This window comes from Tiliqua scincoides, chromosome 5 (assembly GCF_035046505.1).
Source record: "Tiliqua scincoides isolate rTilSci1 chromosome 5, rTilSci1.hap2, whole genome shotgun sequence".
Lineage (NCBI taxonomy): Eukaryota > Metazoa > Chordata > Lepidosauria > Squamata > Scincidae > Tiliqua > Tiliqua scincoides.
This window is the reverse complement of record NC_089825.1, coordinates 92,834,345-92,977,489: the sequence shown is the minus strand read 5'-3', so window position 1 is coordinate 92,977,489 and position 143,145 is coordinate 92,834,345. Positions and strand designations below refer to the sequence as shown.

Sequence of the window (143,145 nt, the reverse complement as noted above, 5' to 3'; positions counted from 1 at the left end):
CTTATATTAGGCAATTCACTGTTTCTCAAACTGTGGGTCAGGACTCACTAGGTGGGTCCCCATTCATTTCAATATTTTGTTTTTACTCTATTAGGCTTGATGTCGACATGGTGTGTGACTGCGTTTGGGGGGGATCTGCTCACAGGTTACACAATGTACATGCACTTAATGATAGTCAGTGGGGCTCACTCCTGGGTAAGCGTGGGAAGGGTTGCAGTCTTGGATTGTTGAAAAGTTTCCTGCTTGATGATGTCACTGCCAGCCATGAAGTCACTTTCAGGTTAATGACATCACTTCCAGTGGGTCCCAGACAGGTTGTCGTTCTAAAAAGTGTGTCTTGGGCTAAGAAGTTTGAGAACCACTGAGAGAAGCATTGCTAACTAGATGCACCAACTCCCACCTAACCAACCCCTAAGCTCCGCCCTCTACCTCTTGGCTAGCCCCACCCACTCCACTGGCCAAGCATTCTCTCCATCCTATTGGTTGTAAAGCCTCCTCCCCTTTTATCAGAAGGTTTATCAACGCCGACCACGCCCCTTTACCGGTTCTTCTCTCCCATTGGTCGCGATTCCACCTTGTCCCCGCCCCACCCCCGCAGAGGGAAAAAAGGTCTCATTCCCCTCCAAAGCACGATTCCCGCAACTCCCCGAGCCGCTCTCAAGCCCCGCCTTTGCCAGGCCGGTCAGGCCGCCTCATTGGTTTAGGGTTAGACTCCGCCCAGACTGCCCAGACTCCCATTGGCTGGCCAATGATTGGTGACGTCGAGCTGTCACAGCGTAACCTCATCCCTGCTATGGGCCGTCGACGCGGCTGAGAGCGGTGGTAGAGGTGGGCAGGTGCGGGGGGAGGGATTAGAATGTCCAGAGAGGAGGGAGGGGGCAAGAGCGGGGCTGGCCCGTGAGTCGCCTCCCCATTGGCGAACGCATGATTCTACTCCCGCCCCCTCCTGGCTGTCTATCGCCATCCCTCCCACGAGGGCGCCAGTTTGGAGAAGTTGCCGCAGCGGCATCGATCCAGCTCCGCCCAGGCAGGGCAGGGCGGTGCGTCCCTATTGATCAAGGAGCCTTCCTAGGAGGGGGAGGGGCAGGCTGGAAATGGGGAGGGGGCGCAGGAAGGAGGAAGCAGCTGCTCAGGGGACTGGGGTGGGGGGATCAGCACTGGCTGGGCTGGCGTTGCAGGTGGCTGCTGCAGGGAGGGAAGAAGCCAGGAGTGGTGAGTGGGGTGGGTGTGGACCACCCAGGACTCATAGGGGGAGAGTAGGGGGCTGTGTCCCTTTCGGGGGGGGGGGCTCTCCCTGGACTGGATCTGGGGTGGGAACAGTGGTAGCAGCAGCTATAGGGCACAATCCTTATGCGTGTCTCCTCAGAAGTAAGTCCCCTTGAGTTCAGTGGAACCTACTCTCAGGTAAGTGTGTGTAGGGCTGCATAGGGATCTCCTGTCAGGTGCTAGAATAAAAGGGTTGATATTGGGTTGGAAGGGGGTGTCAGGTGTGGGGGGAGCAATGGGCCTCTATAAAGGATAACAGGATAATGGGGTCAGAGTTTGATATTGGGGTCATCTTCAATCCATGTTCCTCAATTACTTGGAATGGATCTAGGGTGGGTACAGGGTTAGCAGCAGATACGGGGCACAATCCTATTCATCTCTACTCAGTAATAAGTCCCATTGAGTTCAGTGGAACCTAGTCTCATATAAATGTGTGTTGGAGTGCAGCCACAGGGAGCTCATATCAGGTGCTAGTTAAAAGGGTTGATATTGAGTTGGAAGGGGGTGTCAGGTGTGGGGGGGGCAATGGGCCTCTATAGAGAATAACAGGATAGCAGGGTCAGAGTTTGATATTGGGGTCATAGTCAATCCATGTTCTTCAATCCACTGGGGTGAATCTAGGGTGGGAACAGAGGTAGCTGCAGACAAAGGGCACAATCCTATTCATCTCTACTCGGTAATAAGTCCCATTGAGTTCAGTGGGACCTAATCTCATGTAAATGTGTGTTAGAGTGCAGCCATAGTTAAAAGGGTTGTATTTGGTTGGAAGGGGGTGATGCTAACAGTGTGTCAGTGCTGTGGGGGGGGGGCAATGGGCCTCTATAGAGGATAATGGGGTAACGAGTCAGAGTTTGATATTGGGGTCATCATCAATCCATGTTCCTCAAACCACTGGAGAGGATCTAGGTGGGAACAGGGTTGGCAGCATATATAGGGCACAATCCTTTGCATCTCTACTCAGTAATAAATCCTACTGAGTTCAATGGGACCTAGGCTCAGGTAAGTGTGCAACCGTAGGGAGCTCATATCTGGTGCTAGTTAAAAGGGTTGATATTTGGTTGGAAGGGGGTGATGCTGACAGTGTGTTGGTAATAGGTTGGTGTGTGGGGGGGGGCAATGGGCCCCTATAGAGGATAACAGGATAATGGAGTCAGAGTTTGATTTTGGGGTCATCATCAATCCATGTTCCTCAATCTACGGGAGAGGATCTAGGATGGGGTTAGCAGCAGATATAGGACACAATCCTATGTCTCTCTACTCAGAAGTAAGTTCCATTGAGTTCAAGGTGCTAAAACGGACAAGGCACACCATCAGCTTTTTGATAGACAAGGCACACCATGCTGCTTGTGGGGGGTGAACATCTCCCAATGGCCTTAAGAACAAATGACCCTCCCCCAAATTCCCATGGCACACCTGCAGACCCTTCACAGCACACCAGTATGCCACAGGACACTGGTTGAAAATCACTGCTCTAGAGGATAATGGAGTCAGGGTTTGATATTGGGGTCATCCTCAATCCATGTTCAGTTGATCAGTATCTGGGTTGCTGTGAGACTAGAGGGAGGGGCTGGGCTCCAGGTTATCTGTGAGGGAGAGGCCTGTCAACATTCTCATCAAACCAGGGTTGCTGTGAGAAGATCTGGTTTGGGGGGCAGAAGTGGCGTGACCAGATACAAAGGGGGACAGAGTGCTTATACCTTTAACCATTGTATAGGAGAGGGAATTTTGGCATGTGCAGCTTTTTAAACCCTTCCACTTTGAGCTGCTCCTGCCCAAATTCTCTCTTCTATACAATGGTTAAAGGTATAGAAACTCTGTCCTCCTTTGTATCTGGTAACCCTTAGGGTGAAGGGTTACTTAGGGTGAAGAGGTGAAGTTTGTTATTGGTTTGGCAAGAGGTTGGGGTTGAGGCTCAGTATAATTCTAAAAGTGGTGCTCATTTTGTTTTTATTGTGAGAAAGAGGAGCATTTTGTGGGGCAAGGAGCCCCCCTCAGAGATATCAGCTTTGGAGCATGGCATTATAGGAGGGATCCACCAGAAATTTGTTCAGAGAGGCACAAACTTGGTTCCACTATGGGGAGGGATACACAGAGGCTCTTTGTGCCACTAGAAACAAATTTGGATTCTTTTTTCCCCCTTTGTACTTTGCAGGTTTCCCAACCCCACCGCACCATGCAAGTAGCTGAGGATGCATGCACCCACTTGGAGGATGAGCTGCTCTGTGAGTAAAAGTTGCACTCCATTTACATTCCATCGCAAATTTCTGTGACCCCTTTTTTATAATGGGGGGCGGGTTGCAGAAGGTCTGCTGCTCTGGCCTTTATACTGCTGGCCAAACCAATCCATCAAAGTTACTAGCCAATGTGGCCATAAATACCAGTGTTACTAATTTGTGACCTAACAGGAAGAACAAGGGAAAAAAGAATTGCAAGTTTTGTAAAGCATCCCTGGTTGGCTATCTGGAAGGGAGCCTTACTTGCCGGCATGTAAGCAGCTATTTACCAACTGGCCGTTGCGTCATTCACAGTCTGTGATACAGACTATAGCAGATCCCATGAGCAACCAGCCTACCCACCTACAGAAGTATTATACCATAATGGAAGTCACTTGTGTATACTGTGGCACTCCTTGAGAAAAACCTGTGGGCTTGGTTATGGCATGAACTTATGAGGCTACCTTTGAGTGAGCTAGACCATTTGGGCCATCTAGGTCAGCGTTATCTTCACTGACTGGCACAAGAATTTCAGACTGAGGTCTTTCTAAAACCTGTAGCCTCAGAAAAAGAGGGTCAAGGCTGCTGCAAATCAGGAATGGAGAGTGTTCTTTTTCTGTTTTCCACCTCATTCTTTACTTCTTTCCCAGCCCTACTTAGAGAATACCAGAACCGAACCTGGGACTTTCTTCATGCACAGCAGGTGTTCTTCCATGGAGCTACAGCCAAATCCCATGCCAGGCAGAGGTCCACAGTATTGTTTGGTCTTGATAGCCAGCTGCACTTTGTGCTTGCCACCAACCCTGCCTCACCCCTGTGGGGAGGGGATAGGGACTTGGATGTAAGGTCATGCTGAGACTTGGAAGCTGAGGTGGATCCAGTACTCCCTCTAAGGTCTCCTTGCCGGTGCAGACGTTTGGTGATGACATTGTCACATAATTGCTGAACTTTGGTTTACATGGAGTCTAGCAGGGTGGTGCATGGCTGAGCAGTTGCACACCTTAGAGGGAACACTGCTTGGCTCTGAAGTGGGGAAGATGTGTGCCCATTGCACTGCACTTCAGCAAACTGCCTCCCATTTTATGTATTTTTGGTGTTAAGCTGTTGGTTGGGCCTTCTACAAGCTTTCTTCCGAGCTTGTAGAATGCCTGAGGATCTCCTAAGTTTCACACCATCATCGGAAGCGCTTAGGAAGTGGAGAGGCATTTTGTCACCTTCTGAGGCTTTTCAAAGGCAGTGTGAAGCCTAGGAGCCTGCCCTTTCCTGGAGATTTCATAGTACAGTGTGCCCTCGGGATCTGTTCCAGGGCTCCCTGTGGATACCAATTTCCCAGATACTGATTTCCATTGAAAGCCCTTAAAGGACCTACTGGATGCTACCAGAGGCACCTACTGCTTGTGTCCGAGAGGCCACCTGCAACCTCCCAGAGGCACTGAATAGGCACTTCCAGTTTTTACACACAGCCTCCCCGGGCCTCAGAACACCTCCCAGAGGCATATGAATGGCACTTCCAGTTTTCATACACCACCTCCTCGTGCCTTAGAATGACTCTCAGACTTGACTGGAAGGTGCTTCCTGTTGCATCTGGGAGGTCAAGTGAGGCCCTTCAGCACTTGTGAACCATCCAACCATCAAATCCATGGTTGTCAAACCTATGAATAAGGAGGGCCTATTGTATAGAAGAAATGCACTCTTCATGTTTGTGGGCCTCTTGAGTCAAGCTTGGTCACATACTTTCCTGTCTAATACAGCACTGCTGACTGAATAGTTTAAAAGGAAGACCTCCCCTAAGTAGGCTATGTTTAGGTGGGGGAGGCTATATATGTACAGTAATGAGCATTTATGTGGCACTTTCTCATTTAACTTTCTTTTTTTTTTTTGCACAAAAAGTTAGTCAGTAGTGAAGCATGCTATCACAGCCGCACCATCCATCTGATTCCCCTCACATTTATCCTTCCTCATTCTATCTCTCCTGATTTGTTTGGTCACAGCTTCTCCTTTTTTAAAAATACTATATGGAGAATTCTGTTCCAATGGAAGATGGGTTGAGTGGTGCTTCTTTATCCTATCCCGCCCACAAGGAGCTGTGTTGTAAGCCTCTCTCTTTCCCCACAGTTTGTGAAGACTGTCGCCTTTACTTTCGGGATTCCTGCCCACAACATGGACCCCCCTCCTTTGTGTCTGACTCTCCGGTCCCGGAAAGGGCTCCATCGCGGGCGCTGCTCTCCCTGCCTGAAGGACTCGTGGTCAAGGAGCGCCCCCAAGGAGGTTTTGGCGTCTGGAGCGCTCTTCCAGCCCTACCTCGTGGCTGCATCTTTGGGCCCTATGAGGGGGAAGTGGTCAGGGAACATGGCGACTGCACCTGTTATTCTTGGGCGGTAAGACACACCGAAGCACGCATCCCTCTAACCAACCTCCCCTTGCCCATAGAACTCCTACCTGTTTCTACAGAATGATCCAGTGAATATAATGGCCTGTTCAAACAATCTAACAAGCCATAGCTGAATCATGACTGAGTGATGTGCTCACATCCTCCCCCTTCCCCTTTAATAATGAATTTTAACATTTCTATAGCACTTTCAAGGGTTCAGCATGCTTCAAACATCTTACCTTGTTCTAACCTTTGCTGCAACTCTGTAAGCCTAAGGCAGGAGGCTCCCAAAGTGTGTGTCATGACACCTGTGGCATCTCCTGCCTTTTCTCCCAGGAGCTGCCATCTTGAATCTCACGAAATCGCGTGAGATTTCATGAGATCCAAGATGGCAGAGCCAGGAAGAAAAGGCTGTGGAGGCATTGTGACCTAGGTGAGTTTGGGAATCACTGGCCTTAAGGCAAGTCAGTATTATTAACCTCATTAATCTCCTATTGGAGATGGGGGGGCCTGAGTGGGAATGACTTGCCTAAGGCCTTCCAGGTTGTTCATATCAGAGGCAGAATTTGAACCAGGATGTTTTGAATCCTAGCTCAGTTTCTTAGTCATTCTGCTACACCAGCTCTTGTCTTCCCCTTGTGCGCCTGGCTGAATTCAAAGCATCTTTATTTGATCAGCCACAGGTTCCTGGGACATCCAAACTGTGGAGTGTAAGCAGTCCTTACCAGCCAAGGTTGCATACCACAGGAATAACTTCCACCCAGAACGGGAAGCAGTGGAGCTTTCAAATTCAGCTGGGCATATGAGGAGAAGGGAATGGGGGAGCAGCTTTTTTGCGATCCTATGAACTATGGGTTGTTGGATCATCTGAACCTGGCCAATAATGGTTACTTTAGAGCCCTGGGCAAAGTGCACTGTCTCGCCCTCAGTGCCTCGAGAGGATCATCGTAATCTACCTTGGAGGTCTGTTTCAAGAATAAACGCAGTCAGGAAATGTAAAAGCTTTCTGTACATTAAAAATGCAATATGGCTTTTACAGGCTGACTAAGGCAGTTACCTCAGGCGGCGGGTTGATAGGGTGGGGGATCTTCCTCCATCTGCCCACCTGTCTCCTATGCTTTGCCTCCTCCTGCTCTTTCGATTCCAACAGGAAAAGGGGAATGGAGTGAAAAGCAAATGTGGAGGAGAGGAGAGTGGGATCTTCACTCTTCTAATCCACATTTCTGCTGGGGAGGAGGAAGAGTGGCACATAAGGAGGCTGGTGCACCTGCCAGGTGAAAGGAGACAGCATTGGGGCTTTTGCTGGACCACCTTGGATGCTGGGAGCTCTTGGGACAGCCTGAATATTTATTTCACTTGTACGTCTTCCTTAAAACTCAAGGCACCCTACCTGGGGTTCCTAGATGATCTCCCATCCAGGCCCTGATGCAACCCAGACCTGCTCAGCTCCAGGAAGGTGACTGCATCCAGGAAGGTGACTGCATTTCAGATCATGCCCTGGGACTATTATTTATTGAGAAACAGCTGGAGAGGGTTGCTTCTTACTACTTAGCAGTAGGGAAATCGCCATGCCCAAGGCCCTTCGTGCTGTGCCACAAAAAGGAAAAATAAAATACACATCGCCTACTTCAAGCAAATGCCAAATACAGTTACACATGCTGGCATCACTTGTGTAGTTTATATTGGCAATGTGCAATTGTTTTTGCATCTTTTGGAATACCGTGGTAAGCTTTATTTTTCAAAAAGGGCACTAATGGAGAACAGGACACAGGATGAGATGCAGACTGGGCAGAGCTAGCCATGGTAAACATGCAAAAAGTAGGTTGTGACTGTACCAGCTAAACAGAGGGTGTAATATGACCTGAACAGTCATCCCAAACTACCAGCTTTGTTTATGTCCCTAATGATGACACGGATCAGCTTGTAAACAGAATTCAAGTGTTAATGCTTAGCCTTGCTAGGAGAGCAAGCCTTGGTGAGTGGTAGCTTTGTGTATGAGAGGCAGTGATTTAATGCTTCTGCTTCCACTTTAGAGCAACCTACAGTTCCCTGTTCATGTGCAAACTCAGACAGCAGTCTGTTCTTACTGTGGATGGTTACAAGAAACCAGAATATCAAATGCGGTTCAGTATTCTGGTTTCTCTCAACCCTACTATTTCCTAGGTTTGTACATAAAGGGAACTGCCTTTTTAAGTCACCACCTCCCAAGGAAGGGAGGAACATGCTATACCCGAGGTGCTGAACCAAAGTACAGTGTTAACGTTTGATCCAGCCAATGGCAAATGAGCATGGACTATTTTAACTTCTTAAAGCTAATTAACTCCTAATCTTGTGTAGTGTGGGCTAAACTATACAATAAGAAGGCTTGGACTCCAAGAAGAACATTTCAAAATGGCTTCCACGCTCTATTTGAAATACAGAGAAAGCTAGTCATGACTAAGGGTGCAATCCTAACCAACTTTCCAGCACCAAGGTCAGGGCAATGCAGCACCAAGGTAAGGGAACAAATGTTCCCTTACTTTGAGCAGGCCTCTGTGACTGCCACCCAACTACAGGATGCAGCGCATGCCCTATGGGCACAGCTATGTCAATGCAGGAAAGCTGGTTAGGATTTGAGCCTCATTCCCATTTAAATGAAGGTGATGTGTTAGGCATGACTACCTTCTCTCATTAATTTAAGTAGTGCTTAAGCTATACTTAATAACTAGGCCTGTGGGGTTTTTGATTTAATCCCGTTGTGTCCAGTCCCCTGTTCACACACAGCTGGAGTTGAACATACAGCTTAAAGGTATAAAGTCCAGCCTTTTTATCCACAGGGGATCTGTTTCAGAACACACACCCCCTGCGCATACGCGAATCTCCTGATACGCCAATCCATTATCACTTCTAGTTTGACAAGCAAACAGGAAATGGCTTTCCTCCAGAATCCATGGCATCCGCGGTGAGTCGTGTCCTCAGATTCTGGATCTGTGGATACTGGGGGTATGCTGTAAACAAACTGCCAGCCACCTGGCACATCGACATGTTTTTCAGATGAGCCTTCCTCACAGGTGCACCTAACAAAGGTAACAGGTGAAGGGGATCGAGCTTTGTCACCATTTAGGGAAGTGGTGACAAAACAGTTAAAAACAATTCCAGCATAAGGTTCGTGTGGCATGTGTTCACTGGCGTTCTTCTCCAAGCAAATGGAGTGTAAAACATTAATTACATAAGAGCAGATTAAAAGATGCCACAGAAGACACTCACATCTGTTTGTTTACTCCACGTCTCTTTGTTCTAATCACAAGATTTGGGTTTGTGTCGAACTGGGAATTTCTGTGAAAGCCTGGTATGGGGGGCAGGGCCAGGGCTGTAGGACTGGAAACCCAGGAGGGCATGAAGAGAGCTGGAGTGGGGTAAAGTATAACGAGTATGCACAGCAACACACATGCATGTATACGCCCTACCAGCTTTTCCTATCTTCTAAGCACCTATACGTTACAGCTTCTGAATTTTTGAACTTTCCCCCACAATCACGAGACTTGCTTCAAAGCAGAGACTTCCCGAAGCATCCACTGACCTTGTATCTAGCTGTAGTTAACTAAACTCCAATTCGTCATCCTTTGCAAATCCCTTTCTTCTGGGTGGCGTCAGTCATCACACACACAGCCCAATTCTATCCAACTTTCCATTGCCAATGCAGCCCCAAGGAAAAGAAACAAACATTCCCTTACTTTGATGAGGCTTCCATGATGATGATGGAAAGTTGGATAAGATTGTGTCCACAGTCAAATAACCACTGTTAATACTCTAAAAAAATCGAGGATGTCCTAGTGGGGTGGTGGTCGACTAGTTGAAGTTCTGGCATCATGACATTATCTTTTAGTAGAGCCTGGAGTTTTTCTTTGATCAGTGCACTCGCCATCCATTTTGACCAGTCAAATACCAAACTTGACTTCCTTCTCATTAAGTTCTATGCATGCTGTCCTCCTGATCCTATTCAGAACTAGGCATGTCTGAGCTCGCTGAGATCAGTGGGATGAGGGGCACACCTGATGGCATAGAGCATAGATGCATAGAGCATAGAGCATAGATGCATAGAGCAGATGGCATAGAGCAGCCTTTTCAATGGGAAAAGCAGGGCTGAGAAGAAAGGGTTGAACTCCACCACCCCTTGTACTTCAACCCTTTCTTCTCAGCCCTGCTTTTCCCATTGAAATCGGTACATACATACTAAAAATGCTGAACCCTGCTGGGGAGAAAAGACATGACTTTTATCATACCTGTGACACCCCTCCCTTCCCCCGTTTAGTAAGGGTAATAGTAGCTTTGGAGCGAGGGCAATTTTGAGCAGGAAAAGCTATGCCAGGGCAAATAACCAGCCTCCCAACGAACACATAGCTTCCCAACTACAGATGGATGATCACGAAGGAAGATGTAGGGATAGTGTGCAACCAGTGAGAAGCTGGCACTCATTTGTTGTGCAATAGATCAGTCATTTGGAAGGCACCTAAGTCAGGGATGAGCAGAAGGGCCACCAGTGGACTGATTTTTGGCACGCCACCTTGCACCCAATGGGATTTTTGCTATGTGCACAAGGTGGGGCAGGCCTCAGTGTGTCCCAGGAAGGCACTTCTGATCCAAAGTGACTGTGTGCTCAGAATCACTTGGCCCTGCCTAATTCTCTTCATTTGGTTCATGTATAGCCTACTTTCCTTCCATCATGAAAGTCAAAGTGTCATTCATGAGATGCCCAGGCTGTCAGTTATCTGGGCATCAACCAGACCTAGATCTCTAGACCTTCAGCCGTTGACTATATCATGTGCTCTCAGACCATGCCTGAGGGCGGAGTGATCTCAAGCGGGCTCTCTTGCATTGCGCATCTGAAACATAGTGTGTAGACCATTGGGATTTTATTAGCAAGCAGAGTAGTAACCATGTCTCTGCCTTAAAGTATTTGGAGTTTTTCAGAGCCACTGTAGGTGGCGCTCTCTTCCCAGTGGAGCCAGTTTCCTTAGGCTCTTGACTTGCCTCCAGGTCCAACCAACCTGAAATTCACCTGAAGCTACAGAAAAGGTTAATGAACCAGGGCAGTACCATTGAGACATCCTCTTCCTGGACTCTGACTGTGGAATAGGCTTAGGGCAGTGGTATTCAAACTGGGGTGTTGTGACGCCCCAGTCTGTGGGTCCTGGCCTCTGCCCCCTGAAGGAGCAGGGGCAGCCAGGAGACAGGGGGAAGGCAGTGGCATGATCCACAGGATCGCGCTGCTCAGGGGGGCTGCAGGGGCTTGGGTGCACTTGCTCAAGCCTCCTGCAGCCTCCCGGGGGTGTGGGGAGCCCTGCACAATAATAATAATAATAATAATAATAATAATAACAGGTATTTATATACCGCCTTTTTTGGTCTTTATTCAAGACTTTATTCAAGGTGGTTTACATAGGCAGGCTTATCCAAATCCCTTATTAAATAGGGATTTTTACAATTGAAAGAAGGTTCTCTCTTTCAAGAACGACTACATTCAAGGTGTTTCATTCCGATCTGGCTTCACATTCTGGCCTCCATCCTCCCACGCTCAGAGCAGATGGAATTGCTCGGCTTCAGCTTGTCAGCTGCTCCAAGGTCGCACGGTGCCGGTGGCCTCGAACTGGCGACCTTGTGGATGTTATCTTCAGGCAGACGGAGGCTCTACCCTCTAGACCAGACCTCCTGCCCAGCATCCTTCGGCAGGAGGATGCATCCAACCTTCGGCAGGAGTTTCCGCTTTTGCGGAAGAAGAGCAGATTGCTCCACTCTCCCTTTCCCTGACCTGGGGCGCCCTGCAGGCGCTCGCGCAGGGTGCCCCACACACAGGGATGGCTGCTGCAGGGACTGGTGAGTGCATCCCAGTCCCTGCAGCCTCCTGAGCTGCCTTCCCCCTGCCCCTGCTGCCTCCCCCACCCCTGCAAAGACTTACTGCAGGTTTCAAACTCCCGGAGAGTTTGAGATCAGCAGGCTTAGGGGAAGAGCAGTAAGCTCCATGGTAGAGCACCTGAGGTTTCCAGGTAAGGTTGGGAAAGATCTGCTGCTGGTCAGTGAAGGCAGTTCTGAGCAGGGTGGTCCAGTGCATCTGACTCTGTTGAAAGCAGCTCTGTATGTTTATACTTCCAGGAACCCCTGAAAGCCCTTCCAGCCCGTTGGCTACCAGTTCTGATTCCATCCCATAGGAGCTCTGTATTGGGCCCTTTTTCTTACTGGGCTTGTCTTGCGGGGGAATAGCGATGGGCCAGTTCTAAGGTGTGTATTGGAAAGTGTGTACAGAGGAAAGTGTGTATTGTGGTTGATATACAGCTTCCAGATTCCCTCTCTAATTGTTCCTTTCCCTGTCCAGGTGCGGGACAATGGCTCCTATTTCTTTGTCGATGCATCTGATGACTCCAAATCTAATTGGATGAGGTGAGCATCCGGAGGGAACAGAGGGCCATGAGACGTAGTGAGGGGAGTTGACACACATTTCAGCTTAGCACACACTTGTCAGTCTTGCAGCTTTTCTTTGAGATAAGTCAGGTTCAGTCTTTTTGACTCTCTGCCCACCCACCCACCCCTGAATGTGCTGGAGTGGCCCATGGGTGGATCCTTGCTGAGTCATAGGGGAGTCAGGCCTTCCTCGCAGACTGTAGGCTTGCAGTTCGCTGGAGGTAGACACAGTGGTTGTCACTTGGTGCATAAACTGAAGAGTAAAACATGACGCATGCCCGAAACCACAGAGAGAGTGACTCATCCCCCTTTCTCCCGGCAGATATGTTTCGTGTGCTTCCACGGAGAACGAGCAGAACCTGACGGTTTTCCAATACCGGGGGTACATCTATTACCGGGTCTGCCAAACCATACCTGCCGATACAGAGCTGCTGGTGTGGATTGGAGAGGAGTATGCCCGCACCTTGGGATTGCGTTTGGGTAGGCAAAAGGGGGGGGGTGACTGGGAGTGCATTTCCTGTGTCTCAGCAAACTTATTTTTACCCCTGTCCCAGCAACCCTTTGGGCTTTTTCCCAGCATGCTTAGGAACAGAGAAGGTCTGATAATAATAATACAGGTACAGGTATTTATATACCACCTTTCTTGGTCTTTATTCAAGACTTTATTCAAGGCGGTTTACATAGGCAGGCTGATTAAATCCCCATAGGGATTTTTACAATTAAAAGAAGGTTCTATCTTTCAAGAACCACAACAGTCCAGGTGTTTCACTCTGATCTGGTTTCACATTCTGGCCTCCATCCTCCCACGCTCAGAGCAGATGGAATCGCTCGGCTTCAGCTTGTCAGCTGCTTCAAGGTTGCACGGTGCCGGTGGCCTCGAACTGGCGACCTTGTGGATGTTATCTTCAGGCAGACGGAGGCTCTACCCTCTAGACCAGACCTCCTGCCAAATGGTTGGGCTTTATATTTCTTGCAGTCAGGGAGGGGGGCATATCCTGTGTCTCTACCAACTGAATTCATGTCTTTCCCCAGAATTCATCCTGATTGCCTTGTGGTTCTGTACCTTAGCACCTATTCTGTCCATTTCCTTTTCGGGTGCAAAGGGTCCTCTGTGAAATCATATATGTCCCCTAATACTCTCAGCTTCTAAGTCTTGAATCTTGACAGACAGTGCTTTGGTTAGCACCCAGATACGATCTTTACATCTGGCGCACAAGTTCAGAATTAACATGTCCGTCTTTGGGATTGATTGGCAGGGGCCCACCAATTCATTTCCCAGACTTACTACAATGAACATCTCTCTCACCCCAGAGAGCAAGAGGAGCAGCCCCTCCCCCAGCTTCTGATGCTTGGGAGGAGGGAAAAGCAAGGGATCACTCCTGGTTTCGTGCCACATTTCATGGGTGCTGTGGGTATCCCAAAAGTGCAGTGTGAGACACACAGACCGCTGCCCATTTCCTGGGCTTGGAGCCAGGAAGAGGGGTGGGGGGTTGCCTCTGACTTGATCCTGCATCTGGAAGGCATCAGAAACAAGGCTCCATCCCTCCCCAGAGCTGGAGGAAAGGGAACAGTTACAGCAACTATGCACTTTATCTGGCGACCACAGCCAAAATGTGTGGATCGACCATTGAGAGCAGAAGGGAACTTGGGGGGTGCAGCATTGTCCCATGGCAGTTCACGCAGAAACGTAGCATTAGGTGAAGTGCCAGGCAGAAGTGGGGGAGGCACCCTGAGAAACCCATCCCCTGTGTCCCTGCCAGTCTATCTTTTCCTTGAGGAGGCCCCTCCGGCTCCTGTCAGTCCCACTGGTGGCCTTGAGGTGGCCTCATTCCTAATCCTTGAGAGGGGATGGGGTTCTTCTTGAATTTGTAAAGCCACTTTGCCTGAAAGGGCTACCTTGTCACAACTGGTTCTTTCCAGAAGCATGAATGATTGGAACAGGGGAAGCTACAGGCATCCTGGCTTCATGGCATCCTGAAAGATGAAGTGGGGGGCAGCTTTCATCCCTTGTTGCGGTCTTTCCTGTCTCCCGTAGGTGAGCATTTTAAGTATGAATTTGGTGAGAAGGAGCTGCTGATGAAGCTCTTCCAGGAATTGCACCTCAAGACCCCATCCTCACCTCCTGCTCCCCACGCCCCTTCCTCACGTACCCAGTACCTGTGCGGAGATGCCACTGCCTCTTCCCTCCTTCCTTTCCACAAACCAGGCCTTCCCCCTGGGGGGAGTGCTTTCCCTCTTCTGGAAGGAACGCAGAACCTGGTGGGGCTGGGACGGGCCCAGAGCCGCTACTGGACGTTTTTTGGCTTCCAGGGGGATGCCTATGGCCGGATCCTAGACAAGAGCAAGATCATCTGCAAGCTGTGTGGGGTCCGGCTGAGCTACAGCGGAAACACCACCAATCTGCGCCAGCACCTTATCTACAAGCACCGTTGCGAGTACAACCAGCTGGTGGGGGCGCAAGCTGCCACCTTGGACAAAGGGGCCACGGGGGCAGGAGAATTTGGTGCCCCCCGGCCCCCCGCCCCTGGTAGGACCACACGGGCAGTGGCAGACTTCATTGTGCTGGATCTGATGCCTGTGGAAGTGGTGGAAGGAGAGGGGTTTGGTCAGATGCTAGGGGTCCTAGACCCGAACTACAAGCCCCCAGATGCCGCCTCCCTGGCACACACGGTGCTTAAGGACATGCACACCCAAGTGAAGGGGAAAATCTGGGAGCTGGTGCGGGTCTTGCCCCAGTGCTCCCTCAGCCTGGATGTCTGGCGCCACAGCAGCACCCTCACCTACCTCACGCTTACCGTACACTACGTGGATGACTGCTTTGAAGCCCGGGCACGAGTCCTCTCCAGCCGCCCCATCCCCGAGGAGCCCAGTGCGGAGAGCCTGGCGGAGGCTCTTGCCGAGGCAGCCAAGGAGTGGGGTGTGCGTGACAGCGCCTCCTACACTGTGGGGGGCATCAGCCCTGCCACCCAGCAAGCTGCCACCACTCTCGGCTGGACAGCCCTGCCTTGCATCGGGCAGGTATTGCGTTCGGCCATGGAAGCCGTGTTGAACCAGCCAGTGGTGCAGGTTGTGTTTGATCGGCTCCGCCGCTTGGCATCCTGGGCCTTGGCTGGGGCAGGTCGAAACGAGAAACTCTGGTCTCAGGAGCCCCTCCTCCAAGCTCACCTCAGCCGCTTCCTGCGAGACGGGGCCAAATGGCACAGCATCTATGTGGTCCTGCAAGGCCTGCTGGAGCACAGTGAGCCTCTCGCCGGGCTCGGCCCCGACGGGGAGGCCACGTTGCGCCCCCAGGACTGGGCCGCCCTTCAGGATACCGTCAAAGTCCTCAAGCCGATGGCAATTGCTTCCTCAACATTTACCAAAGATCCCTTCTCCAGCCTGTCCCTGGTCAAGCCCGTGCTCACCAGCCTCCAGTACAAGCACTTGGTGGTCAGCGAGTGGGACTCTGCCCTGGCCCTTGAAGCCAAAGCTGCCGCCCAGAGAGAACTGAGCCAGCACTTTGCCAATCCGGACGTCAACCAGGTCCTCAACCTGGCCTGCGCCCTGGACCCCCGCTTCCGTGGCCTTGACTTCCTGAGCCCGTCCGACCGGGTGGATACTCTTAACTTGCTCAAAGCAGAAGCGTCACGCCTGGCAGAAGCACCTGTGACACTATCCTCCAGCCTGCCTGACGTGACCTCGCCGCCGCCGCCCGCCAAGCTACCAAAGCAGGATGCTGGCATTGAGTTCCTGCTGGGGGACCTCTGCAGCATGCGCAGCGCCCCAGGTGTCAGCTCCGCGCACCAGCAGGCGGAGCAAGAGACAGCAAGTTTCCAAACGAGCAAGGCATCTGCCCTGGGCCAGGAGCCACTGCAGTGGTGGAAGACTCACCACACCCAGTACCCGTTGCTGGCCCAGGCAGCCCGCAAGCTGCTTGGTGTGCCCGCTACTTCCGTGCCTGCTGGCTGGCTCTTCAGCAGTGCTGGCGATGCCATTCACGCCAAGCGGCAAGCCCTGACACCAGAGCATGTTGACATGCTGGTGTTCCTCCATGGGAACCGGGCCATGCTGTATTAAGATCCATGGAGCGAAAGGGTTTGGCCTCTGCCTCCATCCATCAGCAGAAATCCCAGCTCCTTTCTTTGCAAGGGACTGCAAAACGTGAAAGAAGTGCTTCCAGATTCCCACTCTCTACCTCTCTCAGCTGGGCTGGAGCAAATCATTGGCCCTTGGGGGGGCATGGACTGTATGTATTTGAGAGAGGAGGTAAAAAGAGGAGCAGAATAAACTATTGTGTGTGTATGGGGGGGTTCATGAGCAAGAATAGTTAAGGATACAGCTGTGTGACTATAGTAGTCCAATTGGGAGAGGAGGAATCATCTATGGGGGGGCACTGAGGACCGAAATAGTTCATGAACCACTCATGAAAGGGTGAGAGATCTGAAGGGCAGGAATATTCCATGGGTGGAGGGGTGGCTATGAGAATGTTTGACTAGAAACGGTTTGTATAGCACTTTTTAGTGCTCCAAATACAGTACACTGTAGCCCTTGTCTGTTCTCTGGTTTAGAGCAGAGGCACACAGCATAGGATAGGATAGAATGGTCCAGGAAAGGAAAGGAGGGAGGGAGCATCTGAGGACAGGAACGGTCCATGTTCAAGGCAGGGGGACCTTACCGTAGAGGTGGCGTCAGAATATTCCATTGTGCGTGGGGACAAGTGGAGCTTTGAGTACTGGAAAAAAAAATCTAGAAGGGGCGTGGATGAAGATAATTACAGGAATAAAGAGAGAGGGAAAGCCCTAAAGACAGGCTTAGCCCCTGTATAAGGGAAAAGGAAGGAGAAAATAACATGGAATATTCCTAGTGTTCTGGATTATAATTAGCCAAAATTGGGGGGGGGGATGAGACCAGAAGCAGTTTCTTCCAGGTTGAGTAATCTGATCCCCCATTCTTGTTTTAAAAAGGGAGGGGCTTCAGATATTCGTGGCAAGAGATATTCAAGTGCGGGAGAGGTATTAACCACTGAACATTGCGAGAAGCATTCAAGAAGGGTTTAATCAGAGAAGACACAAAGATCAGACTTTCTCCTTCCTTGCTTCATTGGGGGGGGGGGTGTTAGTGGGGAACCCCAGCCCTCAAGATATCTACCACATAGTGTGAATTCTGTGAATATGTCTGGGTTTTCTTTCCTTCCCCACCCCCACCACTGGCCCTCAAGAAAATCTGAGAGAAGAAAGTATGAGACAAGATTACTTTAAGAAGTCTTCAGTCCCCTTTTGGATCTGTGGCACCTTCAGGCTGTTCTTCTACTCTTTTGGGGCAGTAAACTCAGTCTTACACGCACACAAAGACCAAAGAAAGAATTATGCATTCCTCCCTCCACACACTCCCCTTTTACCAAAGCTTCCCCCCCCCACACTTTTCATATTCATTCTCCTCATCTTCCCACCTCCGTGTTTGCATGTTGTTGAAATGTTCACATTTGTAATGAAAAAAGATGAAGGAACAAAGCTGAAAATATGAATACACTGATTTCCATGAGGATCATTTCACCATTTCTTTCAGAAGGTGGAGGGGAAAGGGTTGCGTTGTCCCCCACCTAAGTACAAGTTTTTTTTGTTAAATTAAAAAGTGACTGCTTCGACAAGAAAATAAAAGACACTTTATTTTAAAGAAAGGTTCTGAATGTATTAAGTAAGGTAAGGGTGGGGAGCTGGAGGTATTTACTCCAGGGCAATGGAAAGTGAGCACCCTGGGAGGCTGGGAGTGCAGTTGAGCTAAGAGGGAGGAAAGACTGCATGTAAGACAGACTTCTGTACACCTGCACCCACTGACAGCCGTGACCAGACTGATATATCATCTTGTGATTTGGGTTGCCAACTCAAGCTATTCCTGGAGATTTTTTTTTTCCCCAGCATGATGTAATGTTGGAAATTCCTGGAGGCCCTGCTAAAATCGGCAGGATTGCTTTTTGTAGTCTCCTGGAGATTGCTGCTGATTCCTGGAGACTCCAGGACAATCTACTGCAGGGGTGTCAAACATAAGGCCCGGGGGCCGGATGCGACCTGCAGAAGCTTTTTATCCGGCCCTCAGGCTCTCATCTGCTGAGCAGTGCTGTGGTGTTACTGCTGAGAGGGCAGCCCGCACAAAAATTGGGCTCATATCTTCAAATATGATCAAGATTTGTGTATTTTCTCTTCTGTTGTTTGCAGCTAATGAGTTCCTAAGTAAGAAAAAGTGCTTATTTTTTATTATGAGCTGTTTAATGACATCAATTCCTACCTAATGACATCACTTCTGGCCCTCAGCAGTCATCATGAATGCTATTTGGCCGTCGGTATGAAACAAGTTTGACACCCCTGATCTACAGGGTTGGCCACTGAACCAGTGGTTCACTCTTTTCTCTTTCCCCCCACTCCCTTTGGTATCTAGGCTGCCGCCACCCCTCTCCTCAACTCTTCAGTTTCCCTAGTCTAGTGTTTTCCCAAACTGTGGGTCAGAATCCACCAACAGCATGATTGTTGGTGGGTTGTAACACTGACAAGCTGATGGCTGACAAGGAAAATGTATTGAGCCTTATGGAAAGTGAAAACTGAGCCATGCGTGCACTTTGAGTAGGTGAACGTGCCTGGGTTCTTATTGGCCAGGCAAGGGGAATGCAAGTTCTCTAGAACGATCCTGATCTGATGAACTTGGTTCAACAAATGGTCCAGAAGACTGTCTCCCCCTGCCCCAGTAAAAAAAAAAACAGACTTGAGTGGCTGGTGAAGTGAAACTTTAAGTCTCCAGCTAGGTGGGTCCCAATAGTGTCATTTTAAAAAGTGGGCCCCGGTGCTAAAAGTGGGAACCACTGCCTAGTTCACTTGGATTTCTGGAAGGAATAGGAGAGGCAGGCAGCGGGCAAACCACCATTACCACCAATTCAACTTCATATCTGGACAAAACACTGCTTTGATCCCACAAACAGCATCAAGGTGCAGGTTTTGCACCCAGGTGAAGGCAGTATAAATATCATGTAGTAGTCAAAGTGGGTGACTTTGAATTATACCTTGAGGTTTTTGCTAAACTTGATTTAGCAGTTCGAGAAGGGAGGTCAAACTGACCCACAGCAACCGGCAATGCACACAAGACAATCTGCACTTGATTCTATTATCAATCTTGCCTCCGGGAAAGAAGAAAGCATGGTCTATTGAGAGAGTGAATTTGAAACTAAAGCGGGTAAAGAATGTTCCCACGAAGGCCAGTATTTTGATGCTTATCTGGGTGTGGGGCTGTGATAACAAAGATGTCCAGGATTTTTTCTCCACTGTGCAGAATTTTTGTAGGGGCTCTGAACTGAAAGAGGGTGTCATTATATAACAAGTTGCCCTCAATCTTGAGGTTGTGCACATGACATGAGAGATTCACAATTGGATCTCGGGGCCTTTAAAATAAATATCAAAACAACCACTTTGTATCTGTATTAACAGCTGGGGGGGGGGCGCTGCAATTTCTATCAGAAAGAAGTATGGCAAAGGGTTCAACACCTGTTCCCTCTGCCATTCATCTATTGTATATCAAATTTGGGTGCTCCAGCAGATACTTTGAAGTTAAGTGCTCTGATTACAGATCTGATTGCAGATCTCCTTCATCCTTATCTGTTTCCATCATCAGGGTGAAGTCAGGATCAGACAAAATAGTGCCTCAAGCTTGTGCTTTTTTTCTTTTTTTTTAAGCAGTAAGTGGCCTCCAGAGTGGGCATGTGGTGGTGGGATAGGGGGCCTAAACCCTGGATCAGGACTCCTCTTGGAGTCCTCTTGGAGTCCTGATCTGGATGGAGGACCTCCATACCTGCTAATTGAATAAAACCCATTGTCACCAATGAGAGCCCCCTCCCCGCCCCCCGCTTGGCTACACTACACTGCCTGTTTCACTGCATGGGAGGAGGTCCATCATGGGGGTGACATGCTAGCTTCTTGTACCAGCTGACGCAAACCCTAGTCCTTAAGAATGATGAGCATAGATGTCACCGTGACACAGAAAATGTAGTCTTTCAGAACCCAGTTGCTATTTGTTTGACACCTATGGACATTTCCTTCTATTTGAGAGGAACAAGATACAATCTGTGGTTGTGGATGCATTTGGGCAGTGTGGGATGTGGAGGAGGAAAGGTGTGAACACGCATATACACACACGCAAAAGAAGGAGAGGAGCATTGCCATGCAGAGGCTGTAGCCCCCCTCCCAGCATATTGGGGCCGCTCATCGTGACACTGCCAGGGGAAGGATGCCAGTGCGATCATGCACGCAAAGGGCTGTGCTCGAAAAGGGGTGCCCCCTAGAGGCGATACTCGCAGATGTAATACATGCGCCTCTCGCAGTCATTGTCCCACCACTTCCCATCATCGGAACTGAGGGAGACGCAGTTCTCACGGGCGCCGCCGTTGGGTTGCGTCACCAAGTGGTCGCGGTACCAGTCGAAGACGGAGACCCGCTGCCCACTCTCAAAGAGCCACAAGCCTTCTGCCCGCCGGTCATTGATGCCCACCCAGGCAGGCCAGTTATAGGGCTGGAAGACGTCGTGCAGATAACGGCGCAGGACGGCCAGCTCGGTGGTATCCGCAGGCATGGCCAGGTTTCCTCCCCGGAACGCACACAGTTTTTGTGCACCGTCGTAGACCTCAAAGTCCTTGAAGATCAGGAAGCATTTGCTTTGAGTGCGCCGGCCCCGCAAGCAACCTGCATGATGATGCAGAGGATTGTTATTATTATCCTTGCACCATCAACCTATATGGAGCTTTGCAGATGACAAGATGCCAGCTCCCTGCCCGGAGGAGTTTGCCATCTAACATTTGATACAGGGGACACAACGATGGGAAGAATTCTCTTTACATTCTATACTTCGACTTTCATTCTTCTCTAATCCCAGGCTCATGGGCGGCCTTCAGTCAGTCCTCTCCCTTCCCAAATAACCTCTCCTTTGATCTCTTTGTTCCCACTGTCCTGAGCAGCATATGAAATCCTTCCTCAGTCACGCTGACTCCCATTTCGTACAATGTGCCACTGCTCTAAGCTTTCCCTCAAGAAGCACTAGGCAACTGGCAGCCTAAGGGCGCAACCCAAACCTACGCTGGAGCAGGCAAGCCAGGAGGCTTGCGCTGCATCCAATGCAAGTTCTTTGGCGGCAGCAGCTCAGCCAGAGGCAAGGGGAAACTCTTCCCCTTACCCCTGGGTAAGGGCTGCTGGCCCCAATGGGTCTCCTTGGATCTGCGCCACCTCTGGAGGTAGCGCAAATCCAAGGAGAGCGGAACAGCTTGAAGCCGCTCCATTCTCTGCAGGGACGGGGGTTGGGATCCAGCATAACTGCAGGGTCCTAGCCCCGCCTCTGGCTCCCTGTGCGCCCGCCCCTGGGGCCACCCATCACCTGCCCCCCCCCGGTCAGAAATGCCTCCTTCCCTCCTTCTCCCTGCCCCCCCACACCTACCTTTGCCACTTGTGTCAGCGCAGGTGTGCTGACACAAGCAGCTGTGGGGAAGCCACCGCAGAGGCTTATGTCAACCTTCCTTCCTCCCACTTCCTCCCACGGAGGCGCAAATGTACTTTGCGACCCTCCTTGGGCCGGCCCAAATCACCTTTAGGATTGTGCCCTAAGGGACTCAATCCAGCCCTCAGCATATGCCCCATCCCCCTGTTTCCCACCCCATCCCTTGGGTGCTGGAGCAGTGCATTACACCTCTGGGGATCTTTAACTCCCTCCCATCATGAACAGCAATGTAATGAACTAGGGTGCATGGGAGGAGGGTAAAGGGGGTAATTTGTACCTGGGCTCAGGGTCGAAATGGGGGCCCAGGAGCCAAAGAAGGGGCCCAGAAATTTTCTGGGATCTTATATATTCCTACCTCCCCTGCCTGCATGGGATGTTTGGTGTGCAGCTGCTGCTGCTGCTGCTATCAAAAGCCTTATGTGCTGGGCCAAGGAATGCATACATGACACTCCTTAACACAGTGTCAAATCTGGACGGAAACTGGCCTGCTACAGTAGCTTTTTGGCATATAGATCAGCTTACCATGATAGAGTGTATAGGAGCTCAGGGCACAGCTGTGGGGCTACTGCTGCTGCAGAAGTATGTTTCAGTACACACAGGACACTTTCTATTCTAGTATGAGCTTAAATACAACGATGCTATTTTTCTGCAATGATTTTCTATATTTAAAAAATTTTATAGAGACTTGAGAGTACTCTTGGTTTTCCACATTACTGTATCTATTTGCCAATGCGCCACAGACAGGCAGTGGCGATCCTGGTCCCAGTACCACCCGGGGCCAGGACTGCAAGCTGCCACCCCCCGCAAGGCTGCTGCCCCACAGACAGGCTGCCATCCTCTGCCTCCCTTCCAGAGGCCCAGGAAGGCAGTGCACGCCCTCCCCAATCCTCTGAAGGCCTTGCAAAGGCCTTGGAGGGCCAAAAAAAATAACTTCCAGTTTCATGGAGGGAACCAGAAGTGATGTTTAATGCCTTTAAAAGACCTTCTAAGCCCAGGGAGGCCTCCCCAGTCCTGAGAAGACCTTGTAAGGGCTTAAAAACATTACTCCCGGTTTCGTCCAGGAAACTCAGTCTAAAGGCCCTGAGTGACGCAAGGAGGGGTACTGCGGGAGGGATAGTGGCACACGCCACCCCCCTGCCTGACACTTGGGGTATTTGTCCCCTTCCCCACCACCAGGTACACCACAATTCAGAAGTGAGCCAATAAGCTCAGCCCATTGTGGTGGAAATTTCAGCCTTTGATAGAAAATGTGGGCACTGTTAAACATGGGGGTGATCTGAGTGACATTGGGTGAGATTATTGTTTTATTCCAAATTGTTGGATGTTCTCTTTTCAAGGTCTTTTGATTCCCATTTTAAAGTCTGGGGTCTAAGGATCACATTGTACAGATACATGCTAGCCTCCTCTCCATCTAAAATCAACTTTTAATTGGACCCCAATGATCCTTGATAGCCACTGTTCTTCTCCTGGCCTCTGGGCCAGGGGTAATGATAGCAGAAAAAATACACCTATGAGCGACTGTGTTTCCAGTCTGGCAAGCAGCCCTGGAGGAATGATGGGGAACGTCCAATACAGCACCTTCTGTGGTCAGTACCCCTTTATTCCTCTTGTGTGAGCCGCATAATGTGTGATTAAGCTTCATGTCTCCTAGAAAGCATGCCTGAAAATTTATGTGTTACTGGATGTTGCTTTGAATGATATCCATTAATTCCAGTCTCACTGGTTACACACATGAGAGAAGGGGAGAAGCAGAAAGCAGCATCTGAATCAGCTCTCTGTAGTCTAACTCATTGCCACAGGGCTTTTTAGACACCTGATCATTTCAAGGGATGAGAGAATTTCCCCTGTTCCATTCCTTTATTGTTTTTCTAGTTCACTCAGCCCTCCTCCAGGATTCTGGCTTAGCTAGGAGAATTTCTAAAATTAATTCTGGAATTGGAGCACACAGTTTGCAGCAGCTTTCAGTGCCATAAGTTTATTTGCATGCTTTTTCTGTGTTACTCATGTGCATGTATGCATCAATAAAAAATGGCAGAGCAGCAATCTTGATGTGATCACATGTATCAAGATGCTTTCTGTGCTGTGTTTTACTCACTTGCACAAATGCACTCCTGTACAATGGTAAAACACTACGGAAAAAGAATCTTCATACAACCACCTATAGGAGATCAAGTCAAGTTTGCTTGTCTTGTGGATTTTCGTCAGTGAATGCAAGCCTGTAAAACACAGGCTTGTAAAATCATTGTATTTTACTTGTAAAACATAGTAGAAAAATGATCTTGATGCAATCATGCTTTGTGAGTTGTAAGTTTGCTGTCTGATTACAGTGAATAGGTCTGTCATGATAGCTTTGCTTTCAAGGTAGGCCTGCTCAAAGTCTGCAATTGGATAAAAGAATGTTAATTTTCCTTAATGATAGGGTAACTCCTCTTTCTGGGAACTAATTGTTGGAAGATGAGTATTGAGATACAGACCACTCTCTGGGATGTCTGGAATAGAGTTTGAGGAAGATGATATTCCAACCTTCCAGTTAAAGGAAGGCATATGAGTGGGAAGAAATAGCATTTGAGACAGACAGAAAGAGAGCAGGGCACCTTGGCATTAGCAAGGGTCTCTCTCTAGAGACCTGGTGCGAAGTAGCACATCTGCTTCTTGGAAGGCAAACACATGCTGTTTGCCCCCTACTTATTCTCTATTGATATATCTGTAAATAGAACATACAGTGAACTGTATCCTCTTTTTTAGCAGGGGGAAAGTAACTGGCCCTCCTCACCCCAGCAGTGTCTTTCCTAGTGGCTGTCTGCTGGTGTTCTTTCACATCTTTTTAGATTGTGAGCCCTTTGGAGACAGCGAGCCATTCGATATTTGATTTTCTCTTTGTGAGCTTTTTGTTGAAAAGCAGTATATAAATACTGTTTCACAACAACCACAACAACCACAACAACAACAATAAACTACAAGACTTAACTCTCCTGCAATCTCTCCTTTGCTCTTCAAGGAACTCAACAATGGGTATCACTACCCCTGGAACTCCTCATCACTCCAGAAAATGGGGCACATGTAGTGGGTTGTCAGCATGATCATAGCATCTACTGCAATGTTTCCCAAACAGTGGGTTCACGACCCAACAGTGGGTTGTGAGTCTATTTTTGGTGGATCACAAAACATTTTGAAACATTTTTTTTAACTTTGCAAGCACCCTTGTCTGCAGAAGAAAATCGTTAGCTGGTATGAGGTCATCTTCAAACCCCCAAATTAAAATGTCACATTTTAAATTTTCTCTTGTAATTGGTGTACAATAGATCATGTGTGAGCCCGGTTTCAGCCTTTCATCTGGCTTAGAATTCCCTAATTGCACAATTTGTTCTTCAGTTCAGCCTTCTGAGTATGCTGGAATGACTATAAAGGTCTGAGGAAACAGTCCTTGAACTTTAGGACAGACAAAAGAAAATATTTCTTCACTCGGCGTGTAGTTGGTCTGTGGAATTCTTTGCCACAGGATGTGGTGATGGCATCTGGACTAGATGCCTTTAAAAGTGGATTGGACAAATTTCTGGAGGAAAAATCCATCACGGGTTACAAGCCATGATGTGTATGTGCAACCTCCTGATTTCAGAAATGGGCTATGTCAGAATGCCAGATTCAAGGGAGGGCACCAGGATACAAGTCTCTTGTTGTCTTGTCTGCTCCCTGGGGCATTTGGTGGGCCACAGTGAGATACAGGAAGCTGGACTAGATGAGCCTATGGCCTGATCCAATGGGGCTGTTCTTATGTTCTAACTCCATTTCTAGGGAGAGTCTGGCAAATGTCTACACACACATTCTATATGTAAGGTCTCTAGCAGCTTTGGGAGCACAGGACCCTGATTATTATTAATTAATGATTAATTACTATTAATACTAAAATCTCTCTCTCTCTCTCTCTCTCTCTCTCTCTCTCTCTCTCTCTCTCTCAGTGTAGGGTTGTGATAGATTGTCATTTTACAAAGTGGGTCCTGGTGCTAAAAAGTTTGGGAAGCACTGATTGACTGTTTTTCCATTCAAAGCAGTTTCCATAGCAAAACAGAAGGAGAACATGGTCCCCTGCCCCAAAGGAGCTCACAGTGTAAAAAAAATAAAAGACACACAAACGGCAACTGTGCTGGAATGAACAGACCGTCCTTCCGCTCAGTATAAGAGAGTCACCACTTCAAAAAGCGCCTCTTTGCCCGGTTAGTGGAGATTATAACAATACAAATGCACAAAAGCACAGTGGTGATGGAACAGGAGAGAGACACAAAGGAACATTAGGAACCAAAACCTATGACACACTAAACATGCACCCCAAAAAGTAAAATTTTTAAAAACCTGGAACAATGGAGAATGCCTAATACTTCAGTTCCTCTTTAGAAACAAGACCAGGTAATCTGGAACTTTCAAATCCAGGAAGAAACTCAAGTCAGGCTTTCAGAAGCATCCCTGGTTATTTCCTTTAGTTTAGACCAGGGCTGTCCAAACTTTTTGGCAAGTGGGCCACATCATCTCTCCGACACTGTGTCGGGGGCCAGGGGTTAAAAAAGAATTAATTTACATTTCAAATTTTAATAAATTTACATAAATGAACATATTAGAGATGGAACTTCTATGAATGAATGAAGGTCTTGCAATAGCTCAAGGCCTATAAAAGGCCTTGCACAAAGAAAGGCCCGTCTTTCCTTTGCTGCCGCTGCTGCATCACAGACGTGAAACAGCAAGCAGTGGAAGGAACCCTCCTCCCACAGCTCATGAGAGAAGTTGAACAGTCGCCCTCACACTGCTTCTTCCCTCTTGAACACCAGCACTGCTGAAGACTGAGGAGAATTAGCATGACTTCTACATTAGGAAGCTCAAACATCACTGTCACTAGCCCAAACATGATTTCTCCCTCTGGAGAATCAGTCCACCCTCTTTCAACAATCCTTACCATCAATTCGTCCAAGCTCTTTCTGGTTGCGGGTTGCAATTTCATTCAGGGAGGCAAGTGACTCTCGAACCTCAGTCAGACCCCCCCTTAGTTCAGCCAGGCCTTGGGAGAACTGTGCTACCTTCACATCCATGTGATAGAATTGCACATTGAGGCGGTGCACCGCTGCATCCAGGCTGTTCAGGCGTGAGACTGCATAGACACCGGGAGAGAGGGAAAGAAAGAGACAAAGCAGTAAGAGCTTTTAATGGCCTGGAGGCAACTTAGATATCTCCCACTCAGCAAAGGGGTCAAACAGTGGCACACCTTAATGCCCTGGTGCCGAGGGCGGTGACATCACAATGTCAAATGACATTGTGATGTCACTTCCAAGTTCTCCCAGAGGAGGCGCCGGCAATGGTGGCAGCAGCTTCAAGGTTTGGCTGCTGCCCCCCCTTCCACCACTTGAAGGGGCACCCCCTTCAAGTGGGAACCTATATAAGAGAAGGAACTGGGGCAACAGCCAGACCATGAGGCCATTGCTGCCAACACCTCCTCCAGGAAAACCCAGAAGTGACATCTGGTTCTCCCAGAGGAGGCACTGGCAGTGGTGACTTTGGGATCTGGCTGTCACCCCTGTTCCTTCTCGTATAGAAGCTATTACTTAAAGAGGTGCTCCTCGAAGGGGTGATGCTGAGCAGAAGCCAACACATCATGTTTCAGTGATTTCACAAACTGGCTGCCCCCTGGTCCTTCTGCTCACAACATCACATGACATTATGAAGTCACTGCCCAAGGCACCAGGATGCCTAGGTATGCCATTGACGGATGGCAAACTCAAGGCTGCATTGCACCAACGCTCATGGCAAATACTGGTCCAGTTCCTTGAAATCCAAACGGACTCTTCGCAAACTAAAAATCCAAAGCTGCCTCTTTACCACTCTCCTTGCACGCACCTCCTGGCCAGGCCAATGCTTTTCCAGCTTCCTGCCACCTTGCAGGCAGGTGCGCCATTGGCAATGAGCAGCTAAACTGCCCATTAGTGCCCATTGTCCTTCAGTAATGACAGAACCATATGCTTGTTTCCAGGGAGGCTTTGGACAGCACAGCTCGCAGCAGTCCACATTTACACAGCATTAGAGAGAGCTGGAAGCTGGGACTGGCATGCTGGGGGGAGTGGCTAGAAGCTGCAGTAAAACACAAGGGTCAATGCAAGAAGATAATGAGGTATGGCAGGGGAGGCAGGTTGGCTGAAGGAGCTCATCAGGCTACCTATTGAGGGACAAAATCTAGAGTCTGCAGCTCTGTGGGGGTTTTTTGCCTACCCCAGACTGTTCTTTCTGGTTGTGCTAGGTAGGCCATGCCTGGCAGAATAGCATGGGCAAAGATAAAAAAAGACAGGGATGGGACAGGAAAGTATAGTGGTTCTTGAGTTGGACTTCGACCTGGAAGATCCAGGTTCAAATCCCCACTCAGAGCTTCCTGGTGACCTGAATTCAGTCACTATCTCTCAGCCTCACCTACAGGGTTGCTGTGAGGCCAAAAGGAGGGGGGAACTATGTACACCACTCTGAGCTTCTTAGAGGAAGGTCATAATAAAAATATGAATAATAAATCTAAATCCTTAGGTAAGCAACAGTTACGAGCAAAGGCCAGAACCAGTTCCAAGCAGCCCTCCAGCGCTGGGGCACAGACTGACAGACCCCCAGCCTTGGATTGTAATGCCAGACTTAATGATCTTCCGGTGTAAGGCTGGCAGGGCAATTCTTCCTTGACTCCCTTTACCAGGGGTTGGCTGTTAAGAAGCTGGGAGAGCCACAAGGTGATCTCAGATTCTGAGCCAGGGTGGCTACACCAGAAGGAGGGATTCCGGTTGTAACTACCTCCATCAGGTTAGGTGCCCACGCAGCTGAGATTGACCATCTGGGCAGGACCCACTGCAAACACATTCATGACCTGACAACCAATAAGCATGGCTGTTCATTTCTTCAGATCTGCCCTTGTGCTTATTGTGGGGGGTACCGGCTCAATGCACATTTACACAGCACCAGAGGGAGCTTGGAAGCTGGGCCTGGGATGCTGGAGGTGGTGGTGGGGGGAGCGGCTATAAACAGCAGAAAAATACAAGGGTCAATGGCAGGAAGATAAAGAGGTACGGCAGAGGAGACGGGAGGAAGCATCAGTTGAAGAAGCTCATCAGGCTACCTATTGAGAGACAAGACAATCTCAAGCCTGCAGCTGTGCAAATTGTTTGAGAACACCTACTACTGAGCCCGAGCTTGCCTTCCTGTGTGCACTGAGCTCCTCTGAAAGAAAATTCTCGGCTGCAAAGAACACAGTGTCTGTTCTCTATGTAAACAGTCAATTAGCACATTACAGGGCCACCTCTTTAGCTGTGGTCAAATTATACATGTCAGTTAGCCTGGCTGAGGTGAGGAACAAAATGAGCAGACTGGAGATGACATCTTGCAGGGCGCTGGCTGAGTGGGGTGCCAGGACGTGGGAAACAGCCAGGCCTGCCTCTTTCTGTGCCTGGCTTTGTGTGCACCTCTACAAGGATCAAGCGGATAAGAGAGAGTGGCCTGTGGAGGACAGAGGTGCACGGTTCAGCAGAAGGCGCAAGCATCCTATAATCCAGGATATGTGGCCAGATTTAGGTGGCTGCTCCTGCCCACAGGTTTGGCCCAGAAGGGTACTGTGGGGGAAAAAAGATGAAAAGGGTAGTCATTTTCAACCAGCACCATTGGCAAGAAAAGGGGGGTCTCTGTGTGAGAGATTCATGGGAAGGGGAAGGGTGGGCAGAGCTCCAGAATGAGCACCCGCTCTTTTCCCACAGCAGCCAGTTGCTTCCCTCATCAGATGTGCAAAGCCAAAGCGTAACCCTCACAAGACCACATGCTGTTATTTCCAGGTATGGTCTGCTGACTTGACAGCCTTTGCTGGGCCACAAGGCAGGGTCTATGTCTTATGAAATAAAATCAATAATCATCTGAAGTAAATGCCACACACCCTGGTTTGTTTCTCATACAGGCCCCCTTTTATAGATGCTCACTGCAATCTGGCAACTCCTCATCACTGGGTGGTGTGGTGATTAGAGGGTTGGCCTTGGATCAGAAAGACCCAGATTCAAGGCTCTCCTCAGCCATGAAAGCTTTCTGAGTTACCTTGGCCCAGTCATTCCATCTCAGCCTAACCTACCTCACAGGGTTGTTGTGAGGATAAAAGAATATGTGGCAGGGGCCACATATAACACCCTGAGCTCCCTAGAGTATGAAAATTAAAGTAATACAGCAACAGTATGGCAGGCTAATCCATGCCCACCTTTCACTGCCAAAAGGGAGGATGTAGGGAAAGGTCACTCAGGAATTGGTCTTATCTCAGTGACAGAGCACATGACTTCCATACAAAAGGTCTCAGACCTCAATCTCTGGCATCTCAAGTGTTCTCATGAGCCTAGAGAGTTGCTGCCGGTCAGGGCAGACAATACTGTGACTGGCTGGCTGAATCAAAGGCCTAACTCAACAGCAGCTTCATGTGTTCAAGATGCTACTGCAGGTGACTACATAGTAAGAAACATGAGAAAGCCTTCTGTATCACAGCTTTCATGCACTCAGACAAACTAAGCCAGAATAAGAGCATTCACAGATCTGTCGGCATGATTGCACTGGTTAAATCAATCCTATTTATCACCAAACTTCCTCCCACCTCAATATCCATTTGGATAACTCTGTACACACTCTTGTTGCCTCTCACCATTCACTCTGAAAAACCAGAAGGAAACCACCACTGAGGGGGTGAGGTGACTTGAGTAGCAAAGCGCTCTAGCCAAAACTCTCTGCCCTACAGGAAAATAATAGTAGTAATAATAGTAATAATAGTAATATTAAAAATAATAATAATAATAATACAGGTATTTCTATACCGCCTTTCTTGATCCTCAGATTTCTCCTTAGACTTTATTCAAGGTGGTTTACATAGGCAGGCAAGTAAATCCCCGTAGGGATTTTTACAATTTGAAAGAAGGTTTCTGTCTTTCAAGAAACCACAACATTCAGATGCTTCTTTCTTGATCTGGTCACACATTCTGGCCTCCATCCTCCCACGCTCAGAGCAGATGGAATAGCTCGGCTTCAGCTTGTCAGCTGCTTCAAGGTCCCACGGTGCCAGTGGCCTTGAACTGGCGACCTTCGGATGTTATCTTCAGGCAAATGGAGGCTCAACCCTCTAGACCAGACCTCATGCCCACACACACACACACACACACACACACACACACACACACACACTTCCCTTCTGCACTAGTGCCAGGATAGTATTGTGGCTTGGGAGTTGGAGAGAGACCTGAAAGATCCAGGTTCAAATCCCTACTCAGCCATGAAGCTTTCTGAGTGACCTTGGGCCAGTCACAATCTCTTAACATCACCTACCTCACATGGTTGTTGTGAATACAAAAGGAGGGAAGGAACAACGTATACCACCCTGAGCTTCTTGGAGGAAGGATCGTGCAAAAATATGAAAAATGAAGAAAAATAGTGCTCATTAATCTTGAAAGTTGGTGTAGTGAAATGGCTAAGGGCCTGAGCTATGACCCTGGAAGTTCTGAATTCAAATTTTGCCTCTGCTACTGCAAGCAGTCCTATGAATGGGAGTCAGTGTGGTCATGGTGTAGGCTGGTTAGCGTGCCAGACTGTGGCCAGGAAGACCCAGCTTTAAATCTCTACCCAGCCATAAAGCCCACTGTCTTGGGTCAATCACTCTCCCTCTCTCAGCCTGACCTGCTTCACAGGGCTGTTGTGAGAATAAAATGCATACGGGGGAGAACCTTGAATGGAGGAAGAGTAGGATAGAAATGTAAAGAATTATTATGTACTCGCTAGGTGGTCTCAAGCAACCAGCCTTCTCAGCCTTCCATCTGTAGGGAAGGGGGTTGCATCTGCAGTATGGGGGTTAAATAACATCAGTTAACTTTGCAGGATGGCTGTAAAGATTAATGAGATCATGTTTTTTGGAACGCGCTGGACACAATCGAGGGCTATTTCAATGCTTCTTAGATTCACCTACCACCGTTTCAAACACACTCTGCATGGATTACCTGATGGTTTAAGGAAACTAAATACATGTTACCGTTGCTTCAGCCACACGGTGCGCGAACAAAAGCTCAGGAACCCTTTCAAGATTTTATTTAAAGAGCAATCACTAAGAACCAGCTTGACTCGTTGAACAGAAACCATTTCACCAGGCACTGTTGATGCTCACTTGACAACTGTGACCACTTCAATTTCAGCCACTACACCTATGTGGAATTAACAGCACAATTCACCTGCGGCATAGCCGGGTATCATCTTATTTATTTTTTCCTGGTTGGTCCCTAATGTTGGCTTCATGTTGTCGCAATCTCAAGAATAGGAAATTCCTAAAAGCCCAGATCCAATTTCTCAGTACTGCAGTCCTGGAAAGCTGGGTTTCTTCCAAGGGCTGGGCTATCCCATCATGCCTTTCAAAGAAGAAGGGCCAAACTAAACAGGATGCACAGTAGTGTGTAATTTTGTCCCAGTGGTTTTTAAAAAAAGAAAAGAAAAACACCTCAGGAGGCTTTCATCTGAAGCAGAAGGCTGGCAGTACATGGGAAGGAGTAGTTTAATCTTTTCCCAGCCCAACTTTGAGAGGTCTCTGACAAAATGTCCTCTGTGGTCTCCCTCAAACCTGGCAGGCATCCCCCAGGGTTTGTGGTGGATTTCTTTGTGATGTTGTTGTGGGGGTTGTGCTCCCAGTGGCATAGCTAAGCCATCTGATACCTGGGGGCACAAAAATTTTAAACATCCCCCGGTATCAAATTTAACACACACACACACACACACACACACACGTGTTAACACTCCCTGGAAGTGCCTTTCCAAAAACTGGAAGTGCCTTTTGAAGAAGGCCGTTTTTTTCACCTCAGGTCTGCCATCAGGGGTGCGGGTTGGCACCCCCTCAAGGTGTGGTACCTGGGACAATGTATTTCCCACCCCCCTTAGTTATGCCACTGGTTGTTCTTTTTCCTCCATCATAGGTGAAGACAGCAGCAAAGCTCCTTCTTTGTACCCCTCTTCCTCTTTCCCCACTTATCCCTTCCCCATCCATCCCATCTTCAAAGGAGATCTCCCCTCCCCACCTCGAATGATGACACAGGAGCAACTTGGGAAAGTTTCCTTTGGCAGATGGGATGGGAGAGAGGAGACCGGGATGGAACTGCTACCTTGGCCAAGAGAGTCACTGTGTTGATGCCTCCTCCAACTCTCTCCCGCCATCTGCCAATGCATGAAGGCTGTGGGCACAGGTGGCCAGGGATCTTAAGGGAACTTGTATCTCCTCCCCACACAATTTCTTTACGCCAAACCACTCCCTCCTGCATCTGTTTTGCCCACAAAGAGGTCGCCATTTGGTTTCCACAAATGTGTGTGTCACTCTTTCCTTGGAAGTGGGTTTCAGGCAATTATGACCTGTGATGTTTGCAAATGTGGAATCCATTATGTCCTGTGGAATTGGAGGCATTTGTCTGATGACTGTCTGCCTTCCTAAGATAATGGGTTGCAGTGTTCCTCAGGGTGAGAGCAGAGACGCAAAATCTCCGTGCCCTGAGACAACAGTAATATGGAGACTTGCCTGGGTCGGCGTGCTCCCCTTAATCCCATATGCTGGTTTTGCATGTTAGGCATGTACAGTCACCAATATCATGGGAGTCCACTTAGTTTAGGGGTTGCTGGAAGGTCCCTTTTCCTTCATCTCTCCCCAGATTAATCGACAAGGCAGAGGAGCAGCCTGTTCATGGAGGGCAGCTTCCACTCATAATGTCCCAGTGTCTTCAGCAGGCTATCAGGGCCTGGGCACTGACCAAGGGCTCATGCCCACCAGAGGGCGAACCTAGGCGAACCAACCAGCCTCCAGGTACCAGTGGCATCCCCACCAACAAATGGTAGCATCCTGTACAAGTCCCTGCTGCATCACAGGGCCTCTTATGGATGCTCCCATCAGCCAGTGGGTAGGAGGAGCTGCCACCCACCATCCGTGGTACATTTGGGCTGCAGGGTTTGCCCCAGAGTCTCCAGAGACCTACTGCCAGCATTGATGCTACCTAACTAACTTCTGGTGGTGATGCTCTTCTTTTGTCCATGATTGCCTCTTCATTGAATCCCTCTTTTTATTTTGCAGCTAGCCTCCACGGGAGCTCATTTTGCAATCTGCCACCTGTGGACACACATGATATCCGTCTAGCTCTAGCTCTTCTCAACGAAATAAAGGACTTGGATACATTATATGGGGCTGTTATCCCTCCTTACCAGTGTTTTGTCAGAGGCCAAAGATCTGACTCTTCTCACAACCATTGTCTGACTTTATGGTCCGTCACACTCTCTGCTTTGTTGTTTATGCCCATAGAGTTGTTCTGATTGCTGCCATTGCGCTTTTATATGCTTTTCTATTGATTTGTTTTGATCATGCTATAAGCCACTTGGAGTCACTGAATCATAACGTTGGAAGGTATGCTTGAGGCCATCTAGTCCAACCCCCTGCTTGAAGCAGGAAAATCCTCTCTAGAGCATTTCCAAATGCTACTTGTCAAGCCTCTGCTTGAAATCCTCCAGCAAGGGAGATCATACCACTTCCCTCTATAATGGATTCCATTGTAAAACTGCTCTTACCTTTAAGAACTCCTTCCCGATATCCAACCTAGATCGCCCTTCCTCTAGCTTAAGCCCATCAGATCTAAAGCGAGAACTGTGGGATAGAAACTGAGGGACTTCTGGCAATCCTCGTGTTGGTAGAGACAAGTTCATAGCTTTGCCAATGCTTTTTAGCTGTATTCGTCACCACTGAGACTGAGGCTGCAATCCTATGCACACTTTGCTGGGAGTAAGCCCAATTTAACACAGTGGCGCTTACTTCTGAGTAGACCTGCCTAGGCTTGTGCTGTGAGACCATAATACACATATTACCAGACGTTGAGGAGCAATGATCTCTGGCCCAAACCAGCAAAGCAATTTGTATGTGCCTTTTAATGTTGGTTCCCTGAGCATGCTTGAAACCACAGCTTGCTCACAGGGTGGTACCTAACTTCGATTACTACAGTGCTGGGAGATGCAGACTCGAGAGAGGCTGGAGTATTTCTGGCAGAAAGGTGAAGTTCTAGTGTGGCGGCAGCCAAAAACGACAAGGTTTTTATAATGCTGAAGTCACTGATGGGTGGGTTACAGCTGCTTCCAGCCAAGGCCAAGGAAATCAGGATTTATGCTAGGAATCGATTTGAGTTAGACGTAATTGGCTTCTGTGTCTGAGGACAAAGGAGGAAGCAGAAAATGGTGGATTTGGAGAGAAGAGCAACAGATGCATCATTTGGGAGTGTGGGACAAGCAAAGGCAGGAGAGGGAGAGCGAATACGTTTTGCTTCTCAGAACGGGTGCTAAGGGAGGACACAATCACCATTTTCCCCATCAGTTCATGGCTGAGCTGGGATTTAGGCTGAAGCCTCTCTGGAATAGATTCAGTGAGCCTGTAGGCTTTCCAGAGACAATCACAATTTCAAAAACAGGCAACTCGGCTCTGGAAGTTCTGCAGCATTTCAAAGTTCAGAAACAAAAGAGCCCTGCTGAATTAGACTCATCTAGTCTAGTATCCTGCCTCCAACTGTGGTCAGCCAGGTGCCTCCTGGAGACTACACAGGGGACATGAAGGAAACAACCCTCCCCTTCCTTGGCCCTAGCTATTCAGGAACATATTGATTCAGACCATAGGTGTTCAATGTCACCATCATATGGCTAAGAGCCCTGAATAGACTTATCTTCCATTCATTTGTTTAATCCCATTTAGAGCCATCTAAGCTCTGTGTTGTATTCTCTATAACTGTGGTGCTCTCTGAACAAAAAAAAGGAGGGGAGACAACATCTTGAAATGAAAGGCACTGTTTAAAAAGAGGAGCAGTCTAGATATTCTGCATTACTCACACACATAGGTGAAGCCGTCCTCCTCCTCCTGAGCCGGGGGTGTTGTACTTGGGGCCAATGTAGTAGGAAGGGGAGCCTCTTTCTCCTCTTCTTCCAGAATCTGCTTGCCATCTGAGCCTCCTATCTCTGTCAGGGTCACCTCCTGTACAGTCTCCTCCTCAGGCCCTTCTGACAGCTCCAGGATCTCCTGAAGATGCTGGGGGTGTCAGAGAGAAAGGTTAAAAGCACAGAAAAGCAACGACTGTACTTGCCTTATATTGAATTGGACCATTGCCACATTCAAGCCCATTTCTACTCTCAGCGGCAGCCAGGACCGGCCCATCCATGGGCCCAGCTGAGGCAGTCGCTTCAGGCAGCAGACTGGAAAAGGGTGCCTGCCTCCATCTATCCACTCACCTTCACTGCTGCTGCTCTGTCTCCCACTCCCTGCATTGGAAAACTAAGGATGGGATGGAGAACAGAAGAGTGGCAGGCTAGAGCATTCCAGTACACAAGCCCACTTCTCCATTCTCCTCCACACTTCTCTTCCATCCCCCTCCCTCCTTTCCAGGTTTAGGAGTGGCAGGAGAACAGACTGACACATTACCATGTAAGCAAGGGACAGCACCAGGAGGTCTTGAGTAGGCCCTACTGGCAGCAGCAACTCAAGGAAAGCCTTTCCAAGCCTTACTACTACCTGACATCTTTCAGTGAGAGATGCCAAGGAATGGATCAAATCTGGGACCTTGTTCTACCTCCGAACCAAACCAAACCTCCTTGGCTACATGCACAGACACCAAAAGGAGCATGTTCATCAGAATCTGACATATGAAGTGCTATTTGTACTGTATGCTGTGAGCAAAGATATAGCCATGTTTGCTTGCTTGTACTGCCAATGTTCAGTCTCAAAAGGGGACAACCAAAACCAAGCTGGCACCATCAGGAGCCTGTGGATTCAAATTCAATTGCCATTCTTTAGTAAGCTCTCTGAGGATATCCCTGTGCATCCCTGTGTTTGCCAAACACTAAAAGGTTCTTTCCTGGCTAAATGAATTGCCCATCAGCAGAATGAAGGACCCATAGAAGTCTGAAACCTGCCCTAGATATTCACAACAGAGAATGTGCTTATATGTTTCAACTCCTGATTCTCATATCTCTAAGGCAGTGATTCTCAAACTTTTTCATCTCATGGCACACTGACAAGACACTAAAAATGTCAAGGCACACCATCAGTTTTTTGACAGTTGACAAGGCACACCACTCTGACAGCAGGGGCTTACATTCCCCAGTGGCCCTTGTCGTGTACTTGGTCTCACTCCCAGGGTTTTGGGGTGCTCAGAGTTGTTGGTTCTGAACCCTAGAGCCCTCAAAAATCCCTGTTCGGTAGTACTGCCACCACCCTGTAAGAGCCAGTGTCTCATTCCAGGGAAACAGAGACCCTCTAGGCTTAACTATATCCCTTGGAGGCACTGAGCACTTTCTTTACTTAAAGTCTCAGTCCTCAAGTTACTAGTCCACAATGAGGATTTTTGGTAGCTTGCTGAACGGCTAGGCAGGATTCTGAAACTTTGTCCCCAACAGATGATGAACCAACATGGTGAAAGGATTTTTACTTTATTAAATACATAGGGTTACAAAAAGGCAGCAAATGCTAGAGGCATAAAAAACTTCTAGGAAACATATCAGCATAAAACAACAAAGCTAACTGGCTAACTATTATTCTCTAAATCTCACCTGGGTCAGCTTCTTTTGTAGATCCTCAGGCCCAGTTACCTAAGGCCACATGGTCCTGGCGGGGCAGGATGTGCACCCACCACCTATCTCACCAAGAGACAAAGACCAAAGACCCTGTCCTCCGGAAGTGGGGCTGGAAGCTCGCCTTCTCTGCTCTTCCCTCCCCCCTGGAGATCTACAGCTGCATTCCATCCTCAATGGGTGTCTTTCTGGCTGCCTAGGTGCTACATTATCACCTTCCATTGAGTTGTAAATGCTTAGCAGCTAGGACTGCAAGCCACTTCTGTGTTACTGTTTCAGCTTGGTTCAGGCTTTACATGTTACTAGGCCTAAACTGTACATATTCATGACAGCCCTATTAACAAATGATCCTCTCCCCAAACTCCCATGGCACACCTGCAGACCATCTATGGCACACCAGTGTGCCTCAGCACAGTGGTTGAAAATGGCTGCTCTAAGGTCTAATTTTTTTTTTACATGTGAATCCCACCTTTCATCCAAAGAGCTGTACATAGGGTTAGCTCAGTGGTTCCCAAACTGTGGGTCCGAGACCCACCAGTGGATTGTGACCCAATTTTTGTTGGATTGCAGAACCAACAGAGCAGATTAGGCTATGTGCATCAAGGGTTAAACAAGCTGCTACTGGGAGGAGCAGCACTGCTGCCCAATCACCATCTCTTTGGCATTCATAAATCAGGCAGCAGCCTCTTGGGCCTCTAAAACATTTGGGAACCACTGGGTTAGCCTATTTTGTCCTCACAACAACCCTGTATGGTAGGTCACATGGAAAGAGAGTGATTTACACAAGGCTTCCCAGACAGCTGAGCAGGGCCTAGGACCCCGTCCTCCAGCCATCTAGCGACCATCCTCTGTTCAAGACCGCTATGATGATTCTCCCTGCTTTTGCTCAGCCATTGAAAGCTGTCTCCTGCACCCGAAAGACATGTTCAACAGACCCTGGGAAATCCAGAGAAGAGCCTTGACTATGGTGTCGAAAACACATGCTGCTTTCATTCTTTAAGGATGTTTTGATTTGAACAAATATTTGCTTTTTGCTGGATTGCCAACTGACCAGATGTCAGGGATGCTATGTTCTTGCAACTGAGGTCTGGAGCGAAGCCTGCATTTGTAAAGCTTCTTTGACTATAAAACATGCAACTCTCTTAGAACAGTAAGCAAGCTTTTTTTAAAAAAAAAACTTGGATTAACACTTTCCACTGATGCCCAAGTCAATGCTTAGTGTTTATCTAGCCTACATTTGCATTCTTTTATTTCTCTGCCTGTTGCTCTGCCTATTATTCTGTTTCTTGACAAATGCAAATAGGATTATGTAGTTGACATTTTGCCTGGGTGATTCTGAGGTTCTGCCCTTATGCTCAGAATTCCTCTGCTTTTTTTTGATACCCTGCCGTGGCATAACTAAGGAGGTGCAGGGGGTGTGGGCTGCACAGGGTGACACGCAAGGAGGGGTGACACCACTACTGGCAGCGATGGTGGCCCAAAGGACTGGGCCATTCAAGTTTTCACAGAATATCTGCCATGTTAACTTATTCACACTCAGGACTCAGGAGGGAGGGGAAATTCCATTAGATCAGGCTGCAGATCCCATCATACTCACACACACACTCTTTTCCCGAGAGAAGACCCAAGACTTCCTTCCTGGTGTCTGAGATGGCATGCCAAATGCTGCCCCCCTCCTTTCTTGGGATTTGCCAGCCTCTGCTCCTTCCACTCCTCACACTGAAAAAGAAGACAGGAAGTGGGACGGAAGAGAAAGTGTGGAGGAAAAATGGTGGGCTGGAATGTCAAGACATTCAATGAAAAGACATTCTAGCCCATCAGTCTGCTTTCCTCCACACTTTCTGTTCCGTTCTTCCTTCTTGAATCCAGGGAGTGGGATGAGGACTAGTGGAAATGATTGGGCAGATGGAGGAAGGTGGCCCCTGCCAATGTGTTGCCTGAGGCAACATGGAAGGACTGACCCTACCTTTCCCAGTCTCTCTCCAAGCCTACACTGCCCCTTCTCTACCCCTGTGGTCTGGTGGATTGTGAACAGAGCTAGTAGTCACAGGTCTTCTGGGTTCGTCTTTCTAAAGACTGGAGTTTAGTGAGATTATGAAACAGGGCTGCCATGTTTGGGGGGGGCCGGCAAGCAAGCCAATACAGCTGATTTTGGGGGGGTTAATTGGTTAGAGAATGAAGACTGCAGTTGCAGAGAGGCAGAAGAAGCTAGCCCCCTTAATAATAATAATAATAATAATAATAATAATAATAATAATAATAATAATAATAATAATAATAATAACAACAACAACAACAACAACTTTATTTTTACCCCACCTTCCTCCCCGAAGGGACTCAAGGCGGCTTACAACAGATTAAAACATAATTTAAAAACAAATAAAAACATATTAACACATCATAAAAAACAGGAGTCAGAATAAAAAATAGGTAAAAAGAGCATAGAGCAGCAGCAAGTCATAAAAGAATCAGGCCTGTAAAAAATATTAAAAGATGTTAAAAAGATGTTAAACTCAGAAGGCTTGTTTAAACAGAAGGGTCTTCAGGCCTCGCCGAAAGGTCTCAAGAGAGAGAGCCATTCTTAAGTCAAGGGGAAGGGAGTTCCATAGCATTGGTGCCACTACTGAGGCCCTATTTCTTGCCACCGACCCACGTACCTCCCTAGGCGGCAGCACTTGTAAAAAGGCCTTCTCTGATGACCTAAGAGGATGAGCCGGATTGTACGGGCCCTTACATTTTATAGTGGCCACCTTAGCTACTGTTTTTGAAGGCTGCAGGGAACCATCCTTGAGCTAGAATTGGGGGGAGTTGAGGTAGGGTTTGTGGATTCATTTGCATGCCCTTGACTTTCCTGCCATAATCTGAGTGCTGACAGAGGTTGTAAGAGCCAGTATGTCTGACTTCTCTTTGTGGTGAATGGGCTGTGTGGTGAAGGGGGACACTAATGGGTTAGTTAGATAGAACAAAGGGGAGCTGGAAGCTATCAGTGGAGTTATTTTGATGAATAGAGGAACTTAAAGAGTTACAGCTAGAAGACACAGCTCTTTGGTTCTCTGGGTAAAAGGCAAGAGTGGACTCTAGGAAGCTGAAACAAACAACTGTAATGTCCAGGTTCTCCTGGCAGAGCAGAGAATTAAAGTAGCTGTAGTCCAAGCAGCTGGGAACCAGGACTCCTGGGGTCTTTGCCAGACGTAGTGGTGAATGACCACTGGCCATTTGGGTGAGTCAGTTACATAAGTGACCACACACAGTTTCCAGACAACACCAAAGGTGCAGGACTCTTTAAAACCTGATTTCCAAAATTGCTGATACTTTTTCTTTTTTTTTAACCCCACTCAGCTCAGTGGGGGTACAGAGCATGGACGCCCTGCGACCCCGAGTGATGTTCCTCCAGAACATGCTTGCATACTGCATAAGGGAAACCTGGGCACTGCAGAAGCACATTTGAGAGCCTAGTCTCACGCATGACTTCCAATATAGCAGCCGCCCTGTGACTCGTCTTAGCCCTGGCTGCCTATACAGTTCAGCTGTCCCCCAAGTTACGATCTGTGGGGAAGGGGGTGTGCCAAGGAAAAGGAGACTCACCTTCAGCATCAGAGCCCTTCTTTCCTCCTCAGAGTTGTTTGGCTCATCCCCCTGTCCCTGAGTGGTCCTCAGCAGTATCCCCGCAAGCAGCAGCCCCATGACTGCCCTGAGCTCCATGGCTCTTCCTTCCCCTCCGAGACTTGGCAAAGGTGTCCAAATGGAAAAGGAGGGTCAGATACCTAGAATCTGCCCAAATCCACTCAAGGATCACACACACACACTTTCCCTACCCCACCTCCCTTCTCTTGGAATTCACAGCTGCCTGCCCACTCAGGCGACGTTGGGGCAGAAATGGGGGGAGGAGGAAGGAACAGAACTCCAGCCAGCCAGAAGCCGGAATGTCTAATCCGATCCAGATGTGAGAACAGGCCAAAGCCTCACCCAGGCTGGATCACAGCGGAGAACTGCGGTGTGGCTTGTCACCTGGCCAGTTTTAATCTGGTCTAACCCTTTTGGGAGGATGGGTTAGCTCAGCTGGCTCTTTGTTCTTCCTGAAATGTCAGTTTTTAAATCGTGTTTACCTCGCCCTGCAATTTTCAACCTTTTTAGTCTCACACCACACTGACAAGGGGCTAAAATTCTCAGGGCACACCATTGGTTTTTGGAAAATTGACTGCCCTGCCAGTAGGGGGTTCACATCCCCCAACGGCCCCACTAATAAATGACCCTCCCCTACATTTCCATGGCACATCTGTGGACCATTCACAGCACACCTGTGGACCACTGAAAATCGCTGACCTCACCTCTATGTTACAGGAGCTTTTAGACTTGCATACCTTTAAAAGGATTGCGAACAGCACAATCCTAGCCATGTCTGCTTACAAGTAAGCCCGTTTGTGTTCAATGGGGCTTACTCCCAGGAAAGCGAGCATAGCACTGCAGCCTTAATATTGGTCGGAAGGTGCTCAGATCTCCCACCCTGCTTCCTGGAAAAGATGGTTGATTCTGAGTATGTTGGGATGGGGGGGAGGATGCCCCTCCCTGCCAACAATCCACAGTTTATGGGGGTGTTTGTGTGTTCTTGCCATAGCGTACAATGCAGAGATTGTGCGTCTGTGTGTGCATCTCTCTCTCTCGCACTCTTTCTGTCACAGAACAATGTGCATACTTGCTCTTCCCAGTAACAAATCACCCTTCTCTGCGCGTCTGTCTCAGAACACATTATTTTTGTGCACGCTTTTGTGTGCAGTAGGCACAATAAGCTTTTTTTTTTTTGTATTGTTAGTGTTGGAAACAGGAGGTTGGAGGACCAGATGGACCCTTGATCTGATCCAGCAAGGTTCTTCAGGTGGTCTCTTGGATCTTAACAGTGTCACATAGGTGTAAACAGCTTGCACCTTGGGGTCCGTGCATGCATTATTAACTGCAATCCACCAGTAACCTCCATCAAACCTGGATCCAACTCCCATCAAGGAGCAATTGAAATGTGCGTGCAAACATGTGCTCCCAAGACAAACTTCCAATCAGAACTGGCTGTTAAAAAAAAAAAATCAAACACACAGCTGTGTGGGGTGGAGGTCATCCTGCAAAGAACTGGGTCACGCTGAAGAACCACATGCTATTTTCATCCAGAAAATTGCCCTGCCACAGTGGCTATTTGCCCTGTGAATTGCCCCATGAAGTGGCAATTGCATGACTTGGCTATGAATTGCCCCATGAATAAATTTCCTTTCTACCAAGCTGCTACTGTTGAGGCTATCAGTGAGCAAGAAGGCAGCAGTGAGGCATCCCTCTATAAGGCCTGGCTGCAGCCCCACATAGAATGTCTCCTCCAGCCACATTTTGACTGAAAAAGCAAGACGGAAATATATAACATATAGATATATAAAGATATGTTATACGTATAACATATGTCTGTGCTACCTAAAATATGTGCACAAACATGTCATCACTAGAGGGGTGCAGGGCATAGGGAAAAGATCTTGCTCTAGGCTTTGGGTTTACTCATGATTGAAATAGGACTAAGATGGAATGGGATAGGTATGGAAGGTTTTGAACAACACTGGAACCCACCACACATGTATTCAATGAGGTGGATGGTATGCTAAGTATAAGGACCAGTGAATGTAGTTGCCTGAGGATAACACTAGGACCAGGGAGATGCCAGTTCAAATCCCACTGGGTGATCTTGGGGCTAGTCACTCCCTTAACATAATCTACCTCACAGGGTTGATGTAAGGATAAAAGGCAGGGGGAGACCATGTACCAGGTTTCCCTCTCTGCAACCAGGCTCCTTGCAGAGAGGGAAGGTGGATGTGATCAAAATGAAAATAAATGTTTGAAACAGAAATAGGATCCGGGTTCTGGGGGGTGGGGAGTGTTGTATGAAAGCAGTACAGTGACAAGGATGAAAAAGGGAAAGTGGGCATACATGTTATTTTAAACCTGCCATTTTCAGCCATTGTGCCATGGCACACTGGTGTGCCACAAATGGTCCGCAGGTGTGCCACAGGAGTTTGGGGGAGGGTCATAGACTAGTAGGGCCATTGGGGGGATATGAGCCCCCCACCAACAGCACAAGGTGTGCCTTGTGAAAACTGTCAAAAAACCGATGGTGTGGCTTATCCATTTTAGCACCTTGTCAGTGCGCTGCGAGACGAAAAAGGTCGCAAACCACTGTATGGAACAGATGTCTATGCCCACTTTTCTGCTCCAGTGTTGAGGCGCTTGGGAAGGTCTCCCGTTCCAGTCTAGGTTGGTTTCACACCCTCACGTTAGAGGCTGGCTCGAAGCCCACACCCATTGAATCCTCGCCTGTGAAAAAGCAAGACTCTGGGATGGAGGAAGCCTGGCTTGGGAGAGATGCTCTGAATCAGGGTGACGCCGAGGAGGGAGTGCCCTGGCTCAGGGATGGTGCATGAGGTTGACCCCGAGGCACTGGATGGAGGTACCCCAGGATGAAATGGGACAGAATGGAGGGTGGCTTGAAGAAGGAGGCGGACATAGCCAAGGTTGGGAGAGAAGAGTGGGGGGGGGGAGTGAGGGGTTGTGGCTGGTGACCAAAGATGGGGGTGTGGTTGGCGGATCTCTCTCTCCCCCCTCCCCACACACCCACGTGATGCTATGAATGAGATTGGATGGGGGGGCTGGGCAAAACCATGCATTCCTGAACAGCAGAGAGAGAGAGAGAGCGAGAGCAGGGTGGGGGTGGGGCGGGAAGGAGGCGGCAGGGAGGAGAGAGAGGAGCAGAGCATCCTCCCCGGCACTGGGAGGTGGGAGGGAGGCAGGCAGGGAGGGAGCGGCTGGCAGCAGCGCAGCCCTGGGAGACGGAGCTGATCGCTGGCAGCCAGGGGGGCCGCCATGGAAGCGTGAAGCCCCCCTCCCCGTGCAGGACTCGGCGTGGCATCGCGCGCCCCCTTCCCAGAGGACCCAACTCTCTCCCCACCCTCCTCCCGCCACCAGGACCGCAAGGACACACCGCCAGGCGGGGGGAGGGTGGCGAAGGAGCGGCGGGGGGGACCAGTGGGGAGGTCCCCCCCAAGGAGGAGGACATGTGCTGAGAGGCTCCCATCCTTGGCAGGTAACGGGGGTGCATGGAGCGTGGCACGCGTGGGTGGGCGGCCGGGAAGTGGCTTCATCTCTCGGGGAAGGAAGGAAGGAGGGGTGGCACGGGCTGGGTCGGGCTTTTGGCGTGGGTGGGGTGGGGGAAGCATCGCCAGCCTCTAGTGGAGCACGGGGTTCCCACGACCGGCAAGGCAAAGGGTGCCACGCTCCCTGCTCCGGCATGGGCAGTGGGGGTGGGGGAGTCGCATGGCCGCTGGAGGTGACACTTGGCAGCCATCGTGTGTGGCCACCTCTGTGGACCCTGCCACGCCCCCCTCTGGAGGTCCTTTCCCCTCCCTCTATAGGGGATCCCGCTTAGGAATGGGGGGGGCAACATCCATGGGACAGAAAGTGTGCGTAAGGCAGAGTGTTGGGAACAATGGCTCTTCTACCCCGTGGGCTCCCCCCACTCTAGTAGTTCATGATCAGTCGGGGGCCGGGATCAGAAGCGAGGGTGCTGGAGGAGCTGACAAAAAGGCATGAGGGGGCTCTGGGTGAGCATGTGCGTTTTTGCCCATGGTGTGCAGGCTGGCTGGGCATCACTCAGTGTGTGCACACATGCCCGCTTGCACACATATCGAGTCATATAGAGGTGCACATGTGCTGGGGGTGGTGAGCCTCCACAGGGGTATGTGTCTCCATGTGAGCATTTTTGCAGGCATGTACAATAGTGTTGGCCGTAAGATATCTGTAAAGAGGGAGAGGAAATATAGAAAGGTGTTCCATATGTTTCAGGGTACATCCCTCTCTCTGTGTGTATATCTTTGTACATGCCATCATGAGCACCATTTATGTGATCTCCCTTCCCTATGAGCTTAATCTGCAGGTATGAATTTACGCATGCATTTGTGTGTGTGTGTGTGTGTGTGTGTGTGTGTGTGTGTGTGCGCGTGGTTCTGCAAATGTCATTTTCTGCACATCTCTTTCACGTCCATCCCTTCATTTGCATAGATGTGTGCCTGTCATGCACATTTTTCCTTGCAGTGGCCATACATTTGAAGGGCTGTTTTTTTTTTTTCCCCATCTTGGTGTGCAAATCTATTTGCAGTTGTGAATAGATGGATGGGCAGATAAGGACTTGTGTGGGCACGCTTCTCTGAATGGTTGGGTGTAAAGCATTTTAACCATCACTGGAGGCACCTAAAATATGCCAAATAAATCTAGCTGGCTGTGAGTTCACACGCTTGCATATGAGACATGTGCAGGTACACCTCTCTGCATGCACCAGTGATTTCCCTGTACAACTGTACGATTTGCTGTTCCAATCATCCTAGCTTTCATGCAAAATATGAAAGCAAGTCTCTAGTCCTTCTGATCATGAAGCAGAAGGTGAGAATGTCCGGACTATGTCATAAGAAGATTTAGAAATTAAAATGGAGCTGAGCAAGGCATCATATATGTGGGTGGGGCTTCTCTGCCCCGTATATGGTTACTCTTCCATGTCCCCCTGCCCCATCTGCCTTCCCTTGTCTCACTCCACCCCAACTTTGCCTCCTGCAAAGCATTCACAATTATTAGAAGAAGAAAAAATCAAAAATTTTGGAAGTGAAATATATTTTGCAAAGGATAAAAATATGTGCACATTTTCTCAATGTGTTCTAGACAATAATGATTATGATGGGTGTGTGTGTGTGGCATTCATATAACCCTGAATTTGTCTCCCCCGCTGGATGTGCATTAATCTGTATGTTCACATATTGCCAGGTGGGTGTAGGCATGAGGTCCGCATGAGTACGCCCCCATCACAGTATATATATAAGCTGCAAGAGCCTGAGTCCATCATGCACAGACACACCAATCACTTGATGCGATTTGCCCTTTTAGCACTCATTCACAGCAAAACTCCTGCTGGACTGTCAATCTAACTCCATGTGGCTTCTTTGCTGTGGCATGCATTCTCTGTCTGTGCATTTGCATGCGCACAGGATTGTCTCCTGGATTCTGCGGATCTCTATTAAAATTGGGGTCTCAACATTCTCCTTATGTGATAAGTGTCTTTATGGGTCCCTGTACAAATGCAGCATGAGCTATGAGCTACATGTATAGTACATCATTCTGTGCACTGTGTATCCTTGTGGTTGCAGATCCAGTGGAAAACTTCTCCTGTCTAGAGTTCCTTCATTTAAGCTTCAATTCTAGGCACAGTCACTGAGAGTAAGTTCCACAGACCACAGTGGGACTTACTTCTGAGTACACAAGCATAGGCTTGCTCTGTCAGTCATTTTACACATGCCTTCTGTCTTCCACTTTCCATGTACCTGTTACTTGTGGCCCATAGACTTCCAAGTATTGAACATCTCATGGACAGAGTTCTACGGTATATGTATTTGTATGTGCGCATGTGTAGTTACATTTAGCATACTAACAACTGTGCATAAGAGATATGTGTACACTTTTTGTGCCCTTTTGTGTGTGTGTGTGTGTGTGTGTGTGTGAGAGAGAGAGAGAGAGAGAGAGAGAGAGAGAGAGAGAGAGAGAGATGAAAAATTCTTTTTCTAACCTTGCTTGGTAAGTCCTTGTATTTGTTCATACTTTCATGGTAATTTTAGCACTTTTACCCAGTCCTTTGCTTTGTTACTAGAAAGAAGCTCTGCTGACTTTAATGGGACTTACGTATTTATAATAATAATAATAATAATAATAATAATAAATACATACTCCCAAGTGAGCACACATACAATTTCAGCCTTAGCGCACAAGGGTCCTGAAAATCCTTCTGTCATACGCCGCTCTCAACAACCCCAGTGGGGCAGTTTGTTCCCATTTTACAAGTTACAAACTGAGGTTCAGATCTGGTGACCATTTTTCAAAGCCTCTTTCTGTGTCTCTGACCCCCAGTAGACCACCTTAGAGAATCTGAGAATTCCTGATAGACTGTAAACCAGTGATTCCCAAACTTTTTAGCACTGGGACCCACTTTTTTAAAACAACATTTATCGGAACCCACCTAGGTTTACCAAGCTTTAAAAAAAGAAGATCTAGAAAGAAATATTTTATTTATAAGTAATAATAACCAGGAAAAGATCCTCAAACATTTATGTCTGTATAGTTACACATGCTTGCAAACTGCAGGAGCTGAGCTCTTTGCAGGGTAGTTAGCGATTTCAGTATTTACATGTATGAATAGCCTTAGGGCTTGAGGCAAATAGTTTCCTGATTTTTTCCCTTCACCCTTTGGCAACCCACCAAAAGTCAGGTCACCACCCACCAGTGGGTCCCAACCCTCAGTTTGGGAACCTCAGTTTGCTGTAAACTACTTCCTATGCCTAACAAAAAGATAGCAGTGCGCAGCAGAGGTCAAGGACAGTTCACAGTCATTTTCCCTACTCCGACTTAATACCTGAAAGTTAGGTTGAAAAGATAGGACAAGGTAGCAGCTAGCTATGCATTGTATGTCCTGAGGTTTTGTTACCTCTGAGATCTTGTAGCTCATACTATAATGCACAAACAGCCTCTTGATAATTTATGTGGTGATTTGACAGTGTTTTCATGGGCTGTTTTATAAGGTGGTTGTGTACTTGTGGGTGTGTTTGTAAATGATTCTTACTGGGAAACTATGGGGGGTCTGGGTGCATGCATCTCTACTTGCGGGGGCCTGTCTTTCCTGTGTGAATGTTCCTTACATATTTCGTTCCACAGCACGGTGGAAGTCACTTGCCAGTGGGTTCATCTCTCAGTGCTGCAGTAGCATGTCAAGACCTGCAGCCACATGGGCGGGGCTGACTCAGTGGGTCTGAAGGCTTGCTGATGCCTCATGATCAGTCCTGCCCACAGCGTAGCATGCCTTTGAATGTTAGCATGGCATCCCAAGATTGACCCATCTTGTTTAAAGAATGCAATGTTTTAGCCTCAGGGAAGATGGGGTACCTTGGTTTTTGCTTCCAAGAAAACGATAGATCTATAGGGGAAGAGAGACGAAGTGTGTGTACATGTGTGTGTGGACGGACAGACAGACAGATGGGGAAGGGAGGGGGAAGAGGGAGGGGGAAGGAGAGAGGGAGGAAAAGAAAGTGCTCTGGTATTGGAGAGGGGGCATAATTACTGAAATGTGGGAGTCCATCAAACATTAATTGATAAATATTCGGTGGGATTAGCCTAGGTTTGCCCCTGTGAAATGTTGGATGAATGAAAAGGGAGCTATTTATTATTATTCTGATTCCCAGAGGCTCAGAGTGGCTGATAAACTTTCCCACTCTGGTTTTTCCTCCCAACAACCTTGCAAAGTAGGCCATTATGGGTGGATTAAAACATTACCTTGGCAAGCATTTCTTCTCGAATCCATATTTGCTGGGGGAAGATGAATTAAAGCACAAGCCATGTGTTGGTAGGAGAGAATCAGAGGGCAGAAGGGGGTGTTGCCTTTTCCCAGGCTCAATAGTTTTCTCATGCAAATCTCTCTTAGGTCATTTCCCCCTTACAGGGCATATTGTTGGTTCTGAAGCTTGATGGGGACTGTTTAAAATTAGCCAGTGGAAGAGATTTGCAGAGAAGAATTTGTGGATGGGATAAGAGTTTAGCTCCTAGCTACTGATTCTCCCCTGCAGTTGCCCCACCCCGTTCATAAATGGGCAAACACAGAATTGCAAATCCCATATTTGCCATGTAACATGTAGTCCCCCCTCCCATGATTCCCATTTTACAGATGGGAAGACAAAGACTGATGGAGAGCAATTTGTTCAAGGCCCATCCCAATGGATCATTTGGGTTGAATTTACCATGGGTCTCCCATGCCCAAATCCAATAGTTTATCTTTTCTTTTCCCCCTTGGACTACATGTCGACATCAAGATGTACGTGTGATTCTCTCTATGGATAATCACATCAGCACAGACATTGAAGAAATGATTGTACTGTATATCTGTGTGTGAGTGGGGGGGGGGAAGGGAGGGAAAAGGAAGTGCATGAGTGAAGGAGGGAGCGACTTTGTGAGCATTTCTCAGGATCTGCTAATGTAGGTGCACATGCACACCAGAGAGAATGAGAATGTCTGAATGTGCTTGGTTGAGAGTGCATGCGTGTGCGGTGTCTGTGTGTCTATGGCACCAGTGAGAGCTGGCCTCATCTGGCCTCATTTCACACCCACTGCACGTGGCACTAGAGGGATGCAAGATGGCTGAGAAAGGATCTCACACACACAGAGCAATGCATGAAGCATTTGCATCTAGGATTGATATGGCACATGACCAGCCATCTGCAACCTGCATGGACCATCCATTCTCACATGCCAGGTTTGCCGCTGTGCTGTGTGGACATGCACAGACCCTCCTTGTATTGCTAGCTCTATGTAACCCATGTACATACAATGCCTCCTTTCCCTGCCTCATTATCTATCTATCTATCTATCTATCTATCTATCTATCTATCTATCTATCTATCTATCTATCTATCTATCTATCTATCTATCTATCTATCTATCTATCTATCTATCTATCTATCTAGTTCTCAAATACTGCATATATCTCCCCAGCCTTACAAATGATGGGAAACATATCTAAAGGGGGGCAAACTCCTCTCCATGTGCCCCCTCTACCTCCATAGATGGAGTTTCTGGGAGGGAGACCATCTCTCTCCCTGCCCCACCATTCTCAGGCTGGCAGTCTTCCAAACAGCGCCTGCGCTGCCTCTCCCCCGCCCAGCTGGGCCTGGCTATTCTTAGCTCTTGAGTCTTTGATTCATGCTTCTGAGAGTATTTCTGCTGGGTGTGCAGAGAGAACAGCTACTGCGGTGTGTGAGGGAGGAGGGATATGCACATGCCTGGCTTTGCGCGTGTGAAAATGTCTCTCTGGGCAAGCATGCAGACACATGTCCCCTGTGCCTGTGTAAGGATGTGGATCAGCGAGTGTGCACTTGCATGTGTGTAAAGCTGATGTACAAATCTGTCCCTGAATGTCAGTGAGATGAGTGAGCCACACATCTAGACATATATGTTTGTCTAGACGCTTGAGTGTGAAAAAATTGAGTGCCCAAATATAATACGTATGTATAGTAGCATGTGTGCATGCTTTTGGCTGCACAGCCAGCTGGGCACAGGTGTGTGGTTGAAAATGTGTGCACCTGTGGCTTGGCATACAAGTCCATGCATGTGTGACATGTATCGCTGTGAACTCCTTTTCAGGTGCATATGCGTCAAAATACTTACACGTGTCTTGCTGTGTTTGCATGGACTTGCATCCATTGTATCTTCATACCCCTGTTTGTGCAAAGATCTGCTTGTGCAAAAATGTGAGCATTGCTTTGAAGAATGGTGGGTGTCTGTAAGAACACAGTTGCATGAATATTGGCAAGTTGGAAACAGCAGATGTATAAGTACCGTTCAACTAGCACATGGCTGCATATATCTAATTGGGTATATGCATAATGTATGATTGCATGGGAGCAAAGGAACATGTGCTAATCTGAAGATGCTTTTAGATCTACTCTTTCCAGCATGCCAACATTCTCATCACCTCTGCTCCATGGTGATTTTACATCTTATGCTATGCTGCTGCTCAGACAACAACAGGAAAGGACCAAGGGTTGTGTGAATGAGACTATGGTGTCTCTATGTTTCGGTCTGTTTATTTATGCATTTTGACATGTGGATCTCTCCCTCATATGAGTGTATGCATGTATACTGAACACAGGTATTATATGTGTGAGTTCCCATCCATGTGTAAATTTTTAACTGAGCAAGTGTACAGTATGTTCATGTGAGTAAAGGTTTATGTGTGAAAAAGAGCTCGGCCGTGGTCTACAGAGAAGTTCTCCTGATTCAGCCCCACATAAATGAATCTGAATCTAAATCTTTTCAATTGGGCTTTCTTGAGAGACCTTCCTGGTGGATTGTGTTCTGTGGGAGTGCTGCTAGGGATACATATCTGTTAATGTTCAGTCCACGTGTACCAAACATTGAGCGTGTTGAGGAAGAAGGCGGTTTGTGTTGTGCTCGGTCATTGTCTTGGAAGTCTGAGGAATTTGACAATAAAACTTGCACAGTTCATTTGGCTACACCACATCCTACCACCACCCCCTCAGCCATTCTAACTCCAGCTTTGGGGGGGGGGGGAATCTGTCTCTTGAACAAGTCACCAGTGGCTGGTAACCCCCTGTTTTGAAATGGTACAGGCAGTTTTGAGACCTGTGCTGGCCCTGCCTTTAGGCAGGGTGAAGCATTAGACAGTGAGGCAGAAGGTTCTTGGTATGTTATTAAAGGGCAAGAAACAGTCCATTATTTGAACTTATTGTTATAATATTTTTTTACCACAGTGAAAAGCACAGTTGGAGTTTTCTGAGTCAGTCACCAAAATATCTTGGGCCTTCCTTGGCTGAGAAAACTGGTGCATTGAGCATTCGCTAGGATCCCCCTGGTTCAGAACTCACTAACCAGAGGATCAGTTCAGACATATTGGTCCTGATCCACCAAAACATGGAGGCTTGGTAACATGCTATCTGCCCACTCGTTCCTGCCTCTCCTTGCCCAACTTTCCTCCATCTTTCCCATCACTGTCTGAACAAACCAAAACGTTTTGTTGCATCTGAATTGAGCAAACTAAGATCTGAAGTGGGTCTACCCTTGCAACAACCCTGTGAGGTAGGGAAGGCTAAGAAAACTCCCACTGGTCCAAGGTCACCAGAGAACTCCATGGCAGAGTGAGGCTTTGAACCCAAGACTCCCTGGTTTAAGGCCAACATCCTAGCAACTATAACACACTAGTTTTTTCTTAACCAGGTTCCGATGTAATTAGAGACTGTGGTTGGCTTGGGCATGAAAGAAAGAGAAGGAGTTTGAGCCCACAAGCCCAGGGTACACTCCCAATTTTGCAACCCCTGATTTGGAGAATTGAGAGCATGATATCTAAGCTGACCCACAATCTCTTAACCTTAGCCCTCCAATACTGGACAGTAATATTGACCTGTTTCATGGGTCTATGATAAGAATTACGGAAATAAGTTAGGTGAAGTGCTCTGGGTGCTATATCATTGTCAAGTGTTATGATTATGCACCAAAGACACCAGTGTTCAGGGGCAATATCCATAGGCTCCGACTGCCCATCCCTCTGTGGCTGCTTCCAATCATGCGCTGCTCCCCACGCATCCATATAGATCTTCACTTTGCCAACACACTGTTCTCTTGCAAACCCTGGAAGAAGCAGCCCTTAAATATCATATTCGGAATGCAGTATGCAAATAGAGCTAATTTTGTGCCAAGGAAGCAAATATACATCACTTTGATTATTTGGCATAACCTGCTTTGAATGCAGAATTTTAATTTTCTGAGTGAAGAACGTTGTGTTGATGCAAAGTGTGGACAGCTACCGTGGGCTGGGATTCAAGTTTGCTTTTCAACCCTAGATGAGAAGGGGCAGGGCTATGACCATTCAAGTGGAAATGGTACCCCAGAACCCTCGATGAAGTCTTTGAGGGTTCTGGATGCACTTTTAGTGCATGCAGGGAATCAACATGGTGGGTTCCCCTGAAATTAGGCAAACCTTGGCATCTGTATGGTTGGCTTGGCCCTGGATTGGAGCACTGAAAAATCCTGAAGGTGTTGTCTCTGCTGACGTGGGTACCAAAGAATGGGCATGGTGATCCAAGCAGCACCTTTGGCCCTCTTACTCCAGGCACCTCTGCTGGGTCTCTTTCTCCCTCTTTTATTTTTCAAACAGCATTGTAGGAGGAGGGGAAAAACTTCAAATTAGTAGCTTATTAAAACAGAAAAGCTTTGCTCTGAAAGAACTCGGCAGGGAGGGAGAAAATGCAGTATTTGTTGATTGGAATATCCGTGGGAAATGTCTTGTGATGCTCAAGATTTCAGACTGATCTGAAACACTCACACGCACACATTTGTTCATCTCATTTTCAGAGGGTGAAAACTGAGAGCCAGTCTTGGTGTGGGTGGGGGGGGGAGGGCTGAGAAATGTTTCAGGCCACTGGTGGCTATCATTTTTCTCCCAAATCCCCCTTAGAATATTATGTCATAACATACGCCCTCAGACAATTAAAGGAAAGAAGGACCTTCCTCCAACCCATAATAAGTTGTCCCTAAAACATTCCCTGAATTTTTTTTGGGGGGGGGGCTTGAAATCTCCCCTCATCTCCCCCCCCCAATGACTCCAAGAACAGAGTCTGCAATTAGGAGACAAGATGGATGAGTCTGAAGAGGAGGCAGGAACCGCCCGAGCCCAAAATGGGACCTCTTCTCCAGAAATCACTGCACAAAAACTACACTCTGCAGTCCCTTCATAGCCAAAAGACAAAGTCCTGCCCCTGAACTCTTCTTCAGAGGAGTCCTTGGAGAAACCCACAAGGAAGTCCAAATTTCCTCTGTGCCGTAAGAGTCATTCTTTAAGAAATCAAGCTGCAGTTTAAAATCCTTTAAACTACAACAGGCTTCCCAGGACAAGGGATAGCTTCCTTAAAACTCTCCAGTAGTTATATAAACTTTTGGTCAAACTTATACCTCTGTTGGAATAACATCCAAGTCTGCCTGGAATCTGTTGATGTTCCAGTCCATTATGTGGCTCCCCTGAGAGCTGTCCATGGTGCTGGGCCCCAGAGAGCTGTCCATGGTCCGGACTTTTGGTAGCTGCAGAAATTCCATAGAGTGGTGTTTCTCAAACTGTGGGTCAGGACTCACTAGGTGGGTCACGAGACAATTTCAGGTGGGTCCCCATTCATTTCAATATTTTATTTTTAATATATTAGACTTATTGCTACCATGGTATGTGGCTACATTTGGGGAAATGTTACAGACCTGTACTTTTAACAAGCTACATATATTCTTTTAGCAATTATAGTAAATGGGCCTTACTCCTGGGTAAGTGTGGGTAGGATTGCAGCCTAGGATTGTCAAAAAATTTTCCTGCTTGATGATGTCACATCTGGTTATGGCGTCACTTCTGGTGGGTCCTGACAGATTCTCATTCTAAAAAGTGGGTCCTGGTGCTAAGTGTGTGAGAACCAATGGCATAGAGGCCTGGCTCTGCTCTCACACTGTGTGCTGTCAGACCACTCACAGCTGTTTCCAGAGCAGTTTACCCCCAAATTTTGCCTGCTGCCCTGAATTTGAGGCCTCTGACCCTGAATTGTGGGGTCAGTATGATTTGAATTGCAAGAGTCAGCATGTCATAATGCCTAGAATGTGGAAATGTGGGGACAAAAATACACTTGGCTCTGAAGTGCAATAGATGGCCTTGCCTAGGTCAGTACCACTCAGCAGGTGGTCTGTTCCATGCTTTTGTAATGGGTTGTGGGGGCAAAAAAAAGCAATCACATCAAGGTTCAACAGCCCTACTGTTGGGAATATTCAAGATTATATTGCAAAAGAAAAAGGGACAGAAGGCATTTTTAAGACCTTCGCTTAGAAAAACCAAACCTCTCCTGAGGAAAGATCAAATGAAGTGGGGAGACTTTCTCCCTTCTGTATTCTAAATGATGCCCCTATAACCTACCTCACAGGGTTGCTGCAAGGATAAAATGCCACTTTGGCTCATTCTATAGGGATGTGGAACATCCCTAACTAGGATCTCCTGCAGTTTATTAAAATGTAATTAACAGTTGTGTGAGCTTGGGGGAGGGAGTTGGTTCAAATTTGGACCACTGTACTGGGGGAGAGGAGGTTAACCTTTTTGCCCTGCACTATTTCCCCAACTAAAATGGTCATCGTCCCCATCCCCCCTGCTTCTGTTTGCTCATAGGGTAAAACAAACAAGCGTTACATATGTATCTGTATATTTTGCCACAGAGACAAAATAACAGCTTTTTTTTGTTTGATAAGTTTGATCAGGAAAATGGCATGTGGAAAAGGACTAAATACCCCTTCCACCCACACCACTGTCTCAATCCAAATGTCCCCCACTTTTCTGGGCCATTATTAACACTTTCAAAAACCCCAGGAGATTTTATTCATGAATCTTCCCCTATTGCTTCTAGTTTGACTCTGAGTTCCTCGGAGAAAAGATGGGATGCCAATATACTGACTAAATTCTGTGTAAGTACGAGCCGGGACTTACTAGAAGTTGTGTGCTATGTGTAGCAGATGTGTAGATGTGAGAGACAATTGGGGACCTTGCATGGTGTGCTGGCAAAAGAAAACAGAATATCACAAACTGGTGATACCCACGTGCAAGAGACAAAAGGTCAGTCTATGAGCGTGGAAATGCTTTTGCAGGATGATTATAAGGTGAAGTTCACATGAGTCAGGTTGACTCTTCCAAAGGATTCAGCATGATATTGTATATATTTATTCAAAATAAAAGCATGCAGAGTTCTATTAGTGAAGGCAGGACAACTGTCCAAATGGAATGGAGATTATCAAAGGCTATGAGAACTGTGAGCTCCCAGAAATCAACATGGGGGTGATGGAAGGCATATGATGAACAGCCCAATCTAAACCAAATTCTCCACCAGCGGAATATGCATTCCATTTGTGGAGCAACATTCGGGAGGAAGTACTTGGATTCTGCAGGAAGTCACACAATTTTGTTGCACGCTGGGGTGCCACCAACCTGCACAATTGCTAGTAGCCCCACGCATGTGCTGGCAGCCAGGCCAACATCTGCTGGCATGAGGTAAGGGATGTTGGGGGCAGGTGGTGGGCAAAACAGGGCAGGAATGGAGGCAGAACAAGGGAGGGAGAGGGCAGGTTTGACAGCTTGAGTCTGAATTCTCTCCCTTCCTGTTGCCGTTACACGCCTTGGTCCTGCACCAGCAAAATCGCTGGCTTAGGACCAAAGCGTCCCATAGGGACAGTGGAAGCTTTCCCTAGAGGAAGTGAACAAAAGTTCACTTACCCTGAGGAGATTTCTGCAATTGTCCCCCACCATAGGATGCCACATGCACCTCCTTGGCACAGCTGCATCGGTGAAGGGGGAGTTAGGTTGGATTGGGCTGTCAGTGTAGATCTAATTTTCCATTGCCATCTGGTCAACTGGTAATTTAGACTGCATGCATATATGCAAATAAACAAAAATCTAGTCCAGCGTTCTGTTTCCAATGCAGCCAGCAGCCAGATACCTCTGGGAGTTAGCAAATAGAGCATGAGGATAATGATGACAGCAAACCCCCATTGTTTGTTCCCAGCATGCAATACTCAGGGGAGATACAGCCTTTGTATGTGAAAATTCCATTTATCTGTCATGGCTAATAGCTTTGGATAGACCATGAATTTGTCTGATCTGCTTAACGCCGCCTAAGGTAGTAGCAATCTCCGCATCATGTGCTCGTGAACTCCAAAAGTGAATTAAGCATTATGTCAAGAACTACTTCTGACACAAGTGAACCCATCCAATCCAGACCCCACTAGCCCAGAAAGCAGGAACCCAACCTGCCCTCTGACCTGCTTCTGCTTTGCTGTCCTGAGCAGTAGGTCCTGTTTTGGCTCTGTGCATGAGCACATGTGTATGCACAATGTCATAAGAACTAGAGTCCTGGAAACCACCACAAGCAGTACAACCAGGGTTGAAAGTAACAAAAATAGAGGAGTAGGAGGAGGGGAAGAGGCAGAAGCTTGGATTAATTGACCTAAGAGGCTTGATAGGCACAAAGTTGCACATTGGCTGCTTATTGAGAAACTGAGGCCTAGAGATATGTACACTCTCTTGGAAGGGAGGGGAAAATAGCCATTACTTATCTGCATGTGTTACTGTGTTTAAATGTCTGCAAACTGAAAATCGGCCTGTGCCTAACATGAAGACTTTGCTTTAAATAGAAAAGGGCTAGCTGGCCCTAAATAAATAAAGAGAAAGAAAAGAAACACGGTTATTTTGAAGCGAACCATGAGGTGACTCTGCCTGAGAGTGAAATCCAACAATGATGGCAAAAATGCCTTTGGGGTGTGTGTGTACTGGCAGGGGTGGAGGCTCAAGCTATCTCACTGCCCTAAGGGAATATGAATTTTGCCACTCACATCACTTCTGGTTGTATGTGAAGAGAGGAGACTGCAGGTCATCCTTGAGGATTTCTCCACTTTTCTGCCCCCTTCCTGTGCTCCATGCAAGTGGATGAAGACTTTAACTCCATTCGCAGTTGGAGTAAAAGGGAAAAGGGCTATAAACTGGGGTGGTGGAGTGGGGAAGTGGACAAGGAAAGGCATAACTGCACGCCGCACTTCTCAGATTGTACTGTCCCAAAAGACAAGGTGGTGAGGAATTGCGTTTCTCTTTCAACTGGTGGCACTTTCAACTGATGCAACCCTACTGGGCCATTGGCCGTGGCTCCCCGTTAGGGCTACAATCCTATATGTTGTATGGGGTGGTGGCTTTTTCACAAGGATTCCACGGCTCCCTGGCTGGTTCCCGCAGTTCTCCAGGGAACCACAGCTCACAGTTTGGGAACCACAGTCACAGAGTAAAGGTGGGCAGATTTCCAGCTTGCAGAACCCCCAGGGTATAGTCATGGAGGAGAGGGGGAGAGCAGAGCATAAGAACTTCTCCCACAGAAGAGACAGTAAGATCCATAAGGAGGAGCACTCAGGTACTGTTTTTGAAACTTTTTTTGAAGGACCTTACTATTGTATCATTGTATAATAAGTATCCAACTCAGCAGGACACAAACTGAGCAATTTCCCTAGGGACATAGGTTAATGTCTAGGCAGTCATTGTTCCCAGGAGCTACTTGAGAGACCATATGTAGGTCACGTTACATCAAGACAACAATCCTATGTGACTGTGTCTGGGCATAAGTCCTGTTGAACACTGGGGGATTTACAACTGAGAAATGGTGCATTGACTAGCACTCCAATATCCTTTTTATATTTCTTTGAGATTTTTTTTATCCCATTTTTCCGTTCTTATGCATTTGTTCTAAATGATGGCAACCCACTCAAAGAACTGGAGATGGAATGAGCTATATCTTCAGATAAAGCGTGCTGTGTTCAGTTTCAAAGCAGAAATAAGTGATAGGAGAAGAAATTGCTAATGAAGAAATTAAAAGTTGCATTTGTTGTTCTTGTATAGACTTAGGGCCAAATCCCATCCAATTTTCCAGCACTGGTGCAGCTGTGCCAATGAGGTATGCGCTGCATCCTGCAGTAGGGGGCCAGCCACAGAGCCCTTCTCCAGGTAAGGGAATGTTTGTTCCCTTTCCTCAGGGCTACATTGCAGCTGCACCAGCATTGGAAAGTTGAATAGGATTGGGCCCCAGAGGGGTGTGGCTAAGGAAGGGGGCATGGCTATGGGGTATGTCATGATCAGTTCCTGCACTTCTAAATGTGCACACAGACTCATAGAATTGAGAAACAGGGTGCCTCTGAGCTCGTGTTCAGCCCAGGAATTTGTTTTCAGTACCATAACTGAGGTTATAGTCCTACAGAAAAATCCACTCCTGGCTTTCCCCCAAGCATCTTTTGTTTCAAAATCTAATGTTTTAAAATCCTTCTGTTGTTGCTATTGTTAATCAGGAGATACACCCTGGCTGATCTACTGCTGGTCGCCCAGAGATCCAGTAGTAGATCCTAATCTACTGTTGACTCACCCCTGCTCCAGAGTACCTTCCTGATTAACCTGCAGCACCCTGGAATATTGTCACCCAATGCCACTGAGCCAACTATACTGGGTTGGGCCAACCCTCTCTGCGTGTGTGCATGTGTGTGATGACTGTTTGTAATACAGCTTCCCTCTTGATTTGTGAGACGAACCAGTGAGGCTGTATTTCCTCTTTTCTTGTACAGACATGAGCTCTATTCTCTCTGTGTCCTGATGAGCATATGTCTTTGGGTATCTATCAGTGTGAACTTGTCAAATAACCACTGGTTATTTATGATGGCTTCTAAAGAAGATTAGACAAATTTGTGGAGAAAAGCTCTCTCAATGACTATTAGCCATGATGGCTAAATGGACCCCCTCCTCCATTCGGGGGAAATATATTCCTGAATGCCAAATGCTGAGTGGCAATGAGATTCAGATACCACTTTTGAGCACTGCTATAGGCTGCCCAGTAGATGGCCTCAATTTGAAACAGGATGCTTCACTAGATGGTTCTTTGGTCTGAATCAGTAGGTGGACTCTTCTTAATGTGCAATGGGCTATGTATCTTGAAATCTGGGGTGGTGGTGGACTTACAAAGCTCCCTTATGCTGAGCCAGATCATTTGTCCATCCAGCTTTGGACTATCTCATTCTCTAGGTTCTCAGCTGCGTATCTTTCCCAAATCTACTATGACTTGGGAAAAAGTCTTTTACTTGGAACCTGGGATTGAACTTCGGGCCTTCTGAGTGAAAAGTGTAGGTCTTACCACTTATCTTAATCTCCTCCCCCAGTGATTAGGTGCCAACCCACCAGATTTTTCACTGCAACTGTGTCCTGTCATCTAACCAATATAATGGTCTAAACACCCAGGAAACTCCCACATTCTGCCAGTTGCCACTCATGCTGACTCACCAGAATCTCTCCTGTCTCTTCCCATCAGGTTCCACCTACCTGCTCTAACTCCACCCCCTGACACACCCACACCCTGGAGCTATTATATTTGAATTCTGGACAAACTCTTAACAACCTGATCCTAGGCATTTCTAATCCAATTTATTTCAATAGGTCCTACTCCTAGGTAAGTGTGCATAGGATTCCAGTTTTACAGCTCAATCCTAACCTGTGCTGGCACAGCTAGGCCTCATGGACTGCACTGTATCTAGCACAGGTTAGGAGGTGGCTGGAGATCTCCTCTGGGTAAGGGGATATGTTTCCCTTACCCCAAGTAAAGACTCAGCCATCCCTATGGGGCTTCTTAGATCTGCACCATCTAGGGCAGGAGGTCTGGTCTAGAGGGTAGAGCCTCCGTTAGCCCGAAGATAACATCTGAAGGTTGCTATTTCGAGGCCACCGGCTGCTCCGTGAATGGTGAGACCCTGAAGCAGCTGACAAGCTGAGTTGATTTATTCCACCTACTGTTTGGTGTGAGCTAAGAAGCATCTTGACTGCCCTTCAAGTGATAGATGAAGGAGCTGCTTGTCAGCCAGTGTGGGAGGCAACTGGGGGCCAGAAGTGATACCAGACCGTGGCAGATCCATCTGAAATGTTGTGCGGTTCTTGAAAGACAGAACCTTTCTGTTAACCCCCTGCTAACTGGTTAAGAGGCACTTTTTCAAGTGGGTGCTCCTCTTTTATTTAGCAGGGGGAGAGTAACTGGCCCACCTCACCCCAGCAGTGTCTTTTCTAGTGGCTGTCTGCTGGTGTTCTTTTGCATATTTTTAGATTGTGAGCCCTTTTGGGACAGGGAGCCATTAGATATTTGGTTTTCTCTGTAAACTGCTTTGTGAACTTTTTGTTGAAAAGCGATATATAAATACTGTTGTTGTTGTTGTTGTTGTTATTGTAAAAATCCCCCGGGGGTTTAGAGATCACCTGCCTATGTGAACCGCCTTGAATAAAGTCAGAGGAGTAATCCGATGATCAGAAAGGCGGTATATAAATACCAGTATTATTATTATTTAGCTGCTGCAAATCTGAGAAGCCCATGTGGGGCTGCCTGGCCTGAAAATAGGGGTTAGGATGCAGTGTGCACTGCCGCCACCAATCCTGCCTCCCTCCAGGCTCAGTTCCCCCCCCCCCCCGTTCTGCCTTCGGCCACTTGTAAATGCCCCATCCCCGCCTCTGTTCCAACCTTCTGCCACCCTGTCCCCCCAATGCCCCCAATGCACATTTACCTCCTCTCAGCTGCCAGCTGCTTTATGATATGTTTGCAATACTTGAAACTGGTGCAGGGAGGGCTATGTCGGATCAGGGGAACTTTAGGATTGGGTAGTTAAACACACACTTGCGTGGATATATATTATTCCCTTATGGTTTTTTTATGTTCCAAGTAGCATCTCCTATTCCCGCTATTGATGATGCTGTTTTTTGTTCACTGGTGCTTACTATTAGGAATAGTTCCTATTCATATTCAGAGAGCTTCCTTGCTCTTACCAAGAAGATTGAAGTCCAAGGGTTTAGCTTCCAGATGTCTTTTCTCACCTTCCCCTTTCTTCTTCCCTTCACATTCCTTCATTATTCTTTATTTATGTAGAGCCACCTATGTACTTTACAGCAGTGGCATCAAGAGGGTTTGCATCATTCGGTGCAGGAAGCCAACGCGTTACCCCTTTGATGGCAACACCCTAGGTGGTGCTGTTTTTTGCTATAACTTTTGGTAGAATTGAGATATTTGGTAGAATTGAGATATCACCAAGGTGATATTGAGATATCACTTATTGAGATAAGTGGTTTTTTTCGTTGCATTCTTCAGGAAATCACACATCGATTGACATATAACATGATGGCATTATTCAAAAATACCACGATTTTAAAAATTTTGGCCAGTAGTGGTATCACCCCACCTCATGCATGTCACTTGGTGCAGTTTGCAACCCCTGCAACCCCCCCTCCAGGTGATGTCACTGCTTTACAGGCAGTAAGAGGACTGGCCCTTGCCCCAAGGTGCTTACAGTCTAGAAACAGACAAAAAGGAGACAACAGAGAAAGGGAAGAAGGTAGAATTGAAGCAAACAAGATAATGCTAATAAATAGTACTCATAATACTAGTGCAAACACTGCAGGAAAAATGACTGGGGGGCATTTTGCAGGAGAGAAATGGTGGATAAGCAACCTCCCCCCCCTTTTCCCCTGTTAATGCAGCCAGGTCATTAAGAAAAGAGGCTTTCCCACAAGTAGACTCCTAAACTGGAGAAAACAATGGAGGTGGTCACTGGATGAAAAAGGATTAAAGCCATAGTCTTCAACTGTTCCTATTACCAGGAGCTGTCCTTGGTCAAACAATATCCCTGCTTCCTTTTGGGAAGTTGTTGGAGTCGTATTTTAAGAAAAGTATCTGTGTGCATACACATGTGCTAGAACAGGGATTTTTAACCAGGGGTATCCACACCCCTTGAGGATATGGGAATGAAATGTTGGGGGTATGGGACTCAATCTCTGAGCATGTTTTTAAAAATTGTTATTAGATTATAGACTATTAACTATCACCATTATCCATACAGATACAGGTCCAGATAGAAACCCTGCTTTAGAAGTCAGTGCAGGGCAAGCTATTGCAAGCTAACAAGAGACAGAGAAGGGTCTTCAGGAATGTACTATGGCATGTGCTATGGTATGGAGTTGGGGAATTTGGAGGAGTGGTCCTTGGTGTGGAAATATGGGTGCTCCAAATGCATAAGAATGTCCCTGTTCTCCTTTGTGAATTGTTGGAGGGCATTTGCTGATTCTGCCTTGTTAAGAGTAGTGTAGTGGGTAGGAGTGTTGGAATAAGAATGGAGTGGGGGTACCTTGGTTCAAACCCGCACTCAGCTATGGTCCCTATTAGGTGACCTTTAACCAGTCACACACTCTCAGTGTGACCTACCTCACAGGATTGTTGTGATGATAAAACAGGGGAAGAAGAACCTGTATTGTTTCAATAAGCTACTGGTTGGATCTCTGTGTACATGCACACATGCACATGTGCTGCTATGGCATTTTGTTGACAAATGCTGGACAGGTATCTTGGGGGTGCTTTATGCTGTATGTATGTTAAAACCAAAATAATCAGAATTGTACACCAAGGTAATTGTACACCAAATTCTGCTGCATGGTTTCTCTTGTTGTGCATCATTTAGACTGCAATTAGTGTTCCCCCTAAGCTGCATGGCCACGTGGTGTAAAGCCAAGCTCCACAAACTATGGAGCTTGGCAACCTGGAAATTAAGTGATGACACATGACATAATTGGCAAGAGTCCAGAGCTGGTGTCACTACACAGGAAGAGAAGGGGTCCGCACATTGGCACGGACCTCTTTTAGGGAATAGAGGCTGCAATTCCTATACATGCTTACCTGGAAGCAAACTCGACTGAACTCAATGGAAATTACTTCTGAGTAGACATGCATAGGCTTATGCTGCTATTCTGTATATTTTTAACCATTGTGCATGATTTCTGCTGGTGTTACTCCTCATGGAGAAGGGCCTGGGGCTCTATAGGCCACTCCTCAGACTACAGGAAAACTGATCCAGCAGCTACTTTGGGTAGTAAAAATAGGCAATACTACCTAATTTGGCTTCTATTGACTCTTTATCTAGTGCAGCATCTCAGATTAATCCCCAGTTCTGCAGCCATAAAATATCTGCCAAGTTTCCTTTTACTTCTGCTGTCCATCTTGCAAAGGCAATTCTGAGAAGGATCTGTATAACTGCTAGATGTTGTATTTTCAAAAAATGGGGGAATTGCCTTTTTCCCCCCTTTGTCCCAGCAGCCCTCTGTCTCACACTTAACAGAGGCTAATCAGATTAAAGGCCCAATCCAATCCAACTTTCCAGTTCCGGTGTAGCCACAATGCAGCCTCATGGTAAGGGGACACATGTTCCCATACTTTGAGAAGGCTCCAGTGACTGCCCCTTCACCATAGGATGCAGTGCACACCCCACTGGCACAACTGCACCAGCACTTGAAAATTGGATAGGATTGGGTCCTAAATCTGCACAACATCTCCTGCATGCCATCTAAAGACTCTTATGAACTGCAGACCTGGGGGCTTTTAAGGCATGCCCAAATGTCACTCCCTCCATCCTTTTTGTTATACATAAGTTCTAGGCTGAAATAGAGTTTGGGAGCAGTGTGGTAGGTATGTGCAAGGTAGAGGTAGGCTGCCTCTGATTGCCAGATGAGGGGAGGGCACCAGGACGCAGGTTGTGTCTGTTGTCTAGTGTGTTCCCTGAAGCATTTGGTGGGCCACTGTGAGATACAGGAAGCTGAACTAGATTGGCCTTTGGCCTGATCCAGCAGGGCTCTTCTTATGTCCTTATGAGTTTGAAGTTGGTTTCACATAGCCTGGAAGTCAAGAGTTCAACCACAATGTCCAGTTTCACAATGAACCAGAGCCACCCTATATAGCTGTGCAGGTTGTGCGCTTCCCAAGGATGCCATTCACATAGGAAGGAGGAGGAATGCTGGTGGAACATCACGTTTAATGGGGAGGAAAGGGGGACTTTCTCTACTGGCACAAAGGTGCCTTTTTGTAATGCACATAAACATGCTGTATGGGCTGGGTGGCCCTGCACAGAGCCATGATTTAAAAAAAACAACACAGGATTGAAACTCTGTTCTGCATCAGAGGTAATGTGAAGGGGAAGAGGGAGCGCCTGTGTCCACAGCTCCCCAGGGCGCGTTCACACAGCAGGAAGTGAAGGTTTCCCGTTATCTTTAAGCAGGGCCAGTATTTTACCAGTGTCAGGATGCAGAAAATAGGAACTGTCCTTGGCAAATAGCAATTATGCACCTTTTACTTGCTTCCAAGCATATTTTGCAACCACCAGGCCAGAAGAGTCCTCGTTTTTTATTCTTTAAAATAACACATCTGTTCTATGAAGCCATTAGCACAGCCCCTTTATCCTCCTTGGTTACTGTAATTGAACATTAGGACAAAAGCCACAATCTAGTAAAACGCCAGACTTCAGTATCCACAGGGGATCCATTCCCAGACCCCTGTGAATACCAAAACCTGCAGATAAACAAATCCACAGGCCCAGTCCATAGGACCTCTGAACGTAACCAGAGATGTGCCCCAGTCACTGTCCAGAGGAGTTCTGAGGCCCGCAGGGACCTCTACAGGCCTCAGAAAGGCCTCCGGAGGTGCCGGAAGGGCACGTCCGGTTTTTACAAAAACTGGCTCCCAGATGTAACTGGTCATGTCCAGGAGCTCAGGTCCAGTCTCCTCTGTGGATTTGGAACCTGCGATTAATTAAAACTGTGGGTCCCAAATCCATGGATACAAAGGGAGGTCCCATACTTTTATGAGGTTCAATTAAAATGATGCACCATGATTAGGAAGCTTTCATGTGCTTGGGACTTTGTCCCATTTTCTTGAGTCCTCATAAAGGTATTACGAGCTGGTGGCTTTGGGATTTTTTTCTAATGTGCCAACACAGCTCCCTATGATTTTTGTAAGACTGACAAATGTATGACTGAAATAAACACATATTCTTCCCTTGAGTATCCCTGCCTCCATTTCTCTCATTCTTTGTAAAGTCTTCTGGCTGTGGAAAAAAATGAGAAAAAAATGAACACGATGGCCCAATCCTAAGTGACTTTACCACCATCAGAACTAGTGTTCTTTCAGCAGAATATGCTTTATGGCATCACAAATGTGGCAGTGGAGGTGGTGAAGGCTTACTGACTTCCCCAAGTCAGCAGGGTAGGTGTAACAAGGCAGAGGGTGGGCATAACAAAGAAATTGGGAGAGGGCTGGGGACATGTTGGAAGCGGGAGGGGGTGGCACCCATTGCGGGTGACCTACACCAGATGCTGTGCCCTCTGTGCAAGCTCTTGGTTTTAGAGGCAGGGAGGGCACCAGGCCTCAGGTTGTGTCTGTTGTCTTGTGTGCACCCTGGGGCATTTGGTGGGCCACTGTGAGATACAGGAAGCTAGACTAGATGGGCCTTTGGCCTGCTCCAGTGGGGCTCTTCCTATGTTCTTATGATGACATATGCCTCCCCTCTCTTCTTGGACTTGTGTCAGCTAAAGAGCTAGCACAGGTCCAAGGAGATCCATTGGCAATCGTGAGGCTTACTTAGAGATAAGGGAAAATGTTTTCCCTTGCCTCTCCCAAGCCTCCTAATTGCCCCTCTGCCCCATAGCATGTAGTTCGGCCTGTTTTGGCACGGCTGCATGCTGTGGTGGAGAAAAGCATAGGATTGGGATCTGAGTTTCATAGGAAACTGGATTCCGTGGCTACATTCTTTTAGTTTTCCAGGGCTCCTGCAAAATCATAGCACACAAGCAGTCCCATGTTCTAGGCTAGAAGATCCCCAGCCATTACGAGAGTCTTCAGTTATGTGTTGTCTATCTGTCTCTTGATATTTGTGTCCCTCACACATGCAATGATGCTTTACATTATCACTTGAGGTGTTACACAAGTGCAATGTATGCACACGTATTATTCCTCCTGTGCTAAAACCATTTAGCACCACCATCATCTTCTGTCTGGTGTATTTTTATAGTATCAAGCACGTCAATAAATATCAGCAGAAGTGTGTAGCTCGAGAAATTGCTGGGCCCTGGATCTGTAGAGTTCTACCAGGTCTTGGAAGTGACTCTGTCAGGGAGTGCCCAGCATTCAACCGGCTTCAGACAGATTTGGCACAATGTCCTGGGCCAGGAAATGCTAAACCACTTGCATACAAGGGCCCAGAGTTCAGAATATCTGGTTTTGCGTACAGAAGATCTCAGGTTCAATCCCTGCATCTCCAAGCAGGGCTAGGAAATATCCTTCTCTGAAATCCTGGGGATGCATGTCACTGACCTAGATGGACCAGTGGTCTGACTTCATTAGAAGGTTGCTTCATATAAGATGTCCTCTGAGCTTCTGACAATCATACTGAAAAAGCAAGCTTGAATTGACTTCAGACTGGGACAAATGTTAATGTGAATGGCTTCTGATTTTGGCTTCTTTGCTTCCTGGAGGGAAGACCTTTCTGGCCTTTGAATGTGCCTCCAAAATTGTGCCTCCAGCTGTAGCAAACTCTGATGCATCAGCAGGAAATCTTTGTGGCAGTGGCCCAGGGCCATCCCAAGACCTTCTGAAGCCTGAAAGGCTGCCCCCATTCCTGACGATGTGCCAACCTCTCCTCCTCCCAGTCTCCTAGCTCAGCACTCCCCTCCATTCATCTCTTTTTCATTCCATTCCCTTCCTCTATTTTCTTTTCCTCTCCATCTTCCTCTTCCTCTTTCCAATCCTGGGAGTGGAAGGAGAAGGGGCAGTGGAGGCAATTAGGCAGACAGTGATGGGCTCCCCCACCAAACTACTGCCTGAGGCAACAGATTCGGTTGGCCTCATGGATGGGCCAGCCCTGCTGTGGTCATAGGAATTTTGGTAGGATGGATGGTAGAGCCTCACTATTAAACAAGGGATCTTGACCTGACACCAGAGGTAGCTCCAATTCCATGGGGCAGACAAGTCTGAGACACCTAGCAAATGGGATTGGTAGTGTCTGGGGCAGACAGAGCTGTGTCCTTTCAGGCTAATTATAGGCCATTCAAGCAGGTGCCGAAAATGGGGCAGGAGTCCCTGGGCTGTTCTTTCTGGGACGTGGTGTGCTGCTTGCATCCAGATTGCCTGGGCCCTGGGGCCAGGTGGAAACTGGGACGCAGAGCTCAAAAAGTCAGTGAAGGAGACTGGGGTGGAAGGGACATTTAGCAGACATACAGGGCAAGGACCTGAGGTGAGGAAATTATAACCAGCATGGCTGGGAGATGGGACCAAGATTGGAGCAGAGATCGGGGATTGTGTGGGGAGAAGCAGGAAACAATGGAGTTGAAGACCATAATGATATGCGGAAATTTAAGAAGGCAAAGTGGATGAAAAAAGCAAGAGGATCCCTATTTGTTGGCAGGGACAGGCTAAGGTTGTAATCCCATATACACTTGCCTCGGAGTAAGTTCTACTGACTTAACCCATTTCTGCCCAGCCCACAGGCATACGCATTTGATTCATGTTGAATATATGCAACGTTGGGTAGAAATGGCTTAAGTGGGCCTTACTTCTAAGTAGGATTATGCTCTAAGTGATATTGTGTATGTTGGCATAAATATGGACCAGAGAACGTCCTTAATTTTTTTTTTTTTAATTGGCACCTGGTAAATCTTTGCTCCTATTTTTGTTGAGGTTGGTGGTGGCTTATTAAGATCCTGGTGTGGGTCACTTGGGTCATCTTTTTCTCAGTGTTCAGCACCCTCCCCAAGATCTCTAGAAGTTACCATTTCTAAGTGGAGCGAGACATTTTTTGTCATGTGCACACACACAGAAATGCACGCATCGCAACCATTAAAGCACCACACAATGCACAGCCTGCCATTTCACCCACCACAGAGGCTGAAGTATACTCTGAACTATGACAGTGAATTATCAGACAATTACAGTATGTTTTCCTTACATGACATTTACCAAAAGACCAACAGTGCCTTGACTTTTAAATCAGTGAAGGACAGGCTATTGCAAAGGAAATGAAAGAATACAGAGGAAAATGAGGCGAGAAAAGGCTTCAGCAGAAAGGAGCGCTCAGGCAGCGATCAGTGGCATGAGATTAAGCAAGCTGCAAGCATGCTTTTTCATCTGTGAAATACTGGAAGCTATGTTGCTTGACGTTATAAGTATATAACTCTGTATGTGTGCTTGTGTGTCTGTATACACATGCAATAATGTGAGCATGTATTTACGAATGTGTGCTGCTGAAGATCACTTCCCACAATCAGCATGGAAATTTATTTCAAATTGTGGAGACTTTCTTTCCTGGATGTCATGAATTTGCCTGTGTCAAAACTGGTGGTGTGAATCAGCAGCCACGAGCCTATGTAGCCAATGCGTGCACCATGAGCAGTGTGAGAAGCTTGAAGGTGGAACTGTAGCTAAGAGCTACATGTGCTTGGCATGCATGGAGAAGGACAGCTGCAGGTTGGGCTAGAAAAAGTTCCTGTCTGAAACCCTGAAGAGCTGCTGCCTGCTTTTTGGTCAGTGAAGACAATATTGAGCTCATCATGAGCATGTAGGCATTTTTGCACTTCTGGTTTTTCATTCACACTACCAGTTTGCCACAGGCACATTTAATAAGAAGAAAACACTGACAATAGCAAATGCATTCCTTTAGTGTTTTCTGAGAAGGCAAAGCATCATACTTTGAGATCTCAGCAGTCATGATAGATCTCAGTGAGTGAATTGGGGAAGGCGGTTATTGTGAAAGGATTGGAAAAGAAACCCAGAATGCCACTCTTGTCTGCCACCATTTGCACACTTGTGATTTGCTATCTGGTGTGTGTGTGTGTTTCTCTGGGCTCCTTCTTTCCTTTGTGTACTTTCTTCTAGCCATGTCCACCTCTTCTATGTGCATTTGCAGTGTATTTCTTTGTGGGTCGGGACTTGCCCAATTCAAGAGACAGAACAACTGCTTAAGGTGGCAACGTTCAGGAAATGTTCTAGAGCAACCAGGAAAATGTTCAAGGGCAGGGGTTCCCAAACTCCTTACCTTGGCACCTTACCTGCATCAAGGTAGATCTAGGGTTCACTGAGGACACTGCAAAGTAAAATGGTGGACAACCCGTAACTTGGTCGCAGGTCCCCCCATGCGCTCTGAGTCATCTGTGGCATCGTGTCAAGTTTCCCAAAGAGTCTGTCGCAACCCACCAATGCAACACACACTTTGAGAAACGCAGCACAACACGGCCAACACACAACCCGGAAATGACTTCTCGGTCATGTGCCATTTCACCTTGTAGCATCCTGGCCTCAGGAGGCCAGCAACCCATCAAAAATTGAGTCTTCCCCGCTTATGGGTCACAACCCACAGTTTGGGAAACACTGTTCTGGATGAAACACAATTCCCCCTTCAACCCTTGGGACAACAATGCCCTGCCAAGGTATGGGGCAATTTTCTGCCTCTCATCTTGATTTTTCTGACTGCAGTCATTTTCTCCTGCCCTAGACAAGCAAATAGAGTCCAAATCTTCATTCGCTTGTATTGAGTAGATAAAAGATGCAGAAACTTAGGGAAATCCCTTGTGGAGGAGACACAATCCACCCCCTGCATAAAGCAAGACATTGGGGTAGGTGGCACCATCAGTTTTCACTTAGGGCAGCAAAACAGCTTGAACTAGGCCTGCTGTGACTTTGCGTGGTTTGTCTGCACAATCCCTCTGAGCATGTATTTTGGTCTGTTTTATGTTAGTATACTGTGTGTGTGTGTGTGTGTGTGTGTGTATAGCAGGATGGGCAGGTCTGCTTTTGCTTGATTGGCAGTGCATCTGGTTTATGCACTGCGTGCAAATTGGTCTCATGACTGATTGTATTATTAGCATTGCTGACTATGAAGAGCGCACTTCTATATGTGCATTCATATGGGTGAGAACACACCTCAGTGGATTGGGGATGCAGAGATCCCTCCTCTGCCCCCACCTCCTGCTTACTGCTCCTACACATCTTTTGCTCATCTACTCGAGGATGGTGTAGTGGTTTGGGAGTTAGACATGGAAGATTCAGGTTCAAATCCCCGCTCACCTTGGGCCAGTCCCTCTTGACCTTGGGCCAGTCACCAGGAAGATCCAGGGTTCAAATCCCTGGGTGACCTTGGGCCCACTATTTCTCAGTCTCACCTACCTCACAGGGTTGTTGTGAGGACAAAATGTGGGGATGAGGGGAAGGAAGGAAAAAGGGTACTAAAAATTGTGGAAAATAATGCTAACCATTGATCGCATTCTTTCTCCCCCCCCCTTTTAGTGCAGCCAGTGATGGTGCCCAGCACCCCTGACGATGCCCCAGAGCCCCGAAACCAGCGCGGAGGAGGAGGAGCACCTCTCCCAGTGTCCCGAGGGGGAGACAGGCTCGGAGAGCTCCCGCGAGGGGCCCAGCCCCCCGGTCAGCCCTGCTAACCCTGGCCACAGTCACCCCATGTCAGTTCCTGAGGACGCCCACTTCAGTATGATGGTTTTCCGCATTGGCATTCCCGACCTGCACCAGACGGTAAGGAGCCAAAGGAGGGGATGCAGTGAGAGCCAGGATGGTGTAGTGGTTCGGGAGGTGGACTTAGACCTGGAAGATCCAGGTTCAAATCCCTGCTTAGCCATGAAGCTTCCTGGGTGACCATGGGCCAGTCACTATCTCTCAGCCTCACCTACCTCACAGGGTTGTTGTGAGGACAAAAGGAGGAGAGGAACCATATACACCACCCTGAGCTCCTTGGAGGAAGGGCGGTATAAAAATGTGGGAAAATAAATGATAAATTGAGAGGCATCGTGGCCAACTTGAAGATGAGATGTAATGGGAAGCAAATATGGAGAACATTTTCAGGATCTGACCAAATCTCCATTTTTGGTGTTCGACAGACATTTTCCCCAGCCAACAAATGATGCGAGACTGCCTATTTTAATTTTATCTTCTTTCCATTTTAATTTCCCTCACTTCCTCTGTGTTTGTATGGTTTGATTGAATTGCTGAAGCCATCTGGACTATTTTACTAAACTAGTCATCTTATTTCATCGATTTCCAAGGAGCTCATGGCAGCCTACAGGATCTCCTCCCCCTTGAGGAGGGTTTAGGTAGGTTAGGCTGAGAGAGAGAGAGAGAGAGAGAGAGAGAGAGAGGGGCGATGAGATAGGTTAGGCTGAGAGAGAGTGAGTGGTTGGCTTTTTGGTCAAGTGGCCATTTGAACCTGGGTTTTCTCAGTCCCAGTGGTGTAGCTATGCCATCTGGCACCCGGGGGCACAAAATTTTTTTAACACATACACAAATACACCAGTATTTCCTAACACAAATAGGAAAAGGCACTTCCTATTTTTGTGAAAACCTTCCCAACACTCTGACCACTGTGCCTCACTGCCTTGTGCTTAAATCACATCGCTTTGGGCTCCTGCTGTCCTCTTTTTCTCTTCTGTAGCACATGAACCCAAAATAAACTGCACGACATGAGTACTTTGAGGAAGGGAGGGGCTCATGTGCAGAGAGGGTCTTGTGGGCGGGGATGCGTTTTGCACAAGATGACCTTCAGTTACTTGTTTCTGCAATTCTGCATGCCACAAGGAGAATGAGGCACAAGGGAAGAACGGACAGAAGAAAATGGGGCTTTCCTTCCTGGCTGGGCTCCACCCCACCACTACTACCACCACCACCACCACCTCACTCCCTAGAGGGGTAATTAATGCAGAACGGGATTCGTCCTTAGCTCAGCACTAAAAGAATTTACTCCTTTCCCCCTTCATTAGCAATAAAACCAGGACACTCAGCAACACATGTACAGATAAACGCCATCAGCAGCAGCCCTTTCATCCGGAAAGCCTTTGATTTGGAGCGGCAGCTGCAGACCTATGCAAAGCAGGCTTCCCCCCTCCTTTTCCCCCCACCAATGTACTTGCGCAGCTGTGCAAACCCTCCCTGGGCACCCCAGAAGTCCCATTGCATGCATGCCAGCTCTTTTTCACTGAATGCCACAATGTGGGCCTCTCTAAACTCCACTACACACACACACGCAAACATATACACACACCCTACAAAGGGTGTCTGGCTTATTTTTACTGTCCACTGTATACTCTCATGGGTACATTGTGGTGTTGTACAAAAAGGCTGCCCCTAAACCCAGAAAGTTCACACTGTATGACTTCCGGAAAATATAGAAAGTTGCTTTGTACGGAGTCAGACTTTTGGTCCATCATGCTCAGATTTGGCAGTGGCTCTCTAAGATTTTAAGGAAGGGTCTTTCCTAGCCCTAGTTGGAGAGGTCAGCACTGGTATTCCTGGAAGGGAGGGACAAAACACTAAGTTTCTTCAGGTTTCTTCATGAATGGCTCAAGAGGGAGGGGCCACATTACACCAGCGGCCAAGTGCCTGAAGAAACTTAGCTTTTTGCCCCCCTCCAGGAATGCTAATGGATGTCAGGGATTAAATATGGGACCTTGTGCCAGTCGCAGGGAGGACCCGGGAGGTACATTGACCTGAGGTACAAGCACCACGCCTTGAAGGGGTATCTTAGAGGCCACCAAAAGGCACTGCTGGTTTTTGGAGGAAACAAGAAGTGCCTTTTGGAGGTCTCTAAGATGTTGTACGGGGTGTTAAAAATTTTGGAAAGGGCATTACGTGGGGTATAGGGTGGTGTTAAAAAATTTTGTGCCCCCAAGAGCCAGATACCTTAGTATGGCACTACCTTGTGCTTGCAAAGCTCTCTCACACTGAGCTATGGTCCCACCCCCAAGTTGTGAACTTCAGAAGAGCACTCTTGGGGCTCCTAATCTGAGTCAAGGTTCTACACACAGAACATTCGCAGTCACAAATGAGATATAAGAAAAATGCACTACAAATTCTCTCAGCGTGTGTGGAAGACCTGAGTCAACTCCTCTGCACATCTGGGACTAGGGGGCAAAGCTTCTCGGTCAGAGAGGTATACCTTTCAACATCCCTCTTATGAGAAATACATCAAATGTCACTTGCCTGCTGCAAGGGTAATAATAAACACATCTGTGATAATACTGTTTATCACTTTACAATGGGCCTCGGAGGTTAAAGTGCTGTAGAAAAATCAAAAACTAAAGGCAGGCCTTGCTCACAGGCTTACAATCTACTTAACCAAATGTGTCTTCCACAGAGAAGCCCGGAGTAGGTCAAACCCAGAGGTGTTCAAATGCATTTCATACAGCGGGCCAAATAGCATTGATGGTGCCTGCTGTGGGTCAAAAGTGATGTCATCAAGCAGGTCATGACCAGAAATAAGTACTTTTTGTGTCATTTAGGAACTCACTAGCTGCAAATGACGGAAGAGAAAATACGCACATCTTGATATTTTCAAGATATGGGAGAGCCCAGTTATCATGTGGGCTGCCTTTTCAGCAGTGACACCTCAGCACAGCTCAGCAGCTGAGAGCAGCTGATGGTTCTGTGAGAGCCCAAGGGCTTCTATGGGACATGTCCAGCCCCCAGACCTTATGTTTGACACCCTGTCTAACCAGTGGAGAAATGGAAAACTTGTGACTTTTATATTCTTATTGATGGTTAATAATAAGCCCCTAATAAACCCATCCCCTCTCCCTTAGCTCTTTTTGTTTCACCCCAGTAACTCCATATTTAAAACACACACCCTTGATAATATATACACAGGGGAGTGATCCTCTTCACCCAGTCCTGCATCCACACAGTGTTTTTATGGAGTTTAAAACACAAATACACTCATCCTACTAGGTTACCACAATGCCCCCCCCCCAAGTTTGTTGGTCTGCATCCCTTTACAGAGGCCAGCCCCTCACTTCCCCTCCTCTCCAATATTTCACTGCTCCTTTAAAGGCAGGCTCCCCCTTCATCTTGGGTCCCATTTCTATTCACAGGGGCAACCATGGAAACCGTTGCTAGAGATCACAAATTGTCGTGTCCATGGAAACGGGGATGGAGCTGCCAGCATGTGTTTGACTGGTTGTCCCTTCATCACCCCCCATCTGACCCTTGGAAGTCTGAGGGGTGAGGGAAGGAAGCAAAGGCTGCTGGGAAATGATGGGGAAAAAAGGCCAAACCCCAGCATGGAGCAAAGGTGTACTGAGGGTTCCACAGGGAGATGTACTGTACAGTGTGCCATTGAGAGCAAGGAGCAGGGAACCCAGTTCAAATGTACATAGTTGGCACAGTATGATTTTTCGTACTCTGCACCGGAAAGAGGCCTGTTCTTCACCCCCCGCATGCTGTGGCTCCAAACAGGCTCATGCCCATATAGGAACATTTCCCACTCCCAGTGCAACTTTTACCTCACAACTAGATGGTCATCAAACCTCTGAACGTTTGTCTGCACTCTCCACACAGGCTCCCTCAGGCAGGCTGTGCACAGTTAGCAGTTTCCCACATCTGCCTTCTGTGGAGATATAGGCAATAGGGGCACACTCAGTGACTGGTAGCTCTGGAGCATGCTGACCGAGCATGCCTAAGACCCCAAAAGCCTTCCATGTTGAAGCAGCCTACATCACGTGGCTTTTACCTCACAACTAGATGGTCAGCAAACCTCTGAATGTTTGTCTGCACTCTCCACACAGGTTCCCTCAGGCAGGCTGTGCACAGCTAGCAGTTTCCCACATCTGCCTTCTGTGGGGATATAGGCAATAGGGGCACACTCAGTGACTGGCAGCTCTGGAGCATGCCGACCAAGCATGCCTAAGACCCAAAAAGCCTTCCATGTTGAAGCAGCCTACATCACGCGGCTGAAATATGCCTCGTATGAACATATCTCAGAGTAATCAAATTTGCACACTTTTGTTCTGAACTCAGTCATTTCATCTTTGGAAAGGGGTGGCATGTCTACGTGCTGGCAGGAAGAGCATTAGCAACACATTCAGGCTGATGGAGACATACGTTGGGAGGTTGTGAGGAGAGGACATGGGGCCACAAAGGACCCAGATGATTTATTTGTTTCCCTGCCCTGCAATACTGCCTGCAGATATATCTCCACACCATTATCATAGCTCATTATAAAAACAAACGCTGACTTTCTCAATAGTTCCGTTTCTGTGCTAAGTTTTGATTTTTGCCTGGACCTGTGGTGAAAAATCTCTAAGAGAATATTTTAAAAAGCATGCAGGTTGCTTTCCCCCTAACAGCTTAGTCAGAGGTAAAACTTCTAGTGTTCCAGTCAGTGGATCAGATTGAAACCCTGTCTTGTGTGCCCACTTTCTCCACTTGTGCAAGGACTACACTTTTCACTCATTACTCTTTCTGTCTTCAGCCCCCATACCAAATACCATCTCATTCCTGTGGGTTCCCCCCCCCCCCAATCCTATCCAACTTTTCAGTGCTGATGCAGCAGTGTCAACAGGGTGTACACTGGATCCTCTGGTGTGGGGACAATCACAGAGATCTCCTCAAGGTAAGGGAACATTTATTCCCTTACCTCAGGGTTGCATTGTGGCTGCCTCAGAGCTGGAAAGTTAGATAGAATTGGACCCTAAGAGCAGATTTTCAGGGGATACAGGTGCCTGGAGAAGGATGTCAAAAATTGCATCCCTCCTGCTAGATGGTCCAATCCTATGGGCCAGTGGTTTCTGCCTGTGGAGGGGTGGTGGGAATTAGGGTGGATCAAGGCATAGTGGGGTGGACTGCGGTGGCAGTGGCGTTTGCCGCATTCTGCTACAACCCAGGCTCAACATGTCCACATCAGGCTTCTCAGAGCTATGCCAGCAAAAGAGCTGGCATAAATCTAAGGAGTCCCATCAGGGACTATGCAGTTGCTAGGGAAGTAAGTATTTCACTTCTTACCTCTCCCTATGGGCCTAGTCCCCAGACAGCACAGTGGATGCAGTGGACACTATGCTGACAGCCCTGCATCCAGTGTACCATTACTGGATAGGATTGGGCCCTTAGAGGAACAGGAAAAAGGGTTTGGATCCAATCCATTGAGTGTAAAGGTACTGGAAGAACAATCAAACCTAGGCACTAAGCAGTGTATTAATATGATAAAATCACTGAAATGTACTAAGCTACTTGTACAGTATTTATGTTTTGGCTGCTCCCTGTCCCCACCAAGGGTCCATCATGACAAAATGTCTGGCTACAAGCCCGGGGCTGCCTGGTTTAACTGATACACTAACTACCTACACCTTTGATTGGCTCATCACTGAGGTCCACTTTTAATTTGGGACTGCAAATTATGGGCATACTTTAAGAAGAGCCATGCTGGATCAGGCCAAGGACCCATCTGGCCCAGCTTTCTATATCTCACAGAGGCCCACCAGATGCTTCTGAAAGCCCACAGGACAACAAGATACCTGCACCCTATTGCCACTCCCTTGCATCTGGCGTTCAGAAATAAGCTACCTCCAAAACCCAGAGGTTGCATACAATCTTGTTTATTAAGAAGAACATAAGAACAGCCCCACTGGATCAGGCCATAGGCCCATCTAGTCCAGCTTCCTGTATCTCACAGCAGCCCACCAAATGCCCTAGGGAGCACACCAGATAACAAGAGACCTCATCCTGGTGCCCTCCCTTGCATCTGGCATTCTGACATAGCCCATTTCTAAAATCAGGAGGTTGCACATACACATCATGGCTTGTACCCCGTAATGGATTTTTCCTCCAGAAACTTGTCCAATCCCCTTTTAAAGGCATCCAGGCCAGATGCCATCACCACATCCTGAGGCAAGGAGTTCCACAGACCGACCACACGCTGAGTAAAGAAATATTTTCTTTTGTCTGTCCTAACTCTCCCAACACTCAATTTTAGTGAATGTCCCCTGGTTCTGGTGTTATGTGAGAGTGTAAAGAGCATCTCTCTATCTACTTTATCCTTCCCATGCATAATTTTGTATGTCTCAATCATGTCCCCCCTCAGGCATCTCTTTTCTAGGCTGAAGAGGCCCAAACGCCATAGCCTTTCCTCATAAAGAAGGTGCCCCAGCCCAGTAATCATCTTAGTCGCTCTCTTTTGCACCTTTTCCATTTCCACTATGTCTTTTTTGAGATGTGGCGACCAGAACTGGACACAATACTCCAGGTGTGGCCTTACCATAGATTTGTACAACGGCATTATAATACTAGCCATTTTGTTCTCAATACCTTTTCTAATGATCCTAAGCATAGAATTGGCCTTCTTTACTGCCGCCGCACATTGGGTCAACACTTTCATCGACCTGTCCACCACCACCCCAAGATCTCTCTCCTGATCTGTCACAGACAGCTCAGAACCCATTAGCCTATATGTGAAGTTTTGATTTTTTGCCCCAATATTTGTGGATATTTTGGTTCTAGTGAACCAAAGAACATAATAAGAGCCCTAATGGATCAGACCAGTGTCTAATGTAGCATGATTTTTCTTACCGGTGCCAAGCAAATGCCTCAAAGAAACCCCCATGCCAGGGATGTGCTGGAATCACAGCACCGAGTCCCAAGTCAGTGCCCAAGTTCTTGACACATGTGACTTGAGTTCATATGAATTGCAAAAAATGCGTGTTTTCGCTTCTCAAATCTGAGTCATCTGCATTGTGGCCCATCCTTGCCCCACATTGGAAATGAAGGCAAAAGCTCTATTTCACTGTGGATTTCCTATTCACTGCTAATCAGAGCTGTACTGCCCTTTGGACCATAGAGGTCCCATGTATCCACCACTGACTTCTTTAGCTACAAACCAATGAGTGGTAGCTTTTCTTTAGGACATTAGATACATTTCTTTCAATATCTCAAAAAGGCATCTACATGCTATTAAAAAATACACAAATATATTCAAATGCAATTGATTAATTGATTAAAAGACAGATCATGAATCAACTAACGTTTTTTGATAAGTTGGAAGCCCTAATAAAAATAAATAGTGCAGGATGTGCAGGTATAGCAAAGGATAGATCAATGCTAATATCACCATGCCCTAGAAGATGAATGAATGCTCAGTTTTGTTTTCAGGGCAAACTCAGACAGGATGCTTTGTGTTGCTTTGATGCATTCCCTTTGGTCTCACCATTCCCCTCCCCCTGGTCCCATTTCAGAAATGCCTCCGTTTCAACCCTGATGCAGCTATCTGGGTGGCAAAGCAACAGATCCTGTGCACACTCAACGAAAGCCTCAAGGATGTATTGAACTATGGGCTCTTCCAACCAGCCACCAACGGGAGGGATGCCAAGTTCTTGGACGAAGAGCGCCTTTTGCGTGAATATCCTCAGAGTTTTGAGAAAGGAGTGCCATACCTGGAGGTAACTCTGCCAGGCCAACAGCACAATTTGATCAAAGGGCACAGGGAGGGTTGCCACTGCAAAGGGGCAGCTTTGATAGCTGCATGGCAGGGAGAACTCCACTGGATGCCATTGCTCCTGTTATAGCAGTAACATCCTTGTACAGAGGGCTGGACAGTCACTGGACTCAGGGAGCAGGAATCAGGCCCCCACACCGACCTGTTCCCTAGCTGCACCTTCTGCTATCTTGTGCATTCAGTATTTGTTTGCAGAGGGCAAAACTGCCAGGGAAGCATTTCTTCCCACATTCTAGAACCCTGGGTTCTAAATCGTAGAAGAATCTCTCCCCACATTCAGCCCTTGCTTTGCAGACAAGTGCTGAACATGCAAAAGGCCAGGAGGCATGGAGCACATTAGCGCAGGGGATATGGCAGGTCAACACATTTCTCTCTGATAACATCTATGTAGGGCTCTTGTCAAGCATGATTGAACCACATATACTGCTCATTGCATCTTCTTGCCACATGTGCATACGTGCCTCACCTGTGATAAGCAACACATGTGGTTTCATATACAGAAGTGACTTCTGTGGAGGAAACTGATCTCATGTGAAGCAACCCCGAGGTCTTTCAGTGGAAGTGGGGTCTTAGGATCATGAAGGGGGCTGGAGGGTCATTTTACTGTTTACTTAAATTCCATTTTGTTGACATTTTCAACAAGAGACAAAGGTGAAGTACATAAAGTGAACTAAAAGGTGAAAACCAGACAGAATTGATAGCACATTTTCATCCCACTCTTCCTCCAAGGAGTTCTGGGTGGAGCACAAGGTTATTTCCCGCATTTAATCCTCACAATTGCCCTGTGAGGGAGACTAGGCTGAGAGATGGTTACTGGCCCAAGGTCAACCACCAGCCTTCCTGGCTAAGAGGGGATTTGATCCTGCCTCTCCCCACTTCCAGCTACACTCTCGAACCTCTGTGCCTCCATAGATCTTATGTGCAAGCTATTGTAACATCTTGTAATGCCCCATTGTCTCATCCTTCCCAGTTCCGCTATAAGACACGAGTTTACAAGCAGACCAACCTGGATGAGAAGCAGCTGGCAAAACTCCATACTAAGGTAAGTGAAAAGAGACCTTTTCAACACCTTGCTGAAAAGCTTACAACAACAACAACAATAACAGTATTTATATACCGCTTTTCAACAAAAAGTTCACAAAGCGGTTTACAGAGAAAATCAAATATCTAATGGCTCCCTGTCCCAAAAGGGCTCACAATCTAAAAAGATGCAACACCAGCAGACAGCCACTAGAAAAGACACTGCTGGGGTGAGGTGGGCCAGTTACTCTCCCCCTGCTAAATAAAAGAGGAGCACCCACTTGAAAAAGCGCCTCTTAACAACTTTCAACACCTTGCTGAAAAATCACAACTTTTTCACAAGCAGATATTCTATGGCACTGACATCTTCTGTTATGAAAAGGAAGTGGGCAAATTGGACAACTGTATATAAATGGACTTATCTGACAGGTTAATGATGCATCTCTGTGCTTAAAAAAACCCCAATGCTGGGGTTTTTTAAAAAAAATTTTAAGACGTTCTTTTTTGTTAGAGACTGGGGAAGAAAGTGAAAGGAATAAATCAAGTTTGCAAAGTTTGGGATCCATGGAACCAAGGACTGGCCAGCAGGCATATATGGTGGCTTGCCAATTTCTTGACTACTCCTGTAAGAAGCAACAGCCAGGGAGGGCTATTGACTTCATGCCCTATCTGTAGAAGTTCCAGAGCTTAGCCACAGTGGGAAAGCACCTCTGGACAGCGTAGGCCACTGGACTGAAACAGCAAGGCTCTTCTCATATACTCTCTATTTCATTCCCAGTCAAGCAATAAAACCAGGAGGTTTATTCAAGTCTTTGACATGCTGCCTTACATGTTAGGTGAGGAGTATTCAGTATGATGGGTTGCACATTGAGCAACCAGGAATATATCCATAAAAGCACTGAGATAAGCGTTGGCAGCTAGAAGACAGAGGTGGAACGTCAGCACACCTGTGGGCTGGATAGGATGACAGAGTTTCTCCAGATGCTTCCTGATGCACAAAGAGACAAGAAACACCAGAGCAATCCATTCTGTTGTCTGGATGTGGTATTTCTGGATTTATATGGATAAGCCATTCAGAGGATGAAAGTGAGAGCTGCCCATAGAATACAACAGCAAAACCCAGGTTTTTGACAGTCAGGTGTCTGAACAAGGACACAGCACCCTAAATAAAAGAAAGCATGAAAAAGTTGAATTCTTACTCTTTCTAACTCAGAGCTTGTTGCATATGAAACTGTTATTATTTATTTCTTTAAGTTCATACACATTTTAAAAATAACCCTGCCAGGGCCAGTACAACCCATTATTCCTACGTTGCAGGTTGGCTGAAAAAGGCTTTAGATCAGGGGTGCTCACACTTTTTTGGCTCGAGAGCTACTTTGAAACCCAGCAAGGCCCGGAGATCTACCAGAGTTTTTTTTACAATGTTCGCGCCATCATAACATATAACACTTATGTGTACAATGTATGTTGGTGTACCTTGAGCCCCACTGAGTATAACAGGACTTACTCCTGAGTAGACATGCCTAGGATTAGGCTGTGAGGCTGCAATCCTAGCCACACTTACCTGGGAGTAAGCTCCATTGAGTACAATGGGCCTTACTCCCGGCGTTTCCTCCCAGAGGCACCTGAAGGGGGGGGTCGGCACTCCGCGATCTACTCATTTTGCCTCGCGATCTACCGGTAGATCGCGATCCACCTATTGAGCACCCCTGCTTTAGATAGTCCTGCAATGTGGTCTAAGTGGGCCCTCGGTATCTACAGGAGATCTAGGCTCCTCCGCGGGTACCAAATTCTCTATGAATTCTCTATGAATCAAATTCTCTAGGAATTAAATCCGCAGCTGGAGGGCCTCAGAGGACCTCCCAGACATGACTGGAAGTCACAGGCACAAACCAGGAGTGACTTCTGGTTGCACCCACGAGGTCCTCTAAGGTCCTCCAGCTACTGGTTCAGCTTCCGTGGATACTGAAATCTGCAGGTGCTGAGCCCATGGATGAGGGCCACTGTCCAATTAAAATTGCAGCTTAGAAGTGGGGCAGAGGCTGGCTGGAATTTCCAGCCACAACACTCCTCAAAGGTTACAGCAATCTAGTCACATTGCCCATCACACCCAGCCCAGTCCAAATCCAGTGTTCTATTGCATGCAGAAGCCTTGCGCTCCATTAGCTTGCAAGCAGATACGTTGTACTTTTAAAAGTTAAACAACAAGAGCAAAGATGCGTTTTCAATACAAAATAAGATAACCTGAGTTAGAAAGATTGACTCCTATCTTCAAAGGCACCCTTTGCTTTTGAGGGGTTGGACCCCCGTAGCACAATCACAGCTCTGCTAACATCATGGGTTTCTCCACTCTTTCCAATAGGCAGCTCTCATATTCATCTTGTAGGAGTGTGTGTGTGACTGTCATCTTTCTCTCTCTCTACACCTACACAAGTTGTAAGAATGCATTTTCCTTCCCTGCCCACTCAGCACACTGGTCCTGCTGTCCATGCCGCTGGGTGCTCAATGGGCATAACACTGAAAAAGGAGTACTCGCATAAAATCCAACTGTGTGTAGACCCAGATTGCACAGTCAATATCCCAGATAAAATCAGAGAACCGACGGCATAATCTGGGCATACGCATGCTGGATTTTACAAACATGCGTCTTGTCAGATGTTGTGCCAATGCACTGATGTTTAGTTGCATGGGAGGTGGGACAGGTAGCAGGGAGGGTAAGGAGCAAAGGCATGGTCTCACTCTTGCACCTATCATGCATATGGGAGTCATCTGAGAATGACTGTCACCTGATAAGGCCTCATGGTTTGCTGAAGCCCACACCTGAAATGACTGAACATTCACCCAAACTCAGAATTTAATTTTTTAAGTTTCCAAAGACACTACCAACACATTTCCAGCTTTTGTTGTGATGAGGACTAGAAACCCTTTTTTTCTTTAAATGAAAACTGTGGTTCTTAATATTTCCTTCAAGCACATGGAACCTGCAGCAGAGGTCATATTTATTTATTCAAATCTGTGTTCGAAGCTGTGTAGGGCTGTGAGTCCCTGTGGCTCTTCTCTCTTCAGAGCCTGCCCATGACTGTGCCTGCACATGGCATGGCTAATTAAGCTTCTTATTGACAGGATGAAATATTGTTTAAATGATTTAGATCCCACCTTTCCCCCTGAATAAACAGAATGCGCAAGGCAGGTACAACATAGAGGGGGGGGGGAAACAGTAATGCCAAAGGTCTAGTGGTAGCAGTAATGTCATGCCACTGTTGCCTGCAATGGTGCCACTGGAGGAAACAGCCAGTGGCTCTGCACATGCACCAAACTCAGCTGGATGCTCCAACAGTGCTGGTAAGTTGGCAGTGGGGGTGGGCCGTGGGTAGAGGGATCTGGGGTGTTTTGAGGGAAGAACCAGGGGCATGTTGGGGAGAGAGGGGGTGGATCCAACAGCAGTCATGCACGCCAGATCCTATCCCCATACCCCCATCCTGGAACACCCTCTGGTTCTCCTTGAACTTATGTCAGCTCCATAGCTAGCATGGGTTCAAGGAAAACCATAGGCAGCCAGAAAGCCTACGTGGAGGTAAGTAAAAAAGTGTTTTCCTACCTCTAGTTTGCCTTCCGGTCTGCCCATCCCCTACCAGCATGCAGCACAGTCTCTGCAAAAATGGTTGTGTGCAATGATGCAGAAGGGGATAGGACTGGGCTGTATGAGTGCTAGAACCGTTACGCTTTTAAAAAAAAATTTTTTTTAAAAGGAAACCTGAATTGTAAATATTCTGAAACCAAATGCAAGGGATTTCTAAGTAAGAGCAAGTGGCAAGAAATGAGGTTCATACTGAGATAATGGCCACAGTCCTGAGAAAATAAGCATGGTTAAGTCTTCGTGGAAGGTTATGCATGTAGATTATCCTTCGCCATTGAACTAAACAGAAAAAGCGAAGCCTTTGTGGGCTGTGGGCTCTGTGTGCACACTGGAACTCCTCCCATGCCTGAAAGAAGTTCTGGGTGGCTTAAAACACCAGGCCCAACTCTTCCGTTTCCTCTTTGCAACCCACAGTATTTTGTACCCTCCTTTCTCTACCCTTCAATGGCTGTCACTCGCAAATCTTTTCCCAGACGGGGTTGAAGAAGTTCCTGGAGTACGTGCAACATGGAGCAGCCGAGAAAGTGGCGCGACTCCTGGACAAAGGGCTGGATCCCAACTATCATGATTCTGACACTGGCGGTAGGCATCAGGGGCACAAAGGGGGAGGGTGGGTGGTGTCTCAGATGCCAGCTACACTGTTGCCACAGTAGTGATCTTCTGTTTTCTCCTCAGAGACCCCTTTGACTTTAGCTGCGCAGTTGGATGGAACCATTGATGTGATTCGGCTACTATGCCTGGGCGGAGCCCACATTGACTTCCGGGCAAGGGATGGAGCCACAGCGCTGCACAAGGCTGTGTGCTCCCACCACTACCCAGCCTTAATGGTAATTCTGTTTCCTAAACCCCTGATACCCCCAGTGCTAAATTGTGAGAAGCAAAACAAGGACCAAGGGGAAGCACGATAGAGGTTCATAAAAGGATGCATGGCGTGGAGAGAGAGAACTTTTTCTCCCTCACCACAATACAAGACCTTGGCTAGGGAGGCAAGATGTTACCCAATGAAAGTCAGCGGCAGTCGTTTCAGGACAGGCCCAAAAATGGACTTCACACACTACACTGTGGAATGCATTGTCACAGGATGTGGTGACAAATGCATAGTCTGCCAAAGGCTACTGGCCCTGATTGTTGAAAAGAAGCTCAAGAGGCAAGCCAATAGATAACAATCGTTAGGACTTTCCAGTGTATTCAAAGCATTTCACATGTAATCTTGTGAGTATGTATGGTTATCTCCATGTTGTAAGAGGGGCTTGGGGCTGAGATAACCTTGTCAATTCATGACAGAAGTGAGATGCAAACCAGAGATGTCCTCATCTGTAGCTCAGTCAGTGCTGGTCCAAACCCTGGCCTTCCTGAGATAATGCATTACCTTGTCACCCCTAGCTTTTGTGCATGCACGCATGCTCATGTACTCACATGCACACAACTTCTTGCAACTCTTCCTACTTCCCTGCCACCTCCTCCACATCTTCTCTTCTCCACTAGCTAGCTGATTTTAAAAATTGAACAGAGAGCCTGGGAAGCAAGCAGGAGAGGAGAGTGGAGTAGGGTGGTCTGGAGTGTCTCCTTAGAGGAACAGCAGCTGGCTGGGTGCCCAGCCGGGGGGGGGGGGCAGTGCGATGGGCAGACAGAGGGCTGCATTTGCGTGAGCCACCCCCCTGTCTGAAGCAGCTGCTTCATACCACCTCATGAGTGGGCCAGCCAACTGGGCTGAGCTTGGTCTCTTAAAGACTATGCTGCACAAGCTTCTTCTGTTGCCACTGAAAACCAGTTGCTAGGGGAAATGATGGGGGAAGAGCTTTTACCTACATGTGCTTCTTCTGGGCTTCTTGAAGCCATCTGATTGTCACTATTGGAAACAGAATAATGTCTAGGCGGACTTTTGATCTGATCTAGTAGACCAGTGGTTCCCAAACTTTATAATACCAGGACGCTCTTTTTTAAATGACACCCTATTGGGACCCACCCAGGTTTACCATACTTTTTTTTTTAAAGAAGCTCTAGAAAGAAATATTTATTTATTTATAATAACCAGAAAAAAAAAACCCTCAAACATTTATCTCCCTATAGTTACACATGCTTGCAAACTGCAGGAGCTGAGGTCTTTGCAGTGTAATTAGCAGCTACAGTATCTGATTTTTGAATAACCTCAGGGCTTGAGGCAATTAGTTACCTGATCTTTCCATCGTCATCATGACCCACCAAAAATCAGGTTGCGACCCACCGGTGGGTCCTGACCCACTGTTTGGGAACCACTATACTAGAGCATTTCTTATGAGGGGAGAGTACATGGAGTTACCTGTAGATCTTTTTCACAGCCCAGCACCTTAAGTTAAGACTTGTATGGTTTCCTTCTTAAGATGACAAATGCAATTTAACATAGTGAGATCCACGCCATGCATTGCAAGCCAAGGGTCAACAGAAGGATCCAACAGGCTTTCAGCCTCTGAATCTATAAAGCATACATGTGTTGTGCATGCAGTGTATAAAGCAGACACTAGGAATACTTTGTACATGTGGGTAGTGAACACCCTGCATATCCAGCATAAGAAGGAACTTAAAAATTGTATGAGAGAAAAAAATATTCTATCTGCTCTGTATGTGTGGGCTGGGTGCACATAGTGTTTATTCTGTGGTCTGCGCATGCGCACATGTAGTGAATGCTATGTTTATGCAACTTGTGCATATGTCTGTCTCTGGGTTACAGTGAGACATTTTGTGTGCAGCAAGCGAACATGTACACTTTCTGTACACAAAGTGTAAGTGCATCACATGGGTGAATTTGTACAGTGAAAATTATGTACCAACCTCTACTGCAGCCAAAATATATGTGCACATGAATGTGTTTATGATAAATATGTGGGAAAAATCTATCTCAGTATGTGTGGCATCTACATGGGATGTGGTTTGAAAGGAGCATGCGGGAGATATAGCACTTACATTGCAGTACATCTGTCGTCCCTGATCCAGACATAGGAGCATGCAACAGCTTGAAATTGCATGGAGTAGGATGCCTTACATCTGAAAGTGTACTGAAGTGTGGATATTGATCTGAAGGTGCATTCACATCCAGTCTCCATGTGCAATCTCCCTCTGCAAGAGAATATATGCACAGAAGCTGTATCAGTGCACAACTCTCTATTGCTGAATCAGGTTTAAGAGTATGTTTATGTGGTCATCAATCATATATAAGATCTGGCCAGATACGTGTGCAGCTCGCTGAGTCTACCAACTGCATGAGTATCGATTTCAGGGTTCAGCACCCTCAGTGTGCATGGACAGTTCGCAACGTGCATGCACCATGCTTGCTCAGTAAATGCAGTGTAAGCATACAGCAATAATGCACATCATGTTTGTAAGTGAGCATGTGCACAGCATTATTGATATGTGTTGCAGTTCTGCCCTGGTTTTGCCCCTGCCCATATTCACTTTGTAAAGAGGCACACAGAGGCAAAAAGATTTTTTACGGCTAGGTCAGTGTTTCTCAAACTTACCCTGGTCACAGCCACCCTGTTGTGGTGGCACCATCAATTTTGATTTCATGAAAACTCGTGTAATTCTAGGTGGCAGCACCTGGGAGAGCCAATAAGAAGAGGCTGCTGGGACATCCGGCAGAGCCCCTGTGAGTTTGCTGCTGCGCCCTTGGGTGCCAAGGCACACAATTTGGGAACCACTGAGCTAGGTTGATATGCTTTGCATGCCTTTAGCTCTCCACTGACCACCTTGGACACAGTTCTAAAGTGAAGGAAGTAAAGAAGGGACAAAAAAACTAACGTTACCGTATCCCAGACAACTTCTAATAACCTCTGGTATTGTTATTTTTACATCACTTGGCACCTGCACAGTCAAGAAAGAGGGAACAATGTTTTAATTCATCCACAGCCTTAAAGCTGACTTTGCCTTTTATATCTTTCTACCTGACTCCCGTAGGCACTCTTGGACCTGGGAGGCTCACCGAATTACAAGGACCGCCGTGGGCTGACACCACTCTACCATACGGCTATGGTTGGAGGTGACCCACGTTGCTGTGAGCTTCTGCTCTACAACCGGGCCTACATTGGCACCATGGATGAGAACGGCTGGCAGGAGATACATCAGGTGAGACCTCACATGCAAGTCAGGCCCTCCAGCACTCTGAGATTCCATGTCTGGTGGGCCCCCCAGTTATGTGGGCAAGAGGGCTAGCTACCCATCTTACCTCCTGTGTGTGTCTCCTGCCAGGGCTGACTCCAAGCCTAAAGATTGAGGGGGGTGGCTGTGCCTTGTTCCTGTCCATCTGACCATCTAGCCCCACCTTCCATTCCTGACCTCTGCTTCTCCACGTCCCAGGCCTGCCAGCATGGAAATTCCCAGCACTTGGAACATCTGCTGTTCTATGGCGCTGAGCCAGGGGCACAAAATGCATCTGGGAATACAGCACTACACATATGCGCGCTCTACAATAAGGTAGGTAAGAATGAAAACACATGCAACATTTTTCAAGTAGGCGGGCAAATCTGGAAGTGCCCTCCTTGCATTCACTCCCAACATATTTTTCTTTTCCAGAGTTTGGTCTCTGGGGAAAAAAATGCTTCTGTGACTTTAAGTTAGAAGGTGGCTGTGCAGAAGGTGAACTGATTGTTAAGTCACCATAAAACCTACCCACCATCGCCAGGGCAGTTTTGCGCTTAAAAAAAAAAAAGAGCAGACAAGTACATGAATGTTCATGTGGTGCTTTTTAAAGCAGTGGACAACTTGTGAAAAGCATGGGGAGTAGAGGATCAATACTAACAATGGACTCAGCGTTAAATTTGCTAGTTTTAGTGTACATGTCTGTCATTTCATCTGTGCAGAAGCCCGTAGCTTTTGAATTTACTGTGAGCTCTGTTCAGTGGAAAGGGGCCATATTTAGAGAATTTGACAGGAAATCCAGAATAGTGTCACTGGAATACACAATGAATTTTTTTAAGTGTATTATTCTGGTTCAACACTCAGTTTGGGGAAATTTCTGCAGGTTTTTGATTCTTTTTCTCTGTACTGTCAAGAAAGGAAAGGGGAATTAGCATCATTGAGAGGACAGCAAGGGCCAAACTAGACAGTATACAGATGGCATGACTGCAGCTTGTGTGTTGGTTTGTTAAAATGTAAATAGTTGTCATACAGGGTCCAATCTTTATTGGGACTATAGGGATGGGGGGCTTTAACCCTGTGTCCCATCACGGTCCCAATCTAGATCAGGGCCCCCTAAACAGCTTTTGATCTGAAAGGGAAACTCTCATTGGCACCAATAGGAACTTTTGGGGCAGATAGCTATGGAGAAGGGACAGTTCAGATCGAGGTCATTGGGGGAAAAGGGTTAATGCCCCTCCCCTCAGGTCCCAATCCAGATAGCCCCTATACAACAGCTATTTACATTTGCTTCTATTCATATTTTCTTGGGGTTTTGTAAAGTTACCCTGCTATTTACATTTTAAAAAACAAACATGCAGGTCCTAATCACCCAATCTGTATGTCCTCTAATTTGGCCCTAAGTGTGTAGATGCAGAGGAACAAAGACTGGGCTATACGTTAAGGGAAGTACTTTCCCCTGATCTCTGGACTGCCCAATCTAGATGAACTTTTGCAGTTTCAGGTTTTCACATTTTCAAGCTATTCTATACATATGAGTTAGAAACTTAAAACAAAAAATCTCAAATTATATAGGTTATCAAATTTTCTCAAAAAATTCAAATTTTCAGGGGCTTGCTGTTATTCTGCTTTCAATCATCACATTGCATACTTTGTTACTGTTAGTAAGTTTTGTGTGTATTTTATTGATTTTTTTAACCCTTTCATGACAAAGTGTTGAGGTATTTTAAAGAATGCTTTTAATGGAAGTAGAAAAAGGAAATATGTTGAGGACTTTGTGAAATGTATGAAAATAGAGCTTATTGGAGGAGTTGGGGAAGAGAAACAGGAAACTATACAAAGTGCAAAGGTTACCTTCTAATATTATGAGAATTTTCACCCAGAATCCTCTCTGGGCTCTTGCGTATGCTAGAAATCTGCCTTCAAATGAAAACTTAGTATTTATGTGATCCAGGGGCTAGAGCAGGGGTCTCCAAACTTTTTGACCAGGGAGCCAAATGAAATATCTGGCACAGTGCTGAGGGCCGGAAAAAAATTTAAATATAAAATTTAAATAAATAAATTAGAGATGTAACTTAAATGAATGAATAAATGAATGAGTGGGCTCATGCACTCAGCCTCTCTGGCCCTCAGAACACCCTCCAGTTGCAATCAGAGCAGAGCTCGGGTCGTGTTCAGTCAAGTGGGCCAGAGGTTTTCAGGGGACAAGAGGCTGACCGCGGGCCAGATAGAGGCTCACTGTGGGCCGCATCTGGCCCCCAGGCCAGGGTTTGGAGACCTCTGGGTTAGAGGGTTGGTTTTGGACTGAAGGACCTGTATTTAAATCCAAGCCTATACACAGCTTCTTTGAAAAACCTTTTGCAAGTAATTTATTCAGCAGCCTCAGTTTTCCTAGTATGTATAACAGGAAAAAATAGTATATTATGTATATGTCATAGGGATTATGTATGAGGATGAATGAAAAAAGAAAATCTCATTTAACCACTTTGGGCCTACAAATGTACATTCTTGGTACAATATCACACACACAGGTCTTTGGAGGCACACACTGATTGACAAAGCTGTGGATCCAAGTTGTGCCCTATTAATTCCTTATCTCTTCTCCCATTCCCATCTCTAACCCCCACCTCCAGGAGAGTTGTGCTCGCATCCTGCTATACCGGGGAGCTAACAAAGAAATCAAGAATAACCATGGTCAGACAGCCTTCCAGGTGCGTGGTGAACTGATTTCCATGAGGCACGCTGGCCCTAATTTTAGACCGGACATCACAAGACCTAGCCCCCAAATCTGTTCTGAATTACTGTTATTGTTGTTAAAAATATTTATATGCCGCTTTTCAACAAAAAAAAGTTCACGAAGCGGTTTACATAGAAAATAAATGGTTCCCTGTCCCGAAAGGGCTCACAATATAACAAAATGTAGAAGAAAACACCAGCAGGTAGTCACAGGAAAAGACACTGTGCTGGGGTGAATAGGGACAGTTCCCCCCCCCACACACACACACACATTAAATATAGAGTGCCACTTGAAAAAGTGCCTCTTTGCCCAGTTACCAGGGGCAACACATGCCACATATCCACCCTAGAGCTAGTGAATATGGATGTCCATGCATTAAGTTTGACATGTTTCTCTTGCCCTCTGCAGTTTTGACTAAGTTCTCCTGTTAAAAAAGGGTAGTATTTTTTTTTTAACAAAGCTGCTGCCCAAATAACTGAGGGCAACTTTTAGAATGATTACAAGTGTTATAAATTGATTAATCTAACCGATTAATTGATCAAACATTATACACACCTTAGGTAGCGGTCATTGCAGGAAACTTTGAGCTGGGGGAGCTGATCAAGAGCCACCGGGACTCAGATGTGGGTGAGTTTGATTTGGAGGGGTGGGTGGGTGAGAATGGAAACTGCTAAGTTTGACAAAGGCTACACTCCCTCCCCCATGGCATTTCTCTCTCTCTCTCTCTCTCTCTCTCTCTTACTCACACACACACACACACACACACAAAATATCCCTTTACACTTTACTTTACTAAAGGCAGGTCCAGCCTTCCATGAAGCCAGTTGAGATGGCTGTCTAAGGCAGCAGATCAGTGGGGGGAACCTACCTCTACCCACCTACTCACCTCCATTATCCCTCCACTAGTCTACCACTTCCCTCCTGCACACTTCCTCTTCTGCTTGTTTCCCCTCTTCTTTCCCAATCCAGGTAGTGGGAGGAGCAGAAATTGCCACATCTCCAAGTAAGGGGGGCAGCATTTGACACTTCCCCTCAAGCATCAGGAAGTCTTGGGCCGGCCCTGCTAAACAGATTAAGGACCCAGTCCTATCCAATTTTCCAGCAATGGTGCAGCCACAATGCAGCCCTGAGGTAAGGGAACAAATGTTCCCATAACTTGAGGAGGCCTCTGTGACTGCCTCCCCACCACAGGATGCAGTGCATGCCCCATTGGCACTAGAAAATTGGATAGGATTGGACCTTAAGGCTGCAATCCTAGCCACACTTTCCTGGGAGTAAGCCCCATTGACTATAATAGGACTTACGTCTGAGTAGACATGGATAGGATTGGGCTCTAAGAATTTTTACTGGACTTTGAGAACTCAAACAAAACTACAAGGATTTTGGGGCAAAATGACAACTGGACTAGCTTAAAACCAGAGTAAAGCCTTTTTCACTAGCAATGCTTACTGTGGTACAGTCCGCCCTTTTTATTCATGGATTCAGAACCCACAGATTTGACTGTTTGGGAAACACTTCCATGATGCATTCTGGCACAATACAGGTCCAGGGGCCTCAGCATGTCCTGGAAATGGCTTTCGGGAGCACCACAGACTGCCCTGCAGCTCTCCAGCTTGCCATGCTTTAAAAAAAACAACTTGTTCAACCATTTTTAAAAGGACCTGGGTTGTTTTTTTTTTTAAACTGTGATGCGATTTAACTTGGAACGGATCCCTCGTGGATAACAATGGATAACAAGACCTGTATACTCATTTTCTGCATCCAGAAAGTGAACAAAAAAATAACCTTGGCTAGAATGTGCATTTGATTTAGAAATTCTTTTTTGTATTAACACTGTTCACAAAGGATATTTTCCAATGTCTTAACAATAGCTTGTCGGCAGGGTTCCCCCTAAAAATCAGTGCCACTACACAGAGAGTTCCCAGGGTGGCACAGCAGTATCTTCCCCACATTCAGCGATGATGTCAACTGAGCTCCAAGCTGTGTGGAGAGAGCTGTATGGCCAGGTGGCTGCGAAGCTTAGCGGGAATGCTGCTCGTCAGGTTCTTCCTGTATTAGGGCATGGCATAAAGCATCCCTGTTTCCTGCAGCCTTGTTGTCATCACAGAGATCAGGGACAGGAAAATCCCATGCAAGTAGAAATTTGATGCAGGTGGGGGGACACCCAGGTAGCAGACTGGAGGGGGGCACTCACCTCATCCACACATTCTTCTCTGACTTCTGGATTGGAAAAGGGAGAGGGAGATGGAGATGAAGAGGAAGTGTGGAGGAGAAAAAGAGAGTGGTGTGCTAGAACATCAAGATGCTGTAGCCCACTCTTCCACACTTCTGTTCCGTCTCTCTCTTTCTTGTCCAATTCAGGGAGATGAAGGAGCAGAGACTGGCACATCACCAGGTAAGGTGGACAGAATTTGACTCTCTCAAGTCAAATTGCCAAGGTAAGGTGTACCTTGACAATTTTAGTGTCTTGTCAGTGTGCCTTGAGATGAAAAAGGTTGAAAATCACTGCTCCAGAGAATATGCGGAACCTTCACAATTCATAGCCATGCCTCTGGCTTCTGAGATTTCAGCAGATGTTGCCAACACTTTTGAGTGTAGTATAACGGCAAACAGGAGGGCTAGAAACTTTTTATGTGAAAACTGAGATTCTCGGGAGGGGGGGCAGAATTCATTCTTTCTCTGTGCTCCCGCAAAATGGCATACACACAGGTTCACCCTAGGCTTCCTCACAACCCACCAAAGTTTGTAATGGCATGGTGAAAACCCAAACCCTCCCATCAACAAAGCAGATCAACTCTTCAGTCCTCCCCTTGCCTCAAAGTATAGTCCTTTGCAGCCCATCTCCTCAAAGGTAGCCCCCATCATTAGTTCTCCTCCTCCCCAGTTACCTTACTAAAAAAATATCTCTTGACACCATCATCTTTTTCAGTTCCATTTCAGGAGACTCCTCAATACGTCAGCCGGCGTCGGGATGGGTCCCAGAGCCTGACTGTGCCCCATACCTTACTGCGGGCTAACAGTGACACCAGCATGAACCTTCCAGACTGGATGCTTTATGCCCCTTCATCCACCCCTTCATCTACCACTGTGGCTGTGCAGGGTCAGAAGATCACCACAGGGACCCTGCGCAGTTCCAGCAGCCCCCGTGGCGCTCGCAGCCGTTCCCCATCACGTGGGCGCCACACGGACGAGGCAAAAAAGCAACGGGGGCGACCCAGGTATCCTTGAGACTTTAGACCTGACCTGCCTGTGCATGGATGAAGATGACCTGATTGGCACTCCAGAGTAGGGTGGCTGCTACTGGACACTGGGGTCCAGTGGATTAGGGTGCTAGTGTTCTCCAGGCCTGGGCTCTCCAGGGATAAACTGAGGCCTTCTCAGCTGGAACCTGAGCTGGAACTTCTGTGTGTTTCTGGAAAAGGGTGGAACTCAGAGACTCTTTATATTATTTCCAGATCTCTAACTGGGTATGATAGAGCTCAGAATCAAGACTGAGGGAATCAGTGAGAAGGTACTGGTAGTCCGGTGAGAGGGGAGGTTGAAGGCTACTATATTCACTGAGAAGGGAATCTTGTAGCCAGTACTGTCCTTGTCCGGCCTGCAGGATGTAGGGCAGCTGATACAGCCTCCGCCCCATCTTGTGGGCCAACTGGAGACCAGGCCGTTTGGGAGAGTAACAAAAACGCTCACTTACCTGCTCAGTTGTGCCATGGTCCCCTATGGGCCCTATCAGATCTACCCCATCTCCTTTGCTTGCACAGGTCCGTCAAGGTGGAGGGCTTCTATCAGGCCTGGGACAGGGGCTCTGGATACCGCAGACACTGCTGCCATTGAGATCCACCCCACCCCTGTCCCACCCCCTGCCCAGGCTGATCCCGCCCTGGTCCAAAGCCATCAGGGGCCATTCTGAAGCCTTTCAGGGCATTCTGAATCACTCCCTGCATTCACTGTGGCTATTTTTAATTGCTCCCAGCATCCACGGCCATTCTAAAGTCTTCCAGGCCATTCTGAAGATGTATAACTAATTTGATTTTCCCCCTAACCCCAATGATCCAATTGCATCAATGTTTCTGTATCCATGGATTCAGTATCTGCAGGAATTACCAGGAACTTAACCCCTGCAGATACTGAGAATTATACTGTATAATGTTGGAAATTTCTGGAGGCCCTGTTAATATCTCTGGGATTGCTTTCAGGAGTCACCTAGAAATTGATACTGGTTCCTGGAGACCCCAGAACAATCCTGGAGGGTCGGCAACTCTGCCCCAATTCCCATACCAAAGATAATCTTGCAAGTCTTACCCCATCTGCTGTTATGCATTTTAAAAGGTTAATGTTCAGAACTCACAAAATGTACCTGCCTGTATCTCGGTCTCTCTTTCCCTCTTTTTCTTGGCAGCTCCAGTGGCTACCAGAAGGAGTCAACTGGAGGCAGCACGCTGAGTAGCAGGGGAGTGAAGCGGAAACTCTATTCAGCTGTGCCTGGCCGCACGTTCATGGCTGTGAAACCGTACCAGGCCCAGGCTGAGGGTGAGCTCTCCGTCAGCAAGGGCGAGAAAATCAAGGGTACGTTGATCTCTGTGCACGCCCTTGGATCGGCCAGGGATCATCCTTGAGCCCAGGATGCCTGGGGTCTTGGAGAAAGCCCAGCAGGCACAGCATGGGGGTTCTCAAATAGTGTTGTAGCCAGCCTCCCTGAGTGAAGAAATCAAAAGACTCAGGAATCTGAAAGGACAACAAAGGGGGGATCCTGAGGACCATCTGGATCTATAGAAAAATGGAAAGGGTGTCAGGAAGGATTTTGAACCTCTCTCTGTAGGGAAGCTGACCCCAACCTCACAGTTTGAGAACCCTGAGCTGAGCTGATGTTGCAGAAGTTTAGGGTCAGGGCAAGTGAGAGATGTGGCTTTTGTTTTTGTGTTCGGTCTTTAGTCGGTGTCTAGATTGTTTCAGTGTGCATCTGTCAATCGCCATACGACGAGCTCATGGTCTCCGAGTGTGTGAGTTTATGTGTAGAGTAGAACTGCTAGAACAGTGTGTTGTGAAACAGCTTTTGTAAAACTGGTATCTGAAATATAAGAGGTGTCTATTATATTCCACACTCTGAAGGTGGAGATGTGAAAATAAATGATCCTGCATTGTATCCAACAGAGTTGTGTTGCTACAGGACAGTGATTCTTAAATTATGTTGGATTGTGGACCACACTTCCAATTTGCTTGTTGCCTGAAGATTGCCACATTCTCTTTGGTAACTGTCACTACATGGAAAGCATTTTTGAAGGTTTCCAAAGTGAAGTTTCTTCTGCATTCCAGTGCAGTTGTACTAAGCAGGCTGAAAATTCACAAAAAAGTTTAAAAAGGAATGTTCTTGCACAGGCAGAAAAGCCAGCTAGAGCACACCCTAAATTAGTACTGATTTAGACAATGATCAGAATAACATCTACACATAGTAGAATATTTTTTATAGTGTGTTATTAAAAATACAAGAAAAACAAGGCCACTAAGACAATCACTGTTATTTGATCTCACATTACAGGGGCTTCAGCTAGTGAACAGTAAGAAGCAGAGTAGAAAAGCATAAACTTTATTACGACTGATCTACAAACAGCTCTTCTGTATTCAGACCCTTATAAACTGTTAGTTTAATGGGCAGCTGGTCAACAAGTAGCCCATTTTTATGAAGACATAGGGCCAAACTAGATGAAATTATGGAAATCTGTGATTGGATAGCCTGTCTTTTTAAAGTTTTGCAAAAAGTATCTGAAGTAGAAAGAAGATTCAAGTCAGGATCAAAGTGGAGGGGGGGTTTAACCCTTTCTTGCTGTGCTATTTTCTTGATGAACCCCCCCCCCCTCAAAGTTTATGCTTGTCCATTAGGGAAAGCTTTATGGGTACATATACACTTTCTCTAAGGGGACAAAAAGCAACTTGGGGTGTGTGATTTCATTGGGAAAATGGTATTGGGGAAAGGGTTAAACATCCCATTCCCCCAGAGCTACAGTCCTGTGATAAATCAGCACACATGCACAGACACACACACACACAGAGCTTCTGTTTACTAACATTTAAAGAGACAGAAGATCCCATCACAGGTCTCTGTCATCTTGTCTAGCTTGGCCTTTAATCATGAACATAAACAATAGTGTTTGGAAGGAACTTGATGGATACATCAAGGCATTGACTTTCCTGCTGACTGTGGCTCTGTGTGATTATGACCTTTCAAAAAGGCAGCAACCATTCTGCGTTTAGCAATCCGGTACATTATTAGGAAGTCTCAAGACATTATGCAGCACAAATGACTGGAGGGAAAAAAAACTGCCCAACACTAGGATTTGATTTCATTGAAGACCTGGTCAGTGCCTGCAAAGAAGGAGGTGGGCATGAGACTGTAGAATACTGAGGTGGGAGAATGGACTTTACCACTATCAGGGGAGGGGAATACATTTCTGAATGCTCCCTTACCTTAAAAACTTCCTCTAGATCAGTGGTTCCTAACCTTTAGGGGACCACGGAAGCAAAAATTGGAATTGTCTTGGGCCACATGCAACCCTCCACCCCACACACACACAAAATACAATTACATTTTTAATAATTAGAGAAGATTTATTAGATTTTTTTATAAAGAGGATTTGTGGGTCACCGCTTTTGTTGTTGGCTGCAGATGGTCCATTCTCCAACCTCTCTGGTGGTCTTGTTCAGGGAGACACTGGAAGGTGATCTTTTTGTTTGTTTTCTGAGAGCTTGTGGATCACAGGTCTCAGTGTGGGAACCAGTGCTCTATATAATAAAATGAAATATCAAGGAGAAAGTTTTATCATATCCTCCTCACAAGCATTCATAAATGGCACCCCCCCCCCCCCGTGGTCAGAAGTGGTACAGAATTCTACCACCTTAGACTAACTGCTTTTTTTTATGTGTAGACCACACTAAAAATGACAGCCTTAAAAGCACCAAATGGCTCCAGCTGTTTGCTTCTCTGTAGAAAAGATTCCAGACACTACAACTCAGGAGCAGTTGTTTCCCCTTTTCCTGCATTTCATGCATATAGTTGTATTGAACTGCAGAGGGAAATGGGCTTTTAATTTTGGAAAAAAAATCTTCAAGAATGTCATTTTGGTTGTGGTCGCAGGGACCATGTGAAAGTGCAACACAGACTGCTGATGGACCACCGTTGAGAATCAGTGCTCTCAAATGCATGCTTAAGTATTTTTCCCAGAATCCTTAGGGCTATGGGAATGTTACATAGAACATATGCATTTTAATTGCCATATTGTCCTCCCTCCAGCCCACCACCCATTTAACTCTATAAACCAGGTATTTTCAAAGCAGAATATGTGAGGGGGAAAATGGAAAAGATCCACTTGGAGATCACTAGGTTATCTGGAATAACCTGTAGAGCAAACACTTCAGGTGCTTTTAATGGATGGGGGAGTGAAACATAAGGGACAGTTCCACAACACAGGTCCCCTCCCAGCTAAACTGTGTTCAGTGGCCATTGTTGGGTTGGCCAGTTCAGGCACCAGGAAAAGGTCCATGACCATCAGACCCCCTCCAATCCAGCCTGACTCTTCTCAAACACCCCAGTACCATCCAGCTGCTGCAGATTCTGCCCCTCATTTGCCTATGGGGCGGAGCAGTCACTCTCTGCTGCTGTCCCCCAATAATCTAGCTGCCTTGGGTGCCCTTCAGGAAGAAAGGCAGAGTAAAAATCTAATAAATAAATAAATCTTGGCCTCATTGCCTCCAACATCCTGGTGCTGGCACTAGCGGACTTTGCTTTTCTCCTTGAGGTCATGTGAATCCCAAACATGGGCGTATCTGAAAACTCCCAACACAGGATTCCAGGTACACGCTTTCAGTATAGCAAAATAGCCAATTCAAAGCACAATCCTATACCTGTCTCCTCAGAAGTAAGTGCCATTTATATTCAGTGGGTCTTACTCTCAGGAAAGTGTATATAGGATTGCAGCCTCAATCTCATTTGTTACTCTGTTCAAGACATTCTTCGCAACCGCCCTCTGAGGAATGCTAGACTGAGGAACAGTGAATGGCCTGCAGGCCCATCAGTGAAGGTCTCGGCTGGGTTGGATTTTGGCCCTCCTGTGCCACTTTGGCTCAGAATAAGTGACAAACCTTCACATGGTAAACTGCTGGCCACCTTAGCCCATTGTATATTTATGCCCCTAACAATGCCCATCTCCTTTGCAGTGCTGAGTGTTGGGGAAGGCGGCTTCTGGGAGGGTCAGATAAAAGGCCGCGTGGGCTGGTTCCCGTCAGACTGTGCGGAGGAAGTGCCCAACAAATCACAGGAAGGGAAGCAAGGTGAGTGCTCCAAACCCCCTCACGCCCCCAACACTGTTCCTGTCCAGTTCTGTGTTCCTGCCTCATAGGCATCTCTCACATCTCCCATCACTGTTGCCATTTTTGTTTTCCTTTTCATCTACAATATTCCTTAATACGCAATGATTATATTTGCTCATATTTCAACAAGCAATAAATGGGGCATTTGGTGACATTTCCTCTCTTGTATGTTAAAGACTCATGGAGAGAAAAGACCAGAAAATGAAGCTGCAGCAACTGAAATAAAGTATTCAGATAGGCTTCGTTTTAATTCTTTTTTTTTTTCAATTGCAGATGTTCTTTTTTTCAGAATCTGAGACACTTTTTAGCATGGAATACAAGGCTTAGCAGCAGCTGTGCATTACATCCTCTTCACGCATTTGCCCCCAAATGTTTTTCCTGCCAGCAACTTCCTCACATTGCATTCCACCACCACCCACACCCTTGCCATGAAGCTAATATGATTTATTCTTTGCCCGTCTATTTACTTAGCAGTACAGTATCATCAATACAAAACATCAGGGAAAAGATAGGTCCCTGCCCCAAGAAGCATACATTCTAGATATTTACCCAAGGGAGACAACAGAGAGGGGCAGGCAGGGAAATAGGGAACATACAGTCAATCCTCACTACTCGTGGATTTGCTTCCTTCGGATTCACTTATCCGCAGGGAGCAGGGACCACTGACCTTGCTGTATTTGTGGTTTGTTCTCAGCTATCCATTGCATTATGAAGGTCTCCGTGGCATCCACATCCATGCTGAAACTATTTGCGGCACCATTTTCAGGTCTCTGTGCTATTCATGGCTACCGCTTTAAAAGTTTCCGCACCACGTTGCAGGTCTCCACTGCGTTCAGAATGCCAGCAGAGACCTTCAGAATGCAGCAAAGACCCTCACAATGCAGCGGAGACCTTCAACATAGTGCTCATTAATAGCACGGATAACTTCAAAATGGCTGTGGGAAGCTTCAAAATGGTGTGGATAGCTTCAGAATGCTAGCAGCGACCTTCAGAAGCTATCCTGCACCATTTTAAAACTTCCAAAGCTCATTTTAAAGCTATCCTTGCTATTTGTGGATGCCATTCTGAGGGTCTCTGCTGGCATTATGAGGGTTTCCACTGCCAGCAGTTACTTCTCCCCCAAATCCCTTTGATCCCATAGGATTAATGACTCCCTATCTGTGAATTAGGCATCCACTGGCGTTTCCAGGAACCTAACCCTAGCAGATAATGAGAATTGACTGTATGTGATCAAGCTGAATATATATACCACATTGATATAAGTTGGGCATATTTCCTTAAGTTGCCAGATGCATGAATTTGATCTTCCTAGTGAAGTATGTGCATTTTTTTTCCCAACTGCATACACTCCAGTATTTCACAAATAAGACAGGAACTCTCGTGAAGACTTGGGATTACCCTAATCACTAATCACTATCACTAACCACTAATCCTAATCATCACTTGCACTTCACTACTCATTGCTGACAGCTCTTCCCTGCTTGCTAGCCTGCAGGGTATCCATTTACTCTGCAAACTCCTGCCCTGTCCTGAAATTGGGTGCTTCTAACCAAAAGTCCTCTTTTTTTACTTAGAAACTGCCATGCAGGCAGGAGGACAGTCCCAGTCAGAAGGAGGCTTGCGGGGAGTGGGGGTATTCTTACCTACGTGCTGTTTTTATCCTGAAAATTTCCCCTCTAAAGCCTTGATTTGCTCACAAAGCAAATCAGGAGCAAAGCCCCATTGATGTGAGACAGTTTTCAGGGTGAAAACAGCATGTCAACAAATAATGAACCTCTTCCCCCCACACCCTGGTTCTGACCAGGGTTACCCCCTCTCCCTCTTGCAGCTGTTTTTAAGGGGGGAAAAAAAACCTGACACTTCAATTGAAACCAAAGCACATATTTAGTTGCTTGTGTAGTTTGGCTCTTTGTAAACTGGCCTGTGAACCAATAGGAGCAGTTTCCTGTTCTCATCAACATAAGAATGTTTGGTCTTGCATTGGATCCACACATTCAGTGACATTGAGGCTGCAATTTTACATGTGCTTGCCTGGGAGCAAGTCCCATTCAACACGGTGGGGCTTCCTTCCAAGTAAATATGGTTAGGACTGGGCTGTTAATGTATCTTGACAGGAGGTTATGCAGGGCACAGAGGGGAAGCAGAGCACTGGCATTTTTGTGTAGACAGCCAAGGCGGGATTAACCAGCCACAGCCTGAATTCGATCATATGATTTAAAAGCAAAAAGGGTATTAGACCCAGTGGCATTGCTAGGGGGGGCCACACCTGGTGACACGTACAGGAGGGTGACACCACTACTTGCAAAAATTTTTAAAATATTGTTATTTTCTAATAATACCATCATGTTGTATATCAATCAATGTGTAATTTCATGCAGAATGCAATGAAACAAACCGTGTTGAAATATCTCTATTCCATCAAAATCTACAGCCAAAAAACCAGTGGGGGCGGGGCGATGGGGTGATGCACCGGGTGAAACAAACTCTAGTGATGCCACTGATTATACCTGACATGTCCTGTGCTACATTGTTCCATTTAATGATTCAGAATTAACCTAACCATCTGCAGCAAGTGATATGGCAACTGGGTATATGCTGGGTGGCAGGGCCTGGGACAGGGGGGTAAAGGGGGTAATTTGTACCCGGGCCCAGGGTCGGAAAGGGGGCCAATGAGCCAAAGGAGGGGGCCCAGAAATTTCCTGGGATCTTCCATTTTCTAATCTCACCCAGATTCACAGCCCACACGGGATGCTAGGGGCATTATTGTGGGTACATGGTGGCAACTACTGCCACAAGCCAAACACACCAGGCCCAAGAATGCATACATTCCTTAACAGTGTCACATCTGGGAGGAAACTGACCTGCTACAGTAGCTCTTTCGCTAGTGGATCTGCTTACCATGAAGGAGTGTATAGGAGCTCAGTGACACAGCTGCGGGACTGCAGCTGCTGCGGAAGTCGGTTTTGGTGTGCACAGGACACTTTATGTTCTAGTGTGAGCCTAAATACAATGATACTAATCTCCTGCAATGATTTATATTTGAAAGATTTTTGAGAGACTTAGGAATGTGTTTGGTTTTCCTTATTACTGTATCTAGCTGCCAGCGCCAGGCAAGCAGGTAGATCTGAGCTTTGCATTGGGAAGATTGATAGACCTGGGCTCCAAAGACTGTAACCACTTCCCCTCTGCCTGTTTTACCCCCCATTCTGCCCACCCCCATTGCCACCCCCCCACTCTGATTCACCCCCTCCCACTTTGGGAAGGGGCCCAAAAGAAACTTAGTACCCCCTGACAACAGAGGCCCTGCCGGGTGGTGCCTAATAGCAGAATCCTATACTGTACATGTTTTCTCAGAAGTAAGCACCATGGTATTCAATGGAACTAATGGCCCAATCCTATCCTTGGCCGACCTGCGTGGTGTAGGCCCACTGACATAGCAGCTACCACATCCTGCAGGCTGGCTGGAGACTAGGCCGCCTGGAAAGGTCAGTAAAGAAAAATTTTACTTATCACTCCAGCATAGTCCCTTATGGACCTACTCAGATTAATGTCAGCTCTGTTATACAGCTCAGTTACGCAGAAAGGGGGATAGGATTTGGCAGCTGCCAGTGCCTCCAGGATCCACCCCCAATCTGCTGCATCCCAGCCCAGTCCCTAGCCCAATGCACTCCCACCGCCAGCAAAACTATGGCAACTGTCAGTCTGCAGGGCGCACTGCTTTCTGGGCCTTGCAGCAGCACTCTGCAGACTGGCAGAGAGACTGCTACAGTGATGGGTTGCACTGATAGGATTGGACCATTAAGCTATGATCCTATAGGGAGCAAGTTTCATTAAACTCAGTGGGGCTTATTTCTAAGAAGATATGCCTGGGACACTACTTTTATTCTCAGATGAGTGAGTATAGGATTGCAGCTTTAGTGTTCATGTGCATAAATTTATGTGCATGTGCACTGGAGACAAGATGCATCAGTTCCCCTCTCAGAGATTCCTAAAAAGTAGGCAGAGGGGGATGAAACTTTAATAGTAGCTGCTATTATTATTGTTGTTATCATACTTCATTATGACCTATGCCAGACTGGTTATATTCTGCAATTCGGAATCTAGACTAGATCCTGGAAATCACAGATGATCCTCTGTGATATAGAATTGTTGTAGGATTCTATTGTAGGATCCTTGCTATTCCAAGCAACACTGTTCTCTGAAGCTGAACTGGTGTAATTTGATCAAGGCCAAAAATGTCAATGTGTTTCTTCAGACTTCCAGACACTGCTCTTCTTCCTCTTCTTCTCATCATCATCATTGTCGTCGTCGTCGTCATCATCATCTGGATCATCCCAGTCCACCTGGTGGTGGCTGATGTTTTCTGAATATCTTTTCAAGGACCTAGGAAACCTAGAAGTATTTCTGCAAAATATGTGCAGTTCCAAGTAGAGCTAGCATTTGCAGCTCATATGGAGTAATTTTATTAACACCTAAGACGTACAGGTGGTGGTGGTGTTGTTGTTACTACAGTGCCATTAATGTATGTAGTGCCATGCAGAGAAGATGTGCTTAAAAAAAAGTAAAAGCCACCCCCCCCCCCCCAAAAAAAAAATTTATATCCAAACAACAAAAATAGGGACAGTGGTTTACTGGACAGATAAATAGGGGCACTAGGAGCATATGTTATCGCTTCTCTACCATTCATTTCTTGCAGCTCTGTAGTTGCTCCGCCTACCTCCAGCAGACATTGCCTCCCACTCTAGCATGGGCAGGCCCCACAGGCCTGCCCAGAAGTGCACTGAGCTCACACTGCCACTCAGTGGCTGCTAGAGGTAGGAAATAGGAAGGACCAGAGGTCCTGTAGTCCGAAGCTGCTGTCTGGGTAGCATATGCCTTCCCACTAAACCCGACCCCTTCTCTATTTTTCTTTGCAGAGACCCGTAGTGACAAAGCCAAGCGACTCTTCAGGCACTATACGGTTGGCTCCTACGACAGCTTTGATGCCCCCAGGTGAGTGAATGCTCACAAAAGCTTTAGAGCACTGTGATTGTATGCAAGATATACTTGGGGAGGAACACGGCTGTGGAAAGATGCGCAGGTATGCACAGGAATTGGTGCATTAAAAGTGCAAAGGTCAGTTTCTTCTAGTTACATCTTAACTGTATCCAAAGGTCATCACCTCCTGTGTGGTGATCTTCAGGCTTTTTCATGGACGCCTATATGCAATAACTAGGCTGAACCGCTAGATTTTTAACCATTCTGAATGAAGGTTCCTTTATTTTGCGATGTTAACTGCTTTGTGAACTTTTGTTGAAAAGTGGCATATACATATTTTTAATAATAATAAAGTTCAGAATCACCTCTCTGGGTCAGTCATGGAGCAAAGAAATGTCTTAATTTTAAAACAGAACAGGATGTTGTGGGGTAATCCATTTTGCTATTCAGAAGATGAGGGTGGTATAAGAAAGAATTACTAATTCATGAGTTACAATTAATAAATTTTAACCATTGGAGGTCTAAATTTGTGAAATGAATTCTCTCTTCAGGGAACAAAGCATGTAACTCAGTTCGAGACTAAACTGGCTATGTTTCTGAAGAATTTAATGTGATTTTGTTTTCCTGTTCTGGTATCTTACTGGAGCCGTGAAATATATTTTCCTCCTTGGCCTCTGGGAGTGTCAGAAGTTGAGACAGGATGCTAGATGTTTATGGAGCTTATATTTCCATAAAGTACAGTTGGCTCTACTTATGCATGGGCGTTTGGTTCCGGAAACCCGCACGGATAATGAATTCCGTGGATGTTGAAGTCCAACACCCAATGTTTGATTCAGTGTCTTACCTGAAGCCTCTGGAAGCCTCTTCTGTATCACACTGGGCCTGCAACCCACTCTGTTGGCCTTTCTCGGCCTCAGAATGACCCACAGAAGTGACTTCTGGTCAAACCAGAAGTCATGCCCACAAACTGGAAGTCGTTTCTGGTCACTTCTGCAGACCATTCTGAGGCCTGCAGAGCCCAACAGAGTGGTCCCAGGCCCAGTGCAACCCAGAAAAGGCCTCCAGGGGCTACAGGTAAGACAGTGCAGCAAGCATTGGGGAGCATCTCTGTATCCACAGATAGTTAAATCCACATATATGGGACCGTGGATGCAGAGGGTCTACTGTATCCTTTTAGAAAGGATTCTATATCCTTTAGTGAATGGGGTTTGCATCATGGTCAGAATCAAACCATATTTGAAGTTGAGAAGGAGTAGGCTCTTGGACTATTTCTTGCATTCTCCTATGGTCTGTAGCCTGGTTCACTTGCTTGAGTGATCTGCTCTAGAGGCATCGTGGTGTGATTCATCCTGTTTGCTGTGGCTATGTGTTTGGGGCACCCAGTCTTTGTCTGAACCATGTAAGGATGGTGGTGGGGGCAGGAGGACGTGTGCTAATGAATGGAATTTGATGACTGCCTGATCCTTTTCAACCTGGGGGTCCCGCCAAGAATATCACATGGTGAGCTATAATCTGATGCCCAATGAATGGGGCTGGGGACCAGGGAACACCTTTACCTATGAGGTTTGGATTAACCACTTTTACCACTTCTTAACCTTCTTTTAAGGCTTCACAAATAGTCCTTGTTGTGAGTGGAAAATGATGAAGGGGAAGATTTCTACGAAAGAGCTGAAGGAAGGTCAGTAAGGAGACCTGACTTTCACACTCAGCTAGAGGGGGGCAAAACAGTAAGTACTGCAGGTGCCACAACACACCATGCCAGCACCCCCTCTCACTCACTGTCAGAACCATCCCAAGCAGCAACAGGAGACTCTGTTTGGTTTGACAAGTGCCTGCCTGTTGCCATCACTGCCTGGAATGACTCCGATGGCAAGGGGGAGGGGGCACCTGCAGTAGTTACCATTCTCCCTCCTTCCCCAGCTATGCTACTGGCACTCAGGACATAAGTGACTGTGATTAAGGAATCTCCCTGCCTGGTCCCAATCCCACTGGATAGTTACTCCCCCCCCCTTTCTTGCCTTACCTTGAAGCATGCCTGGTTATGATCATGTGCAATTGTCAGAAAGAGTAACATTTACTAAGAAATTGCCAAAGCTGAATATGGGATGGAGAGGTTTAATGAGGCCAGAAGTGACATAAAATGGATTCCTATTAGAGATCTAAGTTGTGTTTTAAAACAAAAAGTATGCATTTGAGCATTGACCTACAATCTCTCCTTCTGAGCTCATTCCAAAGACAAGGTTTCAAACAGAAGTTTCCTAGTCATACCCAATTCATCAGACACTGGACCGTGTAGCACTAGAGGATCAGCCTATTTCCTCACTAGACAGCCCCTGCAACATGTGGAAGGACCGTTCCATCTAAGCGCCCATCTGTCTGCTCCTTGGGGCCTGGCAAATATCTCTCCACTTCTGTTGCTATATATGGAGGAGGCCAATTTCTCAGCGTTCTTATTAGACTAATTATGGTAGCACCCACTGCTTCCCAATCTAGTTACATGAATCATTTACACAGCACTTACAATGTATGAAGTGCTTTATTATCTTTACCTTGATTAGCCTCTCAAGAAACCTGGGAGATAGATGGGGACCAGAGCCAATGACTTGTCCCGAGGCCATCTAGTGAGGTGAGATTTTAGCCTTGTGCTCTCCGAGCTATGTTCCCAAACTTAGAGGGAGAATCCCAAGAATCATGGCTTCTAGCCTTCTACACAAATTTTATTTATTTCCCACATTTTTATATTGCCCTTCCCCCAAGGAGTATATGGTTCCTTCCCTCTTCTATTGCTCACAACAACCCACTGAGGTAGGTAGGTGAGACTGAGAAGTAGTGACTGGCGCAAGGTCACCCAGGGAGCTTCATGGCTGAGTGGAAATTTGAAACCTGGATCTTTCAGGTCTAAGTCCCACTCCTGAACCATCCTGGCTCTCAAATCTCTTGACATCTCATTCAAGAGCCCTGGGTTTCTCCTGTAGTGCATTCCCTCAGGGCTGGCCTGTCCATGAAGCTTGCTGAGATGGTCACCTCAGGCAGCAGGTTGACAGGGGTACCTGCCTCCACCCACCCATCTTTATTGCTGCTCTTCCTTTCACTCCATGGGTTAAATAAAAGTGGGGAACATCCCAGAAGAGGAAGAATGGAGAGTGGTGGACTAGTCACTACAGCATTGAATCTTGGGAGAGGGATACAGGTGGCATTGTTTGGCATGCTGCCAGGTAAGGGGAACAGTACTGGCACATTGCCTCAGGCACTGGGACATCTTAAGGCAGCCATGAACACCCCTTCCCAATCCCCCCCAGGAAACCTGACTCCCCCTACCAGCCAGAGCAAATCTATTTGCATCACAAGTACCCTGGTAATGCTGTCTTTGCAATCTCCCCCCCCCCTTTCAAACCTCAAGTCCTTCACCACTACCATTTCCCCTGCCATCCCCCCCAATGCCCTGGAATACACTTTAGCAAATCAAAGAGCCCTTCTTCCTTTCTTTGGGCATTGCGGATTCTCTCAGGCAGTATTATTCAGATTCAAACTCCACACAGAGCAGAATGAGGGTTCTGATGCAGCTGAATGGTTTGTACCAATTCACACAGCAGGTGTGGAAAGGGGGAACCACATTTTTAGATACTCTCTGCAAACATTTCACTGCAAGCAGAAAACCAGCACAGCAGGGAGCAAGCTGGGCTAGACCCTTTCTCCCTGTTGCTAATTGTTGTTTGACTTGCAGGGAGTTCTTTTGATGTTGGAGCACTCAAAAATTCATTTCCTCCTTGCAGCCTGAAGTGTGGTACAGCCACACTCTACCATCTCTTTCTGCAGCAATAGGAGGGTGAGCTCAGGATGGCATGCAAGGCTCTCCCGCCTTCCATTTCATCATTACCAATATCCCTTTGAGGTAGGAGCAAGCCCAAAATCACCTGTGAGCATCACGGCTATGTAGGGATTTGAACTCAGGTTAACCCAGGTTCAATCTGCTACTCTCACCATGCTGGTTCACCGTCTGGAACAGGCTTCATATATGTTGTCTAGATGTAATAACCATTGATAGGCCCTCCACAAATGTGTCTAATCCTTTTAAGAAGCCATCCAAGCTATCCCAGCAATGCTGGCAGCCTGGGCATTTTCTCAGACTTTCTCAGGCATCTTGCTGTCTCACACCCACTGGCTGTTGGCACCATTTCACTCTTTCCGCTTCTTTTGGCTGCACAAAGACTGAAAGAGAAATGGCTCCAGTAATGAGACATGTATCTTTACTGCAGTATCCCTTAACCTGGACTCTATCCCCAAGCCCCTGATGCTTTTTGCCCCTTGCCAATGTCTTCCATATAGACCCAAACTATGTGTCTCCACTCATCTCCCCACTGATAACTCTAGCCCATGTCCCGCTTCTCTGTGAAATTTTGGCTCCCAACCTCAGCCTCGCCCAGTACTGCCAGTTCTGCCCTCCTTTGTGATTCACATGCCATGGAGTAAATTAGGCTGGCTTTGCACCCCAGAGTTCAACTTTCAGATATGATCTGCCCCTTTCCCTCCATTGTATTCCTTGGGTTCCTGCCAGTGACCCTCAATTCCAAAACCACTGTCCTCCACAGCTCAGCCTGAGTTCCCCCGCCCGCCTGCCCGTCCTGGATCCTTTTATTTGACTCTCCTTCCCCAGCGGACCCAGTTATTCCAGGCTTGTGTGTCTCTGATGCTCCGATTTGCACTGTGCTGCATTCTGTGCAGTCAGTAAATGTCCTTGAGCTTCGCAAGCAGGCAGAGCTTCCTGAACTGGGCTGGCTTGGAATCCAGAAAGGGGAGCACTAGAGCCAGACCTCTTGTTTGCGGCACTGTGGGAGTCTGCATACCCGTCACCCTCTCCTGCTTCACATCACAGAGCTTGTATGGTTCCTGCTGAGAGTTCTTGGCACTAAGCGGCTGAAAAGACCCAGAATCCCTCAGGGCAGAGGGACCTTTATTCCCAGCCAACTGATGAAGATGGGACATGCCGGGGTGCCAGCCGCCATGTGAACCAGTTGGGCAGCACCATGGGCCCCGATGTGGCTGGGTGAGTGGGGCAGGATCTAAAACAGAGGGGTGTGATGCCAGGACATGATTGCTTTGGGGGTGAAGGGTTACAGCAAAGGGAGCATCAGAATGCATCTTCCCCTTTGCCAATATTGACCCATTTCTCTTTAGCTGCCTTGACCTGCCTCTGTGATGGGGCCATAATTGGGAGTGGGAACCTATTGCTAGAATCTGGTTCACCCAGCAATGCGGAAAGAAATCTCTGACCCTGAACTCAGGAAAATAAGTTGTAACAAGGACAAATATTAGAACTGAAGTGAGGTGCAGTGTGTGTGTATGTGTGCCAGAACTGTAGTGTGTGTGTGCCAGAGAAGTAAGCAGACAGATTGATACAGTGTTCAGGCGGGTTTGGGTGCGATACTGTACAAAGGGCGGTGGACTGTTACTTTAGTAGTGTACCCAAGAGGTTGTGGAACATTGGCTGAGTATGTGAGAGGAAGAACGAAGTCTTGCACACACTTGAATATTTTGTCCCATTTATTCAGCCAGATGGCTGAATAGTTCTATACTGCGGCAGTTGCTGCCAGTTCCCATGTTACATTAGAGACAGGCAGTTTAGTTTCACATGGGTAGACTCCGATTGACCTTGTAGGAATCACCTCTAGCTGCTACTTGAAAGTACAGCAATATCTTGACTTTCATTGCTTTGCTCTTTCTGCTGTTTTCCATTATAATCACATTTAAAATTTCATCCACATTTTCCTCTTTGATCCAATTTCATTCAAATTTCCACAGCGTCCATTTAAGTTCTTATGTTAATTTTTCCTTTGTTTTTGCTTATTTCGGTTTTGCACACATTTGCATGTGTTATATAGTTATTTATTTATGTTTTTTCACTGGCCAAAATAGATTTCCAGGCTAAATAAGGCTGTGCTTTGTCATTCATCCATACTTGACTTTCATCCACGCGCTGGTTCCTAACCAGACGAATGTGCAAGGTATTGTGATATGTCTAAATTCATGGAGGCCAGACATATGGAATCCTGCAGGGAGAAAAGCAGTTTGGAACGGGGAGGTGTGATTCAAAGTAGAAAATTGACCAAGGTCCTCTTCCTCCAACAGCTTCTCTGTTCAGAATCCCCCCCCCAGCTCTTTTTAATTTTTTAAAAACCATTTCTGCACAATGTTGCATATACACAACAGGGATCAAATGTATACATCTGTGGGCAAAGATGGGTTAAAACAACTACCAGAACTTGTTGCACTCATTTGCATGTAACATGTAGTTTGACTGTATGTGAGATGCGTGTTATAAATGGTGATGTGGATTCTGTGTGTGTGAGCATGCACCCAAGTGACCTCAGGAGACTGGGCATACATTAATTACCTTGTATTTTTGTGCCTGTTACATACAGGCATGTAAATGTGTGCACCACAGGGTTGTATATAGATCAACAGCTGTCTTTTCACACATACAAGCCTGGCTGTAGGAATGTATTCCACACCAGTCAAAAACCACTGAGAGGGCCTAATTTATCAGTTATACGTAACAGCAACTATACTTGGAGGGCTTGTTCCCAGTTAAATGCATTTAGGACCATGATCTGGTCACAGAAAACAGTTGCATTGGCTGAATCACTCACTTTGATCTTTGAACCCAGTACCTGCCTGTTAAAATCTTCTGCACATTCTGAATAGCAGTGTCTTTCAGCCCAATCCTATCCACACTTTCCTGGAAGTAAGCCCCATTTACTCTAGTGGGACTTACTTCCAAGTAGACATGCATGGGATTGAGCTCTTTGTCTTTAATATAGAAAAGTAGAAATCTCTCCTGTTTTCTCCTCTCCTAATTTCTGGACCCAGAAAGCAACAACCAATGTCAGAATGGATGTAAAGATGAACTCTTACTCTCCCTTGCACACAAGTCCATTCAAGTTAGTAATCCACAGTCCTTTTATTAGTCATTTGTGGCCTTATAACTGGGAGACAGAACACCAACTTGTGCAAAACTCTCTGTGATGTCAACTGAAAGAAATTCTTTTCAGGCAGTATTCAACTAGATGGGCAGGTGGGTCTGACTCTGGAGAAGGCTGCTTTGTATATGAGCTCTGATGTCCCCAGATTTTTGACAAGCTGCCAACACATTACTTGCTAGGAGGAAAAAAAATGTCACCGTGGCAATTTCACATGCTGGACTGCCCTGAGATGAAACTACTTCTGGAACTGGGGCAGCTGTTTGGAGAAGTGCCGCTAGACAAGGTGGGACTAGACCAGGCTTGAAACAGCTGCCCCAGTTCCAGAAGTAGTTCCATCTCCTTAAGCGGCTGCTCTTGTTTGGTCATTAAAGAGATCATTCACCCAGCACCAAAAATCCTCACCTCTGGGATGAGAAAGCCTATTTATACAGTGATCCCAGGGCCACTGGATGAATGACTGAGTTGCAGGGATCATTCAGCCAGAAACATTATCCTTAGAAATAAAATAGACCTTGTGCTTAGCTGTTAAAATAAAATGATTATGATGTTGGTGTTTTTAATGTGTGGAGTAGAGAGAGGCATCCATTTCCGGTGCTGTTTCCTCCACAGGGATGTCTTGTAAGAAGAGCCCTCCTGGCTGAGGCCAAAGGGTCACCTTGTGCAACATCTGCTTTCTCTCAGTAACTAGCCAGATGGCTTCCAGAAGGCCACAAGCAGGGCAGGAAGACAGAAGCCCTGGTCTCCTGTTTGCTCCCCACACGTGATATGTTGTGGTGTGCTGACTCAGGGCCTTAAGATCACTATCACTATCATGGCTAATAACTGTGAATTCCTCAAAAATATCTCTAATCTTTTTTAAATCAGTGGTTATCACCATACCTTGCAGTAGCACATTTCAAAAATAATAATTATTATTATCATTATCATGCATTGTGTGGAATACTTCCTTCCATCTTTCTTTTCTAGTGTAGTGATAAGATGCTGGTCAAATATCCAGGAAATGGAACTGTCTATCTGAAGGAGGAGGGTGAAATGCATTGCTCAGTGTGGGTATGGGGGAGCAATGCACACCTCTTATAACAGGGATAAATTCTATCCAACTTTCCAGTGCTGATGCAACCACAGTGCATCCCCCAGGTAAGGGAACATATGTTCCCTTACCTTGAGGAGACCTCTGTGACTGCCCCCCCCTCCCCAATGCAAGATGCAGAGCAAGTCCCATTGGCATGGCTGCCTCAGCTCTGGAAAGTTGGATAGGATTGGGTTCTTACAGCCCAATCCTATGCCTGTCTACTCAGAAGCAAGTCCCATTGTAATCAATTAGGCTTACTCCCAGGAAAGTGTGTATAGGATTGCAGCCTCGAGGCGCAATCCTAACCAACTTTCCAGCACCAAGGTAAGGGCAATGCAACTCCAAGTTACGGCAACAACCATTCCCTTTCCTTGAGGAAGCCTCCATGACTGCTACCCAACTGCAGGATGCAGCACATGCCCCCTGCCACAGCTATATTAGTGCTGGAAAGTTGGTTAGGATTTGGGCATCAATTTCTCAAAAGATGGAGGGGGCGGAGAAGTGCAAAAGTCAAGTCTTGTTCTGTGTCTATGTGTGTATATGCATGTGCCCCATTGCACTCTGATTGCAGTTACCCGCTGTGAGGCACTCTGCACATGCTCAGGGACACCCCGCTCCTTCCCCCACCATGTCAAGAAGCTGAACCACTTAGGCCAGCCAGCCATGGTTAGGATTTGGGCCTCAATTTCTCAAAAGATGACCGGGGGTGGGGGGTAAGAAGTGGAAAAGTCATGCCTTCTATGTCTGTGGGCACACAATTGCGCTCTGATTGCAGCTGCCCACTACAAGGCGCTCTGCACATGCTCAGAGACACACTCTCCTTCCCCACCATGGCAAGAAGTCAAGCCACTTGGGCCAGCCACTCATAGATGGTTAGGATTTAGGCCTCAGTTTCTCAAAAGGGGGGGGGGAGAAGTGGAAAAGTCATGTCTTCTTCTGTGACTGTGTGTGCACACCCCATTGCGTGCTGATCGCTGCTACCCACTGCAAGGCTCTCTGCACATGCTCAGGGACATACCCCACCATGTCAAGAAGCCGAGCCACTTGGGCAGGCCAGTCATGGATGTTTAGGATTTGGGCCTTGAATTCTCAAGAGGGGGGGAGGAAGCAAGAAGTGGGAAAGTCATGCCTTCTTCCGTGTCTCTGTGTGCGCGCGCCCCACTGCGCGCTGCCCGCTGCGAGGCGCTCTGCACATGCTCAGGGACACCCTCTCCTTCGCCACCATGGCAGGAAGCTGAGCCGCTTGGGCCATGCAGCCAGCCCTCCAGCCCGCTCCCTGCAGCGCCGCGGCACCGCCGAGTGCTCCTGTGCGCAAGGGGTTAAGCAAGCGTGCCGGCTGGTCGGCGTGCGCTCTCCCGCTCGCTCCGGCGGCGGCGTTGGACTGGTGGGCTCCGGCTGCCAGGGAACCAGGCCGGCCGGCCTGCCTGCCCCCCCCGCCTCCTCCTCCTCCTCCCCCCCTCCTCCCGCGGTGCCATGATGTGAGGATGCTGCAGCCCTGCCGCCGCTGCGCCCCCCGCGCACCCCTAGAATGTGGCTGGGCCCCGCGGTGGCGGCGCTAGCGGCGGCCGAGAGCCCGCGATCGGCGGCGGCGGCGGCGGCGCCATGGCCCGCTACGACGGGAGCCCCCAGCAGCAGCCGCAGCCGGCCCTGTCGTCCAGCTGGCCGGCCCTGGGGCCCCGGCGCCGGAGCGTCTGGTACATCTACAGGTACGGGCGGAGGAGGAGAGGAGAGGAGCAGAGCGCCGCTGCAGGGCCCCCGCGCGCAGCAGCAGCCCGTTCATTCATGCAGGCGCAGCCCCTCGCCCAGCGCTCCCCATTCATCCCTCGCCTCCCTCCCTCCGCAGCCCATTCACGCCCGCCCGCCATTCATGCTGCCGCCGCCGCCGCCGGCTCTCCCTCTCCCGCGCACGCCGCCCCCCTGGCCATGCATGCATGCACCCGGCCGTCCAGCCCTGCGCGCTCCCGCCCGGGTGCATGGATGGGTGGCCACCGGGAGCCGCGGGGGGCACGATGCTGGCTGTGTGTGACGGAGCGGAGGGGCTTGCGAGAGAGATGAGGTAGGGATGGTGTGTGTGTGTGTGTGTGAGAGAGAGAGAGCCATCGCGCGCCCGCTGTGGGGACATGGCATGCCTCTTGTGGAGAGGTGTGTGTGTTTGGAGAGAGGTTTTGGGGCTTGCGTCAGTGGGGGTGCTGAGGGTGCAGGCTGAGTGGCTGCTCAGTGCCTCTGTGTGTGTGTGTGTGTGTGTGAGTGAGTGAAAGAGAGAGAGAGACCTGTGTGTGTGAACATGAATCTCTGCATGCCAAGCCACAGTGATGCTGGGTTTGTATGGCTTGAGGACCCGCTTACATCTCTGAGCATTGGATCTGTGTCTGTAGGTATGCGCTGCCACCGAAAGCCTATGTGTGTGTTTCTCTCTGGGAATGGTTTGTGTGCACCGAGTGTGCAGACCTCTCGAGGGTATGGACTCTGGCGTGTTTGGTTTGGAATTAGTAGTGGATGCATCTGTTCATGAGTGTATATGTACGTCTGTGGGTGTGTGTCTCTGCTTGGGCATGTATTGGGCGCCATCCACTGCATACGGCTTCGCTATTGGTTATGGCTGCTGTCTGATTCGGTTGCGCTGTCCCTTTTAGCACTGATGGTGGCTGAGAGGGTTTCAGGAAGGGAAAGCATTGTATACGTGTGCATGTGCCCCTCCTGCGTGCATTTCTGCATTGTGCCTGTTTATACATGCACAGCCGTCACAAGAGTAAAGACACACCTGTGTTGTGGATTGGAGAGTGCTTTATCCTTCATGATAGGATCTCAGAGTCTGGGCAGCAAGTCTGTGGAGCATGGTGCACTAAATCTTGTAAGATGCACAAGACACTTCCTTGTATTGGGTGCTCAAGTATGGGCAAGCAAATGGGTGACAACCTGTTTATACAGTGTGTGTGAGAAGAGTATTTATGTTCATGTGTGTGCATGGATATTCAATTATCTTTGGTATGCTTTCTACATGTTGTGCACGTGATGGGATAGGTATGTGCAACATATGTTTTGCATGTGCAGTTATGAATCTGCAGCAGTCTGTTGCGTGCAGGTTTTTGCATGGGTCTACTCAAAGTACATTTAACTGTGAATTTTTCATGTGTGACTTTGCATTCATGTAAAGGTTTATATAAATAACTGCATGCAAATATACATGTTTGCGTGCATCCTCTCAAGCACATATTCCCACATAAGCATCACCTCTTCTGTAAATTACTGCCTGTGCTGGTACATGAATTGGCATGTGAATATTGACATGTGAATATGTGCATCTTTGACATGTGAATATTTGAGCATGAAATGTATGCATCTGCACATCTTCATATTTATAATACATGCATATTAACCTTTGACGATATTAGCCAATTTCTGCAGATGTCTCTCATGAAATAAGGTATCCACTTTTCAAAATAATTAAAAAATAGAGGTTCCAAATTCCTTAGCAGTTAGCTGCAGTTTTCAACACTGCAGCACATGTGAAGTTGTTTTAGTGCTGTTCCAGACTGGGCCCTTGAGGTTTGGAACCAGAAAAGGGATGTTTTCAATGTCTTCCTTAGCCATGGGTTTTTGTACAAGAATCACATGAAGGACTCCCTTGTAAAGAAAAAGCTGGTCCCTCAGTTGTAGAGTTGTTGGCTTCAGATTCTGAAGTGTGGAGGCAGAGAGGTTTGTTTTTAAAAGCAATGTCACTGACTTCCTTGCAACTGTAGACACACAGCTTCCCCCTCTCTCATCTACTACATTAGCAGTCTTGTGGCAAGTTCCCTCCCTCTAGCAGGTGTGACCTGGAGCAAATGGGGGGTGCTTCTCCATCCCCACTTTCTCCTTCCAAGTTTAGCCGGCCATCAGAATCTCCCAGGTTCATTGTAAAGCTGCCTGGAGCCATTGCAAGGTATTGGTTGGTTCTGCCTCCCTTCCTATGGAAGCACAAAGTGCAGGTGTTGAACCCAACCTAGATGCATGATAGTCCTTTCTGTCCCAGTTGGTCCTCAGGAAAACCTTGTCCAGAGAACTGGAATGTGTGTGTTCTTTTGCTTATGCCACTGGTGTTTTGGCAATAGAAAGACTGGATTCATGTGAATCCAATCCAATGTTGGACAGATTTCTAGAAGAAAAGTCCATCGTAAGTTACAAGCAGAGATGGGTTTGTGCAACCTCCCGGTTTTACAGGATTTACAGGTTACCTCAGAAGGCCAGGTAAAGGGAAAGGCAAAAAGATGCAAGTATCTTGTTGTCTTGTGTGTTCCCTGAGGCATCTGGTGGGCTTCTGTGAGATACAGGAAGCTGGACTAGATGGGCCCTTTGGCCTGATCCAGCGGGGCTCTTCTTTTGCTCTTATGCTTTACGAGAGCTAAGTTTGTACACACTTGGGTATACATCTTCACTCATGATTTTTGCTTTCTATGGCATGGTGAATGTTCATTTGGCACATGTGTTCTGTGTCCTGGAGGTCTTCTCCCGTTACTGTTAATGGGTGTGGTTGTAGTGTTCTCACACATGTGTTCATCTGCAGGCAAATGTGTTACAGATAGTTTGGGCCACCTCATTTTTGATGTACCCAAGTGTGTCAGGTAGGAGCTGTGTAGGCCTCCCTTTTCTTTCTCTGTCTCTCGCTTACACAGTTGGCATTTGATGTCTATTATGCGCTAAGCTAGTCCTACTACTGATTCAAGTATCATTGCATAGGGCAGACTGTGCAACTTGTGACCCACCAAACAAACCCAGCCCATCCACTGTGTGCTGTGGCCTTCCAGATGCTTGGAACACACACCCAAGTCTGCTTATATATTTGTGTTGTATCCCACCTGTCTCCCACGCTGGAACTCTAGGCAGTGTACCTGGCATTTCCAGGCAATCTTCCATCTGGGCACTGGCCAGAGGACCCAGATCTCTCAGCTTCAGCAAGGTAACTGCCTCACATGTCTTCATACCCGACCTGGGGATTTATAGTCCCAGACAGGCAAAAAAGGAGCAAGATTTATAAAGTCCTGACACATGGCTGTGTTTGGCTTGACTAGTCCTAAGTTGTACCGGCCTGCTGTAGGGAGAGCTGTATATAGATCTAATGCAATGGTATCCTTAATGCATAAGCAGATGCTGGGATTCATGCTGGAGGGAGTCACATTTGAGAACTCAGACTAATGCCAACACAACTTTGTTAGTGGCAACATGGTTGAGCCTATGGCTATTGACTAGCATGGTGGGCTTGCCAGGCACTCAGCTTGAGTCTACTACCTTTCCCCCCCCCCCATCAGTTTGTTTTGTGCACTCGTTGCGCCCAGGAAGTGTTGCTCTTTGCAGTGCCAATTCAGACCATCCAGTGGAGCTTACAAGAATGTTTGGCCTGTTCCGTTGACTATCCTATATGACCTCATGCAGTTTTATGCTTCGTTTGCAGTGCTGTCTCCATGAACAGCAAACACGGCACTTAACCGTTTTAGAACACTCTAAAAGTGCAGACTTTGCAGTGCCAAAGGACTGTGCAGGTTGCATAAATGCTGTACTTCTGCAACCAGAGTCAACATCTGTTTGCATGGGAGGGGGGTTGCATTGTGACACTGCTTCAGCGGTATCTGGAAACAACAGCGTGTTCTGTATTTGCTGGGCTGTTGTCCTGAATTTGCTCCAAATGCACTGGGGCCTGTGCAGTTTGTTTAGCATAACCTTTACCAATCTGGTGCATTGCCAGTAAGCAGGGCTATTCTGTGTCGCAGAATTCTTGTCCTGTGCAGCAAGTTCTCTTTCTGCTGTGGAACTGCTGCTTGCAGTACAAGGTGTGCAGTGAGCACTGTATTCTGGAGTGTGTGTGTTTGTGCAGCGTCTCCTATGTTTGCTGGCTACGTTGGCTACGTACTAGATTTGCTGCAGCAGAGCTCTCAGTGTGCTGTGATCTCAATATGGGCACTACCAAAGTCCTAATTATGTACCCTGTACAGTGTATTTTAAGTGGGTAGCATGTTTGCCCAATACACTGCCCTCTAATTCAAGGAGTCAGAGTTTGTGCACTGTCTTTTAGACTTCCAGTGCCCATATTTGTATTGGAGGATTTATATTTGCATTTGCAGTGTTAGAACTTAGAACACTGAGACCAGTGCAGTGTCTTCTCACTTTGCAGTGCTATGTTCCCTCTGCACTGCACTCTGCATGCCCTTTCGGAACCTTGACAGCGCATTGCCTTGTCCAGTTGATGATTTTGTTACAGTGCGTGCTATCACTGCCAGAGCTTTCTGCAGGATGGGGAAGAGGAGAAACATGGAGCCAGCAAAGTTGTGCAAACATGATGCACGGCCGAAGATTCCCTGCATGAGCAGTGCTATGTTTGCAGTGTGACTAGTGCAGAAACAGTGTACTATGCGCAAGTTATGCATTGGGAGAGAGCCTGAGTTGGAAATTCCCTGTGGAATGTGTCAGGCCACTGACCTGTCTTCTCTTGTCATCTCTTTCCTTTGCAGTGACTACATCATTAAAGAGAAGACAGTGCTACTGCAGAAGAAGGACAATGAAGGATTTGGCTTTGTGCTGAGAGGGGCCAAGGGTGAGAGGGGGAGTTACTGTCATACTCTGAGATGCAAAGCCAGGTCTAGCAAGCTTGGCTGTGTGGCAAAGGTCTGCGCTGCCTGTCTACTCCCTAGAGATTGCACCCACACACTGCTCCTTTGCCCTACTTTAGAGCCTATGTTGGTGCAGTCTTGGAATGCATATAATTGCTGCCCAACATGTTGTGATTACCCTCCCCATCTTTGCAAAAGATGATGGGAATAAAGTGTGAAGATTCTTCCTGGAAAGAAGGTTGCCATTGCTCAAATGGAGAATTTGGCTTTCTAGGGCAGTGGTTCTCACACATTTAGCACCAGGACCCACTTTTTAGAATGAGAATCTGTCAGGACCCACCAGAAGTGACATCATCAAGCAGGAACATTTTCAACAATCCTAGGCTGCAATCCTTCCCACACTTACCCAGGAGTAAGTCCCATTGGCTATCATTGTTAAAAGAATATACATAGCAGCTTGTTAAAAGTACAGGTCTGCATTTCCCCAAATGCAGTCACATACCATGGGAGCATCGAGTCTAATATATTAAAAATAAAATATTGAAATGAATGGGGACCCATCTGAAACTGGCTCGTGACCCACCTAGTGGGCCCTGACCCACAGTCTGAGAAACACTGTTCTAGGGTGCAGTGCCACCTGTGATCTGGATCCTTGTTTTCCATTAATCTAAAGAACCAAAGGGCGCAATCCTAACCAACTTTCCAGCACTGGCATAGCTGTGCCAGTGGGGCATGTGCTGCATCCTGCAGTTGGGGGGCAGTCATGGAGAACTCCTCAAGGTATGGCAATGTTTGTTCCCTTAACTTGAAGTTGCTTTACCCTTATGTCAGTGCTTGAAAGTGGGTTAGGATTGCGCCCAAAGTTATGTAGTGCCCAAAGTGAGAGGTTCTGTAGGCTCATGTGGAAAGCACGCCTTTGACCTAAAGGTCTGCTCATTTAATACTAGATGTGCATGTGGACTGCTTGTGGATACTTAGTGCTCAGGGTAAGAAGGGTGTTTTACATGTACCCTGCAGCGCTGACTTGCCAAGCAGCACTAGGGCTCAGTGTCAACTGGTGCTGGCCCAGCACGGACGGCCCCTCCTCTCCGGGTACCGCTGACCTGCCTTATGACATGTTTTGTGACACCCAGCACCGTCAATCAGTGGTGTACCTAATGAGAGTGTAGCCCAGTGCAGAGTGCAAAATGATACCCCGGAAGTGACGTCACACCCAGAATTTTAAAAAAGTGAAAAATGGGGCAGTGACATAGCTTAGGCATCTGCTACACAGGGTCAAAGAAGATTTTGTAGCCCCTCCTCCATGGCGAGATCAAACTTAAGGTATTAAGTAAATAAATAATGTTTTTGTTAATTGGCCATAACTTTTGATAGAGTACAGATATTCCAATGCAGTTTGTTTCATTGCATTCATCATTAAATTACCTTTGATGGTATTATTTGTACATAGCAAGATTTTCACCATTTTGGCCACTAGTGTCAAGCTCAGCTTGTTTCCCCCCCTAAAGCTTATTGCCCAGTGCAATTGCTAGCCCCTGAATTCCCTTAGCTATGTCACTGCTGGCAGTACACTCATACCGCTGGCACTAAAAAGCTCAGGATTGGGCTATTGACAAGAACTGGAGGCAGAAGACACGCTTGAGGACAAGCTGGTGACTAAGTACCAGATCAGGGGAATGAGTGTAGAAGGGCTAGGCCCATGATGTATAGTTGAAAACAGGCTTGTGATCATGATCCCATGTTCAGCAAGGCAAGTCAGTGTTGCTACCAATCAGAAGAGTTGCTCGGATTAGTAAAATTTGAAGGAACTGTTAAGATAGAGTCAGCCAGGCTCCTAATGGTTCCTTGGGTCGTCTGAGCTGGATGAGTAGCATTACCAGATCTGGCCATTATGCAGGTGGCACTATAGCACAGCAGTAAATCAGTCTGGTGATTCCTTTGGCCTGGGAATTTCCTTGGTGACAAGTGCTAATCAATGCTTGAGCCCTGGCTCAAAACCCCCTATGTTTTACCCAGGAAAATACGTGACCCCATCACTGCTGCCCTGCCACCTTTTCTCTCTGCCCCCATCACGTCAGTCCTGACAGGCAGTTAACTTCAGGAGTGTCACTGTCGCATCTCTCTCCCCTACAGCGCAGACCCCCATTGAAGAGTTCACACCCACCCCTGCCTTCCCTGCTCTACAATATCTGGAGTCAGTGGATGAAGGAGGCGTGGCTTGGCGTGCAGGCCTCCGCATGGGAGATTTCCTCATTGAGGTAACGGTTTGGCAGTCTGGCCTCTTCAGCACTTGCTTCTGGACCTTTTCACAAGCTCTTGCAACATAAGACGTTGCATGAGTAGAGCTCATGGTGCATACGAGATCCTTGCTTGTGCAACTGCACGGGGCTACCGTCTTGCAAAATGTATCCCATGTCATTGGGTGGGTTTTGGTTTCGTTCCCCCCTCCCATTTTACAACTTCCTTATGTGTCCAGTGTGCTTTAGAAACAGACAGTGTTTTATACCACTTTAGTGGCTTTTTAAATTTTGGTTTTAAAAAATACTCTGTTTAGGTTTTAGATTGAACTGTCCATACTGTAGATGTGTGTCTGGCTGTATGTCCTGCTTTGCCAGCCCCCACTCCTCCATGTCCAAATCAGTCTTAAGAAAAGAACATAAGAAGAACATAAAAAAATCCTGCTGGATCAGACAGAAGGCCTGTCTAATCTAGGGTCCTGTTTGCCACAGTGGCCAACCAGATACCTCTGGGAAATCTTCAGACAGGCTATGAAGGAAATAACCTTTGACTTCCTGTTATTCACCTGATATTCAGTAGTAGAATGCATTTCAATGTGGAGGTTCTATTTAGCCAGTAGCCACTGGTAGACCTCTCTCGCTCTGAATTTGTTTCATCCCTTTTTTAAGCCATCCAAGCCAGTGGCATCACCACCTCTTGAGGCAGTGAAATCCATTATAGTCAGACCTCGGTATCCACGGGGGATCAGTTCCCATACCCCTGCAGATACTGAAACCCAGGGATAAGTGAATCCGTGATGGATCCAACATTACCTCTGGATGCGAATGGAGATATTCTCCAGTCGCATCTGGAGGTGTTCTGAGACCCGAGAGGCCGCATACGGGCCTCAGAAACCCTCCCAGACATGACTGGAGAGCACCACCAATCACGTCCAGGAGCTCAGGTCCAGCCCTCCACTGTGGGTTCGGAACTCACTGTAAATTAAATCCATGGTCCCAAATCCATGGATAAGGAGGATGAATTTGTACTTCATTAGATTTTGCGTGAATTTTTCTCTTGCCTGTTCTGAATTTTCCTGCCAGTCGTGACCTTGAGTGCCAATGTTATGATATCGCTATTTACTCACTGGGATACGTGTGAAGATTGATTCATGTCAGCAACAGCAGAAACCACACGAGTAAAAGAGTCTCTGGGGGCAATATGGGGTGGAATACAGCAGTATGGGCATTGCTCCCCCCCCCCCCCAACAGCAATTTTACCATCAGTGCTTTGTTCCAGGTAAATGGACAGAATGTGGTGAAGGTTGGTCACCGGCAGGTTGTCAACATGATTCGGCAGGGCGGCAACAACCTGATGGTAAAGGTTGTCATGGTAACACGGAACCCGGAGATGGAGGAGGCCATGAGGAAGAAAGGTACTCAGTGCGTTCTGGGTTATACGCTGCTTCTGGTTCTCTGATGGGACAGAGAACCTTTTAGATGGGTAATATAGTCTCCAAGGGACACAACCAGAGGAGATGGGGAGATTCTGCTCCTGAGATTTTCGAAGCAGTGAATGGGGCCTGGTGCAACTGAGAAGGAGTAATTCCTTTAAATGGGAAATAGCACCTTGTGGTTTCAGGGATTTGAGAAGCAGAAAAGCAAGGATCACTGGAAGATTTTATAGGCTTGGGAAACAGAACTTGCTCTCTCTGAATAGCAAGTAAGTTAACAGTCTCCATCTAAGTACTTTTTGCAGTAGGTGCTGTCTAGTGGGTGGGTTAGCATGTGTATTCTGGGCTCTCTGAGAGGCAAATGGGCTCTTCTGCATTTGAGCAGAGGCCAAGTTGGCTGGGAGGCAAGAATTATTTTGGATTAGCATGGAGTCTGATGGCAGATGTTGGAGGATGCAAGTTTGGTTCGTCAAGCAAAACCACAGAGCCACTTCTTGTTTTCAACTCTAGCTGCGCCACAGCAGGCAAGACGACTGCCCCCTCCGGCCATCTCCTTACGCTCCAAATCCATGACATCTGAGCTGGAGGAAATGGGTAAGGATGTAGCATGTTTCCATTTTCTGCACGGATGTCATGTGATAAATTGTCCTCTCTAATCCTCATCGTGGACTTTTCATGTGTATTGTGCACCCTCTACTGGAGGGGAGGGTGCATTGCACTAGAAGCACAGAGTGACCAGCATGTGCTAATGAACTGGTGTGTACACATATGTGTACATGTATGATATTATACCGCTGATGCATGTGACTTTATGTGGTCCAAGGGAAAAAGGACGTGTTCTAGTTTTGACTACTGCTTCTTTTTCGCCTTGCTATTATTCATGTGCTGACTGTTTTTTGGTCCACCCCATAGTACTTCTGGTTTTGCTCCAAAATGACTCAGATGTATGTCATCCTGTGCCTTAAAACAGAGTTTGTGCAAAATGTCAAACAAGGCTGGGGTCAGACATTCAGAATCTTTCTCCAGTGTGATGCACCTTGTATTTCCTTAGGAGTGTGCTCATGGGTAATTTATTTTAGAACTTGACTTTTCTAACTGAAGTATTTCAGGGATTTCAGTTCCAGGTGACTGGAGGCTGGTTCAGCATTGCCACAAAAACATGCCTCAGCTGCCCTAGAGATTCCCTTGCATGAAAAAAAAAAAAAATCTGACCCACATCATCCAAAGGTACAGCTGCAACTACCAGTAAATGCCCCACCTATCCACAAACATTCTGCTGCCGGTGGAGATAGCAAGGACCATGGAAGAGAGGGGAGCTGGTTGCTTGCAAGTGTGACCTACAGAGGCCTCTGCATCGGCAGCACCACCTCGAGAGAAGATGGGTTCCATACAGTTGAGCTGTATCACCTGGAGAAGGCTTTTGAGTGTCTGAATTGGCTGTTACATCTCTGGAATCATGTACTAAAATCTGTAATATTTTCCAACCAAAAAATCCAGACAGGCATATCTTTTTCACCTAATCGAGACTGGTTTTTTAATCCCAATTTTGTTGTCATAGCTGGAGGATGAGCGTAGGGTTTGCTGAATACCAAAAGTTGACATTCTCCATAAAAGTCAAAGATTGGCTAACCCTGATTTTTGCAGCTGAAATGCAGTCAGCTGTTTCTTTTGAAATGCAATTCAGCAATGTTTCTTTTGAATTGTGCATGCCAAATCCTTGTTTTGTTCTGATTGCAGAACTACGAGAGGCTGGGGTGGGTGCAAAATGTGGAATGTATGTATCAGTGAATAAATATAGACCTTGCAGCTTTTTGATTACTGCGGAAGGAGTATGAAAGCGTAATACCTTCTCGCTTCTCTCCTGTCTCCGTCTTCTCTGTTTTTGCCCACCCTCTGCTGCCTGGGACTCCCAAACCCTTGACCTATTGCAGTCGAAAAAGGTGAGTTCATGCCCTTTTCTCTATCCATTCCTTGAATTTCCCCAGTAATTGGGAAACTGTTGTCTAGATTACAGACAAGCACACACCCTTCCCATGTCTCAGAATTGGAAGCAGAGGGCTTTATGTCCATCGTTTTTATGCTGTTGTGAGCCATCTTGTTACTTAAGGAAGATCTCACCATCTGCATCCTTGGTATGATACTCTCCACTGCTATCAGCTGTAAAGGTCACTGCTCCACACCCCCAGTTGTGGATAGTGAGAGCCAGTTTAGCACTCCAATTCTGTCCCCTTGATTCTCTCCCTCCACCAATCTGATTCCTGTTGTCATGGCATTTCCTCCAGTATGATAGTGTAATGGTTTTCAGGCCTCCTTCCCAGTTATCTGTCCCCCAGAAGTGGAGGTGCTAATTTCTTCCCCTCTTGCTATCTCCCTCCCACCATTCAGTCTCCCCATGGAAGAAGAAAGCAGGTGAGTGTCACACATTCCTCCCCCCTCCACGCACACACTGACCCACCTGCTTATCTCTCATTGCCTCCTACCCCACCCTGCTCTGCACTCTCCCACCAATGCTCCCATCTGCTGTTGCCACCCCCCCACCCCACCCACGCAGCTCCACAAACCAGTCCTCCCTGACGCACCATTACCAACCCACCTCTGCACCCCTGTTATCCGCCTCCCCTGTCGTCTCTGCAGATTATGATCCCGCGATGGGGACTGACAAGAAGCGGACTGTCTATCAGATGGCTTTAAGTGAGTAAAAGCAGACCCTGGCTGGCCAGCCAGAAGGTGGGAGGGGTCAGGTGAAAAGTTAGGGAGCTGGGATGCAGTGCTTCATGGGCTGGGAATGGTCCTGATGCGTCAATGCAAGGACATTTGCAACATACATTTGATGCAGATGTGTCTGGGTTGCATAATGTGCATAGCCTGTGCAGCATAGGTCACTGAACTTGACATTTTTGTGCAGCATTGAGGTTGCCTTGACACAGAATTTTGGTTTGTGGTTTTTTTTTTTAGAGTGTACACAGTCATATCTATTGTAAGAGAAAATGGAAGGTAGGGGTAAGGTGCACAGAACAGAGGGCAGCCCCTTGGTTAGGATTGCCAGCTCTTGAAGTTGAACATTCTGGTACCTGGGTGGGAATGGCACTGGCAGTCTCAGCATTAAATTTATTGATTCACATAAAATTACATACATGTTTGTCAGCAACTGTTACCCTGCACATGCCCGATCCCATCTGATCTCGGAAGCTAAGCAGGGTCAGGCCTGGTTAGTACTTGGATGGGAGACCGCCTGGGAATACCGGGTGCTGTAGGCTTATACCATAGTCTTTCCAGACTGAAGGTTGCCAACCACAACCACATACATGTTTAAAATGGGGGGGGGGGGGGAGCAGGCTTGCTTTTTGCTTTTCTGGCAGTTAGCCCAATTGGGGGGGGGGGGGAAAGATTGGATTTTTTTTTCTGGTTGGTTAGCAGAAAGCAGCAGATCAGGGACCTGGTTGAACACCCCACAATTTAGATGAAAGATACTGGACCAAAGCCTTTGCATCTTTTCATCTTGATGTTTTTAGTGCATTTAGTTCATCTGATAGCAGTGGCAGGAGGGAGGGGTCCCTTAGTGCCTACCCCGTAGGACTCTGAAGGACACACGTGTCTCTTAAGAGCAGGCAGCCCAGTCCTACAATTCTCTCCCCAGAAGGCTTCTGACCTTTGCTCTATCAGTTAAGCCATATGTTCTCCTGCTGGCTGTATCGTTTCTCCTGCTGGCCATGTGCTGGGAACTGCAAGCATCTCTGAAGAGGAACACAGAGACAGTTCAGGAGGAAGCAAGCACATGCAAACACAGTGGCGAACCTCCCATTCTTTTGATGGGGCAAATGCCCCGGATGCAGACCTTCACACAGCTTTAGGATCCCATGGAAGCCTCTCTGAGGCTCCTGACGGGGTTGGAAACTGTGCTTCCGGTTTTCCGGAAGCACAGTTTAAAGTGTCGGGGAATCTTCAGGAGGCTTCCCTGACACGTTTTTGAGACTTGTGAGGCACCATGCACTCCAGGTAATTAGGGGGGATTTGCGCATGGGGGCGCCAGCATCCCACGGGGGCACCATTGTGGACCTTTGCCCCGGGGCACAGGGTTGGGGAGGTCTGCCACTGTGCAAACAGTCATCTTAGTTGCATTATCACTGAATGCAGTGCATTTGCACTGAGATTCATAATAGAGGGGCTTCTGATGACAAGAATCATCATACGGGAACCCATTACAAGCTGAGTGCACAGCACTAATGGTGTACGCCCAGCTTCTGTTGGACTTGTTCAAGCACTAGCAGTCTGTTGTGCCACAGCCCTCCCTGCTACTGGTCTCCCCCCTTTTCTAAAATGTAGTCTCTGGTCTCTCCCCTTTTCCAAATAGATAGATCAGTGGAGGCCTCACCCTTAGGATTAAACTGCTCAGATTGAGCATCTGTTGATGTTGGGGAGCTTGGACCTCTGCTCAATCCACTGAGCCTCCGTTTCCCAGGATTCTCAGAGGCAGTAGATGCTCTGAGTAAAACTCGTATCTTAAATATGACATCTGTGCTTCTGCTGACAGCTCTCCACATCAACCTTCCTGGCCACTATCTTCCCCGTTCCCCAAATTTGGGGAAAGAAGAAACCAACAGGGAGATGTGGCACATGGTTGGCAACCTTCAGTCTCGAAAGACTATGGTGTAAGCCTACAACACCCGGTATTCCCAGGCGGTCTCCCATCCAAGTACTAACCAGACCTGACCCTGCTTAGCTTCTAAGATCAGACGAGATCAGACATGTGCAGGGTAACAGTTGCTGCTCTGAGGGCGCTAATATTACAAATGTTAAGAGAACTGTTGAGAGGAAAAGTGAGTTTTTTCTGCAAGTTCTCTGAGATGGTTCAGAAAAAAAAAATGAGGCAATTATGGCAGGAAATTCATCCATCACTGATCGGGAATCTCTGTTGTCTCGAAAACAATAGTTTTTGTGGTTAGCAAAATTTGCTGTTAGTTGCTCTAAGGCAGCATGTCTCAACGTTTAACCCCCGATGGACCACTTCACCTGGTCCCCCTTTAGGAAGTACTACCGGCAGTTGCATCGTTGCCAGTTACTTCCAGGTTGGGAGGCCAGATGTGACAATACAAACACCGGTAAGAGGCACAAAGCAGACAGGAGGGCTTTTTCGAACTTGCAAGAATCGCACCCTGGAGCTCTGCCCATGGAGCTGAACCTCCTACTGCTATTTGTCAGGTCATGTTGCTGGTCTCACTGCTGGGCAGCAGTCATCCACGGGTCCTGCGAGTACCACCAAACACAACCTCAAGTACCACCAATAGTACCTGTACCATTGGTTGAGAAACACTGCTCTAAGAAATTAATGCTGTAAATGCTTTGCTGTTGTTTTGCAGTCTTTGACTTGTCAATGAGCCACATTTGACTTGTTGGTTTGTTTTAACCAGTGAACTCTCGGTCTTGCCTTTCTGGTACTGGGACATGTACCTTCTCTCATTTGGGGTGCTTGAGTGAGTTGCTGATGTGTTTTACAACTCTACCTGGCTATGTGGAGTTTGTTTGGTAATCCTGGGCAACTCATTATGTCTTAGGGCACAATCCTAACCTGCTCTGGAACAGCCAGGCCAGCTGGCCTGCACTGTATGCAGCGCAAGTTTGGTGCAGGCTGAGGTGCAACTTGGAGTAGGGGGAATCATTTCCTCTTACCCCAAGCAACTCCCCAGGCAGCCCTATGGGGCTACTCAGATCTGTGCCACCTAAATCAGTGGAGCAGATTTGAGCAGCCCATGTAATGCCGGGCTGCTTGGGAGCAGGGTTAGGATCTGACCCGAATGTCGGATCCTGGTCCCACCCGCTGGGCCTGGTCCGCCCACCTACCTGCCCTTCCCCACCCCGGAACACTTTCCCCATGTCCTCCTCAAACACCTGCGCCAGGCGATGCACCACAGTGCAAACCTACCCCATCCCGGCGTGGCTCTGGTGCAGCCAAGTTGGCGCACATCCATGTGTCACTCTTGGCTCCTCCCAGGTTGGCACAAATGTGCTTTACGGCACAATTGCAATGGCTGGAGCCGGGACAAGGGACTTGTGCCAGCTCAGGATGGGAGGGGTAGGATTGCGCTGCCCACCTCTTCATTGCAGCCTTAAAAGCTTGATGTGGAAAGGAAAAATGCAAACCAGAAGTTGGCAATGGTTTTGATAGATAGATAGATAGATCAGTAAAAAGAAGATTAGCAGGGGCATTGAGTATAAATTCCGGGTTTCCCAGAATGCAGTCTAGTGAACGCATGGGCAGAAGATGTTCCTAGTTCCAGAAGAGCATCTGTTATCCACTGGTTGTTGGGATTCCAACAGTGAAGGCTGAACTAAATGAACCTTGCATGCAAATGCTTCAGTTCAGTCCTCTGTGTTTATCTTGAGTTCCTGTCACACCTGAGACCCCAGAGAGTCTCTGCCCATCAGAATACACAGAATAGACTAGGGGGACCAGTGGTGTGAATCATCTTCCTATGTTCACGTAACATGTGCTTGGCAAGGTATATGTTCTGCAAGGTTCTGTTTACTTTCTTAAGCAGGAGTACATGCAGGTAGCCGCTTAATCCCAGATCATGATATTGTAAACTCTTTCTCTATATACCCTTAGAACATATTGATCCACAAGGATTCTAACTTGGGGGGAAAAATGTAGACCACTTTAGCATTGTAAGTGCAATGAAGCAAGGAGCTCGGATTCATGCATTCCACTTTCTGCTTAGGAGCAAACTAGTCAAGAATACTTTCTGACCCTTATGGGTACAGAGAGGAGGGCTTACTCTTACTCGGAACTTACAGTAATGGGGCATTGATGATTTTTCCCCATTTGTGATGAGTTTTTCTTTCTCTGTCTTCCCCCCATTGCAGACAAATTGGACGAGATCCTGGCAGCAGCTCAGCAGACTATCAGCGTCGGGGATGGGTGTGGAAGTGGAGGGCTTCCTTCCTTGGGGAAGTCCCGGGGTGCTGCCAAGAACTATTTTGCCTCTGAGGTAAGCTGGAGAACCAATTTAGGCCCAAATCCTAACCATCTTTCTAGCAGTGGCATAGCTTTGTCAAAGGGACGTGTGCTGCATTCTGCAGTTGGTGGGCAATCACGGGTGCCTCCTCAAAGTAAGGGAATGTTTGTTCCCTTACCTCAGAGCTGCATTGTCCTTATGTCAGTGCTGAAAAGTGGGTTAGGATTGTGCCCTTAGTTAGTTTCTCTGTTTTTTTGCACAGGCTCAAGGTAGTTTACATAGACAGGCTAGTCAAATGGGTTTTTACAAGTATTGTTCTGTGAGACACAGAACCCTCAATTCACCAGATGTTTTCGTCCCAAGTGCAGCCAACGTCCTGGCTGTGCTCTGCCCTTCCAAAGCTTCTCAGTAGCCATAGTTCTCCCTTGGTTGGTCTGTTCTCAAGATGTTATCCGTCTCCAGCTGACTCCTCTGCATTCAGCACACTCCACATCTTCTCAGGTGCTCTCCAGAGTGCACATTCTCACAGTGCCCATCACGAGGTCCATCGGCAACTTCCGGTCTCCCATCCAAGATGAGAACCTGGGATGTTCCACCTTAGTTTCTTCCGGCAGGCCACCGGCTCAGCCACCAGACCACAGCTCCTGCCTGTCTCAGGGCCATTTACAACAGTGGTTTAATAGATCCACTGTTGTAAATAACCTAGAGAACTGGACTGTTGATGCCTTTAAGTCGCTATCTCTGCTTCCCCTACCTCTTCCAGCAGTAAATATTTGCAGAATAATAGGCTTATGACAAAAAATTATTGAGATAATGTATATGAATCATTATGAACTCTGCAAAACGACCATATAAATCATTGTTGTATGTCTCTACATACCACTTGTCTGCACCTGCTCATGCTGCCCTGTTTACCAGTTTGCTTTCCCTTTTTTTAGGCCAGTTTTGACCAGCACCGTCTTGGCCAGCCCAGTTACGAGCGCCCGTCATACCTGCCAACCAGTCATCCCCCTGGCATGATGCTCCGCCAGAAATCTATTGGTGAGGTGGAGCTGGAAGGAGTAAAGTAGGCTCACCAGTAAAACTGGGAAAGAACGGGAGAGCCAGATCCTCAGGGAGTGGGGGGGGGGGGTGAAAGCTGGAGAGGAAAGGCCCTGTGAAGTTTTCAACACGATACTGTCATTTCTGATGTTTATCACATGATGATTCATTGTGAGGTAGTTAATAGCTGCCCGTTTTGTTGGCTGGCTGCTGTCCTCAGCTGCAGGATAATTCTGAATACTGTTCCTGGGGAACAGTGGCGGGAGAGGGGTTTGCATTCATTTCCTACTTGTATGCTTCCTAAGGCATCCAGATGGCCACAGTGGAAGACAGGGTGCTGGACTACATGGGTATTTGGTCTGACCCAGTCAGGCTGCTAGTATTTTAATCTCGTTGGCCAAGAAACATCAATGGGAAGAAAAGCTTCCATGGGGCGAGGCTGTTGTAATGGGGGTGGGTTCATTTTCTCTGAATCCATACCTTGAAGTAAGTATGAGAGAGAAGAACCAGGATCTGAGAAGTGCGTTCTGTTGACAAAGAAGGAACCGAAGGATTATTCAGTGACGATAGCGTTGCTTTGTCCCCCAGGAGCAGCTGAGGATGAGAAGCCCTACCTCATTCCCCCTCCCATGAAGTTCAGCCGCAGCCTTTCAGTCCCTGGTTCTGATGACATCCCACCTCCTCCGACCACTTCTCCACCCGATCCCCCGTACAGCACCTCGCCTTCAGCGTCTGGACGTGCGACCCCCTCAGCCCGCTCCACCTTCAACCCCAGCGCTGAGGCCAAGTTGTATTCAGGATCCCTGCAGCAGGAGCCAGCATATGAGCCGCCCCCCAGGACCCGTGACAAGATGTCCCTTTACCGCCAAGAGACTGAGCAGGGGGCCGAGGGGTCCACGGCCCGCGGTTGGCGTGGCCACACCCCCGACCTACGCTACTACAACCTCCCTCCACGGGCCACTAACACCGCCATGTATGTCCCCACCAAGCCCATGCGCCGGAAGGGGCCGCTGGTCAAGCAGACCAAAGTGGAGGATGAGCAGCGCCAGCAGCAGGCTGCCACCGCGGCCCAGATGCAGCCGCCGTCTTCGCAGGGCCCGTCGTCGGCCCCGCCAGAGAAGAGCTCCATCCCTATCCCCACCATCATCATCAAGGCCCCCTCGACCAGCAGCAGTGGGCGCAGCAGCCAGGGGAGCAGCATGGAAGCGGAGAGCCAGCCAGAGCCAGCTGTGCCCGTTCCATCGCTCCAGCTCCACAACAGCATGGATTTCACCAGCCAGTTTGGGGCCGCCTTGGTCGGAGCTGCTCGGCGGGACCGCGAGTGGTACAGCGAGGCCCGCCGCAAGTCCGCCCTCTTCCTCTCCACTGAGCAACCTGACGACGACTCCCAGCAGACCCCTCTGCCCCGCCTCCGCCACTCCAAATCCATTGACGAAGGCATGTTCTCCAGTGAGCCATACATCCAGCTCAACATGGCATCTGGCTTTAGCGGTGGCAGCAGTGGTGGCGGCACCCCTGGTTACCTCCAGTCTCGCACCGCTAAGGCTTACGGAGCCAGCACCACCAGCGCCTTCACCTCTGTGTGCTCTAGTTTCCTGCCACAGCTCCAGTCTCATTCAACTCCCCTCATTCACCCACTGACTGGCAAAATTTTAGATCCGAGCTCCCCCTTGGGCCTGGCGTTAGTGGCTCGCGAAAGGGCCTTGAAGGAGTCCCAGTCCCAGCAGGAAAGCCGAGACGAGAGACACTCGCGCCCATCCTCGCCGCGATTTGGAGAGGCTCCTAAAACTCCCGAGTCCCCTGGAAGCTCCATCTTGCGTCTCTGGGGGACCCCGGAGCAGCAGCCGCAGCAGCGACCTGCATCTCCCCGGAAGGAGCAGGAGAGTCCCCGACATCACACACCCGAACAGCCATCTCCTGTCTCTGGCAAAGCTGCGCCTTGGGAAAAGCGGCCCGAGGAAGGAGAGAAGCTGGAGCTGCACGTGCGCTTCGTGGAGAACTGCCGTCCGACAGAGGAGGAGGAAGGGGGTCACGAGGGCGGGAAAGTGGAAGTGGCCCCCGCTCCGCCAGAGCGCGTTGCTGAGGAAAACGGACTGCCGTTGTTGGTGTTGCCCCCACCTGCCCCCTCCATTGATGTGGACGATGAGTTTGTCTTCACAGAGCCCCTCCCGCCTCCCCTCGAGTTTTCCAATAGTTTTGACAAGCCGGAGTCCCCTCCCAAAGCTGCCAATGAGCTGCCCGCAGCGATTGCCCCTCCGGCTGCTCCCCCTGCCCCCTCTACCTTAGACTCCACGGCCTCCAGCTTGACCTCCTATGACAGTGAGGTGGCCACCCTGACCCAAGGAGGAGCAGCCGAAACCAAGGAAGCCCCTCACGTCAACTTCTCTTCTGTCGTCTCGTCCATTGCCATTCCTGCAGCAGAGGCCCCCGAAGCCGTGACCGACTCCGGGATCGAGGAGGTGGATAGCCGCAGCAGCAGCGACCACCATTTGGAGACCATCAGCAGCGTCTCCACGCTGTCCAGCATGTCTGGAGAAGGCACGGAACTCTTGGACACTTACATCACCTATTTGGATGGGCAAGCTTTTGGGGGAAGTGGTGGGGGAGGAGGCGGCGGCGGTGCAGAAAAGAGCCCCCTTCAGACCAAGCTGCGCTCCCGGCCGTTCCCAGGACGCTTGCCGGTGGCTACCCCCACCAGTTCCACCATCTCGGTTTCAGCATGTACTGAGAACATGTTCGCCCTCACACCGGCCCCGCCCTACCACCAGCAGCCAGCCGCTGCCGAGCCAGGCAAAGAGCTGCAGCGGAAGTCTCCGACGCTGCCGTGGGAGGAGCCCAAGGCCTCATCCATGTCCACCATGAAGGCCAGCATCATCAGCGAGTTGAGCACCAAGTTGCAGCAGATGGGTGGAGTGTCGTGGTCACGGCCACCTGACACGGTGGCTTCCTTTGGTCCCGAGAGGCCCAGCTCCCTTCAAAGGCAAAGGTACTAGGCGGACGGAGCAGGAGGAGGAGCAGGAAGCAGGAAGCCAGCCCTGTGCATGCTGCATCTCGTGTTTCAGTTGGGTTTGTCTCCTTTTCTCATTCTCCCGTCAATGCTTGCTTTTTTATGATTTTTATTTTTTTTTACCACCATTACATCGTTGGGTGTGCTGGCAGGTACCGGGCAAGGAAGGATGCGCTGTGTGTGGCACACTTAACATTTCGTGGTCAGCAGGGGTGTACACATGCAGTGCCTCCTTGTGCGCATCCTCACTGTACCTCCGGTTTATACCTCTGCACACACGCTGACCATTCCGTGCATATCCCCAGTCGTTCTCGTGTGCACACGTAACACAGATCAGTTCCTGTAGGCACATGCGTTACCCCTTTTGTGACCTTGTGTCCCAAATCAGTGCAGTGAGACTACAAAGGTACGGACATCTGTAGGACCCATCTCTGTGTGTGCTGTTTGCACACACACAGTACACCTTGCCTCTTGTGCTGTGTTCACACTTAGATATATTCAGGCAGAAATGCAAAGGCCAATAGCCAGGAAAGTATTTTTTTCCCTAATGTCAGCTATAGAGTACCATGTGCAAAATCAGGAAGAGCATGTGTTTTGAACGTCACTTATACTGACATAAAAAGCACATAAAAACACATAGACTTGTGTTCCAGGGAGTCCATAATTAATTGACGTTCCCTGCTGCGTATAGACATCTTTTAAAATATGTGTTTGTCTCCTACAATGTGCAGAGTGACTCCCAAAGCAGGCAACACAGCTGGACACGGCCAGTTTCAGTCAGAAAATGAGAGATCAATAGACGTGGGAGGGATCTGTTCCATGTGGGCTTTCCTGGGGGGGCCCAAGTTTAATGGGCTTTCTGCTTTGGACTAAATTGGGGGTTGTTTATTGATTCTCCACACAGTCAGCTTCGAATTGGAGAGGGAGGCACACAGCCACACATTCTGGGCAAGGGACAAGCCACATTCTGCTTTCTGATCCCAATTAGCCACTAGCAAAAAGCTAGCAATTAGCTGGTAGAAATGGGGAAGGAAGCCCCCTAATTAGCTACTCAAGCCTTTCCTTATGGAAGCGACTCTCACTTTTGAGAACGATGTGCTCAACCCCACAATGAAGCATTGCCATTTTGGGCAGGGGAGTGATCCTGTTTTCAAGGTAGTTTCTCCCCACACCAAAATATTGGGAGTTTTGTGTGTGTGTGTGTGTGTGTGTGTGTGTGTGTGGCTCCTCTCCAGATTGACGTGGTGTAACTGGAGGTCCCACCAGGTTTGGTCACAACTGGAGAGCAAGATGGCTGTTGGCAATATGGCCTTTTTGCTAAAACAGGTCTGCACAGCTACTCACCAAGCTGAAAAAAGCCTGCCCCAGTGGTTTGTCAAGTACTGTACAGCCTTCACATTGCTGCTCCAGGCTGGGAGCAAAAACAGGAGACTTCATTGGAGCCTCAGTGCTCTGCCAGTCATGGCTGACGGGACTACATTGGCCTTGGCAAGTCAAAGCTGCGCAGGTCTGTGCAAGAGGCACATATCAGTTTGCGGGTGGGATTTCCCCTTTGCGACTGATATCCTCTGACAAGGGAATACTAGCGAGGGTCGTGGTTTTCAGGCATCCACCCAGGAAATCCTTTCTACACCCACGTGTGTTTGCTGAGGAACTCTTCTATGTTTGCTACAACCCCTTAGGGAGTGGATTATAGGGTGTGAGGCAGATTGGTGAGCCTTCACTAACCGAGAGCCAGGCAGCCCAATCCACCCTAACACCCCAATGGGGCAATATAGCGGTGCCAGTGCAGTACCTGCTGTATCCAGAAGGGGAGTTTCAGCATGTTGAGGGCACATGTGTTCCCTTGCCCTGGGGTAATCCCCAGCTGCTGACTCCGGGGTGGACTCTGACCTACTCCAGCAGTATTGCTGGCACAAGTTCATATTGACCCATGAAGGTGGATCAAGACCCAGAAGGGGGGTAGGATTCAGTGGGCATTGCTGCCACTGAACTTGCCCCCTACCTAAACCCAATCCACCCTGCTTCCCCCATTCTGCCCACCCCACCCTGATCCACACCCTCCTCACCTCCCTGTCATCCCTTGCGTGGCCATACCTGTATAAGTGGGCATCCTCACAGACCCAGTCACTTGCAGCTGCAGCCAGGCTGCACACTCTGATGGTGTCACATTTGTGACAGCCACAAAGCGTGTTATGTATTTTTGGCCCAATCCTGTGGGCACATTCTACGGGCATGATGTCCCCATAGGATTGGGCCAAAAGTGTATGCAACACAGGAGAACAGCAATTTTAATCTCCAAAATTTTAGTCCCTAAAGTAGCCCTTTCCCCCATGCCATTTCACGGATTTACTGCGCACCCAGGTGCTACAAGCTGCACTGTGGAAGAAGGCAAGTTCCTACATTGCACCTGCCCTTTCCCCCATGGAGAGCTATTAGCTTAATGGGGGGGGGGGTATTTTGCTTGAGGAAATGGCATATGAGGGAGGTCATCCATGTTCTCTAGAACTGCTTCTCCAGTCAAAGGTCCTCCTTGCTGTAGCTTTTTAAAGAGCTGGAGAGAACTGTGATCAGATCTCACATATCACATGTAGTCAGGTTTGAGGGTTCTCCGAAATGCACCCGCTCCAGTTGTGCCTTGCAGGGCAGTATTGGTCAGGAGGGACAAGCTATTGTAACCACATCCACCTTTGTTGATATTTCTCCTGAGTAATAAATTCCTGAGCCACTCTAAGGAAGGGGCCGGAGCTCAGTTGTAGAGCTCATGTCTTGCACACGGAAGGTCCCAGGTCCAATCCCTGATATAGTCTCTAGGCCAGGCTACCAAAGGCTGCTGTTTGGAATCCTGGAGGGCCACAGCCAGTTAGCGTAGTTAATACTGAGCTAGATGTACCAAAGGGCTGACTCTGAGAAGGCAACGTCATGTGTTCAAGTTTGCTTGGGACATAATTTGAGAACCAATTCATCCACGCTGCTCACACCTTGAGGAGCTGAGTTTTCTAGGTCCTCTAGAAGATGGTGTGAGGCAGTGACTCCGGGCCTTGGAGCCTACTTGTCTACTGTGCCACCATTTGCTGCTGCCTGTGGGCCTCCACACACCCACCTGTCCCGCTTCTGTGTCACAAAGTCTTGCTTGTCTCATTCCTTGCTGAGGTTGCTCCACAGTGGCAACTTCCTCCTCTTTGCACACCTCCAAAGATGACCAGGGCCAAGTACCTACGAGTATATCAGCTGGCGACCAAGGCACTGTAGGTTCTCAGCCCCCTTCCATTCAATGCAGTCACATCGCGGACTTTTATTTGCTCCATTCCGTCATTCATCTGCACTCACTTTTGTGCTAGGGGAATTTACTGCAGTTCCTCCGATGCAATGGGATTGGGCGAAGATTGCAATCTTATGCACAGCACACATAATCAAGGTATTTTTGTCTGGGTGGCGGGCAGGAGAGATGGACTGGGAGAGATGGAGCCTTAGTGGGTTATCACAAAAGCCAGAACTTCTGGGAAGGATGGGTGGAACATATGTTTAGAACCAGATGCTCTCCCATAGAAGAGGGGAAGGAATGGACTTTGGAAGAGAGAGAACAAACATTCCTGAATTGCTTAGAGCAGGTAGGAAAACTTATTATTTTTCTTCTTTTCGGAGGCTACCAAGTAAATACCTCTGCTGCCCCCAGGCTGCTCCAGTTCTCTTGATCTGTCTGCTCTTCTGGCCTGAACTGGGCTTTGGATCCACAGTTGCCAATCAGTGTGCATTACCTTCCTTCCAAGGTGGACTGAAAGGGCTTCCTTCAGCAGTGCATATATCAAAGGAACAGCCATTACTGAGAAATCTCAGGACCCAGTCCTATCCAACTTTCCATCTCCGGTGCAGCCATAATGCAACCCCAAGGTAAGGGAGCAAATGTTCCCTTACTCTGAGGAGGCTTCTGTGACTGTCTCCCCAACCACAGGATGCAGCGTATGCCCCACTGGCACGGCTGCACCGGCATTGGAAAACCCGATACGATTGGGACTTCATTCTCTTGTGCCAATGGGTCCCCTCTTCTCAGGCTTTGTGAAGCCAAGCCTCAAGTCCTGTGTTGTTTGGCTTCATTCATATGCTCAGGTTGCAGTGTCTTTCTGACTGTAGGCCAGAGAAAGTCTCTGAGACTGTGAGCATTATATGTGGGAGATTTGACTTGGAGGGACTCCAAGAATCCTGTTATTAAATAGTCACAGATAATATTAGGGAGGCACCATTCTGATTTTCTGTCTTAATGTGGACCCTCTGAAGTGCTTCCATGAAGGTCAATCCCTGCATGTGTAAAACCGGCATGACTGGGGCAGGGTCTTGAACCATTCAAAAGTGGGTTCAGTTTCATTTTTTAAAACTGGTTCAAATTCAGCTTCGCAAAATGGATGGGAAACCGGTTCAGCCACTTTGAATCCGTCCAGATACATTTCTTGCACGTTTGTGTCAAGGTAATGGGTAGGGGAGTGAGGAGAGCCCAGTTTCTTGGAAGGCAGGTGGTCACCAGTTCACTGAAGACCAAATTCTGACAAACATTCAGATCTCCTTGGAGAAGGGAGTCATGGAAGTAGGATAAAAGCTTTGGAATGGTTTTCTAATGGACGTCCCTGTAGTTTCAGCTGGAAAACCCTTCATGTATTGCTGATTGTCAAGGCATCTCTGGCATGAGGTGCACATTTCTGTCTCTGTGTAGTCATTTAAGCTGCCCCTCATTCCTTGTTGTGCTTGTTAAGCCCCTAGTCTTACCTATGCGTGCCTGTCTAGTTGTAGCTTTCCCCATGTACAACCACTTCTAGCAGCTACCATAGGCCATTGCAGGGAAATTACTGCAGCCGCTGCAGGCAAGTCTCTTCTTTCTAAGGAATACACAGTAGTGTAGCTGGGGAGGGGGCAAATAGTAAGTACTGTAGGCAATGCACAGGAGATGCTGTTTGGTTTGGTGAGTACCTGCACATTGCTGTTACTGCCCAGAATGGCTGTGATGGAAAGTGGGAGTGTCTGCTTACATGGTGTGTTGTGGCACCTACAGTACTTACTATTTTGCCCCCACCATGCTACTGGGAATACACAACCATTAAAAAAAAATGTGCTTTGCAGCTTATGTCAAAACCAGGGAGCTGAGCCATTAAAATAATTGGGTTCTCTTGTTCAGAAGCAACCTTCAAAAAGTGGTTTGGTAACCAGTCCAGACACTTTGAGCCAGTTTAAGTATATTTTATGCAGAACAATTTCTAACTGTTTTGCTTGCTGTTTAAATCTATAATGTGGAAGTAGGATAACCAAACAGGGTTTTTGTTAAAGTTTTTTACAAGCAAAATTGCAAAAGGCTTACCCAAAAAAAAAAAAAAATGAAACCCAAGAAAATTTAGAACACAATCCTAACCCATTTTCCCACACTGACATAAGGGCAATGCAACTTTGAGGTAAGGGAACAAACATTGCCAGACCTTGAGGAGGCCTCCGTAACTGCTCCCCAACTGCAGGATGCAGCACATACCCACTTGCAAAGCTATGCCAGTACTGGAAAGTTGATTAGGAGTGCACCCTTATTCTTTTAATGCTGAACTCTAGATCTGGGGTCTGTAGGCCTTTAGCCAAAAGCAGACCATTCACAGACAACAGGGAGGTAGCAGAATACGGGTCGTTCCTTAGTGCAGGGCTTTTAAAACTGGGGTGTCACAACGCCCCAACCTGAGGGCCCTTCCGTAAGCTGGAAGTGGAAAACCTTAACTGTATTTTGAACCAGTTCCCATTTTTCTGTTTTAAGGGTTTCCAGTGTCAGTTCAAAGCAATTCAGATATTTTAGGGTCAGGCTGAGTTACCGTTCGCTGGGGGGGGGGGGGAATCCTTTCTGAACTAGTTTTGGGTTTGGGTTTGATTCTCCACTCTGGTCCTACTGGTCCTCTTCCGTAGAAGAAACATCTCCCAGCATCAGAAGGACCACAGATCAGGCATTCTAAAAGTGCCCTCTGTGAGGCAAAACACCATCTCTACCACAGCTTGCCCCATGGATCTCTGTCACCAGCAACATCTGGTGCTGGCATGGAAGTATCACATCATTGAGATAATCTATGGAAGCCACATGGGTATGGAAGAGGGTCAAATAAATAAATAAATAAAAAGCCCACAAGAAAATTCCCAAACAGTCATCAGTCATCATTGCGCACAAGAAAAATGCCCACATAGAAAATTACATGGAAAAATACGCACATATAGCAATTTTCAAGATAACCCTAACCCATTGAATCCTTAACCCTAATTAACATATATGCATATTTTTCCATGTGGGCATTCTTCTGTGTGAGCATTTTTCTTGTGTGCATTTATTACAGTGGGGTTTTTCTGTGGGCTTTTTTCCCTGTGCATTTTTTTTTCTGGTTAGGATTGAAGAGAGCTGTCACATGAAAGCAGTACAGTAACCTGTAGACTGTGTCTTGCGCCTTCAGGCTCCCATTTCTCCAAATTATGGTTAGCTAAGTTCCACCTGGCTTTATTTTCATATAGAATTTTCTGTCTTATGTTGAAGTGCATTGGACTTCACTGAAAGGGGTCCTGAGGTTCAAACAATATGTGATGATCACTCATCTGAATGTTGTGCCTGAGGGTTTTTTTTTTTAAAGCCCCAAAGAAGCTGCAATTTTGGCCAGAAGATAGGAGAGTGATACTTATCTGTCTCCATCTAAGGGGCTACTTTTACTAAAATCAACCCCTCTGCTCTTGGGGAAAGGATATAGGTCCTTATGTCTTTTTCCTTCTCAGGGGCAAGAAGTAGCTTAGGAGTGATTTGATGAGAAGAAAAGCTCATGGGTAAAGAGCTAAGCGCCTGCCCCCATCAACTTCCAGTTCATGTTATGGCTTCTTGCCGGTGGCTTGGAAAAAATGGTGGCCCCAAACACCCCATTCATGTGACTGAACACTCTCGCATCTAAGCAGCACAGTGGTTTGACCATATGTTTGAGGCTGGGTTGGGAGATATGCTCGGAGATGAACTCCAAGGGAATGGAATAGGCGTCTTGGGAAAGCCCTGTTTGTTCCAGTACTAGCATGACTGCTATAGGGCAAGTGTTACACTGCCTTCAGGTAGCACGGCTGCCCCATTCTCTTTTAGTATGGAGCCGTGTGGGCTCTAACAATCTCTTATTCCTTCTCTCCTTCCCCACAGGCTCCCAGACGAGACATCCCCATCACTGATTTCCTCCAAACCTGTAAGCAGCCTTTTCCACAACTGGCCTAAGTCTCCCCAGGGCAAGCACCCCAAAAGTGTGGAGTTTGACATCCGGCCAGCCTTGCGAAGGGCCCCAAGCCCAGCTGCCCTGCCCAGTGAGCACAAGATTAGCCCTGCCCCCAGGCCTTCCTCTCTTCCCATCCTGCCTTCTGTGCCCATCTATACCAGCGTCTTTGATCTCCGCGGTTCGCCTACTTCTGGCGGTGAGCATCCTTTTCCAGGCTTCCCATCAGGCAGCCGCTCCCTGTCTCCAACCCACTTCCTGCCGCCAGCCACGGACAAGCCGTTTGGCTCCAAGCCGCTGCCTTTCTGGACCAAGTACGACGTGGCCGATTGGCTGGAATACCTGAAGTTGGGGGAACACCGTGACCGGTTCCTGGACAACGAAATTGACGGCTCTCACCTGCCGTCCCTCACCAAGGAAGATTTCATTGACCTGGGCGTGACGCGAGTCGGGCACCGCATGAACATTGCCCGTGCCCTCAAGTTCTTTTTGGAGAGGTGATGGGGGAACCGCCCTGCCCCTGGGGGAGCCTCTCACCTGAATGTACAATGGACCTCCACCACTGGGGAGAACAAAATGAGGTGGAGGGGTTGCAGCTGTGGGGCTGGGCACAGGGGAAGCTGCAAGGAGAGATCCCGTGGTGAGGGTAGTGGTGGGATCTCCTCCCCCACCAGCAGAGAGACACTTTGAGAAGCTCACCAAAGCCTGCCTGGGCACCCACATGGGTGTGCACTTTTCTCTTGTGTTACCATGTAGCAGTTTGTCCATTTCATTTATCTGGCATTGACATGAGCATCATTGGACCATTTGTATGCGTCTCATCACTTCCAGTCCTCTAAATATATACTTGCACATTCTTTCCATTCTCCCATGGAAGTGGCAGCTGGCTTTGACACCTTTCTTCTTTGACTAGCTGGTATCAGTCCTCCAGCTGTATAGCTACTTATATGTGTGCACCCACATGCAGTCACCCACCCTTCCATGTTCTTGATTGCGCATTATTTGACACTTCTTCTTTTTTCTGTTCAGTCATTTGCATGTTAACACATCCAGCCCTTTCACAGCTTGCCCTGTGCATCTTCGCAATTACCAGGGTTGTTAAGTACTCTGCAGTGCGGGGGAGGGGGGGATAACTGCTCCAAGAAAAGCTACATTTGGTTTCTTTCATTAATTTGCTCATATTTGATGGCTTTTCAAAAGGCACTCCCCTTTAGGTAGTCATGGGAAGGGTTCCATTCCCTCATATCTTTGGAAATCTCACTGATCCTCTCCACCCAGCTTTGTAGCAGACAGCGTAATCGGAAGAACTAGAAACCCTGCTTTCTGTTTTTAAATGAAAGCTGAAATTGCTTGCCCCAACAACTGAATAGTGTGCTTGTAGAAAACCAAAGCGCACACAGCTTTGACTTTCAGTACTGTTCTGTCAGCTGCATAGTGCTGCTACCCTTATCATTTATTATGGTTTAGAGACCAAACATGTGCAGAGTTCCATTACATGGCCACGTATCTACAGTTCCTCAACCATGGGTGCTTTGCATAATCCTTTAGGAAACAGGGATGTTATGGCTGCAGTCAGTCCTGAGTGGCTCAGCTCTTGGATGGTTGGTTTATCTGGTAAAGAGCTCACAAATCTCATCCACCAGTGGAAAAGTTCGCCCATTCCTTGAGCAGCGCTTTTGCTGCTTCCCTGTGGTTCGATGCCACATTGGTGTGCTAAGACCAGTATCACTTGGGGGTTCACAGGATCACGCTAGTACCAAGGACCTGGATTAAAGAGGGGTAGGGGGATACTGGTGCATATAGTACTTGCATGATCTGCCTGGAGGTGAAATCTAGATTTCAGCAGCATGGGATCCACTCAAAGCAAAGCCATCTGTGGCGCTATTCTGATGTTGTATGAGCAGGATCCTTGCAAAACTTCACAAAGGGACTGGAACTTCAGCACAGCAGTTGCAACCCGAGCTCTTCAGGAGGCAATTAGCCAGTGCCCATCTTTTCCCGCAAATCCAGCCCATCAATCTCTGAATCCTGCCACAACAAAGAATAGAGCAAACCCCAGTTCATGGGGGCTCACCTGCCTCCTTCAGTTTGTGCAAGTAGAGTACATCTCATATTTCTATATGCCAAGTCAAACACACCACCTTCTATATTCAAGTTTTAGGAATCCTGTCAGAGAATCCTCATGGGATCAGCTTGTTCCATTTGATCTGGAGGCCTGTGGTGGACTTGGCCTTTCCTTGGGGGCCACAGCAGCCTTGTTTATCACCTTTGGTGAGCGCTGGTGAGACTGAGCCTGTATTCAGAGGTGTTTGTAGCAGTCCCTCCACCTATGTATGCCTCAGACACGACCCCCTGAGCTGCAGAGATGAGGATTTTTTGTGAGTGTGAATGAACCGCAAACGGCCTTGTCTGAAATGCTCACTGTGGCCACCCTCGGAAACTGAGCTGTGCTGCACTGTGATAATGTTTGCTGGCTCCTTTATATACAGCCTTCCAGGAAAGGAATTTACCCACCTACACATACCTAGATTAGTCATTCATAGCACACCATCCGTCTGAAGAAAAAAAACACCCAAAGAGCCTGTTCTCTTCTGGTTAGTTCATTCGTCCCTGTTTGGTCACCAGGAAGTGATGCACAGCTGCCATGTGCCTGCTGGGGGAGGAATGGAAATGTGGAGGTCATCCTGGACAGAACAGGGTCCATGACAATGCAAAGTATTCTCAAGGAGAATACTCTAGCTCAGTGATAAAAGAGTCCCTGCTTTTTATGTAGCAGGTCCCAGGTTCATTCCCTGGTATCTCTGGAGTAGATTGGGAAAGACACCCCCCCCCCCCCAGCTGAAACCTTGGAGATTAATGCTAGATTGGCAATGCTGAACTAACTAGATCTGTGGACTGACTCAGTAGGAATGGACAGCTTGATTACAAGCCTGCATATACATTGTGGAAATCAGCTGGTTCCACTTTGACGTCAAGGTGGATCTCATAGGCCAGGCCCAGTCCTGGGGGGGGGGGAGCAGAGATGGACACATGACAGT

General features: G+C 47.6%; 3 protein-coding genes and 2 pseudogenes across 5 annotated transcripts; 3 read left to right on the top strand and 2 right to left on the bottom strand.

Moving 5' to 3' along the window:
- Positions 1–772: 772 nt before the first annotated feature.
- On the top strand, positions 773–17,901 carry LOC136651668 (E3 SUMO-protein ligase ZBED1-like). 3 transcript variants are annotated; one of them, XM_066628270.1, is made up of 6 exons: positions 773–828; positions 3,419–3,488; positions 5,595–5,857; positions 12,200–12,264; positions 12,608–12,765; positions 14,321–17,901. In XM_066628270.1, exons 2-6 carry the CDS (start codon positions 3,440–3,442, stop codon positions 16,339–16,341), a joined length of 2,556 nt encoding a protein of 851 aa, XP_066484367.1. In that variant the 5' UTR covers positions 773–828; positions 3,419–3,439; the 3' UTR covers positions 16,342–17,901. The 3 variants fall into 3 exon arrangements, with proteins under 3 accessions (XP_066484367.1, XP_066484366.1, XP_066484365.1); XM_066628269.1 differs by lacking the exon at positions 773–828 and adding an exon at positions 964–1,040; XM_066628268.1 differs by lacking the exon at positions 773–828 and adding an exon at positions 4,130–4,226 and having other exon boundaries at positions 3,418–3,488.
- Positions 17,902–20,580: 2,679 nt separating this feature from the next.
- CLEC11A (C-type lectin domain containing 11A) lies at positions 20,581–54,093 on the bottom strand. The gene is made up of 4 exons (XM_066629284.1): positions 53,986–54,093; positions 35,686–35,881; positions 26,729–26,920; positions 20,581–20,981 (listed from the first exon to the last, which is right to left on the bottom strand). The coding sequence occupies exons 1-4, from the start codon at positions 54,091–54,093 to the stop codon at positions 20,581–20,583; spliced, it is 897 nt and encodes a 298-aa protein (XP_066485381.1).
- Positions 54,094–70,778: 16,685 nt separating this feature from the next.
- On the top strand, positions 70,779–140,608 carry SHANK1 (SH3 and multiple ankyrin repeat domains 1). The gene is made up of 24 exons (XM_066627996.1): positions 70,779–70,988; positions 78,464–78,667; positions 79,694–79,765; positions 83,854–83,962; positions 84,056–84,207; positions 87,311–87,478; positions 87,710–87,826; positions 90,121–90,198; positions 90,785–90,851; positions 93,154–93,442; positions 94,624–94,790; positions 98,433–98,546; positions 103,502–103,577; positions 118,097–118,179; positions 120,329–120,453; positions 121,712–121,847; positions 122,376–122,459; positions 123,797–123,805; positions 124,251–124,274; positions 124,500–124,556; positions 128,727–128,851; positions 129,757–129,859; positions 130,448–132,845; positions 140,041–140,608. The coding sequence occupies exons 1-24, from the start codon at positions 70,779–70,781 to the stop codon at positions 140,606–140,608; spliced, it is 5,535 nt and encodes a 1,844-aa protein (XP_066484093.1).
- On the top strand, positions 125,006–125,122 carry LOC136654754 (5S ribosomal RNA; annotated as a pseudogene).
- LOC136654636 (5S ribosomal RNA) lies at positions 126,518–126,634 on the bottom strand (annotated as a pseudogene).
- Positions 140,609–143,145: the final 2,537 nt, after the last annotated feature.

Coding starts and splice junctions, on each gene's coding strand:
- CLEC11A (XM_066629284.1), bottom strand. CDS start 54,093: ATGGACAGCTCTCTGGGGCCCAGCACCATGGACAGCTCTCAGGGGAGC. Junction 35,882..53,985: donor TGGATGTTATTCCAACAGAG/GTATAAGTTTGA, acceptor TGACACCCCCAG/CATCTTCAGGAGATCCTGGA. Junction 26,921..35,685: donor GGACGGCTTCACCTATGTGT/GTGAGTAATGCA, acceptor GTGTCTATGCAG/TCTCACGCCTGAACAGCCTG.
- SHANK1 (XM_066627996.1), top strand. CDS start 70,779: ATGCCCCAGAGCCCCGAAACCAGCGCGGAGGAGGAGGAGCACCTCTCC. Junction 78,668..79,693: donor AAGGAGTGCCATACCTGGAG/GTAACTCTGCCA, acceptor CATCCTTCCCAG/TTCCGCTATAAGACACGAGT. Junction 79,766..83,853: donor TGGCAAAACTCCATACTAAG/GTAAGTGAAAAG, acceptor ATCTTTTCCCAG/ACGGGGTTGAAGAAGTTCCT.
- LOC136651668 (XM_066628268.1), top strand. CDS start 3,456: ATGCATGCACCCACTTGGAGGATGAGCTGCTCT. Junction 4,227..5,594: donor AAATCCCATGCCAGGCAGAG/GTCCACAGTATT, acceptor CTTTCCCCACAG/TTTGTGAAGACTGTCGCCTT. Junction 12,265..12,607: donor TCCAAATCTAATTGGATGAG/GTGAGCATCCGG, acceptor TTCTCCCGGCAG/ATATGTTTCGTGTGCTTCCA.